Raw genomic sequence first — 139,437 nt, forward strand, 5'->3', positions numbered from 1 at the left:
CTATTTTAAATGTAATTCCAGTGCTTTTGGAATAGCACCCAGTGTACAAATTACTACTGGAATTACCACTGCTGGTTTGTGCCATAGTCGTTGAATTTCGATTTTTAAGTCCTGGTATTTTGCAATTTTTTCATATTCCTTCTCATCAACCCTGCTATCACCTGGTATTGCGATGTCTATGATTGTGACCTTATTTTTCTCAACCAGTGTGATGTCTGGTGTGTTATGCGCCAGTATTTTGTCCGTTTGTATACGGAAATCCCACAAGATCTTGACCATCTGATTTTCGGTGACTTTTTCAGGCTGATGTTCCCACCAGTTTGTTGCTGTTTAATATTATAATTTTTGCACAAATTCCAATGGATCATTTGTGCTACTGAATTGCGCTACAATTTATAATCAGTCTGCGCATTTACAGCCGCTGAGTATGTGATCAACAATTTCATCAGCTTCTTTGCAAAGTCTGCATTTAGCATCATCAGAGGATTTTCAATGTTGGCCTTAATGGCATTTGTGCGGATAGCTTGTTCTTGCGCAGCTAGGATTAGTGACTCTGTTTCTTTCTTTAATGTACCTGTTGTTAACCATAACCAAGTTTGTTTATTATTATTAATACTATTAATATATTATTAATATGGCAGCAACCCATATCAAGGATTAGCACCAGTCAATGGTATTTGTGATGCGTTTTTGAATGTTCCGTTGACTGAGTTTCATGTTTAATGAATAAAGTAAATCATGATGATGATGATGGATGGCACAATCAACCAGAGGTTTATACCAGATTTGGCTTTTTTGTCCACTTATTGAGTCCTTTCCCAAGGATCTTGGATAGGTGCATGCTTTTATTAAATAATATTAAAGATATTGTTGGAAGATGTCAGCTGTGCCAAGTCAAGCTGCTTTTGCCATTGACCGATGGGGATTTTGTCAATGCCAGATTAGTCCTCAACTTAAAAAGGTAAAGGTTCCCTTGCACATGTGCTAGTTGTTACCGACTCTAGGGGCGGTGCTCATCTCCGTTTCAAAGCCCAAGAGCCAGCGCTGTCCGAAGACGTCTCCGTGGTCCTGTGGCCGGCATGACTCAACGCCGAAGGCGCATGGAACGCTGTTCCCTTCCCACCACAGGTTGGTTTCTATTTTTCTACTTGCATTTTTTAGGTACTTTCAAACCGGCTCGGTTGGCAGAAAACTGGACAAGGAACGGGAGCTCACTCCGTTACGCGGCACTAGGGATTGGAACCACTGAACCGCCAATCTTTCCGATCGACAAGCTCAGCATCTTAGCCAGAGGCACAACAGTCATTTTGTGACCATTCCCAGTCACCACAGCACTGACGTCAGCACCATTTTTCACCCTTACGAACATCCATCGTAGCATCCCCATGACCCCAGGATCAAAATTCGGGGTCTTGGCAACTGGTTCATACTTCCGACCGTTGCTGTGTCCGAGGTCCCTTTCTCAACCTTCTGTCCAGCAAAGCCAATGGGGGAAGCCAAATTCACAACCGGTGTGACTTAACTGCAGTGATTCACTTAACTTCTGGCAAAAATTCTATGGTTCCCAAAACTAAGAAATTGGGTTTCTAAAATTGTGTTCAGCTCAAAATTGCTTCTATTAAGAGGAGAGTTCTTTAGGAAGAAAAACACAAGTATATTCCAATAATATACTTGTTTCTGCCCTGGAATCACTTGAATTCTTAATCCAGCAGGATAATTATTAACTAAAATGGCCAAATTTGGATGATCTGTGCACCAGATCCTGGAGGCTGGAAAAATAGATGATGATTTGAAAAATCAAGGTGGAAGACGGCTAGTTATCGTGGTCATCGAAAGTTGTGAAAGGACCTTACTGACTCAAATCCCACGTCCACTGAGTTATGAAGTCATAGTAATGTTTAGCAAGCACCAGTTAATTGCTCCATATTATATCTCGCGCCAGGCAATAACGTGGTTTGTTTCATGGTGGTTATGCAGAGCAGCCATCATAGTTTATAAATGTCTGTTTGCTTGCCGGGAGCAGCCAAACTTTTTATTCAGCGAATCCGGTTAAGAAAACTGTGGTTTTAGTGTTGCGAATGTTTCCTAGAGCAGTTCAACTTTTAAGATGGGTGGAGTTCAATTCCCAGAATTCCCCGGGCAGAATGATGGGGAATTATGGGGATTGGAATTCCACCCATGTTAAAGTTCCTGGGGTGAACAAACCCTAGATTGTAAGATATTGTTGCTGTCCAGCCCCCAAGTATTACTATATTCTAAGCTTTTCTTTACATAGGATAGAGGTGAAATTTTATATTTTTAATTGCCCATCTTCCACATAGAGGGACTCCAAATAAGCATTAAAAAAAACAGGAAGACACAGAATATTGGATTTGAAGAGTCATACGAAAAAGGACATTAAATGCATATATTTTCCTCAAACCCTTCCAAAATTTGGAGACTTCTATATAAGCCTTTCAATAAATGCTCCGTTAGTGAAAGCCATCAAGAACAGACACAAACTGTCGAGTCTTTTCTTCCATCCAAGCATGGATGGTTTTCTTGCAGATGTTTCATTACCAAGCTCTGGTAACACCATCAGGGCGATGAGTTAGAGGGCTGTTTATACCAGTGGTGAAATTCAATTTTTTTAAACTACCGGTTCTGTGGGCGTGCCAGGGGAAGGATACTGCAAAATCCCCATTCCCTACCACTCCTGGGGGAAGGATACTGCAAAATCCCCATTCCCACCCCACTCTGGGACCAGCCAGAGGCTGTATTGCTGGTTCTCTGAATTACTCAACATTTCCGCTACCGGTTCTCCAGAACCTGCTGAATTTCACCCCTGTTTATACTCTCTCCTATGCACCCGTGCTACCTGCTACAACATCAGCAAAGAAACAACCAACTCGAGAGCAAGGGCCCGATGAATAAGGCTTATAGTCCTTGCTTAGCGACCGTTCCGTTACAGCGTGGATGAAATAATGAACTTTGCAAGCCGTTCCATGCACTGACAACTCTACAGCAAAGGGAAAGATGAAATCCGACATTAAGAGCTGCTGGCAACCGCTTGCTTAAAGACCCAAGTTGCAGGTTCCGATGGTGGTCCACTACGTGAGAACTGCTTGTATTCACTTCCCCCTCCCCGTGGGAAGATGGGTTACGAAAAAGCACCGGATGCGAATCCCGCCCTCAAAGTAGGCGGTCCCCTCTGGTTATCAACGAAACAGGAGACTTCTTGAGAGTACCCACATTCAGATTTATTGAAAGAGGGAAGGTTTTTTCTGCTAAAATCAAAAAATTAACTTCCAGAACGGTTTTGGGTTTTGGAGACTGTGTTTCACTGGGGAGGAAGAGGAGGAGGAGGAGGAAGAGGGCCCAATGCTCCAAATGACGACACTGAAAAAGTTTAGCGGTGCAACAGAAAAAGCTAAGAGTCAAGCGAATGGCTAATTTATTCTAAAAATGGAAGGTTTTTTTTTTTTGTTTCCAACCTACAGATGCCAGAATTGTTAAGGAAAAAAGTTACAGATTGTAAACAACCACACAAAAGTTACATGTTCAATGGCAACCCCGCCCTCCCCGTGTTTTTAATTATTATTTTTATTATTTTTACTGGCCGCTTCAACGTTTCACCATTCGTAAAAAACATCTTTTTTTTCCTTTTTTTTTTTTTTTACTGCCTTCGGTTTCGCTTGAGCTTTGTGTCTACAGCAACTAAGACATACAATCATGAAAAAACACTAACAGATTTATTTATTTATTTTAAACAGGCTGAATTTTTTTTAAAGGTTTTTTTTTTTTTGGAACCGTTTTGTCTTTTTTTTTTCCTTTTTTTTAAAGTTTTTTTTTTATATAAAAATGTGCCAAATAAAGAAAGACATCTACTAAAGTTGCTAAGAACTCTTGCTTTTCTCTCTCTCTCTCTCTCGGTCTGTGGTCTAAGGGTGCAGCAGTTTTATTCATTCCCCAGTCCAGAAAGCCAGAAATCCCTTATATTAAAGGTCCCCCCTGAAAAAGACCCTTATTAAAAAAAAAACAAAAAAAACAACCCTTTCTATTTCCTAGAAAGTACAGAAGCTCACTGGGGCCTGGCGCCTGTTTCTCCCCCTTTCCCTTATCCTATGATCCAATAGGTGTAACCAAGGAACGCCTTACGGTGATCTCAGCAGCTGGCACTCTGCACATGGGCAAGGAATGCCCACAGCCAACATTTCAGAGCCCCTCCACCATTTCGAACTCACACAAGCGGTCAGCTACTGAAGTTACTCACAAGCCCGGATATTCTTCCCTGTCTCACCCACAGCATATGCTCTTCTCCGGAAGAGTAAATTTTTTCCCCCCTCGGTGGCCTTAAGTATTGAAAATACCAGTTAACTTTAGATATACAAACAGTTGTTCACACAACCACACACACATGCATGGAGATAGAGTTTTGCCTTTCCTTCCCCTCGTCCGTATCACCTTCCTTTTAAAAAAAATTTTTTTTTTAAAAATTTCCCAGGTGCCTCCCGAAGTTGCAGGATTCTGAATCTGGCTGAAATGCAGAAGAAGCATTTTTTATTTTTACATATTTTTTTTTAAATGGGGATGGAAATAAAAAGCTGCTTGCGAAGACTGGGAGAGATTTCGGGAGAATTATTCTTTAAAAAAAATTTAATAACACAAACAACCAACATTTTAAAAAAGGAAAAAGAGAACCTCACCACCCCCAACCCACCCACCTCCGAATTTAAAAAGTTTGAATTTCAAACAGTGAATCACAAGGAACTAATCTTTTAATCCTGTGGATGGGAATCAGACATAATTAGCCAAGCTGGAGACAAGCAGCACCAAGAAGCAAAAGGGGGGTATTTACACAATGGGAAAGGGGGCATCGGGAGGGCATCCAGTGACAGAAAGACCTCCAAAACCCTTTGCCAAGAGAGAAGCCAAGAAAGACAAAGTTAATTCATTAATTTGGGGGAGGGGGGGGGATAGGGAAAGAGGAGGCGACAGACAAGGAGAAGATGGAGGAAGGGAGGGAGGAAAGGAAGGAGGAAGGAAGGTGATAGGGAGGGAGGGGTAAAGGAGAGAGGGAGAGATTGAGGGAGGGTGGGAGAAGGAAGGTGAGAGGGAAACAGAAGGGAAGGGGGAAAAGGGGAGGGAGGCAAGGAAGGAAGGAGAGATGGAGGGAGGGTGGGAATGGAAGACAAAACAAGGGAACGAAAGGAGAAAAGGGGAGGGAGGGCGGGAAGGAAGGAAGGAAAATGAAGAAAAGGAAGGAAGGAAGGAAGGACTAAACGGACACCAACATTCATTTTCCAAGCCAGAAGCAGACACATCTGTCCAACCCCCTCAACGCAGACCTTCTGCCTCTCCCCACTTTATGTACACAGGCCAATCCGTTTATCAAACCCCAACCACCAGGGGATGATGGGCTTCCCCTCTCCCACCCACAGCCCTGCACTTGACAGTATTTTTTTTTTTTAAAAAAAACAAAAAAACAACACGACCCTTTCGATGCTCCCACATTTAAAGCTACACTCGGGAAGTTGAATTCAATCTGCTAGCACAGATTCCCCCACCCCCACCCCTATATACACGTCAGGTGCTAACACAACCAGGAGATCCGGCAGAAACCCTGAGAGATTTTTTTTAAGTTCCTTTCATTCCGTTATCAAAAACAAAAAAAAGCTAAAATTGGAGAAGAAAAGAGCAGGAGGAAAGGACGTAGATTCTGTACAGAGATGATCCAAAAGGGGCCTGCTAAGTCTCGTAGGAGGGGAGAGGAAAAAAAAGGGAGCTACGGGCTTCAAACGGGAGATAAACTGGCTGGTTTGCTGGGGACGGCGGGAAGGATCGGTCAGCCTGCTTGAAAATTTCGGGAGGAGGAAAACGGCGAGGGAAAAGCTTTTAAGCCTCCAGCCTGCGGTACTCAACATCTAACAGGCCACCCGGCGATTCACTGTCTGAAAACGCGGGCTGATCTTGGACAGAGCGAGGAGGAGACGGGCCAAGTTTTCACTTGGGGGTGTGCAGTACCAAACGCCGAAAGTTTTCTGATGCCCATCTTGGAAAAAATTGAATTACGTGTCGACACACCACCTCCTCCCCTCCCCAGGTTTTTAAGTCGAAAACCATCTACTTTCCCCACACACTCGTCTTCCCTGCATTGTCCCCCTGCCCCTCCTGTTTTGGTGTCCCCCCCACCCCACCCCGCCCCCAGGACAAGCTGCCCGCCTAGCCACTCTACCATGTCTTATTTTCCTATCTGATCGTAGACGGCTCTTTTTTTTTTAAGTGCTGTTCTTTTTTTTAATTCCCAGGCGAACAAACGGGGATTACAAATGTCTAACTAGGGTTCGAAATGTGGTGTTTTTTTTTTCTTGGTTTTTTTTTTCTCTTTTTTATAGAATAAGACAATATTTTTTTTTCCAACAAACTTTAAAAAAAAATTTACAATTTTCGTTTCGGTTTTCAAACTCTCCCCCTTTGCCCACCCTCTCTCTCTCTCTCTCAAACCCAGCCACCGCTTTCATCCTCCTACTCCCTCCCCCTTCCCTCCCCCCCTCCCGATTCCATGCTTGCTTCGGAGAAGTGGCAGACGTTGTTCCCCCTCTCCTTCTCTCCCTCTGTTGAGCCTGGCCTGCTTGCTTGAAGGGTGGAGGCGGCCGAGGGCTTTCACCGGTACCCTGGTAGCCGTAGTAATTCCTGTAGTATCGGTCTCTGTCTTGTAGTAGTTCTGCACTGAAAAAAAGACAAGAGTGTGAGTTAAGAGACCAACTCAAAAAGTAGCCAGGGAAAGCAAGTAGAGATAATCTCCAACATAACATTATTTGACCAAACAATGATCAAGGGAGTCCTAGACTTAGGTAAAGGTAAACATATGTGCTAGTTGTTCCCAACTCTAAGGGGCGGTGCTCATCTCCGTTTCAAAGCCGAAGAGCCAGCGCTATGCGAAGACGTCTCCGTGGTCATGTGGCTGGCATGATTCAACGCTGAAGGCGCACAGAACGCTGTTCCCTTCCACCAAAGGTGGCTCCTATTTTTCTACTTGCATTTTTTAACATGCTTTCGAACTGCTAGGTTGGCAGAAGCTGGGACAAGTTAACAGGAGCTCACTCCGTTACATGGAGCTCAGGATTCTAACCGCCAACCTTTCTGATTGACAAACTCAGCGACTGAGCCCTAGTCCTAGACCTATGGAGGCCCAAATTTCTGTTGCTAAGTGAAACATTTGTTAAATGAGTTTGCCCCATTTTTACGAACTTCTTGCCACGGTTGTTTAATAGAATCACCAAAGTTGTTCAAATTAGTCAAACTGCTCGTTCGGTGAAATCTGGCTGCCCTATGATTCTTGCTGGTCAGAAGGTCTCAAAATGGGATCACTTGATGCTGCGACCATCGTAGATGTGAGTCAATTGAGCTTGACTCGCATCTATGGGACCCCATGGTCCCGTGATCAATTGAGTTTTGATCGTGGGGCCCATGGGGTCGTAAAATGAGGCAAAGCTCACTTAACTGTCTCACTTAGCAGTGGGAATTTGGGCTCAACTGTGGTCATAATTCAGCACTGCCTGTAGTCAAATCCTTGTTGGAAGGGTTAGCGGCAACTTAAGGACTGACACACGCACAAAACATTATGGTCGTACGTCGAGGACTACTTGTAACTCTGCCCTGGAAGTATTTTTTTTTTCTTTTTTACAACCTCTTACCTCTCGGTTGTAGTCCCTGTAGTAGTCCCGGTATCTGTTGTAGTCGTAATCGCGCCGTAGAAGCGGTTGTAATCCCCTGCCTCTGTAGTTGTCGTAGAAGTTGCGATAACCCTGTGGGGTTAAAAGATGTCGGTTAGAAGCATCGATGCCCGAGCGCCACTGGGTCAGAAGCCTCAATCGTAGACCATGGCTTGCTCAAACGTCACTGCCCTGAGTTTCTAAGCACCTTCCTTAGACCATGAAAGGTACCAAGGCTTCTGTTTCCAAACTCCTTTGGCATTTGCATCCTCTAGAATAGGGGTCCCTAACCCCACCACCCACCTATGGGCATGCCAGAAACTGGAATGCCCAAAACAAGCGAAGCCCCATCTGTGGGATGCAGGCGGCACCGGAAAACACTGCCTCTCTGGCCCATGGAAAATCCTTCTCTATGGAACTGATCCCTGGAGTCCGAAAGGTTGGAGGGCTGCTGCCCTAGAACTAATTTTGGGGGGGGGGGGGGGGGGGGGGGGGGAGGGAGAGAGAATTAATGGTCTCATAATTCTTTTAAAGCTATGGTGGTGCAACGGTTAGAATGCAGAATGCAACTGCCGGGGAGTTCGATCCTGACCGGTAACTCAGCCTTCTGAGGTTGGTAAAATGAGGACCTGGATTATTGGGGGCAAGAGGCTGATTCTATAAACCGATCAAAGAGGGGATATAAATCACTGTGAAGCGGTATATAAGTCTAAGGGCTATTGCTGTCTTCTCCCTTCCTTCCTGTTGGAATACAGCATTTCAGACTAATGCTGCTCACTGCCAGCAGTTCGATCCTGACTAGCTCAAGGCCTATTGCTATTTATTGCGATTCGGCTGGCAAGGGCCGCTGTTGAACTCCCAAAGAAGACTTCTACATTCACATGTTTAAAAAACTTCCAAGAAGGTTAAAAGCAAGCAACACACACACACACCGCCGGACGATCTTCATAAGCAACAGAAAATATATATTTTTAATTTTTTTTTTAAAGAAACAGTGCTGTCTCTTTTGAAAAACACCTTTATCAATGTGGGAAAGAAAGACAGCCAGATTTGTCATTATCGGTGACATGGGAAGCATAAAAATAAATGAATTATAATAAGCAACCATAGCATTAAACACCATGGGTGCAACTGCAAAACCACCTGAACACTCAGCGGCATTGACAATTCAACACCCGTCAATTGCAAACAATTGACTGGAACAAACATATCCTGCGACGAGACCTTTAAAACCATCAAACGTCCACATCTGCCTGACCCCCGTCCTTGCGTAGGACTCGAGAGGTGGCTAGAAAGGCCAGATCCAGTCTGAACAAAGGGATGACTTGTGCGACGACCCACAAAAATAGAAGATGCACTTACGCCTCGGTTTCCAGGTTGCCCCCAGTACTGCTGCTGTCCATAGGCTCGATTGTTGTAACCCCGGCGCTGACCTCCTCCAACTGGGAAAAGCAGGAGAGAAAGTGAGAGTTAAGACTACAGTTTTGGCTGGGTGAATCCATCCAGATTTCTGATGAAGTCCGAGATCGTAGCTGAATACTGCAACGTGCTCTACATGGGGCTGCCCTTGAAGAGCATCCGGCGACTTCAGCTAGTCCAGAATGCGGCCGCGCGAGTGATTGTGGGTGCACCACGGTTCGCCCACATAACACCTATCCTCCGCGAGCTGCGCTGGCTACCTGTTGATCTCCGGGTGCGCTTCAAGGTGCTACTTACCACCCACAAAGCCCTTCATGGTAGTGGATCTGGGTACTTGAGAGACCGCCTCCTGCCAATTACCTCCTCGCGACCTATTAGATCACACAGACTAGGCCTCCTCCGAGTTCCATCCGCCAGTCAGTGTCGACTGGCAACTACGCGTAGGAGAGCCTTTTCAGTAGTAGCTCCGACCCTTTGGAACGATCTCCCCATGGAGATTCGTACCCTCACCACCGTCCAGACCTTCCGCACAGCCCTTAAGACCTGGCTATCCCGTCAGGCCTGGGGATAAAGATTGTAATCCGTCCCCACACGAATGATGAATGAATGTTGTGTTCTATTTTACTTACGTGTTGTTTTATGGTCTTACTGTCTTGTATCCCCTCCCCATAAATTGTAAGCTGCCCTGAGTCCCCTCAGGGAAAAGGGCGGCCTATAAATAATAAACCATAAACCATGAATGGGGTTTGCTGCAAATGTCCTCCCTTCTAGCGTTGATGATGTTACCCTACTTAGGTAATGAACTGTCTGTCAAGGACAAGCAAGCTCAGAGAGCATCAAGGACCCCATATGATCCTCCTCCTCCTCCTCTCCACAAACCCCTCTCCCTTTTAGCACTGATGAGGTTACTTGGTTGGGTAATGAAACGTCTGCAAGAAAGCCACCAAGATCTGAGGGCACTAAGCAACCCCACAACTGGATCCCATCATGTGAGCCCCTCCAAATTCCCCTTTGTTCTTCTCCCAAGCCAGCAGAAATGTCAGAGAAAGAAGAAAAAAAAATCAATTTATAAGTGCCAAGAAGCAAGCACGGAGCCAGGAGAACCATAATCCACGGCTCTGAAAAGCTGAATGGGTCAACTCGCCACGGGACAATACAACAAACACAAAACTAAATTAATTTCAAGAAATAATAACTGGACAAAACAATTAAAGCAGTGTTGAGTTGCCCTGCAGTAACTTGGCCTTCCCTAGACCAGTGTTTCTCAACCTTGGCAACCTGAAGATGTCTGGACTTCAACTCCCAGAATTCCCCAGCCAGTTGCCAAGGTTGAGAAACACTGCCCTAGACATTCTTGAAAGGTGCCCAGGATTCTTCCGAAGATCTGAACAAGCTCCGAGCCACTCAGCCAACCGAGGAGAAACCCTCCCCGCAGCCTGTCTTGCCCCGCCTCACCGTATCCCTGGCCGCGGTTGCGATTCTGGCGGTTGCGTTTGTTCCGGTTGTTCCGACGGTTCGTCCGTTTCTCGGAGGGTGGGAGGAGCTTCCGGCCTCTTCCTTGTACTTAGTGACCAGAGGCTGGGCTTCTTCTTTCGCCAACTCTTGAAAGAGGACTTCGTCGATGTAGTCACATTTGTCCGGAAGGGAGAAGTTGGCTGGGATGGAGGGATGCAGAAGACCAAAGAGATGAGAAGGTCCCCCAGCCTTAATCCCCCCCGCAAAAAAAATGAATGTCCCACCCCGCACCAAGTCTGGGCTTTTGAACGGGCCGTACCTTTCATTTCCAGCATCACCGATTCCGGCACGTTCTCCCCCTTCGGCTTTCTCCCTCTGCTGCAGCCTGTCCACCCAATCTTCCTCGTTGGGCACTAGCACCACCACTTTGCGAAGGAAGCCTTTGAAAGGCAGCAGTTTCCTCCGCTGGCCAGAATTGTAGACGTTGCACTAGGGAGGGAGGGGGGGGGAAAGGGGCTTCAGAAAGGCCGAGGTGGCCTCCCCAGGGAAAGCAGCCGTGTCACCTGGACCGCACACAACGAAGCACCTCCAGAGATGCTGAGGAACAGCTCCCATGGTGGGCGTGGGGGGTTAGAATGCAGCACTGTAGGCCCAGCCAGGAGTTTGATCAAGGTTGATTCAGCCTTCCCGTCCTTCTAATGTGAGTAAATGAGGACCCAGATTGTTGGGGGCAAGAGGCTGGACTCTGTAAACCGCTTAGGAGGCACAGCGTTTGCTTAAAACTGGCTCAAAGACGTAAAACCGGGTCAGTCACATCCTTGAGCCATTTTACGACCCTAATAGCAATAGCAATAGCAGTTAGACTTATATACCGCTTCGTAGGGCTTTCAGCCCTCTCTAAGCTGTTTACAGAGTCAGCATATTGCCCCCAACAACAATCTGGGTCCTCATTTTACCCACCTCAGAAGGATGGAAGGCTGAGTCAACCTTGAGCCGGTGAGATTTGAACCGCCGAACTGCAGCTAACAGTCAGCTGAAGTGGCCTGCAGTACTGCACCCTAACCACTGCGCCACCTTGGCTCTTGTAAGAGACAGGCTCCTATAAGGCCATAACTTGAGGACTACCTAGACAATAATCATTTGGCTTTTGAAGCTGCCTGCGTCTCTCTAGCAAAAGAACACCAACAATTAAAAAAAACAAGTAGTGTGAAGTCAAAATTTACCCACTTGTGAGTTCACACAGGAGGCTAGATCATAGGATGGCAGGCGTGGCTTAGCTTAGCATTTATTTGAGCCATGCCAAATGTGGGTCTGTTCAAGAAACCAGGATAAAAACAAAGAAGTGTTTGGTTATTTGTTATGTGTAACCGAGCTGCAGGGGTCAAAAAAATTGCACCGTCACTTTTGCTGGTTCAGAATCTCTTGTGGAGGTGAGAAACAAAAATAAGATTACCTGATCAAGAATAAAATTTCTCTTTGTCCGGGGTGCGATCTGGACAGTTTGCTCACGCAACGGGCAGCTTGCTGGAGCAGCGAATCGCAAGCTTCGATAGGCAGCGGCTCTTCAACCATGGGGCCTTTTGTCTGGCAAGGAAATTGGGGAGGGGGGGGTGGGAGAGCAGAAAGATTAAAGGAGGGAGAAACCCCCCACATTTGAGAAAAGGTCAGGGGAGGGGTCAAATCAGGAGCAGTTCCTGCTCAAAATTTTGGATGTTACGTATCACCAGATCGGATTGGGTTTATTTGATGAAGGTCAGAAGGATGAGAGGCCTATGGGACATCTCCTGTCAGTTAACCGTAATTTCCTTAATTGCTCTTCATCCTCGACTTACAACAGTTTATTTAGTGACCGATCAAAGTTACGGCACTGGAAAAAAGTGACTTTTTTTCCCGACCCCTGCACCATCCTCATGGTCACATAGATCAAAATCCAGATGCTCAGCAACTGGTTCATATTTATGACGGATGCAGTGTTAACGGGGGGGGGAGGGGGGTGTTGTCACGTGATCCCCTTTTGCGACCTTCGGACACATAAAAGTCAACAGGGAAGCCAGATTCGCTTAACAACCGCGTTGCTAACTCAACTGCAGGGATGCCCTTAACAACCGCAGCAAGAAAGGTTGTAAAACGGGGCAAAAGTGGCAGTTAACAACTGTCTCGCTTAACAGTGGAAATCTGGAGCTCAATTGTGGTCCGAACTCCTGGCAGCTGCTAGTTAGGGGCACCCGTCTTTTTTTTCTTTCTTTCTTTTATTTTAACCTTCATTTGGTACAGGATGTTGTCGGTTCCCAAGACGTTGAAACGCTTGTCCTGATTCTCCTGGGTGTGCTTCTGGGCCAAAACGTTTTCCCACATCCTGGTAGCCCAAACCATCAGTAGAACCTGGTTCAGGAAGACGAGAGAGAGAGAGAGAGAGAGAGTAAGCAACGCCGTCCATCCGAGGCCTCTGCAGGAGGAGGAGCTGCCAAAACGCTATTAAGATTACGGGGATACCTTCAATACCTCTCTCCGAAGGAAAAAAAAGATAAAAGGGAAACTAAGGTAACGGTAGCCAGAAATATTTGCTGCCTTTAACCAATCCATTAGCAGAGAGATGCACTCAAGGAGAGCTTTGCGCTGCCGAAAAAGCTGCTGGCCCCTGAATGCCCATTAAGAATAGCAGCGGTTTGCCTATTGTGAGGTATCCCGAGGACTGGTAGCATGCCTGGCTTTTAAAAGAGGTCTGCAGTGATTCCGCTCATGTGGCTGTCAGTGGCTGCTAGTCACTAATGACTTTTTTCCTCAAGGCCTTTAGAAGCAGAGGGCGGAAGCCTCAACTGTTTTGGGGTGCTTTTGTGGTCTTCTCGGGGGGCACTGATGAGTGGCCACTGTGGGAATCAAAGCTCTAACAAACCAGGGTAGCATTTCCGTTCTTTGCTTAGAGAATTAAGAGATCTTAGAATTGTGCAGTCCTTGGTGTTTCTGAAGTAACAGAGTTGGAAGGGAGCTTGGAGGTCATCCAGTCCAACCCCTTGCTCATGCAGGAGACCTGTACTTGGGATTTGAACTGCCATCCTTGTTGTTGCTTGCAAAAGTTTCATGAGCCAACTAGGTAACCCCATCATCCCGACAAAGCAAGCCATCTGTATATAAAGAGATACTAAACCCATTCCCTCCTAACACGGATGATGTTACTTAGCTGGGTCATGAAATGTCTGCAGAAAACCACCAGGCAACAGAGAGCACCAAGGATTCTACGGTTTCAAAATCTGAGCTACAAATATTCTCTTCTATTGGTACAGTTCTGAAATTTCCAAATGTATTTCTAATTTGTCTCCTTTGAATGGCACTGAGAACAAACCCCACTGCCTTCTAGCACTGATGATGTTACCTAGTTGGTCATGAAATGTCTGCAAGCAAACCACCAAGCTCAGAAAGCACTACAGACCCCACAATTCAACCCTGAGCTACAAATATCGGTACTCCGAAGGGAAAAAGAAAACAAAAAGTTTCTGGAGCTTGAGGTTCAAGACACAGCTTCTCCCTTTTGGAAACTCCCCATTCCTTGCCATTGATTAAACAGAGGACACAGAGCAATGCTCACACCAACGTGAAAGAGGGAGGATGCCCAGGGGCAGGGATCTTCACAATGTGGCAACTTTTTAAGACTTGAGGACTTCAAATCCCAGAATTCCTCAGCCGGGCTGGGTTTTTTTTTTTTTAATTCCGGGAGTTGAAGTCTGCCAGTTTTAAAGTTGCCAAGTTCGGAGGACCGCCCTGCCCAAGGAGAAAAAAATTATTTGTATCCGACTAAAAAATGGGAAATACACGTCCTGTATTGCCTTCCTGACCTATAACTTCATCAGGCAACTTCCCTAAAGCAGGTTCTTACCGACCAATAAGATACGCAAACCGATGTTAGGGATCGGATTTAAACGACAACCTTTTTGCAGCTGCAACTGCAGTGCGAACACAACTGCCAGCTGATCCCCCCCAAGACTGAAGCCATCTAACAGGCTGTTTATAGGAAGGGGTGGGAGGAAAGGGAGCGAAACAAAGAAACTTAGGCTACCTCACATTTGCAGGAGCTTTGGGGGTGCCGGGTGTGCGCACACGCTCCTCAACAGGGACAGCGTGAATGAACAGTAGCCTTCAGGAACCGGGAAAAAGGGGCTCGTCCTTCTGGCCGAAGTTGAGCCTCCACGGCGCAATTCTTGCACAGGATGCTGGGGCAGGAGGGCCTTGTCCCCCAGCAATTCTTGTTGATTGGAAGGCCACGCCCAGGTCCTCTCCATTCTTGGAGAAGGACCAGCTCCACCTCTTCACTTTCGAAGTTCTGCAAGGCAGGAGACAGAAGGTGTGAAGCGGGGGGGGGGGGGAGGTATCGGTCCTGCGGGGGTTTGGGACGGGGAATGGGGCGGCGGCAAATCGAGCAGAACCGGCAGTGCTTTGCTGAGCGGCCAGCAAACCAGGCGGACAGATGGGGCCGTTCTAAGGAGATTAGAGCAAAGGCTGAAGATGGCATTTAAAATCAGGCAGGTTTCTTGAATGAGGACCGGATCAAGGAACAGAGCAAAGTTTGCTTGTGCAGCCCTGGTTCGTGCCCCAAACGGGGGGTTTCTCCAGAGACACACCCCCCCCAAATCAAGTTTCTTGCACGGCACTTACAGCAAAGCAACTGATCACGTCCTGCTCCCCAAAGGTCTGGCCAAATTCTTCAAATGCCCATTTTCAGCCTTCAGCCCTCTTCCATCGTAGCCGTAAGAAAACTCATCCTCACCTAGGAGACAGCATATGCTTACTCAGGAGGGTGCTGTGGGTACCACCCCCCCAAAAAAATTCCTGGTTCCCCCTCACTACTAACCCAGGAAGGATCAGCTGAGCTGTCCTGGAAGGTTACTTTAGAAGGGCGACTTACCTAGCTGGGAACGAGAGAGATCGACAGACCATCCGACCCGAAGTAGGTGAGTCTCTGTGCAGCCTTCCTTGAGTGGCAGGTTTTGTATCACCTAAGACAGGTGAAGGGAAAAGGCCAAAACAACACCAGGTGGGAAATGGGCCTAGAGAAGATGTGAATCTCCCTTCCTGGCCAATTTCCCTACTTCTACAAGACTTGATTTTGATTTTTAAAAAGTGCCCTGTGAACAGAAGTTTAAGCAACTTGGCTTCCTGGTCAATTTATTTGTAACGCAGATAATCCTCGGCTTACCAACATTTTTACCAACCATTCAAAGTTACAGTGGCACCCGAGAAAAGTGACTTACCACCCGTCCTCGCACTTACGTGTGAAGATTGCCATTTGCAAATCTTCTCAGCTGGTGTCTTGACAAGCAAAGTCAATAGCTTAACGGCATGACTCACTTAACAATGCAGTGATTTGCTTAGTAACTGCCAAAAAGGTTGGAAAATCAACTCACTTAACAACCGCCAGCAATGAAAATTCTGATCCCGTTTGTGGTCGTAAGTGGAGGACTACCCATTCCAAATGCTGCTGCTTTATGCCCATTATCCAAATCTTTCAAGCAACTGTAAATCTGTTTTTTTCCTACCAATTTTCAGCCTTTTCCCTAAGGATGACGCATCATCATTATCACCATTTAACGACCCCATAATCCTTTGCTGGGTGGAGTCGGGAGCAACTGAATGGAGCAGAGTGTTTTAATGGCCGGATGCCTTTCCTGTCGCCAATGCAGAGTTTTATGCAGCAAATCTATTGTCATCGTGCCCAGAGAGAGAGAAATATCTGACTCTACTTAGGATCGAATTCATAGCCTCCGGATTGTGAGGCAAGAGCTCCACCTGTAAGCACCACTCCTAGTGAAGAAACATCCTGCCACGTAAATTAAATGGGAGTGTACCCCCAATTGGCCCAACCTGCGACCCAAAACTGTAAAGTGCAGACTGCCAGCCTCCTCACCTTCGCCTCGAAGCAGACTTTGCCCCCTTTCACCCGTGTGTGCTTCTCGCCCCAGACCAGAGATTGGGGAATTTCTCCGAAAACAGGGGCTGCCCTCCTATAGCGGTCCTTGGTGGCTTTGAAGTGGAGATCGCATGTATCTGGGTGAGAAACGGAAGCGGGATACGATGAAAACCAGAGTTTCGGCTAACTCCGCGCCAAGCAAAAATAAGAGTTGAGGCCTGCAATTGTTTTACTACATCGTTTTTTGTTTTTTTCTTGTGGAATCAGAAGCGGGAGATTAAATATTAAAAAAAAACCCATTTTGTTCAGCAAGAACAAATTCCGCTGATTTCACAGAATTATACGTCGATGAGGAATAAAGCTGCAGGCTCGCTTATGCATCGGATGATTGAAGCGAGGATTGGTTTTGACTTCTGCTCAAGGGGGCCACTAAAATAAAACCGCAGATCTTTCAGGTTTCAATTACCCGTTTCCCTGAAAATAAGACCTCCCAGGGATAATAAACCCAATCGGGGCTTTTGAGTGCATGCGGTTAAAATAAGCCCTCCCCTGAAATATTGCAGCACAGCAGCAAGCCATGAGGTGACCGTACTCCTTCACCTCAAAAATAAGAGGACCTCCCAGAAAATAGGCGAGGGCTTATTTCAGGGGTCAAAAGAAAATAAGGTCCTGTCTTATAATATAGCTAGAATAATACAGGTGCAAAACTGGAAGGACAATAACATGCCAACAGAGGAAAATTGTGATAAGGAAAGTTATAGTGTGCAGAAATGGACAGACTCACCAAAGAAATAAAAGGAAGAAACAGAATATTATATGGTATATATGGAGTGGTACAAATTAGAGGATAGGTGTAAAGCTTAAGGAAAGACTAATGAAGAAGATGAGGGAATTAGAAATTAGCAATGTATATGTAGAGATGAAACATTGTGGGAATGTTGTACAAAGAAAATTGTAAAAAAAATTCTTTTTAAAAAAACTGTTTAATAAAAATATTTTTTAAAAAAGAAAGAAGATACTGTCTTATTTTCGGGGAAACAAGGTATCTTCTTCAGGCCACCGGTGCACCCTTGATCAGCATGGAGAGTTCACCTGGTGGTCTGGAGTTATGCATATTTCCTCTTGCATGGTATCTTTGCCCCTAGAGACATGCGCGCAGAATCGATACGTACATGTGTCCAGAATCACGAGAGTCTCGTCATCCTCTGTCTTGGCCTCCTCTTCTGGAGGCGGTGGAGACTTAGATCTGTATTGAAAAGCACAACCGAGAAAACCATCTTTAAAATTCACCGTCACCCCCCCCCCCCAAAAAAACAAGGTGTGTAAAAAGAAAGCAACCTTCTGCTCTCCCCCCCCCCCCAGGTTCTGGCTTCTGTTCTTTGGAATACAGGTAGTCCTTGACTTATGACCCACAATGCATTCCAAAATTTCTGTTGCTAGGTGAGGCGCTTGTTAAAGTGAATGTTGCCCCGTTTTTAAGTCAAGGACCACCTGTACCCCACAGGCCAAAATAAGAAAACTGCTCACCAAAGAGCTTCCACAAACTAAAGCCAGCTTCAACCCGGGTCTGCTTGGTTCCACATTCCAAAATCCCAATCACTATGATATAGTGTATTCTGTCATCATCTTTTAACGACCCCCCAAATCCCTTGCAGGGTGGAGTCTGGGTAACTGAATGGAGCTGAGTGTTTACTGCTGGATGCCTTCCTGTCGCCAATGCAGAGTTTTATTCAGATGATCTATTCTCATTGTGCGAAATCGAGAGAAATGTCTTCCTCTACTTAGGATTGAACTCACAGCCTCCTGATTGTGAGGCGAGAGCTCCACCTCTAGGCCACTGCACCACTCCACAATACAATGTATTCTGTGTTCCACAGAAAGGTGAGAACCAGCCACTCACTCACTCACCCTCTGGTACAACAATCGCTATCAATGGTTGCAAACCTTTGATGATGCTTTTTGTTCTGCTTCTAAGTCACTAAAACCTGCCCGCCAAATTCTCTGTTGCGCTTCTGTTTCGCTCCTCTGGCATCGCGGATTAAATTCCCAGCCCAAACCATCCGTAGCTCACCGCTGTTATAAGCTTCTCTCGAAACTCAAAATAAGCACGACCGTGCTCTTCCTTCTCATCGCGCTGTCTTTGAGGCCGTGGCGTTCACCGTCCGGCCCAGCCTGTTTTGCCTTCTCATCCTCATTTCCTGGGAAGAGGCAGATTTTGTTGGAAGAAGGGGAAAAAAAACATAGAGAAAACACGTAAGTCCTTTTGACCATTTCAAATATAGAATATAACCCTCACCTGGTGATTAAGACTCTTGAGTAGCACAAATCCCTTGTGCCCAATAAATAAATAATTACGAACAAGCCTCGCATCACGTCTGTCTACTTTGGGTGCCTATCACTCAATGCAATTGCAGGAAATCAAATGGCATGTTTCATTTTCCACTTCGGAGTTCTGCCTTTCTATAATTCTCTCAGAGGAAGGCCTTTTAACATCTGCATGATTGATAATGTATGTACATTATCCCTTATTCATACTTTCTGGAAAAGCCTCCACATTTTAAAGACTAATGTGGATGCTTATATATTACAAAAGCTTTCTGAATGCAGAAAATCAATCTTGTGTAGATTAAAATCCCCCAAGACTTTATCCCATATGTACAATCTAAACTTCAACAGGCCTGTGCAGTTAGCTATGCAATTCATTATGTCATTAGTATGCTTCCTGCAGATAACTGTGAAATTTTATTTCAAGTTCTGTAATTAGCCAAGTCCTCACTGGGTCTGGAGACCAACGATTTTACGAACTAAAGGACGAGCAGCTTAAAAAAAATAAACAGCTAGAAAAAACTGATTAAATATTATATTTGGGACTTGCTATTTATTAAATCTCAACAGAGCACAAGAAGCACTTCAGTTGCTTGCAAAAGACCCTAGCCAATGCATCAGACGTGTAGTGAAAACTGATATATCGCCTCACACATTGTTAGAGCGTGATAATTAAAATATGCACTGCATTCCAAGACCAAATCTTACTGCCTTATTTAAACGTTTATACTGCTCATATGACCATCGCCCTCAAAGCAAAAAGGAGGAATAATACAGAGAGGGCTGTTGGGAATGTAAAGAAAATGTTCTAGCCTATAAGGTTAAAACCCCAAGACATATTTTAAGTATTTTCTTGCAACTAGCAAGGAAGGATAGAGCAACTGTTCAGGCAATTCGAGACTTCTTATCTACAAGCACATAAATTGAAATTGTAACAATTCTTCTTTAATTATAATGATTCATACAGTATCATCAGGATTATTCAAGGATACTCAACCTTATTCCAAACAAATTGTAGAGCACATTCTATCCTTAAATTTCTTTAGTTTTATTAATACCTATGATGTTTATGAATGATTTCTGTAGATATTTGTTTGTTTACATTGAGTTTTTGTTTTAACTTATTGTACTCCATCCAGCGTCTGCCAACAAGGAGGAATATTATAGATTTTACTCACACCTCAAATTCAGATAGTTTTAACCCACCCCATGACCTTCTTTAAGGTGTGATATTATACAATTATGCCCTTTTAACTTAATTGAGAAAGAAAGGTAAAATATGTTTCAAATCAAGACCATCCAAGGCAACTGATGCTACCCAGGGATTCTGGAATTTATCTAGAGATTCTGGGATTCCCTAATAATGGGAGAGGGGCACTAACCAGTTGATGGGGATCACACTTTGTGACAAACCAATATCGAAAACTGTGCTTCACAACATATTTCACACAAATCTATTCCATGCATATCCTATCAAAGCAATTTCCTGCAAAATAAAAAATAGGAGCAGTCCTAAGGAATCCTATCTTTAGCCCCCCCCTCAAAAAAATAAAGTTATGCTGTATAGATTATTCTGCTACAACTGCTTTTAAGGATGCAAAACAACAAACAAACTAACAAACACCGCAACAGCATTAGTACATTTGTAGAGGAAGACTTCCATAGACCAATGTCCCTGATTTCAAACATTGTTTCTATTTACAAAAAAACAATAGTTGGCAAAAATCAACTACTATTTTTCTAGTCACCAACTAGAGCCTTCAATTTCAGTTGAATCACATAACCCTGATGATCTTTCGGCAAGCTAGAGGACAGGGTCATTTGGGTCACGATTTTGCTGGTTATGCCCTTGAAAGCGTGTGGATGCTGCAACATGGGTCCCAAGTGCCAGGATCCATTTTTCGGGGCCGTCATAACTTCAAATGGTCACTAAACACAACCATTGTGCCTAGAGAACTATGTCTAGTCTTTTAAGTATGCCCAATACCCTTTGGCTGCTTCTAACCAATACGTCCCTCTCTCTCACCCCAACCCACCTCACTGAGCAATTGTGGTGGGAAAAAAACAGGGAAAGGAATTTGTCTTACCTATGTTTGCTGCCTCGAGTTATTTTATAAAGTGATTAAAGGCAGGATAAAAAATCAAGAAAGGAGGAAAGCAAATTGATGCCCAATTCTCTGCCTGCTCACTGTGGGAAGCCAAATAGCAAATAAATAATATACAAGCAGACAGGTAAATAAATAAAACTGTAGCCCAATTCTTGCTAACTCACTGCCAGAAGCCAAAAATCAAACGAACAAACTAACCAACCGACAGATAAATAAATAAAAATGAGAGCCAATTCTTAACCTGCTTAGTACCAAAAGCACCCTCTAGGGATTATTACCAAGGACCTCAAAAGCCCACCAGCTATGCCATTACCATATTTCCAACAAAACAAGCCTCTTCATTGAAGAAGAAGAGGGGGGGAGGGGGATTTGCGGGATTTCTCCAAATGCCACACAATACGGCCATTTGGATGTTTGCAAGGTGGCCAGGACACACAGATGCTGCCCACCTCCCACTGATCTCACAAGGAGCCCATCCATAACCAGGGACTCCTCCAAGCCTCTGCAGCAGCCAGAAGGGAGAAGAGAGAGAGAACGAGGCACCAACAGGTTGTTATTATTATTATACAATCCATAAAGACCAAAAAAAGCGAGGCCAGCTGACACCCAGCTTGCTGAGGATGGGTCCTTGGGAAGAAAAAAGAGAAGCCGAGTGGGCTGGGGAGGTGGGAGCTGCAGGGCTAGGGGAGAATGAATAAAGGGGCACCTGGTGGGGAGGATTATCGGTCTCTCTATCTCATTAAATATTAATTCTCGTAATTCTGGTGTCTAATGGTGTATACCAACCCAGAATGTGGCTGTGATATTACTATTTATGCCTTTTATTTTCTTTATTTCCCCCATTTTATTTGAGGTATTGTTATTATCGATAGCATTATCCTTGTTATTAGGGTTCATCGTACAGTCAAGCCAGATGTTCAGACTGATTGGCATATTTTTTCCCCGGCCTCTCCTTCCCAAGGACCCAAAAGGCAGATGTGGATTGTCTGAAGGGGTTACGAATATCCTCACAGGATGTCAGCTTTATTTATCTATTCTAATTATTTAATTACAATCCACACACCACACTCCGCCCACTGTTCAGCCTGGATTCATCATCATATTTTTATTTTATATTATTAATATTATATTATTATTTAATCTTCAATTTGATTCAAACCCGGGACTGTTAAAAAACTTCACAGTTCAAGTCCTAACCCAAAAGTTTTAAGATATCTGATTATTATTATCTTTTATTCATTATTTATTATCATCATCAATCATTATTGTTGTTGTTGTTGATTAATCTTTGATTCACAGTCTTAGGGTAACTTAGTATTATCTCTTTTATTTATTTACTTATTATTATATTATCATCATCATTGAATTTAATCTCATTTCGATTCAGTCCAGGAGAGGTAAAAACATAACTATTCCAGTGCTAACCAAGGACCTAAGAGCTGTTAAAAGTAACATGCCTAAATATATAGGCAGTTCCAATTAAGGTGGGTTATTATTATTATTTTTCGCAAAGTCAAAATATTCAGGTCTAAGAGGTTCAAAATTTCCATATATCCTCACCCTCACCCACCCACCCTTCTTTGATGCCTTGCAATTACCCTGGGAGCTTCTGCCCCTGGGGCCAATCCCTTGTGTGCCTCTTGGCCCCAATAAAGCATTCAATTCAATTCCTCCCCATCCCCCAATAAGGATGGGGGGAGGGGTTAAGAAAAGAAAAGAAAAAGAAAGAAGACAAACTAGAAGGGAATCAAGAAGAAAATGGAAAGAAAGAAGGTAAGAAAGAAAGAAAAAGGAGAGAATGAAAAAGGAAAATGGAAAAGGGAGGGAGAAGGAAGGAAGAAGGAAAGAAAAAGAAAAAAAGAAGGTAGGAAGGCAAAATGGAAGGGCAAACAGAAAGGAAAATGAAAAAGGGAGAAGGAAGGAAGGAAAGAAAGAAAAGAAAAAAGACGGAGGGAGACTCAGCCACCATCACCGCCACACCGCCATCCTTACTTCCTGGTCGCCGCCCTGCTCGGCTCTCCTCCCGCCGAACCACCCGCCGCCGCCGCCGCCGCCGCCGGCTCCCCCGAGGCCTCCTCGCTGGCTTCCGCGGCCGGCTGGGCGCCGTTGACCCCTCGGGCTGCGCGGGGCCTTCCGCGGGCTCGGTTTGGGGCCTGCTCGCCGCCGGACGCCGCGCCCGCCGCCGCCGCCTGGCCGCGGACGCCGCCTCAGGCTGCTGCGGGGGCTGCTCCTCCTCGTCGGCCAGCAGCGCCTCCTCGTCTTCCTCCTCCTCGTCTTCCTCCTCTTCTTCCTCTTCCTCCCTCCTCCTCTTCCTCCTCCTCGTCGTCGTCGTCCCCCTCAACCCCCAAGCGGGCCCTGGTCAGGCTCTGCCCGCCGCCTCCCGCCCGCCCCGGGCTCGGCGCCCGCTTCTTTCAGGCCCGGCGGCCAGCATCTCGGCGTCGAGAGCCTCCTGGAGCCGCTGGACCAGGTCGAGTTTGAGGCCTCGCGAATCCAGGCCCCGCCGCCCGAGCTCGGCCCGCAGCTCCGTCACCTTCAGCCGCTTCACGTCCATGGCGCGCGCGCTCCGCGGATGAGGGAAGGGGGGCGGGGCGCGCTCCCCGACGCCAACGCGCCTGCGCGGGCAGCACTGCCGCCGCGCGCCAGGCAGGAGGACCCGCGCCGCCCGGCGGCTACACCCTTTGCGCAGCGAGGAGAGAGAGAGGGCGGGGGGGAGAAAATACCACGTCTGCGCCTGCGCGAGCTCTTCCCCCCCCCGCCCTCCCGCCTCTTTTTTCTTTTCTTTTCTCTGGCGCGCGCGAAGCTGCGGGAGGCTAATGCGCAAGCGCGGACGGTGGGGGGGGAGGTTGAAGGGGGGGAAGCGAGCGAGCGAATGGAGTGAGAGGAAAGGCCGGCCGAGGAAAGAAAATGGGGCGCGCGCGAAGGGGAGGAGGAGGATGCGCAAGCGCGGATGGGCGGGGGGAGGTGGTTGAGGCGAGCGAGCGAATGGGAGTGAGAGGAAAGGCCCGGCCGAGGAAAGAAAAAAGGGTCGCCCGCGCAAGCCGCGCGCCTCTATGCCCGATACGCGCATGCGCGGGAAACCCCGCTTTTTCTTTTTTGAAAAAAAGAATTTCCCCCTTTTCTGTCACGTTTCGACTTTTAAACGGAGGGGGCCGATTTCTTTTTCTTTCCCTCTCTCCCCTCCCTGTTCGCTAATATAATAAATAAGAATATCGTCTCTTTGAAAAGGCAACCGTCGCGGGAAATGTCTTTCCGCTCGTGGTGTGTTTTTTGAAAGGCTTGGCTCGCTTCTTTTTTTTTTAAAAAGCTCTGGCGCATGCGCGCTGGGGACTCCGGGCGCGCGCGGGGCCCTGCGTCGTGTCTATTTGAGCGGGCGTCAGGCAACTGGAGGGAAAGAACCAGGCCGAGCTTTCTGATTGGCTGCGGCTCCGCCCAATCCGAGGAATAGAGAGGTGTTGGGTCTCCTGTTTGATTTTTTTTTTTAAAAAAGGTCCAACCAGACTCCTGCGTTGATTGGATGAAACGGTTTCTCTTCTTCTTTTTATTTAAATTAGAGGTGCCGCCATCTTCCAACACCGCCCCCCCCCCCCCGAAATAATATCTCATTAAAAGACAAATATAAAAATGAGTTATTTTATTTTTTTTTTCCTTGGACAGGTGCAGTTTTCAACTCATGCCTTCTACGCCATGGGGGGAAACAAACAAAGCAGCTTCCTTGTTACTTGCTTGGCCCTCTTTAGCAGAAATAAAAGCCTCATCTTGGAGAATCTTTTATTTAAATCCTCAATTAAAGAGAGTTGCACGTTTCATGCGCATCATTTATTTTAATACATTAAAAATTAATGTACATCATGCACATCTTTGCATATGCATGTTCCAAGAAGGCTAAAACAATAAAAAATGCCATTCAAGGAAACCAGTCAAGTCACTAAAACCTCCTTTTTATCCTATTTTGGCTCAAGAAACTCACTATAATGAAATTAAATCTTGGAACCTTGACTTTCCAAAGGATGGACAGACAGAAAATTAGATTTGATTTCCAATTTCACTGGCTATTTTTGAAGCTTTTTCTCTGCAGTTCAGATTTACGCCTGCAAATATAGCTGTGAGAGCTATTCTTGTTCCTATAATTATGCACCCATTTCTTTGACAAATGTATATAAACGCCTGTCCTGTACACGTTCTGATGTCACTGTAGTTTGCATCAGATATCTATAGAATAGAATAAGAAAATAAGAAATGAATTTAATTCTTTATTGGCCAAGTGTGATTGGACCCACAAGGAATTTGTCTTTGGTGCATATGCTCTCTGTACATAAAATACAAGTTATTATACACTTCATGATAGTCATAGGATCCAAATAAGCAATCAGGAAACAATCAATATCAGTATTAATGATAAGGATGCAAGCAGCAAAGTTTGGGAGGCGATGATAGAACGATGAGAAGACGAATAGTAATAGAAGTAGTGCATGCAGCCTTAATGAATAGTTTGATAGTGTTGAGAGAATTATTTGTTTAGCAGAATGACAGAGGGAAAAAAACTGTCACTATATCTAGTTGTCTTGGTGTGCAGTGCCCTATAGTGTCGTTTTGAGGGTAGGAGTTGAAACAATTTGTGTCCAGGATGCGAGGGGGTCTCTAAATATTTTCACAGCCCTCTTTTTGACTCGTGCAGTGTGCAGGTCCTCAATGGAAGGCAGGTGGTAGTAATTGGTTTTTTCCTGCAGTTCTAATCATCCTCTGAAGTCTCCGTCTGTCTTGTTGGGTTGCAGAACCAAACCGGGACAGTTATAGAGGTGCAGATGACAGACTCAATTGTTGCAGAAAATGACAGGCTTTAGACTTCTCAGGATACAGGAAAAGTTTATTTGGCAGCCAGGTTCAGAAAGCGAGCCCATGGCTTAGCATTGCAAGTTCTGAACAACCTTCATTATCCAAGCACGCATTCTTATACATTTCTCAAAAGCATTGCAACACGGAAACACTTAACACATTTCTTACTGCTTTACAATAATTCCTCTGTTTTAGGTAATTGTTTTTCTAACCTGCTTTACTATTGTAAGAGGTTAGAACTCACCCCTCTCCTCGGAAAATGAAATATTTTAGGAAATATTAAAAAAGGCAGAATATTATATTTCCCCGGATGAGAAAAGGAGAAACATGTTTTAAGGACAAGACAGCTCCCTGCAGCTTCCTTTCCTTTGTCAATGGACCATAAGGCCTGAGCCATCTATTCTACATAACAAAGGTCTACCTACTTTAGGGAGAGAAGTAATAGGAATCCCAAAGCCCTTTCGTTGCATTATCACCCAGCAACAGCTCAACCAAGCTTGGGACTCAAAAGACAGAGAGGGCATAAAACCAGGGACTTTCAGCATCTCTGCTCTTTTTCTTCTTCACCCAACATCTAGAAGCATCTGATCCCGAGGTGGCCGCAGTGGTTAGGGTGCAGTACTGCAGGCCACTTCAGCTGACTGTTATCTGCAGTTTAGCGGTTCAAATCTCACCGGCTCAAGGTTGACTCAGCCTTCCATCCTTCCGAGGTGGGTGAAATGAGGACCCAGACCGTGGGGGTGATATGCTGACTCTGTAAACCACTTAGAGAGGGCTGAAAGCCTATGAAGCAGTATATAAGTCATGTAAATTTAATAAATATATGATACCATTTTAACAGCTACTTTGATTAGTGCTGTGGCCCAGCAGGAGCCGTTGGAGCTGCCACCAGACTCCGACAGCGAGGGACCCTATGAGTTGGCTCTGGAGGTTGTGGAGGACCCTGGACAGGGTTCCGACTCCGAGTAGGGTGCAGAGAGGCTGGCCCTGAGCCTTGGATCAGTGGGGAGGAGACAAGGGAGTGTGATCCGGACGTCATTGATGATTTTGCTTCTAGATGCATCTATACTCCTTTTCCAGAAATGTTATTGAGTATCATGGACTTGAAAAAGGAACCAAAAAAATCCCTACTTCACCTATGCCCCATGATGGGTACCCCAAAATTGTCCAGTAGGTTTAAAAATTGGGAAAAAATTAAATATAGTCTAGGATAGGAAAGGAAAAAAGAATAGAATAGAATAATGGGATGGGATGGAATTAGAATAGAATAGAATTGAATAGAGTAGAATAGAATAGAACTATAAAATAGAATATAGAATACAATATAGTATAGAATGTAAAAAATAGAATAGTATATAGAATATAAAACAGAGTATAACAAAATATAAAATAGAATACAATTTAGTATAGAATTTAGAAAGTAGAAGATGGAATAGTATATAGAACAGAACAGGAATACAGAATAGAATAGAAATATAGAATACAATATAGAATACAATATAATATAGAATGTAAAAATAGAATAGTATATAGAAATATAAAACAGAGTATAACAAATATAAAATAGAATACAATTTAGTATAGAATTTAGAATGTAGAAAATGGAATAGTACATAGAACAGAACAGGAATACAGAATAGAAATATAGAATACAATATAGAATACAATATAGTATATAGAATGTAAAAATAGAATAGTATATAGAATATAAAACACAGTATAACAAAATATAAAATAGAATACAATTTAGTATAGAATTTAGAAAATAGAAGATGGAATAGTATATAGAACAGAACAGAATAGGAATACAGAATAGAATAGAATTATAGAATAGAATAGAATAGAGAATACAATATAGTATAGAATGTAGAAAACACAATAGTATATAGAATAGAACAGAATAGGAAAATAGAATAGATATAAAATAGAATACAATATAGTATAGAATGTAGAAGATTGAATAGTATATAGGATAGGATAGGATATAGAATACAATATAGTATAGAATGTAGAAAATAGAAGTGAATAGAATAGAATGCAGAATAGAATAGAACAGAATAGAGAATTAGAATAGGATAGAGGGAAAGGATAGGATAGGATATATAGATATAGAAAATACATAGTACAGAATGTAGAAAATAGAATAGTGAATAGAATAGAAAATAGAATAGAATACAGAATAGAACAGAATAGAGAATTAGAATAGAGGGAAAGGATGGATTGGATATATAGAATATAGAAAATACATAGTACAGAATGTAGAAAATAGAATAGAATGCAGAGTAGAATAGAATAAAGGAATAGAATAGAAAATAGAATAATAAATACTGTAGAATAGAATAGTATATATAGAACAGAATAGAATAGCTTTATTTGTCCCAGGTTGATTAGATAGGCGAGGAATTGGCCACCAGTGCAGCTTTCAATGTGCAATGCAAATGGAGAAAACAGCAGCAGAATAACAATACTCCAAGTATGCAACCAACAGAAGGGTTGAACTTATAAGAGAGATAAAAGGATAAGTAACCCTATTCCTATGGGTTAATAACGTCCTAGTTTACAAACCAGGGCTTTCAGCCAAAGCTGAAAAAAAAAAGCAGTGAGAAGTTTTGCCCCTAACAAGGAAACCGCCCCCCCCCCCAACTCTCAACTCCAACCCCTCAGCTGGGGTTCAGCGGGGTCACAACCCGCGCCGTCCATTTGGTAGTTTTTTTTTTTCCCGTCCCACCGCCGGCCACTCGGCTTCCGGTCCCGAAGGGGGCGTGGCAGACCCTGGAAAGCAAGGAGCAGCAGCAGCAGCGGCAGCACGCTTTGCATGGCCGGTTGGCGGGAGCCCGTTCTTATCCCGGGCCCCCGCATGGCGTCGGCGAAGGTACTCCGTGCAAGCAGCCCCGGGAAGTGGGGGGGGGGGAAGAGCGGGCTTCCCTTTCCTCCCTTTCCTTGCATTTCTCCCAGGGATTAAACATGGGGAGGGGGGGGAAAGGAGTGAGTGTGTGTCTCCTTGCAAATTTGCAAGTTTGCAATTTGCAAATTTGCAAGTTGCAATTTGCAAGTTTGCAATTTGCAACCCCCCCCCCCCAAAAAAATAATGCATCCCGAAGTTGCATTGGGAGGCTTGCCTTTGCGTGCTCTCGTTGCAATGGGAAGATCGAACCGTATCATCCAAAATAATCATTATTATTATTATTATTACGGCGGGTTGCACAGTCAGCCAGATGTTTGGCTGGAGTTTGCACGTCTGGCCACCTGTGGAGCCCTTCCCAAAGACTTGGGAGAGCCAGATGTTGCTTCATGTCTATTAAAGGTCTGGTTGGGCAGGAGGGCAGCTGTTCCAAGCCCAGCTGCCTTTTGCAATTGGCAGGGTGGCGATTTGGTCAATGCCCATGATATTAAATGCGTGTTCACAATTATTGTTCTGGTTGGTTGCACAGCCAGCCAGATGTTTAGAGCCTGGGAAGAGGCAGATGTGGATCTGTTAAATGCCTCCCTGCAGGATTGTCAGCTGTTCCAAGCCGCCCTTTTGAAATTGAGGGGTGGGGTTTCTGTCAATGCCCATCTTGTCCTATTATGCCTAGCCAGCCAGATGGTTACAACTGGATTTGGGGACTTATATCTCATTGACCCAGGCCTTCCCAAAGAACTGAGTCTGGCAGATGTTTCATAACAGACAGATGTTTGCTAAGTCTCCTCCCACGCTGTTCTAACCCCAGCTGCCTTTTGCAATGGACTTGGCTGATTGGAAAGCTCACCAAAAGGAGATTCCCCCCCCCCCCCCAGGACACTGTAGTTAAATAGGACTCAGTTTCCGCACGCCTAAACGTTGATTCCGTGAACCGTGGGGTGGGGAAATGGTCTTTGGCCGTGACGTTCTTTTGAACGGTCACTAATTGGACTGTCGTAAGTGGAGGACTCTATTTGATGGCAATTTTCTTCTCTCCTGCGACGGCCAGGTTCCTCCCCAAGCTATCCCCGAGCACCGGCTGCAACAGGCTCTCATTTTTAAGGAGGAAGGGAACCGTTGCTACAAAGAAGGCCGCTTTAGGGATGCCGTGAGCCGTTACCACTGGGCCTTACTGCAAATTAAGGGCCTGGACCCCAACATGCCTTCCCCCCTGCAGGAATTCATGGCTGACAAGCCAGCCGTGACAGCAGAACAAGAGAATCAACTCCACACCATCCAGTGCGACTGTCACAATAATCTTGCCGGTAATTCATTTTTTTCTGATCTTTTTATTTTTCCTCTTGTCACTAATGTACCTGCCTGCGATAGAGGTCAGTCCTCGAATGCCACGACCACAACGGACACTCTTGCTAAGTGAGACGTTGGGCGACGTGAGGTTTGCCTTGTTTGAACGAGCTTCCTTGACAACTCGTTGCAAAGTTCGAATCCCTGTAGGTGTTAAGTGAGTCACGCGGTCGTTAAGCGGATCGGGCTGCCCCGTTGTCAGAAGGTCGCCAAAGGGGACTGCTGACGACGGTCGTAAATGGGAGTTCGTTGCCTGGCGTCTGAATTTTGATCACGTGACGGGCACGGGGATGCTGAAGTGTGAAAAAATGCATTTTTTCCCCAATGCCGTCGTTACTTCAGTCAGTAAGCGAACAACGTCGTAAGTCGAGGACTACCTGTAACAGGAATCAAATGGCTAGGCTGATTTCCCACAATGCCCCAGGTCAATGCTGAACCAGGGGCATCCCTAGTAAACTACCTTATCGCTCTTTTGAGTGATAGATCTTTTAACAGATGAACAGAGTTGGAAGGGACCTTGGAGGTCTTCTAGTCCAGCCCCCTGCTCAAGCAGGAGACCCTGTATCGTTTCAATCAATCAATCAATCAGAATAGAGTTGGAAGGGACCTTGGAGGTCTTCTAGTCCAGCCCCCTGCTCAAGCAGGAGACCCTAGATCATTTCAATCAATCAATCAGAATAGAGCTGGAAGGGACCTTGGAGGTCTTCTAGTCCAGCCCCTGCTCAATCAGGAGATCATTTCAATCAGAATAGAGTTGGAAGGGACCTTGGAGGTCTTCTAGTCCAGCCCCCTGCTCAAGCAGGAAACCCTGTATCGTTTCAATCAATCAATCAATCAGAATAGAGTTGGAAGGGACCTTGGAGGTCTTCTAGTCCAGCCCCCTGCTCAAGCAGGAGACCCTGTATCATTTAAATCAATCAATCAATCAGAATAGAGTTGGAAGGGACCTTGGAGGTCTTCTAGTCCAGCCCCCTGCTCAACCCTGTATCGTTTCAATCAATCAATCAATCAATCAGAATAGAGTTGGAAGGGACCTTGCAGGTCATCTAGTCCAACCCCCTGCCCAAGCAGGAAACCCTACATCTGCCTCTACCGGTGTGTATGTATTTTTGTATGTAGGCCTCGATTGCGACCGGATTCGTCACTGCCAGTCAGAGGTGCAGGCTGTGATGGTCGTAAGGCAAGAGTCAGGTCCAATTTTATAACTTTTTGTGGCCGTTGTTAAGCAATTTCTTCCCCCCTCCCCTTTTGTTGTTGTTGTTGTGGTGTCCCTGGAAACCACACACGTGTGTCTTTATACCTGCCCCTCTCTCCAGCTTGCCTCCTTCAGATGCCTCCTGGAATTACGAGCGGGTGAAGGACTACAGTCTCAAAGTCCTAGAGAGGCAAGCCGACAACGTCAAGGGCCCTGTACCGAGCGGGTGTGGCATTCTACCACCTGGGGAACTATGACAAAGCACAGCACTATCTGTTGTTGGCCGGCAACCGGCAGCCCAAAGGTGAGTAACAGAGGCAGTCCTCGACTTACGACGGCAATGGAGCCCGAAATTCACGTTGCTAAGCGAGACGCTTTGCTCAGCAAGCTTTGGGCCCCCTTTTACCAACGTTCCGGCCGCCATCAAGTGATCACTGCAGCTGTTAATAGCAATAGCAATAGCAGTTAGACTTATATACCGCTTCATAGGGCTTTCAGCCCTCTCTAAGCGGTTTACAGAGTCAGCATATCGCCCCCAACAACAATCCGGGTCCTCATTTTACCCACCTCGGAAGGATGGAAGGCTGAGTCAACCTTGAGCCGGTGAGATTTGAACAGCCCGAACTGCAGAACTGCAGTCAGCTGAAGTAGCCTGCAGTGCTGCCTTTAACCACTGCGCCACCTCGGCTCTGGTTAAGGTCGTCGTCCCCCCCCACCAAAAGCCGATAGCAGTTTTATACTTGAGAGACCGCCTGCTGCCAATCACCTCCACTAGACCGATTAGATCCCACAGATTAGGCCTCCTCCGAATTCCATCCGCCGGCCAGTGCCGACTGGCGACTTACCCGGAGGAGAGCCTTCTCTGTGGCTGCTCCGACCCTCTGGAACGAACTCCCCGTGGAGATTCGAACCCTCACCACCCTCCAGGCCTTCCGCAAAGCCCTTAAAACCTGGCTGTTCCGACAGGCCTGGGCTAAAGAGCTGTTGCCCCTGTCTCGAATGGTATGACTGTTGTGTGTTTTTAAATTATGTATTGTTTATGTTTCGTCTTTCATTTTCTGTCTGTACCCCCCCTTCCCTGATTTGAATTGTGAGCCGCCCTGAGTCCCCTCCTGGGGAAAAGGGCGGCATATAATATAATCAAATCAAATCAAATCAAGCAAATCCTGGAAATTGTAACTTTTCTAAAACTTTTTCTTTCTTTTCTCTCTTCCCCAGATGCAAACGTCAACGTTATCTGCAGCTGACCGAGTCACAGCTCAATATTTATCTCCAGAAAGAAAACAGTTATACATGGGAATGTTTGGCTAGCAAAAAGAAGCCTGCAGTGGAAATCCTCCCCCCGAGCTTGCGTTTCTAGTTCATTCCCATGGCCAGCGGCGAAATCGGTCAATCAATTCTGGAGTTAGGTAGTGCCTTGAAAAAAAACACACGCTAATAGCCAACTCATCTAGGAAAAGCATCATCAGCCAAATGTCCCCTTTATCATTTCCAACGTGTTTCTTTCCTTCCTTCCTTCCTCCCTCCTCCCTCCTCACTATTTGTTCATAAAATCTTGTGAGAAGTTCACTCGGGCTGGATGTGATTTCTTTGAATTTGGGAGCTGGGAAGCTGAATGCTGAGATTTGAATTCCTTGCTAATCGCCTGTTTCACACAAACAGAGGGGAAGAAGAGAGACTGTGTTTTAAATCAGCGGTTCCCCCAACTGGGGGTCCTCGAGAAAATTTTTGGTGGTCTGCAGAAAAATGATTTGCATTTTTTTATAATGCACTCAATCAGGGGTCCTCAAACTACGGCCCCTGGGACGGATACGTGCAATGAACGCTTGGGTTTCTGCAGAGAATCTCCCCCTTCAGGGTCTTTTTGTGAGGGTCAGAGGGGGGCAGAAATCCCACATTGGGGTCTGCTTCAGCCTCCTGGTGGGGGGCTTTGGGCAAAGGCTGGAGGGAAGCACTGCTGGTGGGGAAGAGCCGGAGGGCCTCGTTCCAGTGGGACGGCATCACGGCCTGGAACTGGCTGACCATCTCAGCCCGCTGAGCCTCCAGGTGTTGGTACCTGGCCTTGCACTCCCGCAGGTCTTCCCTCTGCTTGATAAAGCCTATGCTCCTAGTCCTCAGTGAGGTGCTTCGGCTGAGCCTCCTCGGCCAGATCCGATTTGAACTGAGCTCTTTTGCCAACTCTTTCTCCTGGGGGCTGCTTCGCTCCAGGAATTGCCTCCTGTTGGGGCCCTAAGGAGCCTGGGTGGGCGGGCAGCTGAGGGGCTGGGAGAGGAGGGGAGAGTAGAGACTTGTGAGGTGCCCCTCCATGTGAGTGACATTGAGTTGGCCACGCCCACCCAGTCACATGACCACCTGGCCACGCCCACCCAGCCGCTCATTAGGCAGATCATATTAGTGGTCCGCGGGATTTAAAATTAGGAATTTAGTGGTCCTTGAGGTCCGAAGGTTAGGGACCTCTGGTTTCAATCACATGGGAATCACTCATTGCTTCAATGTATTTTATGGGAATTAATTTTTCCCCCCCACAAAATGGGCAAAGGCCAAAGCAAGGAAATCAGGCTTTGCGCAAATCTTCATTCTGGGGGCAGTTTGGGTCTATCCACCTTGCGATCAAAGTAAAAATAGAATAGAAGCTGGCTTGTCCTCTTAACTAGCTAGGAAAAGCATCATCAGCCAAATGTCCCCTTTAGTTTGTTTAAAAGGTTGATTCTAGGTTCATGCAATAGCCAGATCTGATATTAAGGAAGGGTAATATGTTGTAGCTCAGGATTGACACCGGTGTGTGTGTGTATGTGTGTGTCAGTGAAGAGGAACTAAAGAGCCTCTTGATGTGAGTGAAGAACAGTGCCAAAGTTGGCTTGAAACTCAATGTGAAGAAAACTTAAGACCATGGCATCATCCGACCCTCTCAATTCCTGGCAAATAGATTAGGAAGAAATGGAGTGGCCCGTTTTATTTTCCTGGGCTCCGAGATCACCGCAGATGGGGACGGCAGCCAAGGAATTAAAAGAGGCTTGCTCTTGGGGAGGAAAGCGATGGCAAAGCTAGACAGCATCCTAAAAGCAGAGACCTCACCCTGCCAATCAAAAGGGTGTCTAGTCAAGGCTGTGGTTTCCCCAGTTGCAATGGATGGCTGTGAAGGTTGGACCATAAGGAAGGCTGAGGGCCAAAGAATGGAGGCCTTTGAACTCTGGTGCTGGAGAAGACTCCTGCATTGAGTCCCTTGGACTGCAAGGCCATCCAACCGGTCAGTCCTAGAGGAGATCCCCCTGGCTGCTCTTTAGAAGGCCAGATCCTGAAGAGGAGACTCAAGATGGCCACCTGATGAGAAGGAAGAAGGACTCCCTGGAGAAGAGCCTCATGCTGGGAACGATGGAGGGCAAAAGAAGAAGAAGGGGACGGCAGAGAAGGAAGTGGCTGGATGGAGTCACCGAAGCAGCCGGCATGAGCTTCAATGGACTCCAGAGGATGGGTGAGGACAGGAAGGCCTGGAGGAAACGTGGTCCATGGGGTTGCGATGGGTTGGACACGACTTTGCAACTAACAACACCTCCCTCCCACAATGCCAAGGCAAAGCTCGCGTGAAATAGCAAAGAAATATATGGTAAATACATCGTTTCTACTCTAGTTGTAAAGCTTTGCAGACCCAGTTCTACATTTTCTTCCCAGCTTGGCTTGTGGTCGGACATGACCACAACTACCCCTCCCTCCGAATCCCAGCATTTTTCTTCTGCAAAGGAAGGATGGCCTTCAAACTTTTATTTTGACAATTCTGCAAATATAATCATCTTTTTTTTTAACGGTTATCTCTCTTGCAGGCTCACATCCTTCATTCCTGCTGTGCAATCTGGCCTCCTCCCTTATTTCTAAGCAAATATTTTCCCCCTTGTCAGCAGCTGGGAAATGGGGCTGTTTGGATTTCCCAGCTGCCAGGTCTGTCTTTATCCTTTGCAAATAAAAAGATATTTCTTTTTTTTTTTTGGCTGTTGGTTTAGTTTGCTTCTTCCTTTTCACCCAGGGTCAAGGTCTCCTTCGCTGTTGCTTTTGTAACCCTCTTTAAGAATATACTCCGGGAGCGGAAAGTCGAAAAATATAATTGGGATCTCTGTTTCTGTTTAAGAATGTCAAGTCACTAGTCCTCATGGCGAGAGGATTTGCCAACACGGACACTGGATGTTAAAACCACAGGAGGGATTTGTTTAAATAAAAGTCTGTAGAGGTTTTCAATCATTCAGGCAACTGGAATTTTTTGTTTCTTCTTTTGAAGGCTTTTCGCTTCTCATCCAAGAAGCTTCTTCAGCTCTGACTGGATGGTGGGGAAGGGAAGGATTTATACTCCTTGCAGATGTCGTTTTCAAAAGTAAAAACTCAGTGCCTTCATTGAGATGAATAAAAGCCCAATTTCTTTTAGGAAAAGCAAAATGAGAGAGAGAGAGAGAGAGAGGAGAAAGAGAGAAGACAGAGAGAGGAGAGAGACAGGAGAAAGGGAAAGGAGAGAGAGACAGAGACAGAGGAGAAAGGGACAGACAGAGGAGAAAGACAGAGAGACAGGAGGGAGACAGGAGGGAGAGGAGAGAGACAGAGAGACAGGAGAAAGAGACAGGAGAAAGGGAGAGGAGAGAGACGGACAGAGACAGAGGAGAAAGAGAGACAGAGGAGAGAGACAGGAGGGAGAGGAGACAGAGAGAGAGAGAGAGGAGAAAGAGACAGAGAGACAGAGGAGAGACAGGAGAAAGGGAGAGGAGAGAGACGGACAGAGACAGAGGAGAAAGAGAGACAGGAGAGAGACAGGAGGGAGAGGAGACAGAGAGAGATAGAGAGAGACAGGAGAAAGACAGAGAGACAAAGAGAGAGGAGAGAGACAGGAGAAAGGGAGAGGAGAGACAGACAGACAGAGACAGAGGAGAAAGAGAGACAGAGAGAGAGACAGGAGGAAGGGAGAGAGAGAGAGAGAGATTTTTTCACATTTATAACCATTGACTGCCTCCCCATGACCACGTGAGAAAAATTCAGGCTCTTGGCAACGGATTCATACTTACGACGGTTGCAGTGTCCCACGGTGAAGCGATCTCCCAATTTTGCAACCTGAGAAGCCAAGCTAATGGAGATTCACTTCATTACCGTGTTGCTAACTTTAACGTCAGTGATTCACTAAACAACCGCTGCAAGGAAGGTCGTAAAAACGGGGCAAAACTCCCCGAAGAAATGTCTCGCTTTGCAACCTCCATATTGGGCTCAATTGAGGTCCGAAGCCGAGGACTAACCCTCGTACATATGTGCTAGTCGTTCCCGACTCAAGGGGGCGGTGCTCATCTCTGTTTCAAAGCCGAAGAGCCAGCGCTGTCTCGCCCCCAAAGGAATTCGCATCGCGTTTCATCTAAGCGGTTCATCGAGGTCAAGTCAATTAAAAAATTATTATTTTCAAAAGAGGTTGGGTTTAAGGCTGCAAAGTTGTCGAAGCAGCATTTCTGGGCCGGGAAAGAAGAAGGAGGGGGGGGGAAAAAAAGCAGATTTAAGGAGAAACCCTGCACCATCGTCACCAAGCAGGTTTTGACACGCTGGCGCGCGCCTTTGTGTCTCCCAGCTCTGATAATTACAGTTATTAGCAACGCGGTGCCAAGGAATCAAACCAAGATGTAAACAGCAATTGGTAGAGGGCCCTTTTTTATACTCTCGGGGGAAAAAAAATGTGTGTGTTTGTGGGGGGAAGTAAAATCAAGAGGTATCAGTTATGCAAAATTGCATAGCTTGGAGGGGGGGAGGACAGGAGAAAAATTCACCTTCGTGGCACCCGATTTTAAGGCTGGGGCGTGGCGCATTGCTTTTAAGTACATAAATAAAGTTGTGATTCATGAAATCGGGCAAAGAGCGTTCTTTTCGGGCCCCGGGAAACTGAGCGGAGGGGCGGAAGCCGTTCTCCCATCGGCTACCACATCCTGGTTTTGCTGGACTACAATGCCCCATCATCCCCCGTCAGCCCTGTTGCTCCCCGTTGAGGATGATGGGAGACATAATCCAAGGATAAGATTCGCACCGAAGACGCAGAACCATCTCTCGGGTTGACGCCGGATCGAATAATTTCAGGCTGGGCTGTTTAACCCCCGTTAAGCCTGGGATTAGCCATAAACCAGCTTATTTTTTTTTAATGTTGCGACAAATTAACCACCATGGGTGAGAGATACGAACATGGATAAGTGGCTCCATTTTTGTGATCCGAAGCTGAATTGGGAAAACACAAATAGCCCTCGATTTATAAGCGTGTCCAACGTTTCTGTTGCTAAGCGAGGCGGTTGTTAAGGAAATCATGACAGGTAGTCCTCAACTTATAACAGTTCCGTTTAGTGACTGTTCCGAGTTAACTACGGCACTGGGGGGGGGGAAAAAGTGACTTACGGCCGTTTTTTTCACAACTATCCATTTTGATCCCCGGGAACAAATTTTAAACATTTGGCAAACGGATTCATATTTTCAACAGCTGCAATGTCCCGGAGTTACGTGATCCCCTTTTGCGACCTTCCGACCAGTGATGTCAACGGGGAAGCCAGATTCACTTAACAACCGTGTGACTTAGCAATTGCAGAAAGGTCGTAAAACGGGGCAAAAAATCACTTAACAGCTGCCTTGCTTAGCAACAGGAATGGGGAGGGTTCGATTGTCAGTGTAAGTCAAAAGCTGTGTGCAACGGAAGATTGTCCTCACTGAGAACTAGCTTCAAATCCACATGATTGGGAGGTGTTGTGGCCCGTCGGCAGAGCTGGCAGCAGAGTCGGACAGTTGAGGAGGTTGGGGAGGAACATGGGCCAGTCCTGGGGGCTGAGGGAAGCTCAGACGAGGGCTCTGCGTCGGAGGCAGAGAGGGAGCTAGACAGCAGCGAGGCAGAAGAGCAGCTGGAGCCTGTTGCCAGTGTACGCCTGCGCAGAGCTGCCGGAAGACGAGAAAAACTAAGAAACAGGGTCGACTTGGGAGTAAAGCCACACCCTGGAGGTGATTGGCCCCTCCCAGGGGAAGCAAAAGAGGAGCGAATGGGGAGGGGGCTTCTGCAGGAAACAATTCGTTCCTTCGGTCGGTTCAAGAGTGGAAAGTTCTGTTTGTGACTATAAGAGACTCTGTGCCAAGTTTTTCCCCTTGCCCTGCGTGTTTGGAAACTAGTTATCTGGCAGCGCTCCAAGCGAGATAAGGTTCGTGTGGATAAAGATTCCTCGGAAAGACTGTTTGCTAAAGCCTTGCGGACTGCGAATGAAAGGAATTCACAGTTGTGTAGATAAGAGAGGTTTTGCAGGGACCCAGACGCTGGTTCACGCTTTCTAAGGAAACCTGGGAGGAAAAGCGACAACAAAACCGACAGGCCCTCCAACCTTCCCATGGTTCTTGGAAAACCCAACATCTTTTTGGTTTTATTGTGTACGAAGAACCCAAAAACAACACTTGGCAATAAAACAAACATCCGTGGCAAACATTAGAGAACTACACATTGTCCAACCAAGAACTTCAACCAACGTGACTTTTTTTTTCTATCCCTTCTGTGCTCCTCGCTCCAACGTTAAGAAAGCCAGTTCAAAGTGAGCTGATAGGAAACATCTCTGGGGGGGAGAGGGGTGTGTGTGGTTTCACGGGAGGTCTCGAGTTCAAGTTCAGCTTTGGTTTGCGTGCGGGACCGTCAGCGTCCCACGTCTCAAGAGGTTAACGTTTGAATTCAGGACGTCCTCGGCAGAAATTCAGGACACTGCCATGGGGAAAGAACACCATCGTGCAGGAGGCCGTGCCGTCGTCAAACTAAGAGAGGAAAATTTTGCAACACGAACGCACCAAAAAACAAGCTGGCCCCCCCCCCCCCTGGCCCAACGCATTCAGACATGAATTTATCTTTCACGCACGTCCCAAACAAATGTCTCGTTTTTTCTCCCTCTCTCTCTCTCTTTTTCTAGTATTTGGCAGTTCGGGAACTCTTGAAGGAGCGAGACACCATCTTCTTCAGCTCTTTGAAGGAACGGCTGCGTCGAAGCTTAAAGTTGTGAGGAGGCAGATTGGATGAATCCAACGTGGCAGAACCGTGCAGCCATGGGTCTCCGAGCTGGTGGAACATCCAGTCCCCATTCAGGCTGACAGCGCTGGTCGCTTCCACCTTGCTCAACCTGGAGCCGTGGCCGGGATGTCCGGCCCGTTGCCCAGGTGGCAGGTCAAAATGACCGTCTTCCGGGAAGCCGAAGGTTGCCGGCGCGTCGGAGGAAAAGGCAAGGTTGCGGTTCAAAACGACCGGTGGTAGGAACGTCCCTGCTTTCGCCCGATGGCGTCCGGAGGACTTGCTGGAAATTTCCAGCACCGATGTCCATTTCGGCTTGACGGCCTTCCCTCGGTTGGGTTGAAGTTGGCTGGGACACACCAGCCCCGCGGCCGCATGGACGTTCATTTCTGAACTGGCTCGGGCCCTGCCCACCACGCGGGATGATGGTTTGCGCCGGAGACTCAATCTGCGGAGCAGTTCGCGGGGACTCAACCAGCTTCTCTCGGCTGCCTTCTCGCCTCGCTCGGAAGTTTTTACCAACTCCCGCGAAGCGTGTTTGCCTTTGTAGAGCTTGTCGACGCCAGTCACGTCCCGCGGCAATGATGTCTCCTTCCTCAAAGAGGACTCCGTCTTGATTATCAGTTGGTGGGGCACTGCTGCCCAAATTTTTCTATCCGGCGCGGCAGATGGCTTGTTCAGGACGAGTTTGACAGAAGGATCCTGCGGTGTCGGGAGGGACATAACAGATGACTCGCTAGGTTTAACCAGGTTGGTGGTACTCGATTGAAATGAGTTGATCTCTGGGAATGGCGGGAAGTCCCACAACCCATCCAGGACCCGGGAATCTCGTGCTCCCTCTGAACCTTCAGGAGAACGCAAGTGAGAACAAGTGGAGATCCGCCGTCGGATCTTCCATCCTGGAATCGGACCCAGGATTTGACCAGCCACAGGCCCCGAACTGCAGATGGACGTCATGGATAAACTTTTCTGATTCCCCGCGAGGTATCCCGATTCGGTCCGACTCGCCGCGGTGCGACACCTGTACCGTAGCACCAATTTCGCCATGTATTGATCCAAGCGGATCTTCGGGAGTTCCCCAGAGCAGAGAAGGTCTCTCTTGGGAGAGTCGGATCTGGGAACCTTGGGAGGCGTCTCGTCGAGATCTTCCTGGGACGAGCTTTGAGAGAGGCCGTTGGTGAAGAGAGGGCTCTGTAACGCTACTGCATGGAGAGGACTGGGGTAGTGGTACACTTCGTTGGTTTTTCGGGAAACCAGATCGGACTTGTACCGTAGAAGCTGGAAATTCGGGGGTCTCGGGAGGGGCAGGGAGCCAAGGCCCAACAGGAACTCGAGGTCACCTATCCCAAGAGACACAATGAAAAAGAACTCGTGAGGTACAGGAATCTACCATTCTGCCTGAGAATTTGGCCGAGTATCTAATACTTCGTCCAGGTGTCTATCCGATTATTTATCCCTTCAGATTTGTTTCCGAAGATGCTTTTAATGAAAGGACTCGTGCGGTGGCCTAGAGGTGGAGCTCTCGCCTCACAATCACGAGGCTGCCAGTTCGATCCTAGGTAGAGGCAGATATTTCTCTCTCTGGATACAATAAGAATATACTGTATCTGCTGGACAAAACTCCGCATTGGAGACACGAAAGGCATCCGGCCATTCAAACACTCTGCTAGCTCCATTCAAGTGCCCAGACTCCACCCTGCAAGGGATTATGGGGTTGTTAAAAGAAGATGATGATGGTTTTAATGAAACAGAAATGGGGAATCAGTAGCGCCAAAATACACTTAGGGATAGGACATCTACCTACCCACTTAGAACATTCTTTCTATAGAGTGTCCTTGACGCACAACAGCTTTGTTTAGTGATGGTTCGAAGTTACAACGGCACTGAAAAACGTGACTTATGACTATGTTTCACACTTGTGTCCACCGCAACATCGCCGGGATCAAAATTGAGACGCTTGGCAACTGCGAGTCACAGCGTCCTGGAGTGATTATTGCAAAAGCACAAATAGAATACAATAGCAGAGTTGGAAGGGACCTTGGAGGTCTTCTAGTCCAACCCCCTGCTTAGGCAGGAAACCCTATTCCATTTCAGACAAATAGCTGTCCAATCTCTTCTTTAAAACCTCCAGTGTTGGGGCATTCGCAACTTCTGGAGGCAACTTCTGTTCCACTGATTAATTGTTCTCACTATCAGGAAATTTCTCCTCAGTTCTAAGTTGCCTCTCTCCTTGATTAATTTCCACCCATTGCTTCTTGTTCTACACTCAGATGCTTTGGAGGATAGCTTGACTCCCTCTTCTTTGGGGCAACCCCTGAGATATCGGGACACTGCTATCATGTCTCCCCTGGTCCTACTTTTCATTCAACTAGACCTACCCAGTTCCTGCAACCGTTCTTCATATGTTTTAGCCTCCAGTCCCCTAATCCTCTTTGTTGCTCTTCTCTGCACTCTTTCTAGAGTCTCCACATCTTTTCTACATCGTGGCGACCAAAACTGGATGCCGTATTCCAAGCGTGGCCTTGGAGTTAGAGTGCAACACTGCAGGCTACTTCAGCAGACTGCTAGCTGGAGTTCGGCAGTTCAAATCCCACCAGCTCAAATTTGACCCCATCCTTCCAAGGGGTGTGTGTGTAAAATGAGGACCCAGATTGTTGGGGGGCAAGAGGCTGACTCTGTAAACTGCTTTATAGAGGGAGGGGGCTGTTAAAAGCCCTGTGAAGCGGGATATAAGTCTAAGGGCTATTGCTATAAAGTGGTATCAACGCTTCGCCTGATCTTGATTCTATCCCTCTGTTGACACAGCCTAGAACAGTGCCAAAAACTTAAAAGCTACCTTTCCCCAGCCTCTTAACACAGTTAACAAATTCAGACCGAATGACGTGCCGAGGATTTTGCTTTTAAGCCATAATTAGGTGGGGTACTTTGTACCTTCGCCTGGAGGGGACGATAAAACGGAGACATCTTCACGTAAACAAACAGGTTGGAACAAGGGAAAAGCTGACTGCGTGGCACGGAGAAGCAAAAACACAATTAAACTCTGGTGCCTGCCTAACTTGGATCGTTTCCCTGGATCGACAGCTGAGAGGTAGCCTGCCAGGGTGACTCATTCGGGGGGCGGGCGGGTGGGTGGTAAGAGTCCCATCGGACTTTCTAGAAGATTGAGAAGACACCCTAAAAATACCTCCAGGAGGATGTGCTTCCTATCCCATTGCGATGAAGTATTCCAAAGATTGAATACATAGATCGATCCAGCCCTGCATTTTATACCATTCCTCGCCTCGATGTGAACCGACAAAGTTTCTAGTCCTCATCCAGTATTCTATTCTATTCTATTCTACTCTGTTCTCCTATTTATTTCCGATATGCTATTCTATTATCTTATTTCCTATTTACATTCTATATTCTATTCTATTCTGCTCTCCTCTACTATTCTATTCTCCTATTTATTTCCTATATTCTAATCTATTTTCTTATTTCCTATTTACATTCTATATTCTATATTCTATTCTATTCTGCTCTCCTCTCCTATTCTATTCTCCTATTTATTTCCTATATTCTATTCTATTCTCTTATTTCCTATTTACATTCTATATTCTATATTCTATTCTCCTCTACTATTCTATTCTCCTATTTATTTCCTATATTCTAATCTATTTTCTTCTTTCCTATTTACATTCTATATTCTATTCTATTCTATTCTACTCTCCTCTACTATTCTATTCTCCTATTTATTTCCTATATTCTATTCTATTTTCTTATTTCCTATTTACATTCTATATTCTATATTCTATTCTGCTCTCCTCTCCTATTCTATTCTCCTATTTATTTCCTAGATTCTATTCTATTTTCCTATTTCCTATTTATATTCTATATTCTATATTATTCTATATTCTATATTATTCTATATTATTTTATATTCTATATTATTCTATATTCTATATTATTCTATATTCCATATTCCATATTCTATTCTACTCTCCTCTACTATTCTATTCTCCTATTTATTTCCTAGATTCTATTCTATTTTCATATTTCCTATTTACATTCTATATTCTATATTCTATTTGCTCTACTCTACTCTATTTTATTTCCTAGATTCTATTCTATTTTCATATTTATATTCTATATCTATATTCTGTATTCTATTCTTCAGTTCACATCAAGGAGAGGCCGAGAATGATAAACGCAGGGCAGGATCAATTTACTTATTCGATTGATAATAATGACCTTATTCCAAAGACTAAAGGCCGCCAAACATTAAAACATCCTTCTAGAATCTTTTTTTCCTTTTAACAACCCTTTAAGGTAGGCTGAATTAAAAGGGAGACTTTCAAAATCTGCTCCTGGGGGGGGGGAGCTTCCATGGCCATGGCGAGACTCGAACCCAGACCTCCCTGGCTCAGCGGCGCCCTCACCCTTCGACAATAGAGTCTCTCGCGTTTTATGTTCCTATTAAGGATATCCCCTCGTATCCATCCCAACCAGGAAAATGGGGCCTTACCAGTGGACACCGGACGTCGGTTCTCGGTCCCGGCTACGCTGGCGAAGGTCAGGCGCTGAAGCTGGAGGTCAAGGAACCGGACGGTAGCCTCGTCTGTGGATCGCGGCCGGATGAAGCCGTTCTCGCGCAGTCCGGGCAGGTGAGAAAGGGAACCGATGCTACACCGCGAGGCCCCCGCTCCGTCACTGTGCACCGAGGCGCAGGAATCCGAGAGGGACCCCATCTCGCTGGTTTCGTAAAACCCTGAAATGCGCAGAGACCCCTGGTTACGACAAGCCGGGCTGCAAGATCCGGGTAGTCCTCAACTTACGACCGCAAAGGGCGCACCCCCAAATTTCGCTAAGCAGAACATTCACTCGGAGAGTTTTGCCCCTCGTTTCTCCTCGTGGTTGTTAAGGGGATAGATGCAAGTTGTGTCAATCGGTCTCATGGTTGTTAAGTGAACTGGGCTTCCCCCACGGTCACAAAAGAGGATCGTGTGACCCCGGGGACACTGCACCCATCGTAACTATGAATCTGTTGCCAAGCGTCCGAATTTGGATCACGTGACCTGTAGGGGGGTGCTACAGCGGTCGTAAGTGTGAAAACCTGGCTGTAAAATCCCTTTTTTTCAGTGCTGTTGCACCTTGAAATGGTCACTAAGTGAACCGTTGTAAGTCGAGGACTACCTGTACTAACTAAAAATACTTTTAAAACACGAGTTGAACGGGAGATCAGATCGACCAATCATGGACAGGCTTGTTGGGACAGTCAAGGTCTTGTTCTGCCATTCGTTTTCTATGTTTCGATCAGGATGGAACCTCCATGGGTAGGAGCAGTCTACCCCAAATGCCAAATACCTTGCAGAAAACAGGAGAAGGTGATGACTTTCATGCCCAATTCTTCTCCGAGACTGAATTGGAATTGCCGGTTTACAACACCCATCAGCCTCAATTTGCCCATGCCGATTAAATATACCGGCTGGGGTAGGGCGAGCTAACACTAACCCTAATCTAACCCTAATCTAACCCTAACCTCGAACCAACTAACCAACATGCAGATTCAGCCCCAAACTAGGATTTTATCTCATGAAGGTATAGGTGGCTTTCACGACAAACCACTGTGATAAATTGGGGCTCTTAGCTTGCGTGAACCGTGGCTTGCTGGGCCAGAGACCAACAAACCGCCATGATTGTTCCGTTCGCCTGCCAGAGAGACTTTGGAGCGTTTCAACAAACTATGGTTTACACAAACCCTGGTTAGGAAAGGCAAACAAAGGCAGACATCCGAGAAGGAAGAGGAAAATATTAGGATCTGGATGGTTTGAAGGGGGACATACCTGAACTGGGTCTCGAATCGGCTTCTAGCACTTCCGCGGTGTCTCCTCCGTTGAGGCTGACTTTCTTGGACTCCTCACCCATCATCCTCAGCCCCAGACCTTCCTTGTCCGCACCATCTTCGGCGTGAACGCACAACTCCATGTTCTCCGACGAGGCGTACAAGCCACAATTTTCCTCCCCACATCCTGCTTTGTTCTGCTCCAGCTTTGGGCCGTTGAGATGGGTCAATTTTTCAACTCTGAAGCCATTGGTCTCCTCCTGTTTGGCCGGGGGGAAGAAGAGAGGAAGGTCAAGAGGTCTCTTTTGGAGGGGAGGGTTGCAAAGAGACCCCCGTCGGGCCTGCTGCCGTCTTTTCTTTTGGGTCTTTGGCCTGCCACACTTTCTATTGTTCTACTATGCTTTTTTCTATGGTGGGAAAATGGGATTGTAAGGAGTTAGATGCTATGTAGCCATAACAACATTCTTTCTAGAAAGCCAAGGTCATCCTTTGTCTCTGCACCTCTGCACCTGACCAAAACTGGATGGGAGGAAGCTGCCAGTGTGGCAGTGGGAGATTGGACTATGAGATGGACTTGTGTGTGTGTGTGGGGGGGGCAAGATCTTGAACTTTCAACTAGGTGGGGGAAAACCGGGAAGCTTTCAGATTTGGGTTTTCCCAGATGTGCCAATGTGTCTCTCTTCATAAATTGGAACTTTGAGCAATACTTTGCCTTGGAATCTGATTTACTTTAGGATGCTGTTTGGAACCCTGGCGGTGCTCAACCTCGGAGGGATCCCGTGCTTGCTGGAGTAGATCCCTCACACACCCTGTCCATCCTCCCCTTGTTTTTCCTTTCTTTCTCTTTCTTTTCCTTCCTTCCCTCTCCATATTTTCCTTCCCTTCCTTTCCTTCTTTCTTTCTTTTCCTTCCTTCTCCGTATTTTCCTTTCCTTCCTTTTCTCCTTTCTTTTCCTTCCTCCCTTCTCCATATTTTCCTTTCCTTCTTTTCCTTCTTTCTTTCTTTTCCTTCCCTCTCCATATTTTTCTTTCCTTCCTTTTCTCCTTTCTTTCTTTTCCTTCCTTCCCTCTCCATATTTTCCTTTCCTTCCTTTTCTCCTTTCTTTCTTTTCCTTCCTTCCCTCTCCATATTTTCCTTTCCTTCTTTTCCTTCTTTCTTTTCCTTCCTTCCCTCTCCATATTTTCCTTTCCTTCTTTTCGTTCCTTCCTTCTCCATATTTTCTGTTTCCTTTCCTTTTTCCTTTCCTTCCTTTCCTTTTCTTTCCCCCCTTTCTTCCTCGCTTCTTTCCTTCTCCATATTCCTCCAATTTATATTACCTGCCTGTCTAGCAAAACCAGTGACTGACCTCATACTTCTCGGTGGATTCCTAAGTCCAAACCAACAAATGAAGTAATCAAATCATAATCCACTCGATAGTACATTCCAAGCCCAGCCACTTCTCCCGATCTCTTGAGCAAAATACATTCCATCGTTTCACGTGGGTTGATCCAAACACTTCCTTGTGCAAAGCGACATTTTCAGTGTAGGACACTGAGCAAACCAGTTTGACTTGGTTCCCTCTTTGTGCGCCTTCCTGAATCTGATCAATAGAGCTGGCATTGTAGCCGACAAGAGAAGGAAGGTCCCGAGATAGGAGAAGTGACCCAAACGAGGGAAAACATTAAAAAAAAACCACAGATCCTTCAACGCTGAAAGGCGGATTTATGTCAAGGTGTTTTTTTTGGGCGGGGGGGAAATCCAAGCAAAAAAAGAGAAGCTGCGTTTTTATTTTGCACCTGACCAATTTTTAACAATGATTTAATAGCTGACCAGCTGCTGTGAGGCTGTAAACCGAGTTGATGAAAAGAGAAGGATTCAGCAGGGTTACTGCCACTTTAAGAAGCTGTATATATATAAGGGAGGCCATCTCTCTCTCCCCTTGTATCGCTCTCCATGGGTATTATCTTCATAGTACTTCTCCATGTGGAGTTGGAGATTGCTTGCTTGCCTAGTTGTGCCTAGAACATGTATGTATGTATGTGTGTGTGTATGTATGTATGTATCTATCTATATCTATCTATCTATCATCTATCTATCTATATCTATCTATCTATCATCTATCTATCTATCTATCTATCTATCTATCTATCTATCTATCTATCATCTATCTCTATATCTATCTATCTCTATATCTATCTATCTATCTATCTATCTATCTATCTATCTATCATCTATCTCTATATCTATCTATCTCTATATCTATCTATCATCTATCTATCTATCTTCTATCTATCTATATCTATATATCTATATCTATATCTATCTATATATCTATATCTATATCTATATCTATATCTATATCTATATCTATATCTATATCTATATATCTATATCTATATCTATATCTATATCTATATCTATCTATATCTATATCTATATCTATATCTATATATCTATATCTATCTATATCTATATCTATATCATCTATATCTATATCTATATCTATCTATCTACCTACCTACCTACCTACCTACCTACCTACCTACCTACCTACCTACCTACCTACCTACCTACCTATCTATCTATCTATCTCCTGTATGCCTTGTATTATAGGTGGCTCAGTGGCTAAGACGCCGAGTTTGTCGATCAGAAAGGTCGGCAGTTCAGCAGTTTGAATCCCCAGCGCTGCGTAACGGACTGAGCTCCCGTGACTTGTCCCAGCTTCTGCCAACCGAGCAGTTCGAAAGCACGTAAAAAGTGCAAGTAGAAAAATAGGAACCACCTTTGGTGGGAAGGGAATGGCGTTCCATGCGCCTTCGGCATTGAGTCATGCCGGCCACATGACCACAGGGACATCTTCAGACAGCGCTGGCTCTTCCGCTTTCAAACGGAGATGAGCACTGCCCCCTAGAGTCGGGAACGACTAGCAGATACGTGCAAGGGGAACCTTTAACTTTACTTATGCCTTGTATATAGATGTCTTGTATATAAACCACTGTTTGTAAGACAAACTTCTGTGTTCTTTATTTTATTCACTGTGCACACTCTGACAAATATATATATATATATATATATATATATATATATATATGTGTTTGTGTGTGTGTGTGTGTGTATGTATGTATGTATGTACGCACGCACGCACATACATACATACATACATACATACATATCCTGAAAGCATCTTTTTAAAAAATATTAATACCAGAGTGGGCAGGAATCCCGGCTGACATAAAATGAGGAACAGCCTTTGCAATGCAACAGGTGGGAAGTCGGAGCCAAGGAAAACAGCTTTCTGATAGCAGAAAAATTTATTGGCCATTTAGTGAGGTCTCCAGGCCAGAGGTAAGGTAACTACTTCGCCAATCATTAATTTACACCTTGAACCAACAAGAAACCGGGGCAGGACTCGACAGCCAAAGGTGTAAAAGATTACAGTTTTATAATAAACCTGTTTGATAAAGATATCATGAAGAGGCCTCCAATTTTCTTGAACAGCGGTTAGAAATATGTTTATATTATATCTTTTCTCTCTAAGGCAGTGTTTCTCAACCTTGGCAACTTGGAAGATGTCTGGACTTCAACTCCCAGAATTCCCCAGCCAGCTGGCTGACTTCAACTCCCAGAATCCTCCTGGCTAGGGAATTCTGGGAGTTGAAGTCCGGACATCTTCAAGTTGCCACGGTTGAGAAATACTGCTCTAAGGCAGTGTTTTTCAATCTTTTTTGTGCAAAGGCACACTTTTTTCATGAAAAAGATCACGAGGCACACCACCATTAGAAAATGTTAAAAAAATTTAACTCTGTGCCTATATTGACTATATATAAAGTAATTTTCCCACGGCACACCTTACACTATGTCACGGCACACTAGTGTGCCGCGGCACAGTGGTTGAAAAACACTGCTCTAAGGCATGACAGCCGGAAGAAGGGTGGACTTCAACTCCCAGAATCCTCCTGGCTAGGGAATTCTGGGAGTTGAAATCCACATACTTTAAAATTTGCCAAATTTGAGGAACACAGCCCTAAAATGACATCATGCCTCCCTTTCTTCCATATTCTATCCTTTCCGATCATCCGACCCATAAAATCACATTTTGCCCCCTCATTTTCAGCAAAACGAAAACCTCCATAAAGGACTTTGGGTCCCTGATAAATGTAGTTATTGCTTTTTCCGCTAATCGAGCAAGTTCCTTTTTTTTTTGTGCCAAGTTTGCAATTCTTCCGCAACCCAATGAATATTTCAGAATCTTGTTCTCCGTTTGTGCATCAAATCATCTTCATAATTCATATCTTTTTTCCCCCTAATCGTCTATCCATTAACGCCAGTGAGAAAAGTTCCACCTTCGACAGAATATTTAAAATTCTAGGCACTGAATTGGAACCTAACGCTTTTTAACTTGAGGGGTCCTTGCTGGTCTCTGAGCTGGGTTTTTGTTGTTGTTGTTGAAGACGCTTCATGACCCAACTAGGGAACATCATCAGTGCTCGGAGGAGCATTTGCAGCAAACCCCCCTTCCTTTCTAGCACTGATGATGTTCCCTAGTTGGGTCATGAAACGTCTGCAAGAAAACCACCAAGCTCAGAAAGCAGCAAGGACCCCGCAGTTCTCCTCCTCCTCTTCCTCCTCCTATCCACAATCCCCATTCCCTTCTAGCACTGATGATGTTCTCTAGTTGGGTCATGAGATGTCTGCAAGAAAACAAGCAAGCACCCATTTCAACCCTGAGGTACAAATATTCTCTTCTATCCAATTCACTTGTCTAGAAACAGAGATCAAATCCCACTCTCTTCTAGCACTGGTGATGTTACCAAGCTGGGTCATGAAATGTCTGTAAGAGAACAGCCAAGATCTTCCTCCTGCCAACAGTTCCCCCCCTCCTTCTCCTCTTCCTTCTCCTTCTCTTCCTCCTCCTCCTTCTCACCATTCCCTTCTAGCACTGATGGTGTTCTCTAGTTGGGTCATGAAACGTCTGGAAGAAAACTACCAAGCTTGGATAACCCAATGAACTCACAATCTTCCTCCTCCTTGCAAACACTACCTCCTTCTAGTACTGATGATATTACCTAGTTGGGCCACGAAATGTCTGTAAGAAAACCACCAAGCTCAGAGAGCACCAAGGACCCCACAATTCCCCCCCCCTCCTCCTCCTCCTCCTCCTCCCCATCCTCCTCTTCCTCCTCTAGTCTGCAAATCCTACTCCCTTCTAGCACTGATGATGTTACCTAATTGGGTCACAAAATGCCTGTAAGAAAACCACCAAATTCACAGAGTAACATGGACCCCACAGTCCTCCTCCTCTTCACAAGCCCCACTCCCTTCTAGCACTGATGATGTTACCTAATTGGGTCATGAGACATCTGCAAGAAAACCACCAAGCTCAGAGAGCCTCAAGGACCCCACAATTCTCTCCTCCTCCTCCTCCTCCTCCTCTAGTCTGCAAATCCTACTCCCTTCTAGCACTGATGATGTTACCTAGTTGGGTCACGAAATGTCTGCAAGAAAACCACCAAATTCACAGAGTAACATAGACCCCCCCCCCAGTCCTCCTCCACTTCACAAGCCCCACTCCCTTCTAGCACTGATGATGTTACCTAATTGGGTCATGAGACATCCGCAAGAAAGAAACCAAGATGAGGGAGCACCAAGGACCCCCCCCCCCAGTCCTCCTCCTCCTCCTTGCAAACCCCATTCCCTCCTAGCACTGATGATGTTACCTAGTTGGGTCACGAAACGTCTGGAACAAAATAACCAAGCTCAGAGAGCACCAACAATTCAGGCTTGAGCTACAGACATTCTCCTTTTTTATTATTATTATTATTATTATTATTATTATTATTATTATTATTACACATATGTCAAGCATCCCAATGACCCCCCATGGTTTAATCGGCACTTTCCTGAATCCTCCCACACATGAGGTTGAACCGAAACTGAGGGCGGAGAAAAAATATCTACCTTCGCGGAGGCAAACTGAAAAAACCACAGGAATGCCAAGATGTAAAGGTGAGCGAAAACAGTTTATTTATTTTTTTAACACAAAAAATGTAAGCATGCCAACCTTGTTAGCCTCCGTTCGAGAGGTAGCTGGTGCCAAAAGGAAGTCCCCACCACTGCAAACAGAAAGTTTATTGTTTTGGTGAGTGTGCCTCCCTCCCTGGGAGGTGCACTAAGGTCATGGCATCCGGACCTCTCAATCCCTGGCAAACAGATGGGGAAGACATGGAGGGAGGGACAGATTTTATTTTCCTGGGCTCTGAGATCACCGCAGATGGGGACGGCAGCCAAGGAATTAAAAGAGGCTTGTTCCTGGGGAGGAAAGTGATGGCAAACCTAGACAGCATCCTAAAAAGCAGAGACATCGCCCTGCCAATCAAAAGGGTGTCTAGTCAAGGCTCTGGTTTCCCCAGTTGCCATGGAGGGCTGTGAAGTTTGGACCACAAGGAAGGCCGAGCGCCAAAGAATGGAGGCCTTTGAACTCTGGTGCTGGAGAAGACTCCTGCATTGAGTCCCTTGGACTGCAAGGCCATCCAACCGGTCAGTCCTAGAGGAGATCAACCCTGGCTGCTCTTTAGAAGGCCAGATCCTGAAGAGGAAACTCAAAGACTTTGGCCACCTGATGAGAAGGAAGAAGGACTCCCTGGAGAAGAGCCTCGTGCTGGGAACGATGGAGGGCAAAAGAAGAAGGAGAAGAAGAAGGAGGAGGAGGAGGAGGAGGAGACTTCTATCTATCTGTCTGACTGACTGCCTACCTATCTATCAACTTACCTATCTACCTACCTATATAATTATCTCTATCTATCTATCTATCTATCTATCTATCTATCTATCTATCTATCTATCTATCTATCTATCTATCTAATCTCCCGCGAGTCCCTTGGACTGCAAGGCCATCCAACCGGTCAGTCCTAGAGGAGATCCACCCTGGCTGCTCTTTAGAAGGCCGGATCCTGAAGAGGAAACTCAAAGACTTTGGCCACCTGATGAGAAGGAAGAAGGACTCCCTGGAGAAGAGCCTCGTGCTGGGAACGATGGAGGGCAAAAGAAGAAGAAGGGGACTTCTATCTACCTATCTGTCTATCTTCCTGCCTGCCTGCCTGCCTGCCTGCCTGCCTACCTACCTACCTACCATCTATCTATCTATCTATCTATCTATCTATCTATCTATCTATCTATCTATCTATCTACTATATCTATCATCTATCTATCTATCTACATCTATCCTATCCTATCCTATCCTATCCTATCCATCCATCCATCCATCCATCCATCCATCCATCCATCCATCCATCCATCCATCTATCTATCTATCTATCTCCTGCATTGAGTCCCTTGGACTGCAAGGCCATCCAACGGGTCAGTCCTAGAGGAGATCAACCCTGGCTGCTCTTTAGAAGGCCGGATCCTGAAGAGGAAACTCAAAGACTTTGGACACCTAATGAGAAGGAAGAAGGACTCCCTGGAGAAGAGCCTCATGCTGGGAACGATGGAGGGAAGAAGAAGAAGAAGAAGAAGAAGAAGAAGAAGGAGGAGGAGGAGGAGGAGGAGGAGGGGACGGCAGAGAAGGAGGTGGCTGGATGGAGTCACTGAAGCAGCCGGCCTGAGCTTCAATGGACTCCAGAGGATGGGAGAGGACAGGAAGGCCTGGAGGAACGTTGTCCATGCGGTCACGATGAGTCGGACACGACTTTGCAACTAACAACACCTCCCTCCCACAATGCCAAAGCAAAACCCGCGTGAAATAGCCAAGAAATATATGGTAAATACATCATTTCTACTCCAGTTGTAAAGCTTTGCAGATCCACCAAAGTTCTAGATTTTCTTCCCAGCTTGGCTTGGAACGGCACGGAGACAGCACGATGGGGAAGGCAGGACCTAAGGGTAACCCTCAACTTAAAACACAACCGAGCCCCAAAATGTTTGTGGTTAAGGAGGACACATTTCTTAGGTGAGTTTGGCTCCATTTTTACAACCTTTCCGGCCACAGTTCTTGAGTGAAACCTTGGGATTGTTAAAAGTTGGGAACTGAAGCTGGATTCCCCCTTGACTCTGCTCCTCAGAAGTGGCAGAAAAAAAGGAATCACGTGACACTGGAACCGTCATAAATATGAGTCAGCTGCCGAGCGTCTGGATTTTGACCATGTGACCGTCACGAAGGTTTCAACGGTCGTAAGGGTGAAGAATGGTCATAAATCACTTCTTTTCCCAGTGCCGTTGCAATGACTGTGGCAAGAGACTCTCGGCCTTCCGAAAGTCTACTGGCGATTCCGGCCAGCCTGGGGCTGTTGACCCCATGAATGAGGTCCATCCCCACTAAGATTGAGTGCATGATGTGTCTTTTTAACCTGCTTTCCCTCTCCATTTTTTTTTTTAGTATCCTTTCCCTCCTTTTTTCTTTCTTTCTCTTTCTTTCTCCTTCCCTCCTTCCTTCCTTTTTCTTTCTTTTCCTTCCTTTTTTCTTTCTGTTCCTTCCTTTCTTTTTCTTTCTTTCTCTTTCTTTCTCCTTCCCTCCTTCCTTCCTTTTTCTTAATTTTCCTTTCTTTTTTCTTTCTGTTCCTTCCTTGTTTTTATGTAAGCCGCCCGGAGTCCTTCGGGATTGGCCGGCATATAAATTCATTAAACTTTGAAACTTTGAAGAGAGGTTGTAAAACAAGGCAAAACTTAACAAATGTCTCCCTTAGCCACAGAAATCTTGGCCTCAATTAATGTCCACCGCCAAAGACGTTGTTTTTTTTAATCAACATCGTATTTGGTTATTTTTAAAAATAATTTTTACAGGACGTATATTTTTGTGCACGGTTTTATTATGCTAGATTTCTTAGTGTTCGGTAAATAAACATGTTATTATTGTAATAAGGGTGTTCAGAGTATCGCATACCTCATCGATTTTATAGCTGTACAAAGTTGTGTTTTGTAGTGACACCGTTGTTCATATCATTGTACTTTATCAATCCTGATGTTTAATTTATTACAATTTGTCAAACAAAAATGAGATCACGAATAAAAGAATAAAAATACAGGGACAAGGACGAGAGGCGTATTAGAGGCACTTAAACACACACCCCTCTACTAAACACTTAAGTATGATGTAAGGTCCACGGAAGTCCATTATTGTATTTGTTATCTTTTATTCCCCTTTTTATTATTTTCTGTTGTTGGCCGTCGACCAAATAAATAAAATCCTTCCTCGTGTGACGTCCATGTTTTGCTTTTTTTTAAAGTGGGGAGATTTTTAAAACTCAAGCTATTTAAGGATTAAAATTAATCCTTGCAGACTCTTTTTGCAAACACGTTATTAGATCCCCTTAACTGCATCAACCGTCCTGGGCAATCCCGAACCCAAAAAGGTTTGGGCCACATCTGTGTACACACCTGGAAGAGTTTTGGCTGGCTGCAACATCAGACACACCTTGTTCCTTTCTTGCACCCCTTAAGTAGGCTAAATTTTTGCACAAAAGGGTCAGGAATTTAAACAAAAAAAAAAAACCATTGCTTCTCTCTCATTTTGGAGGGTGGAAGGCATTGATTCAAGAAAACTTCCCCTTGCCAAACCAAAGCCAAAACTTTTACGGTGGAAACCTCAATTTTAATCTGTGTTTGTGTTTGGAAGCTTAGAGGAGGAAACATGGGATGGCTCCAGATTGTCAAACGGTGGGAGTGTTCCCATATGTTAGATGTCACACACCCGATATGGAGAACACACCCAGCCCAATTCACACACCCATCCCCCCTTCGTCCAGCCCACCCCTCACCAAGCCTCACCCTGATCCTTCCCCGCCCCCTTTGCAAAGCTTCGATATTAATTGCCCATCTGCCACGTTGCCACAAGCTGTTTTTGCTCTCACGTATTTTATATATACCTGCTCCGTCTTCCTGGTTCCTAGCTGAGCCTTCAATCTAACCCTTCCGTATTTAGGAAGCAGGTGTGATCTCATTTCTCTGCCCCCTCCCAACCCAATCCAGGCTCAAGTCCTCTCCACCCAATCTGCCACTTCCCAACCACGCCTTTCTAATTTAATCCTAATTTCCCCTGCACCCCTGTCTTTTTTACAAACTCCCTTGCTTTGCAAATTTACGTTCTTGCTAGCTGGATACCCGTGCTTCGCGACGAAACTATGCGATCGGGCAATGCACCGAACACGTAACGCATAAGGGACTATCGCTCCCCGCACCCCGCCTTGAGCAATTCCGTAGGTGGTAAGGCGTAGACATTTTGGCGAGGTACCGACGTTTAGTACTGTGAGGAATCCCGGACCGCTCCTGAGTGAAGAGGAGTGGAACGTCTGCCAGTTTGAACTGAGGTAACAGAATGTGAGGCAACTGGCAGTTGGAACAGAGTTATTTTCAGGTGGGGAGGAGGAGTAGAATGTCTACCTCCTTAGCACCAGAGCATGTTAATAATATAAGGCAACTGGCAGTTGGAACAGAGTTCTTTTCAGGTGGGGAGGGGGAGTGGAATGTCTACCTCCTTAGCATCAGAGCATGTTAATAATATAAGGCAACTGGCAGTTGGAACAGAGTTCTTTTCAGGTGGGGAGGGGGAGTAGAAAGTCTAACTCCTTAGCACCAGAGCGTGTTAATTACTATATAAGAAATACTGATGATCTGATAGTCATTTCAAAAAATCCTTTCTTAGTGGGTACCTAGAAGCCAAGAGGAACATATAGGCCAAATTTCCGTGACGGAGCCCACAATGGAGCCCAACCTGCAGGCCCACACCTTACCTAAATGGGCAACTAAATTGGATGGTTCCTCTTTTCTTCTTTCCTTTTCTTTTTTCTCCTTCCCTACTTCCTTCCTTTTTCTTTTCTTTCCTTTCCTTCCTTTTTTTTTCTTTCTGTTCCTTCCTTTCCCTCCTTTTTTCTTTCTTTCTCTTTCTTTCTCCGTCCCTCCCTCCCTCCTTCCTTTTTCTTTCCTTCCTTTTTTCTTTTCTTCTTTCTCCTTCCTTCCTTCCTTCTTACCTTTCCCCTTTCCCTTGAAAACATTTCGCTTCTCATCCAAGTAGCTGGATGGTTGAGGATCTCCTTAGATATAAATTTTGTGGCAGACAATTTTCCGTCTCCTGCCTCTGGTTTGACAGCCAAGGAATCAAATAATACAAATATTAAAAAAAAAACATGGATAATTTTGCTTCAGTCTGGAAAAGTGTGCAGAAGACTGGCTGAGTTTAACTCCTAATTACTTCATGGAACAGCCATAAATAAATAAAATGATCTGTTTTCCGGGATACTTTTTTTCTGTTTTCTCAATTCTAGCCACACCCGTGTGATTTCCTGGTGGTCTTCCATCCGCGTATTAACCAGATTCCATTTCCCTTCCCAGACATGAAACAAAAACATGAATGATTTTGCTTGCATCTGGAAAGGTGTACAGAAGACTCAATCTGAGCTGAATTCCTAATTATTTTATGGAATATCCATAAATAAAAAGAATGTCTGTGTATATATGTATATATATGTATGTGTGTGTATATATGTGTGTGTGTGTGTGTGGTGTGCATATATCTCTATACCTATCTACACACACACACACACATACACACACACATATATATATTCTGTTTCCTCAATTCTAGCCACACCGATGTGATTTCCTGGTGGTCTTCCATCCGCGTATTAACCAGATTCCGTTTCCCTTCCCAGACACGAAACAAAAACATGAATGATTTTGCTTGCATCTGGAAAGGTGTACAGAAGACTCAATCTGAGTTGAATTCCTAATTATTTTATGGAATATCCATAAATAAAAAGAATGTCTGTGTATATATGTATATATATATATATATGTGTGTGTGTGTGTATATGTGTGTGTGTGTGTGGTGTGCATATATCTCTATACCTATCTACACACACACACACACATATATTCTGTTTCCTCAATTCTAGCCACACCGATGTGATTTCCTGGTGGTTTTCCATCCGCGTATTAACCAGATTCCGTTTCCCTTCCCAGACACGAAACAAAAACATGAATGATTTTGCTTGCATCTGGAAAGTTGTACAGCAGACTCAATCTGAGTTGAATTCCTAATTATTTTATGGAATATCCATAAATAAAAAGAATGTCTGTCTGTCTGCATGTATGTATATTTGTGTGTGTGTGTATCTCTATCTCTATCTATCTATCTATACACACATACACATTATCTATCTATCTATCATCTATCTATCTATCTATCTATCTATCTATCTATCTATCTATCTATCTATCTATAACTATCTATCTATCTATCATCTATCTATCTAATCTATCTAATCTATCTATCTATCTATCTATCTATCTAATCTATCTATCTATCTATCTATCCTTCCTTGTTTCTCAATTCTAGCCTCAGCCATGAGATATCCTAGTGATCTTCCGTCCAAGGGTTAACTAGACACGAAACGTTAATTTTTTCCTCCAATTAGAGTAAAACAACACACCCACATTTGCACACTAGCTCTATTTTTCTGCCTTTTCACAATTTGCCTGCACACACACACAAAATCCAAACAGGTGAGGACTATACCACTCAGCCTTCTCAACCATCTCAGCCCCCTGGAGGTGTGAGCAGGCTGGAAAAAAAAGCAGCTGAGTATTTCTAATTAAACTAAGACTTTAATTGCAATAAATCCTGATTCCCCCACCCCCTTTCCTTCTACTTTTCCAGTTTTAGCTTGTAAAGCAAGCAAATATCTTCTTCAGATTTCAACACCAGGTAAAATTAAATCGTAGTGAAGTGAAATATTGAAATCGTTTTTTTTTTTAATTTTCTTTTTCTCTCGACTTTGGCCAAGGATTTTAACTTGGAACCAAATCCAAACAAGCAGAGTTCATTCCTGGCAAAGTAACCAGTAATTCCCCCCCCCCTCCCGCAAGAAGTATAATATCCCCCTTCTACACAGGAATATAATTCATCTTCCCCCCACATATGCCAAAAAAAGGGATATGGTTTAGGGAAGAAGGGAAGGCCAAATCTTTCTCTCCTGAGCTTCCTTTAAGCTTCGGCGTTTTGAAATTTAAAAAACGAACAAGTCCAGGAAATATTTTAAATCGCATTCCGGATCAAAAGAGGAAAAGATACAGCACCCCCCCCCTCCTCTCTCCATTTTTTTTCCTTCCTCCATTCAAAACTACAAATCCCAAACATGGATACTGACCACATGGCAGAAGGGGAAACCCCCCTCCCCAAATTCCAGCCTGCTCTTTAAACAACAAAAGCGGCTAAGCCCAGCTGCGGGAATGATGGGAGTTGTAGTGGAAGGCTTTTACAGCACAACAGTCGCCCCCCCCTTAAAGGATACCCCCCCCCAGATTTCCACCAGACCCATTTGCTCTAAAGCCTCAACAACTTCTCCTGAGCCCTCCTCAAAAGAGATCCTTTAAGGGTGGATCCCCCCCCCCCAAACACGAGGCCAAAACATCCAGAAAAGCTTGGAAATTTTAAAATAAAAAAGGAAGGGGGGAAAAAACTAGAATCTCTTATTGCACAGGTGAAATCTTTGGCAGGATTCCTCAGGGCTCCAGGGATGGTGACGAGGAAATCCACCAGGTTTCCAGAGAGAACCAGAAGCAAACAGAGAAAGCCAGATCTCAAAGTGGCTGCAAAGCCACTGGATCCCACCAGTTGGCTCACCTGCTTACCTGTTGTTGTTTGTTAAAAATTATTATTATTATCTGGCTTGGCACCTGATGGAAGATTTATTTTTTTTTAAGCCAAGATTATTTTTGGGCTCGCCTAAGAAATGCAGAGATTCCCGGCAAGGATTTACACGCGTGTAATTTCCCCGGGAGGAGAAATTAGGGCTGGCCACGCAGCCCACCCACCCACCCACGCCCCCCAAACACATCCCCCATCTCACCGATCGGGGCTCCGACCCAGTCAAGGCACTCTCCACGTTGGCTTTCTGCATCTCGCGCAAGAGATCCAGTTCCCAGAGCCCGGCCAGGCTGGCTTGGAGACGCTCCCCGATGCGAAGCCGCTCGTGGCCCGACCACAGCGAAGGGGTGGGCACGGCCCGGCGGCTGGCCATGGAGACCCTCCCGGACGAGGCGCCCGAGCCCCCCGAACCGTGCGCCTTTGGAGAGAGGGAGAGGTGGCTGGCATGCACCTGCCCCCAGGTGATTTGGAGCTAAGGAGCAAGCAGGTGGGGGAGAGGCAGAAGAAGGGTGGGTGGGTTAAAACCCAAAGAGGGGGAGGGGTCGAGGAGAGGGGGTGCAGATCTGGGGGGGGGGAGAGAGCTCGTTTCCCACCCACCCAAGCCCCTTCCAAGCCTTGGGGGAACTTCAGCTGTTTCCAGGGCGCAGCGAAGCGCAGTTCAGACAAAGGAGAAAGGTTTTGAACGCGTCACGTGCAAACGGGGCTTTTTTTTCCCCCTCCCCCCCTTTTGGGAGGGGTGTGCCCACGCCCCTTCCCCTCCCACTCGCGTCGACGGCTCCTGATTGGCCCAACCCACTGGGAGATATTTCCCCACCCACCCACCCACCCCCAAGCCCGACGAGAGAGCAGAGAAAAAAAGAAAAAGAAAAACTTTGCGAAAGTTGCGCGCTTCTCAAGGAAGGCTAGGTAGCTTCAAACCAGGTAGCTTCAACCTGGTTTATGAATTCTTTACTGGCCAAGGGTGATGGGACACACAAGGAATTTGTCCTTGGTGCGTTATGCTCTCAGTGTACGTAAAAAGACAAGATACATTCGTCAAGAATCATAAGGTACAACACTTAAGGAAAGTCACAGGGTACAAATAGGCAATCAGGAAACAATCAATATCTAGAATAGAACAGAACAGAAGATAATAGATAATGGAATGGAATAGAGGAGAGATAGAAGGGAAAAAAGAGAAGGGAAGGGAAGAGAAGAGGAATGGAATTAAATAGGAATAGAATAGAATAGGAGAAAAGAAAAGAGAATAAAATAGAATAGGAATAGAATAGAATAAATAGAGAATAGAATAGAATTTAGAATAGAATAAAATTGATTAGAATAAATAGAGAACAGAATAGAATTTAGAATAAAATAGAATAGAATAGAGAATAGAATAGAGTTTAGAATAGAATAAAATAGAATAGAGAATAGAATAGAATTTAGAATAAATAGAATAGAATAAATAGAAAATAGAATAGAATTTAGAATAAATAGAATAGAATAGAGAATAGAATAGAATAGGATCCTTTATTGTGATTGGACACACAAGGAATTTGTCCTTGGTGCATTATGCTCTCAGTGTACGTAAAAAGACAAGATACATTCGTCAAGAATCATAAGGTACAACACTTAATGATAGTCACAGAGTACAAATAGGCAATCAGGAAACAATCAATATCAATATAAATGGAATACAATGTAGAATAGAATACAATACTAGAATAGAATAGAACAGAAGATAATAGATAATGGAATGGAATAGAGGAGAGATAGAAGGAAGAAAAGAGAAGGGAAGGGAAGAGAAGAGGAATGTAATTAAATAGGAATAGAATAGAAGGAGAATAGAAAAGAGAATAAAATAGAATAGAATAGGAATAGAATAGAATAAATAGAGAATAGAATAGAATTTAGAATAGAATAAAATAGAATAGAATGTATAGAATAGAATTTAGAATAAAATAGAATAGAATAAATAGAGAATAGAATAGAATTTAGAATAAAATAGAATAGAGAATAGAATAGGGTTTAGAATAGAATAAAATAGAATAGAATAAATAGAGAATAGAATAGAGTTTAGAATAGAATAAAATAGAATAGAATAAATAGAGAATAGAATAGAATTTAGAATAAATAGAATAGAATAAATAGAGAATTGAATAGAATAGGATCCTTTATTGTGATTGGACACACAAGGAATTTGTCTTTGAAGCATTATGCTCTCAGTGTACATAAAAAGACAAGATACATTCGTCAAGAATCATAAGGTACAACACTTAGTGATAGTCACAGGGTACAAATAAGCAATGAGGAAACAACAGCAATATAAATGGAATATAATGTAGGATAGAATACAATACTAGAATAGAATAGAACAGAAGATAATAGATAATGGAATGGAATAGAGGAGAGATAGAAGAAAAGAGAAGGGAAGAGAAGAGAAGAGGAATGGAATTAAATAGAAGAGAAAAGAAAAGAGAATAGGAATAGGAATAGAATAAATAGAGAATAGAATAGAATTGAGAATAGAATAGAATTTAGAATAGAATAAAAGAATAGAATAGAGAATAGAATATAATTTAGAATAGAATAAAATAGAATAAATAAAGAATAGAATAGAATTTAGAATAAATAGAATAGAATAGAATAAATAGAGAAATAGAATAGAATTTAGAATAGAATAAAATAGAACAAATAAAGAATAGAATTTAGAATAAATAGAATAGAATAGAATAAATAGAGAATAGGATAGGATAGGATCCTTTATTGTGATTGGACACACGAGGAATTTGTCCTTGGTGCATTATGCTCTCAGTGTACGTAAAAAGACAAGATACATTCGTCAAGAATCATAAGGTACCACACTTAGTGATAGTCACAGGGTACAAATAAGCAATGAGGAAACAACAGCAATATACATCGGAAGAATACAAGCAACAAAGTTACTTGTTTATTTATCACTATTGTTAAAAAAAACACACACACCCCACAGCAAGAGAGGTTTTAAAAGTTTTTTTTTAAACACCTGGCAATGAAAACAGGTTGCCCAGCCAATCAGATGGACCAACAGGTAGATTCGGGGGTTTTTGTTTAAGGATAACAAGGACAGGATTTAGAGAAATGTACACAAATACACACAACACACACCCACGTCAGCCTTAATTGAAGGCTTAGGTATAAGAGAGACTATCAGACGTTTGAGGCCCTGTTTATTATTGTTTTTAAACAAGCAAAAACGAGGGGGAAAAAACAGACGAGGAGGGAAGGGGGAAATGTAGGCGAAACCTGGCAAAAAGGCAATAAAAGAATGGTAAATGGTGTTTAAGTAGCCAAAGGATCAATAGATCGAAAGTTCCCCGCCCCGAGGAGCTTCCAAATTAAACTGGAGAAGCGAGAAAAGGTGAAGGATGGGGCGAGAACCGCGTGGCTGCCCGTTCCCACGACCCGTTTAAAATCCCTAGAACGCGTGCAAAATAAACCATCCAGGTTTGCCGTTGCAAAGTCGGTTTGCCCAACGCGGCTGGGGTGAAGATCTCTTGCAAAGCTCCCCCCCCCCACCGATGCCCCAAATCGCTAATCAACCTCGCCTTTTGACACCTAGTGGTGGGGAGTTCCCACGACCCGTGGGGGAAAAAAAAACTCCTCCCAGGCTTTCCCAGGATTGGGTTAAATTCCAGCGGCTTCCGAGGAGGGTGGGAAACACGCCTCTGGAGCTGTATCCTTGCGCTGCGGATCCACCCACTCCCCCATCCCCACCAGCGGAATTAGCCCCGATCCTGAAAGCAGGGAATTCGCGCATCTTGCGCTATTTAAGCCGCGGCAGGCTGGAGGGAGGAGGACGACGACTGCAGAGCCGTTCTCGGGATTTCGGCGCGCCTCCGCCTCTCTTTGTCAATTGAGCTCTCGCGGCTGGATCTCCCGATGGCCTCCTTTCCTCCCTTCAAACACCGAAAACCGTTTGGTAAGCGACCCGTTTCTCTCCTGCTCCGGGTAAAACGCTCCGGGTTGAGGTGTGTCTCCCCCTCCCCACCAATTGCTACCGCCCCCTATTGGACCAAGGGGCCAATTCACCTCTTTTTTTGGGGGGGGGGCTGTTTTCTTCATTTTTTGAGAACTGTAAGGGTTAATGAGCAAGCTGCGTTCCCACGATACGTCCCCCGCGCCATACGTTTCCCCAGGTTAAGTAAATCCGAGTGGACTCGGTTAATTCAGTTTTCTGGGCGTACATAAATTAGGTCTCCTGTTTTTTTGGGGGGGTGGACTAGATGACTTCCAAGGTCCCTTCCAACTCTGATAATCTGTCTCTGAACTGCTAATTGCTCGGGGTTTGTGGTCCTAGGACCCCCGGGGGGGGGGTCTTGAAACTCAAAATTATTTGCTTGCCTGCTTAGAAAAATAATTGTATATTAAAATACTATTGTGCAAATTCTGAGAAGCTGTGCAGCAAATCCATTGTAATAAATATTAATATTTAATATTAATTAATATTAATATAGCAGCAACAAGTGCGTCCGTTTTAATAAGTATTAATAAATACCCAGACCAACAAAAATACTTTTGTAATTTTTGGAAGCGGTGCCAAGAGAGCCTAGGTTTATCCCAGCATAAGAAGTGAGCTGTTAAGTTTTTGTCCTGCTATAAAAATGCAGGAGATTGCACTTAATAGGAATCTAACTACCTTTCCAAGCTCTCAAGAGGGGTGGTATTACAGATCCCATCGCTCCCAGCCAACATAACTTTGATGCTTTGGGATTAAGGTTGCTAAAAGGCCGGAAGCCATTCCTCTGCAGATGGACAAACTTTAAGGATTGCCCTAAGCTACAATTAAACCATCTTTGACAGACATGGTTTGGTTTTAGGAAAGGATGGTTTGACTAGTCACCCATTTTGTGTGTGTGTGAGAGAGTGAGTGAGACAGACAGACAGAGAAAAAGACAGACAGGTCAGAGAGAGGAGGAGGGAGAGTAGAGGAGAGGAGGAGAGACAGAGAAGAGAGAGACAGAGACAGAGGGGGAGGAGAGAGAGAGGAGAGATAGAGAGGAGAGAGAGGAGGAGAGGAGAAACAGAAGGAGAAAAACAGAGAGGAGAGGAGAGAGACAGACAGAGACAGACAGAGAAGGAGAGAGACACAGAGAGAGAGACAGAGAGAGAGAAGGAGAGACAGAGGAGAGACACAGAGAGAGGAAAGAGATAGAGAGGAGAGACAAAGAGAGAGAGACAGAGAGAGGAGAGGAGAGAGATAGAGAGAGAGGAAAGAGAGAGAGGAGAGCTAGAGAGGAGAGCAGAGACACAGAGAGAGGAAAGAGAGAGAGAGGAGAGCTAGAGAGGAGAGACAGGAGAGAGACAGAGAGAGAGAGAGAAAGAGAGGAGAGACAGAGAGACAAGAGAGAAAAGAGAGAGGAGAGAGAGAGAAGGAGAGAGGAGGAGAGACAGAGAAGAGAGAGACAGAGAGAGAGAGAGGAAAGAGAGAGAGGAGAGATAGAGAGAAGGAGAGAGGAGGAGAGAGGAGAGGAGAGAGAGAGACAGAGAAGGAGAGAGACAGAGAGAGGAGAGAGAGAGAGAGAGAGGAGAGAGAGAGAGGAGAGAGAGGAGAGAAACAGAGAGAGGAGAGACAGAGAGAGAGAGAGAGACAGAGAGAGACAGAGAGGAGAGATAGAGAGGAGAGATAGAGTGGAGAGACAGAGATGAGAGAGAGAGAGAGAGAGAGAGAGAGACAGAGGAAAGAGAGAGACAGAGGAAAGACAAAGAGAGGAGAGAGACAGACAGACAGAGACGAAATTCCTAAGTATTTTCTGAGTTGTAAACCCAGCTGTTGTGTACCGCAAAGTCACTTTTTATGACTTAGTGTGAAGTGGATTTTGCTGCTCATCCGAATTCCTTTCACAAACCACAGTTAAACTGAGGCTTAGTGTGATGTGTAGGAAACCAGGCTCTGGGAATGACGGAAGCTGGGACTGTCCATCCACAATCCATGGTGAATTCTTTCCCATTTTCCCAAAACTTTTTATTCTAGCTTCCAGGAAGAAGGAAGTGACTGCAATCCGGATCAGATTTCCTTATAAACTGCCGGTAGGTGTGTTTTGTGAATTTTCTTAAGAGCAAGTCTCTTGCACAACTGGAGTGGACTGGGGTCTCTTTTTCTTTCTTTCTTTCTCATTCCTTCCTTTTTTTCTTTCCTTTTCCATTCCTTCATTTTTCTTACCTTTCTCTCCTTCCTTCTTTTCTTTATTTTCTTTCTCCTTCCCTCCTTTCTCTTTTCCTTTCCTTCATCTTTTCTCCTCTTTCCTTTTTCTTCTTTCCACTTTCCTTTTCTTTTTTCCTTCCCTTTTTTCTTTCTCCTTCCCTCCTTCCTTCTTCTCTTTCCTCGCCTTCCTTTTTTTCTACTTTCTCCTTCTTACTTTTCCTTCCTTTTTTCTTTCTCTCCTTCCTTTTCTTTTTCTCTTTGGTTTCTCCTTCCCTTTCTTTTCCTTCCTTTTTCTTTCTCCATCCATCCATTCCTTCTACCTTCCTTCTTCTTTCCACTTTCCTTTTTTTCTCCTTTCCTCCTTCCTTTTTATTTCCTTTCCTTTTCCCCCTCTTCCTTCCTTTTTTTCTTTCTCTCTCTTGCTTCTGCTGTTTGTTGAGGGGAGAGGGATCTGTTTAACCTCCCTCGGAGTTTCGTATGCATATGTAAACACTCAAAGATCCGTTTAAACCCATACTTATCCTCTATACCTTCTCAAACTCCCCTCTGGGTTAATTGCAGGTGGTTCTGGAACGCTATTCAAAGGAGAAAATACTGCCGGCTTTAAACAAGGTGAAGTTTCTAGTCCCTGGAGAGTTCACTATGGGCCAGTTTGTCGCCATCATTCGGTGAGCATTTAAAATCTTGCGGCAAATTCATTAATAAAGGATGGGGGGGGGGGAGGAGAAGGGCCTTCTGCCAGATGGGGGAGAAAATTAGAAATGCACCTTTACAGGATGTTTTTGTTAAACAGAGGAGGATGGTTTTAATGAGTTCACAAATGAGGAAATTAGCACTTGAAAACCAAATCGTTAAATGGTGATTAGCAAGGAAGTGTTGGGTTTCCCCCAAAAGAGCCGAGTGGATTTCTGGATGTTTTTCCCAGCCATCAAGTGGATGATGGGATTGAAGTACAGGTGGGTCTACTGACCAGAATCAAGATTTTAATTGGGAAAGGGGGTTGGTCTAGGTGATCTCTAGGTCCCTTTCCAACCTGATGATTCTACTGTATAGTGCACCTAGTCAACTAGGTGACATTGGGTCAATCGCCAGGAGACAGGGAGTTCTAGTCCTGCCTTAGGCCTACAAGTCAACTAGGTGACATTGGGTCAATCACCAGGAGATGGGGAATTCTAGTCCTGCCTTAGGCCTACAAGTCAACTAGGTGACATTGGGTCAATCACCAGGAGACGGGGAGTTCTAGCCCTGCCTTAGGCCTACAAGTCAACTAGGTGACATTGGGTCAATCACCAGGAGACGGGGAGTTCTAGCCCTGCCTTAGGCCTACAAGTCAACTAGGTGACATTGGGTCAATCACCAGGAGACAGGGAGTTCTAGTCCTGCCTTAGGCCTACAAGTCAACTAGGTGACATTGGGTCAATCACCAGGAGACGGGGAGTTCTAGTCCTGCCTTAGGCCTACAACTCAACAAGGTGACATTGGGTCAATCACCAGGAGACAGGGAGTTCTAGTCCTGCCTTAGGCCTACAAGTCAACTAAGTGACATTGGGTCAATCACCAGGAGACAGGGAGTTCTAGTCCTGCCTTAGGCCTACAAGTCAACCAGGTGACATTGGTTCAATCACCAGGAGACAGGGAGTTCTAGTCCCATGTTAAGACACGAAAGCCAGCTAGGTGACTTAGGGCAATTACCAGGGGAAGGGGAATTGTAGCGCCGCCTTAATCCAGCTTGGACCATTCGTGCACCTGCACAATTGCAAGAAGCTTTGGAAATTGCAAACACACACACACAATCCATGTGTGCCAAGGACCGTGAGGATCTCAACATTCCCTGTGTCTTCCTTCCCCCAGGAGCCGGATGGGCCTGAGGTCCACGCAGGCATTCTACTTCCTGCTGGACGGTAACCACAGCCTGGTGAACATGTCCTCCACCATGGCTGACATCTACACCACCTACAAAGACGAGGACGGCTTCCTTTACATGACCTACGCCTCCCAGGAGATGTTCGGTTGAGGGCCTTCAAACCTTCTTGAGAAGTTGGCCCGGGAGATTGTCCTTTCGTTTTCCCACCCGTTTTATTCTGAATTTGGCAGTTCTTCGGAACGTGTTTCTCAAACTTGGGGAGGTTCTAATCCTCCCCCCCCCCCCGGCCCCGTTGCGCAGAACTGACTTTACGGAGGACGGTTTTGGGGTTCCTGAGCTGCAGGGACCTCTTTGGTGGCCAATTGTCTTCTGCTTGGTGGTCTTCAAAGGATCCCAAGCTTAAGAATCTGGCCACTTCCCTTCCTCTGCCAGTCTTCGGCTCCAGATTCCCCTGCACCCTTGTTCAATTTGGGGGTGAAGGCTGAGCCCTCTGCTATTCCCAATCCCCAGATTTTGGTTTTTCTCACCCCCAAAATAAGACAGGAATGAGATCCCTCCCGCTTTTCAGTGTTTCTCAACCTTAGGCACTTGAAGATGGGCGGACTTCGTCTCCCAGAATCCTCCCGCCAGGGGAATTCTGGGAATTAAAACTCCACTTCTTCAAGCTTGTCAAGGCTTGAGAAAGCAGTATGGGGTGCTAACTCCCATCGTTGTACCGGCCGAGGCTGCTGGGACCTGTAGAAAATTCAGCTCAACAGCGGCGGGAACGCAACACTAAGGTGGTGGGAATTGTGTGCCAAAGGAATCACACAACTACCTCGGAGTAGTCAAAAGTTTTCGTCGGGAGGAAAGCGTTTTGTCACGACTCGGGAATTGAAGTGGGAAGCGTTTAAAAATTTGCAGAGCAAAAATGTTGGGAATAATGGCTTAAGTATAAACCCGTAGTAAACTTGCACGTGGCTGGCAAGCCCCGATGTATTTGGAGTATTTATTTCACGGCTTAATTTTCGACGTGCGAATTTACGCCTGCTTTCCTTTTTTTTCCTTTTGCTCCTAATTCGGGAGTAAAAACGTTTTTCTTTAGTTTCCTCGATCTAAAGCTCCTACCACCAAGACTTTATTTTTTTCTCGCTGCTCCAAATCAAACTCTTTTGATAGTTTCAGCTTGAGGTAGAGGGGAGGCCTACCTGAACGGTGTAAGGGGCTCAGTCTTGAGTTTTGAACTCAAGTCTTGCCAAGCGGCTCAATGTTTTTCCAGCTGTTTTCAATGAAAATTCGGAATCAGAAATCTGACCTGCCGGCCAGCAGAGCTGGGAGCAGAGTCGGAGAGTGAGGAGGGTTGGGGAGGAACCTGGGCCAGTCCTGGAGTCTGGGGGAGGCTCTGATGAGGGCTCTGTGTCGGAGGCAGAGAGGGGGCCAGGGCCGTCTGACAGTTATCAGCTGCCTTCGGAGTAGGGCATCAGTGAGGCAGGGCAAACAGCTGGAGCCAGAGGTTTCACGACCCAAAGTAGATAACGTTATCTGTGCTAGAAAGGAGTGGAGTTTGCTCTGTATGAAACTGATGATGCTACCTAGTAGGGCAAGAAAACATTCAACTCAGAGAGCACCAAGGACTCCACAATTCTCCTCAGCTCCATAATCCCTTATAACGCTCCCTTCTAGCACTGACGATGTTACCTAGTTGGGTCATGAAACATCTGCAAGAAAATCATCAAGCTCAGAGAGCACCAAGGACCCCACAGTTCCCCCTTGTCCTCCTCCTCCTTCTCTTCCTCCTCCTCTTCCTTCTCCTCCTTCTCCCCACTCCCTTTTAGCACTGATGATGTTACCTAGTTGGGTCATGGAATGTCTGCAAGAAAACCACCAAGCTCAGAGAGCACCAAGGACCCCACAGTTATCTTCCTCCTTCCCCCTTCTAGCACTGATGAGGTTACCTAGTTGGGTCATGAAACGCCCGCAAGAAAACCACCAAGCTCAGAGAGCACCAAGGATCCCACAGTTATCTTCCCCCTTCCCCCTTCTAGCCCTGATGATGTTACCTAGTTGGGTCATGAAACGTCTTCAAGGAAACCCACCAAGCTCAGAGTCTGCGAAGACCCCCAATGTACTTAGAACAACGAATAGGAAACACATTCCAATGGGGTTAGGAGGTGTACCTTTAAAAGTGGAAAATAACAGCCACGCGTACCACAGAGATTCAGAAACATGGGGGCTTGTCCTTATTTTTTTGTTCTTTTTATACTGTGGAATAAGCGTCTTGGTCCATAAGGCTACACCTGAGCTACTTACAAACAGGTTAGAGAATTGCAACGGGGGGGCGGGTGGCAGTGGTTTGCTGTGAAAGGAGGCAGGGACGCGACACCCCTCGGAAGCGGGGAAGGAGAGTTCTAGGGTGCCTTCCCCCAACTTGAGTGGGTGGAGGCCTCAAGACCCGGTTCTCGTCCCCAGGTGTGTCTGAAGCCATGAACTCCCTTTAGGCTGCGTTATGGCATTTTAAAAAGACCATCCTGTGCCTTTCCGTCAATCACGTCTTCCCCGCTTGGTGCCGTTCACAACCGACAACAGATTCCGGAGCCCCTTGGCGAGTTTTCCCGTTTTTCCCGCAAAGAACATCCTGAACCGCCTCCGGCACGGAGAACACAGTCCCCACTTCCCCCACAAAACCAGCAAGGCTCTTGAGAGGGCTAAAACACCACGCGAGAGTCACCGTTTCGCCCACAAACGCACCAGCGATCCTCGTTCGGGGATGGTTGACGGTGCGAATCCTTTTCGAATCCGACACAGGGATTGGCCTACGTTGCCTCTGCCTTGTTGGAAAATTCCCCGGATAAAGGAGAAAACCGAACATTTTTGAAGCAGTACAGTCCGAGACAGTTTGGATAAGACAACGCCACCCGGCCGAGAAGGAATGGGAAAATTTAGACCCCAGTTGCGTGGCTTCTTCCACCGCGAATGGAGACGAGCAGAGAATTCCGACTCCCTTGTTTCGGGAAGCGTTCCGGGCCGTGGGGAAAACCCCTAGGAAGGATTTTCCACATCATGTTTGCAGCGTTTGACGGCCAGGTCTTCGTTGTGAGCTTTCCGAATGTGCCGATAAAGATCTCCGGACTGAGTGTAACTCCGCATGCAGTAACGGCATTCGTACGGCCGTTCCCGGGTGTGGACGGTCGCGTGGCGCCGCAGCGTGTAGGAGCAGGAAAAGGTTTTCCCGCACGTCTTGCAAGTGGGGACATCCTCGGTGAAAAGGTTGAAATTGGAGTGGGAATCGTAATCCTGCAAGTACATCTGTTCGTGCAACGGAGGAGTAGCCATGGTGGAAAACGTCTGTCCTCCCGGCATGGGGATCAAGTGATACGGGGCATTTTCTGGAGGTAGGAAGTTGCCCTCTGAAGAGACCTCTTCCATCCCGCTGGGCTCTTCGAAAGCATCCGGGTGTCGCCCGCAGCCCACCTCCCCGCCAGATTTCGGAAATATGCTTTCTAGCCTTAGCTCCGGGCCAGGAGGGACATCCAGCTGCTCTACCCCGTCTGGTTCCTCGTCGGAAATCACGATCGCTTCCACTTTGACCCGGACGGACGTATTCGCTGACTCCTTGTGTCCGACGCGCTGTTCTTCGTACCTCTCCGGAGGCGGATCCAAGCCGGAAGTCCCCTCAGCTCCGGAAGGATACGAGCTACACAACAAAGTTTCGGTGGAGCTGCTCGGGCTGGAGAGAGAAATGTCCATGATAGGGGGCGGACGAGGCCGTGTGGCAGATGGCGCGTCCATCCCGGGTTGCGTGGTGTCCGCCACGTCCAAAATGGACGCCGATAATTCTTCAGGAGGTGTTTTCTGTCCGAAGTTCCAATCCTTTTGGGGGGTTTTCTCGGGGTCGCAGGAGTGAGGCGGGGGCAAGGATGCAGGCTGGCTTTCTGCGGCCGGCAACAGACTTTCCTCCTCCTTCTTCGTGCTGTCGGCTTCGGCTAAGCCTCGGGCTTGCAGCTTCTTCTTACACACCTTGACGATGTCGTTCATGTGCAAATAACTGGCGGCGGCTAAGATGTCCTCCACCGGCATGTCGCCGAAGGAGAGGCTGCCTTTGTACATGAATTCCAGCAGGAGCCCGAAAGCTGGGGCGGTGACGATCTCGCTGTTGATGGAGACCAAGTCTCGCTTATCCAGCCGCTCCTTGTAGAACATCTGGAAAAAGGCACTGCAGGAGGCGAGGACGGCTCGGTGAGCCAGGAAGCGGGCGCTGCCCACCAAGACGGTGCAGTCGCAGAGGAATCCCTCGTGTTGCTGCTCCCACAGCTTTCGGAGTAAGTTCTTGCTGTGGTCGGGGAACTCCATCATGAGGCCGGGAGTCTAGTTCACGACAACGGGAAGGTTGGAGGCATAGTCGGGCCCAACTGGAAGCAGCTGGCAAGAGAAGAGTCATTGTTGGAAAAGGAAATAACAACAACAACAATAATAATAATGGCATGGCAAAATAACTGGACACTTGGACAGCTAGTGTTTTTCCCGCCCCCTGCCATCACTCTGCTGAACCTGTAATTCTCCCAGTGCTGTCTTATGCCTCTCTACCCATGTTGTATGGCTGTGGTATGATTAGCCTCCTTCTCATCTTCCCTACTACCCACTGTTATTGGTATCGTATTATTATCATTATTAGTCTGTTGCTTTGCCATAAACACTGAGAGCTTTTGCACCGGAGACAAATTCCTTGTGTGGCTAATCACATTTGGCCAAATAAAAGTTTTCAATTCCTATTCCTATTCTATTCCATCTAATTTCTCTATTCTATTCTATTATCTATTCTAATTTCTCTATTCTAATTTCTTTATTCTACTCTATTCTGTATTCTATTCTATTCCATTCTTATTTCTCTATTCCAATTTTCCTATTTTATTCTATTCTAACTTCTCTATTCTAATTTCTCTATTCTGTATTCTATTCTATTCCACTCTAATTTCTCTATTTTAATTTCCCTATTTTACTCTATTCTATTCTAATTTCTCTATTCTATTCTGTATTCTAATCTATTCCACTCTAATTTCTCTATTCTAATTTCCCTATTTTACTCTATTCTATTCTGTATTCTATTCTAACTTCTCTATTCTAATTTCTCTATTCTATTCTGTATTCTATTCTATTCCATTCCATTCTAATTTCGCTATTCTAATTTCCCTATTTTACTATATTCTATTCTAATTTCTCTATTCTATTCTGTATTCTATTCTATTCCATTCTAATTTCTCTATTCTAATTTCCCTATTTTACTCTGTTCTAATTTCTCTATTCTATTCTGTGTTCTATTCTATTCTATTCCATTCTAATTTCTCTATTCTAATTTCCCTATTTTACTATATTCTATTCTAATTTCTCTATTCTATTCTGTATTCTATTCTATTCCAATTTCTCTATTCTAATTTCCTTATTCTACTCTATTCTAATTTCTCTATTCTATTCTGTATTCTATTCTATTCCATTCTAATTTCTCTATTCTAATTTCCCTATTTTACTCTGTTCTATTCTAATTTCTCTATTCTATTCTCTATTCTACTTTTCTCTCTATCCTATTCCCCATTCCTATCCTATCCTTAGTTTTTCCCCCAAATGCCATCACTCTGCTAAACAAATAATTCCCTCACCACTGTCAAACTATTCACTAAGGCTGTATTATTATTACTATTAGTCTTCTCATCGTTCCTATCACCCACCTCCTCCCACTTATGACTGCAGGACTGTAACTTTTTTGCCTGTATCCTTATGATTTATATTGTTTCCCGATAAGATTTGATTGCTTACTTGTACCCTATGACTATCATTAAGTGTTGACCCTTATGATTCTTGAGGAATGTGTCTTGTCTTTTTATGTACATTGAGATCATCTGCACCAAAGACAAATTCCTTGTGTGTCCCATCATCCTTGGCCAATAAAGAATTCCATTCCTATTCCTATTCTTATTCCTAATGACGATGGACATCAACAAATCCACCATCCTTTCAATTGCAAAAGGCAGCTTGACTGGGAACCACTGACATCCAGATCCCCATCCTGCCCCCTCCCCAAGAATAAGTCCTTAAATGCCCCCCCAGGCTGCTTTGCTGCCCCCTCCCCATTACTGAGTCAATTCATCCCCCCCAGCCTCATCACTGCTTCCCCCTCCCCAATACTGAAGTCAATTGGACCCCCAGCTCCTCTTGCTGCCCCCCTCCCCAACAATGAGTCCTTAATTGCCCCCCCAGGCTCCTTTGCTGCCCCCTCCCCATTACTGAGTCAATTCATCCCCCCCAGCCTCACCATTGCTGCCCCCCTCCCCAATACTGAAGTCAATTGGACCCCCAGCTCCTCTTGCTGCCCCCTCCCCAACAATGAGTCCTTAATTGCCCCCCCAGGCTCCTTTGCTGCCCCCTCCCCATTACTGAGTCAATTCATCCCCCCCAGCCTCACCATTGCTGCCCCCCTCCCCAATACTCAAGTCAATTGGACCCCCAGCTCCTCTTGCTGCCCCCCTCCCCAACAATGAGTCCTTAATTGCCCCCCCCGGCTCCTTTGCTGCCCCCTCCCCATTACTGAGTCAATTCATCCCCCAGCCTCATCACTGCTGCCCCCTCCCCAATACTGAAGTCAATTGGACCCCCAGCTCCTCTTGCTGCCCCCTCCCCAACAATGAGTCCTTAATTCCCCCCCCCGGCTCCTTTGCTGCCCCCTCCCCATTACTGAGTCAATTCATCCCCCCCAGCCTCACCACTGCTGCCCCCCTCCCCAATACTGAAGTCAATTGGACCCCCAGCTCCTCTTGCTGCCCCCCTCCCCAACAATGAGTCCTTAATTGCCCCCCCAGGCTCCTTTGCTGCCCCCTCCCCATTACTGAGTCAATTCATCCCCCCCAGCCTCATCACTGCTTCCCCCTCCCCAATACTGAAGTCAATTGGACCCCCAGCTCCTCTTGCTGCCCCCTCCCCAACAATGAGTCCTTAATTGCCCCTCCCAGGCTCCTTTGCTGCCCCCTCCCCATTACTGAGTCAATTCATCCCCCCCAGCCTCACCATTGCTGCCCCCCCGCCCCAATACTCAAGTCAATTGGACCCCCAGCTCCTCTTGCTGCCCCCCTCCCCAACAATGAGTCCTTAATTGCCCCCCCCGGCTCCTTTGCTGCCCCCTCCCCATTATTGAGTCAATTCATCCCCCCCAGCCTCACCATTGCTGCCCCCCTCCCCAATACTCAAGTCAATTGGACCCCCAGCTCCTCTTGCTGCCCCCTCCCCAATACTGGGTCCTTAATTGCCCCCCCCAGTCCCCTTTGCTGCCCCTCCCCAATACTTAAGTCAATTGGACCCCCAGCTCCTCTTGCTGCCCCCTCCCCAATACTGGGTCCTTAATTGCCCCCCCCAGTCCCCTTTGCTGCCCCTCCCCAATACTCAAGTCAATTGGACCCCCAGCTCCTCTTGCTGCCCCCTCCCCAATACTGGGTCCTTAATTGACCCCCACACACTGCTGCCCACCCCATCCCCCCAGTTTAAGGGATGACTGGATCCCGGGGAACCCTTCTTTCCCCCCCCCCCAATAGGGGGTGCGTTGGGCGACGACGGGACCCCCTTCCTTCCCCCACTTACCTACCACAAAGCAGAGGCCTCCCTGGACACGCCCCCTTCTCCCTGATTCGCCCCGCGACACTGTCCCTCTCCGGGAAGGCGGAGTAACGCCCGCCACGCCCAGAGAGCCTCCCCTCGTGATTGGCTCCCTCGCTCGGCTCTTTCCCGCCCGTGGCCGCCCTCGCCCAACCTGGGCGCGGCCGGGAGATGAAAGGGGATCGAGGCTGGGCCCCGCCTGCTCTTTCTCTCGATTGGCCGGCTTGACGCGGCCCGGGCGTTCTGATTGGAGGAGGCGCGCGGAGACGCCGAGGTTTCTCAGCGTCGGCGGCCCAGCAGAGGGTCCTCCCATAAATGATGGTTGGCGGAAGGAGGCGGGATTTGGGTTTCCCTGGTTACCAGGTGGAGAGGAGGGGGCTTTTATGCAAATGTAAAAATTATGCAAATTGAGGATGAGGATGATTTAATGGTTTTTAAAAAAATCTTAAATTAAACTGCAAGAGCAAAAAGGCCTTTTCATTGTAATTAGGATGGTTTATAATTTATTAATTATTTTTTTTAACCCTGGTGACTTTGAATGAAAGGAAATAAAGTTGAATTAAAGGCATTTGAATTAAATTCAACCATTTATATTTTAATTGCAGCGGTTCATGCAATTAATTTAATTTACCATCTTAAACAAAAGTCCTTCTGGGGCTCCCATTTCAATATCTTTTTGTATTTGTATTGCAAAACAGATGCATATATATATATATATATATATATATATATATATATATATATATATATATATAAATATATATAAGATTTTTTTTTATTTTTTATATATATATATATATTTGCAATTGTCACTAATTACTGCAATTGGGGTTTAAAGTGAAGAGCCTCTTGATGTGGGTGAAGGAGGAGAGTGCAAAAGTCGGCTTGAAACTCAACATGAAGATCATGTTAAGATCATGGCATCTGGCCCTCTCAACTCCCGGCAAATAGATGGGGAAGAAATGGAGGTAGGGACCAATTTTATTTTCGTGGCCTCCAAGATCACCGCAGATGGGGACGGCAGCCAAGGAATTAAAAGAGGTTTGTTCCTGGGGAGGAAAGCTATGGCCAATCTAGACAGCATCCTAAAAAGCAGAGACATCGCCCTGCCAATCAAAAGGGCGTCTAGTCAAGGCTACGGTTTTCCCAGTTGCAACGGAGGGCTGTGAAGGTTGGACCATGAGGAAGGCTGAGAGACATCGTGGCTAAAGAATAAAATGCCAGTATGTAAACAAAGAGGTGACCATGATCACAATTTGAAATTCATTATTCCATTAATTAATTGTATGAATAGAACTATGTTCATTCTGTCTTCTTAAAAAACTTTGAAAAACTCTACAAAATTTTTTGACCAAGTCAGAATTCACTTTGTTACGTATTCATATACGTATAATTATATTGCCTCAGCTTGTAGGAGGTGTTTCTTCTTCTCCTTCTCCTTCTCCTTCTCCTTCTCCTTCTCCTTCTCCTTCTTCTTCTTCTTCTTCTTCTTCTTCTTCTTCTTCTTCTTCTTTCTTCTTCTTCTTCTTCTCCTCCCTCCTCCTCCTCTCCTCCTCTCCTCCTCCTCCTCTTCTTCTTCTTCTTCTTCTTCTTCTTCTTCCACCTGTTCCTCTTCCTCCTCCTCCTCTTCTTCTCCTCCTCCACCTCCTCTTTCTCCTCCTTTTCTTTTTCTCCCTTTTCTCCTCCCCCTCCTCTTCCTCCTCCTCCCTCTTTTTCTTCTCCTCCTCCCCCTCTTCTTCCTCCTCCTGCTCTTCCTCCTTTTTCTTTTCTTCTGTTTCTCCTCTTCTCCTCCTCTTCCTCCTCCTCCTCCTCTTTTTCTCCTCCTCTTCTTTCTCCTCCTTTTCTTTTTCTCCCCCTCCTCTCCTTCCCCCTCCTCTTCCTCCTCCTCCTCTTTTTCTTCTCCTCCCCCTCTTCTTCCTCCTCCTGCTCTTCCTCCTCTTCCTTTTCTCCTGTTTCTCTGTCTCCTCATCCTCCTCTTCCTCCTCCTCCTCCGCTTCTTCTCCTCCTCCACCTCCTCTTCCTCCTCCTTCTCTTTTTCTTCTCCTCTCCTCCTCCTCCTCTCCTCCTTCTCCTCTTCTCCTTCTTCCTTCTCCTCCTCCTCCTCCTCTTCCTCCTCTTCTTTTTCTCCTCCTCCTATTTTTTTTTTTTTTTTTTGCAAAAGGCCTGCTTGGAAGGACATTTGCACACTTGGCCGCTAGGAGTCAGTTGTGCAAAGCTCAGCATAAGTGCAACAATTCACCAACCAATTGCCGTGGTGCTTGTCATTTCAAATCCAACTGAAGTCGTTTCCCCCACCAAATTTAACGTCTCTGTAAGTTTGCTAGGTCATTTTTCTGGGGGGGCCGGGGTGTCTCTCGGTGCTGAGTATCCGCTTGGTAAAAGTGGGAGGTGTATATTTTAAAAAAAACAACACATTTTTTTTAGGGAGTGCTATTTCCTTTGAGGCAACATGAGGAAAAAAACGCCTGCTCCAAACGAAGTCAGTGTCACCCCAATTAGAAGATCGACACGCTTGCAACAGGAGAAAACTGCTGATAAGGTAGGGAAATCTTCACTCTTCCAACATGGAAGTATCACACACACACACACACACACACACAAACACAGACATACATACAGACAGACAGACACACACAGAAATATCCTTGTCTATCCTAAAAGTGGCATGTGTCTTCTACAATATACGTGTAACATTTTACTTCAGTTTACTTATTAAATTTCTGCACTACCCATCTCGCCTGGGTGTCTTAAAAATATGAAACAATAGGAACGACTGATTTACAAAACACAGTTGAAAACGTAGCTTATTTTATTCATTGATTTGTATTTCATCTTTCTAAACGGCCCGTCGCTCTCAGAGAGAGAGAGAGGCTCCGGGTGCCGGTGTGAAACATGATCAGTATGTAAACTTATACAATTAAGGTTAAAAATGTTAACATTACGGTAATTAAAATGATTGAACCGAAGGTAGAAATGGAGAGATTAGATAAATGCGAGAGGATAGATAGATAGATAGATAGATAGATAGATGATAGATAGATTGATAGATAGATAGATAGATAGATAGATAGATAGATAGATGATAGATTATAAATTTATAGTTATACACAGAGAGACAGAAATAGTCAGGAAGATGAAGGAGGAACAGATAAAGAGATTAGAAAGATAGATAGATAGATAGATAGATAGATAGATAGATAGATAGATAGATAGATTATTAGATAGATACAGAGAGAGAGAGGGGGGAGGAAAGAGAGGGAGGGAGGGAGGTAGATGAGAGAGAAAGAGAGACAGAAATAGAGAGATTAGATAGTTAGATGATAGGTAGGTAGATAGACAGAGATAGAGACAATTAGCATATAGTTTTATATGTCGGTGTGGGGGGGGGCTTATGCTAGCCTATGATCATAATAAAAATTGATTTGATTTATATGATCCTGTTTTTATTTACAAAAAAGAGATCAGATAAATGATAAAGAAAGAGAGATGATAGATTGATAAATATAGACAGAGAGAAAGAGAGAGAGAATGGTGATAGAAAGAGAGAGATAGACATATAGCATTTCTCTCTCTATCTATCTATCTATCTATCTATCTATCTATCTATCTATCTATCTATCTACACACATACACACACACAAACACTTATGCTAGCCTGAGATCATAATAAAAACTTGATTTGATCTGTCTTCATTTGCAAAAAAACCCCTTTTCATTCCATCTGTTGGACAGCTCCCTTTGGCCCACTCTACGCCAGGCTAAACAAATATTTCTCCGCACCTCTTTTAGCTGGCCAGAATAATATAACTTACAACTCAAACACCACTGAATTCTGATTTATCTTGATGCACAGGGTCAGTTTCTCCCACCGTGGTTTCTCCACCTTTAGGGCTGGAGTTCCTGAAAGGCAAAACTCTTTTGAACATGTTGGAAGGGTAAAAATGGAAAGATTTAGTCTGATTCCCTGTGGTGGGATGGTTGGTGAAGGCGAGGGAAATTGCTAAGTTGACTAAATTATTTTGATTAAAGAAAATATGTTTATTGCTGCCTGGAAATGCCTTTTAACGATACAGAGGTAGTCCTCGATTTACAACCACAATCGAGCCCAACATTTATGTTGGTGAGCGAGACAGTTGTTAAGTGAGTTTTCCCCCCCGTTTGATAACTTTTCTTGCCGCCGTTGTTAAGCGAGTCACACAGTTGTTAAGCGAATCTGGCTTCTCCATGGTCAGAAGGTTGCAAAAGAGGATGACAGGACATGTTACAGTGGTCGTGAGTTTGAAAGCCACTCTAACCGTCACTAAACGAACTGGTTGTTAAGTCTATCTGAGGGCTTATCTGTCTTTTAAGTATGCTGGCCACCTTGAACTATTTATAAAAATAATAAAGTTTGGATTAAGAAAAATTAAAAGCAAAAACACCGCCGGAAAGCTGCATTCTCCTCTTCCGGTTTGACAGCTAGTTTCATTCTGTTGGTCTCCATTTTAGGCCCTGTTTTTCTCTCGTTATTCCTCTTGGGGTTGTTGTGACATTATTTATAGCATTTCCCCGGGTTTTAATTTTTTTAAAAAAATGATGTTCTTCTTCTTTCTGGCGGCTTTGATGTTTTTCTTTTTTTTTTTAACCTGCTTTAAAAGCTGTCTACAAACGCTAGTAAAACAGCAACAAAAAAATTCGGGAAGGACAGGATAATCTTGTCTTCGCAGGCAATGTGTATTTTCTGCCATCTTTCGATATATATATATATATATTTTAAAAAAAGCAGAAGCCAGAGATGAAAATAGTGCTTTGGTTCAACCCGAAACTCGCCCGGAACTATTTTTGAGTGCAGCGTAGACGTTAGAAGCTGAAAGCTGACTTTTAAAAAAAATTCGTTTATTTTAGTTTGTCAAACATGGAAAAGAGAACAGGTATAAATATAAACTTGGGAAAGGGGTAGAAATAAATGGAGATAGTAGGACAGGGGGGGTAGGCACAATTTGTGCCCTTATGCACACCCCCTTACAGGGCTTTTAGGAATGGGGTGAGGTCCACATTAGACAGTCTTGGGTTAAAATTATGGGGGTTTGGAGGTGAAACAACAGAGTCAGGTAGAGCATTCTAGGCATTGACGTATTTTCTGCAATTGAGTTTGGAACAGTTCACGCTGAGTTTGTATCTATTACAATACAATACAATAGCAGAGTTGGAAGGGACCTTGGAGGTCTTCTAGTCCAACCCTCTGCCTAGGCAGGAAACCCTACACCGTTTCAGACAAATGGCTATCCAACATCTTCTTAAAGGCTTCCAGTGTTGGGGCATTCACAACTTCTGGAGGCAACTTCTAGTATATAATAGTTTTTTTTATTTTAAACACATAAGCACATCAACAGAAATAAACACATAACTTAAAAACTACGTAGGAACAACAAGTTCCATCGTATATCATACCGCAGTTCCGAATCGGTTTCTTTGCAGTTAGTGTTTTCCCTACTATACATTTCTATCCTGCGTTCATAATCTCCTTGTTCGTTATCCATTTTCATGTACAATTCTTTATTTATTTATACTTAGCTACTTATGACCAAATATGATTTACCTATATTATGCTTTATAGTTTTACTGTCATTTATTCTCTTACATACAGTTATAGGTAAACATTCACATAGTTATTCTTTTTCTTTGCCATTCTTATATTATTATTATTCCATTTAAAAGGTTATAATATACAGTTTAAGTTGCTTTGTTTACCATCCCTAGTGCCTGTTGTAACACCACCTTATTTTCCCTTTCTTTTCTCCTTCCCTTTATTCTCTACTTCCTTCCTCCCTCCTCTCTTTCCCCTTCCTTCTTCCCTTACCTCTCCCCTACTCCTACCCTCTCTCTTCCCCTTTCTACCCTCTCTCCTTCTCTTTCTCTCCCTTCCACCCTCTTCTCTTTCTCTTTCTCTCCCTTCCACCCACCTCTGGAATGCTTTGTTTACCATCCTTCGCACCTGCTGTGACACCACCTTGTTTTCTCTTTCTTTTCCTTTCTCCCTCCCTTCCTTCTCTACTTCCTTCCTTCCTCCTCTCCATCCCCTTCTTCCTTCCCTTACCTCTCCCCTACTCCTACCCTCTCTCTTCTCCTTCCTACCCTCTCTCTGGAGGCAACTTCTGTTCCACTGATTAATCGTTCTAACTGTCAGGAAATTCCTCCTCAGTTCTAAGTTGCTTCTCTCCTTGACAAGTTTCCACCCCTTTGCTTCTTGTTCTACCCTCTTGGAGAATAGCTTGACTCGTTCTTCTATTGTTTGCCTGTGTATTATTGCGGTTGAAGGCGAAGTAGTCGTTGACCGGTAGGACGTTGTAGCGGATAATTTTGTGTGCTGCGCTTAGCTCAGAGTGCAGGTGGCATAGTTCAACGTTTTCGAAAGCCCAAAATTTTAAGCCTGGTGGGCATAAGGGATTCTGTTGCGAGCAGAGGAATGGAGGACTCTTCTCGTGAAATACCTCTGGAGTCGCTCGATCGTATTAATGTCCGATATACAGTGCGGATTCCAGGCAGACGCGCTGTATTCGAGGATTGGTCTAGCAAAGGTTTTGTATGCCCTGATTTGCAGTACAATCTTACCGGAGAAGACACTTCACAAAATTAGGTTAAGAACTCTTAATAGCCTTTTTAGCAATGCTGTTACAGTGGGCTCTGGCGCTTAAATCGTTTTAAGCGCCAGAGGGAAGGAAGGAGAGAAGAAAGGAGGGAAGGAAGGAGGGAAGGAAGGAGAGAAGGAGAGAAGAAAGGAGGGAAGAAGGAGGGAATGTAGGAGAGAAGGAAGGGGGGAAGGAAAGAGGAAAGGAAGGGGGAAAGGAAGGAGAGAAGGAGAAAAGAAAGGGAAGGAAGGAAGGAGAGAAGGAAGGAGGGAAGGAGAGAAGGAGGGAAGGGGAAGGAGGGAAGGAAGGGAAGTAGGAGAGAAGAAACGAGGGAAGGAAAGAGGGAGGAGGGAAGAAGAAGTAGGACCGTTGTAAGATAAGATGGATCTATGGGATGTTAAAAAAGCAATCTTCAAGTATATTGTCAGCAGTAGGAAAAATTGTTATAAATACATATTATTAATAACAGTTATGCGATCATATAATTGTGAATGTATATATGAAATTGATAAAATAAATAAATAAATACAAAGTCAACAGAAAAAAAAATTAAATCGTTTGAGATGAGTCCTTGACAAGAGTTTTGCTTGCGGATAAATTCGATTTCGGTCTTTGGAATCGAAAACTCAGAAATGGCTCCCCTGAGGGAAGGCACGTTTGGATGTCCTTTTGGGGGGGTGTTAAACAACGTCGGGCAGGCTAGTTCAATGGCCCATCTCTCTTTTCATAGAGCTTTTATTCTCGAGATTTCAAAAGCTTGGCAGTTGTTGTGGTGTGCGCATTCAAAGGGGAGAGAGGAAGAGAGAGGTGTATGCCTCGGCTGCTGCTATCTCTGCAGCTGTAGAAACATCTGTGCCCGCGCTCTGCCCGGGAAAACTCCTCAGCGACTTAAATCAACACAAGTTGGTGTTAAGAAGCCAACCAGATGCCCGGCATGGCAGCAGGGTGATTTAAAAACAAACAAAGAAAGTTGGCTGAAAAATGTGTAACTTTGGAAGATATCCAGAAAGCTATTTTTTATGTATTTATATATTAATCAACGTTACAGCAGGAAGTGGCTGCTTGTCTGTGCGGTAGGAATAAAGAATAATGCTGAAGGACTATATCCTTCTTCATTAGAAGGGGTATATGAGGTTTCTACTTTCTTTGCTTTACAGATCTATCTCCATCTCTATCTTCATGTCCACCTCCATATCCATCTCCCCATCTCCCCATTTCTCCATCTCTATCTTTATCTGCTTGCCCATCTATTCATCTTCATCTCCCCGTTTCTCTTTCTCTCTATCTCCATCTCTCCATCTCCAGCTCTCCAGCTCTATCCCCATCTCTCCGTTTCTCATTCTTTCTCTTTTTCTCTGTCTCCATGTTCATATCTCCATCTGTTCATCTCCCCATTTCTCTATCTTTGCCGATGTCCATCTCCATGTCCATCTCTCCATCTCTGTGTCCATCTCCATCTCTCTTTCTCTTTCTATCTCCATCTCCATCTCTCCATCTCTATGTCCATCTCCATCTCTCTTTCTCTTTCTCTCTATCTCCATGTCCATCTCTCCATCTCTTCATCTTCATCTCCCCATTTCTCTTTCTTTATGTCTATGTCTATGTCCATGTCCATCTCTCTTTCTATCTATCTCCATCTCTCCATCTCCATGTCCATCTCTTCATCTCCCCATCTCTCCGTCTACATCTCCTCATCTCCCACCGCATCTCTCCATCTTCATGTCCATGTCCATCTCTCCATTTCTCATTCTTTCTCTTTTTCTCTATCTCCATGTTCATATCTCCATCTGTTCATCTTCATCTCCCCATTTCTCTATCTTGGTCGATGTCAATCTCCATGTCCATCTCTCCATCTCTATGTCCATGTCCATCTCTCCATCTCTATGTCCATCTCCATCTCTCCATCTCTCTTTCTCTTTCTCTCTATCTCCATGTCCATCTCTCCATCTTCATCTCCCCATTTCTCTCTCTTTATGTCTATGTCCATCTCCATGTCCATCTCTCCATCTCTCTTTCTCTCTTTCTCTATCTCCATCTCTCCATCTCCATGTCCACCTCTTCATCTCACCATCTCTCCTTTTCCATCTCCGTCTACATCTCCTCATCTCCCTCCCCATCTCTCCATCTTCATATCCATGTCCATCTCTCCATCTCTAAATCCATGTCCATCTCCATCTCTCCATCTCCATCTCCCCATCTCTCCATCTCTATCTCTGTGTCCACCTCTTCCTCTCCCCATTTCCCCATCTGCATCTCCATCTCTAGCTCTCCATCATCTCCGTATCCAAAGTAAGGCCCTGTGTAGACCATTTATTATAGTAATTGCATTCAATAGTCCATTTGCTTGGCCGATTCTTCCAAACACTTCCTTTCTCCCTTGTGGAATGAGCTTTGAACATTTTATTATCTGGAAGAAGAAGAAAAAATTGTGAACCTGTTGCAAACAGTCTCTGGTTATTCTTCCTTCTCAAGATCAGCTAGAGACTGTTATGGGGTCAGCTCTTCAAGGCAGCCCAAATCAAGCATGACTGATGTCTGTCTTTGTGTATATCTGTGAGTGTTGTGTATCTGTGTGTGTTTCTGTGTGTATTTCTACACAGGAAGTGTAGATGCACCGCCCACTGGAGAACACTTCCTCAATTTCATGGCACAGTTTTTTTAGCAATGAGCGTGTCAGTCCATTTCTGATTAAACACTTCTGTGATTTCTGAACCACAACTCAGAACGAACCTCAACCAGAACGAAGCAGAAGCCGGCCCGATGACATCCTGCAGCCGCGAGAAAGCATCAAAGCTTACAAGAAGCAAGTAGATCCCACTAAGGAACGACCAGATCCACCAGAAGCTCCTTCAGCACCAGGAGCTCAACTGGACATTGGACGACCAGCAGAGAAAGAGAAAGTCTCAGTAAGTCTTGAGTTCACCCTACTTCAGATGGTTGGCTTGTCTTTCGTTCCAAGGTAGGGGAGAATAGGTAGGAAGAGCTGGTGGATTCCTGCTCTGGATCCCTTTCTTTCCCTTCTCCAAATTAAGGACTAGGCTTTATTCGATGGAAGAGACACACAAAATTATTCCTGGGCTACGGGAAGGTTCTTGAGCAAGTTGGCAAAACGCTTGCTGGCATTGTGTTCCCCCTTTTCAAAGGGGGAAACTCGCAAAACGACAAGCAGGGATCAAAAATTCTCAGGCTAAGTTGAACCGTTATGTAAACATGGAATAGAGTGGAGTGGAGAGGAATGCTGGAATGGAATGTAATTGAATTGAATAGAATAGAATAGGAAATAGAATAACAAATGGAATAAGAAATAGAATAGAGCAGAATAGAGGCGAAAATATAGAATAGAATAGAGCAGAATAAAGAATAAAATATAGAATAGAATAAGAAATATAATAGAGCAGAATAGAGACTAAAATATAGAATAGAACAGAATAAAGAGTAAAATATAGACTAGAATAACAAATGGAATAAGAAATAGAATAGAGCAGAATAGAGACTAAAATATAGAATAGAATAGAGTAGAATAAAGTGTAAAATATAGAATAGAGATGAAAATATAGAATAGAATAGAGCAGAATAGAGACGAAAATATAGAATAGAATAGAGCAGAATAAAGAGTAAAATATAGAATAGAATAACAAATGGAATAAGAAATAGAATAGAGACGAAAATATAGAATAGAATAGAGCAGAATAAAGAGTAAAATATAGACTAGAGTAAGAAATAGAATAGAGCAGAATAGAGATTAAAATATAGAATAGGATAGGATAGGATAGAATAGGAATAGAGCAGAACAGAGACTAAAATATAGAATAGAATAAGAAAGAATAATAAATAGAATAGAGCAGAATAGAGACTAAAATATAGAATAGAATAAGAAAGAATAATAAATAGAATAGAGCAGAATAGGGACTAAAATATAGACTATAATAAGAAATAGAATAATAAATAGAATATAGCAGAATAAAGAGTAAAATATAGAATAGAATAGAATAGAGCAGAATAGAGACTAAAATATAGAATAGTAGAATAAGAAATAAATTAGAAATAGAATAAGAAATAGGATAGAGCCGAAAAGAGAGTAAAATATAGAATAGAATAGGATAATTGAACAGAATAGAACAGAACAGAATAGGAATTTAGAATAGAATAGAATTTAGGATAGGGTAGGATAACAGAGTTGGAAGGGACCTTGGAGATCTTCTAGTCCAAGCCCCTGCTTTGGCAGGAAACCCTAAACAATTTCAGTGAAATGAATAATTCTCCAAGCTTGAAAAAGTACAGGCCAAAATTCTTAATCGGGAGAAAAATGCCTAGGATTTAAAGATGGGGTGGGCCTATCTATGCTGGGCGCAATCTCTCTGGAAGAGAAAGAACACCTCCATATAAAGATGGTCTTTGAGTTACAACTGTAATGGAGCCTTCCCATCACGGTCGTAACTTGTGACAGCCTCGTTGCCCAGCACTTAATATGCAATTATGTGAGCGCATGGAAGGACGAAGGTCAGAACCTTCGAATAGTGATGGGACTAGTCATACACTGCCTGTGTATGATTCCTTTGAGATCTGAAATAGAGCAGATATTCTAACTATGTTAAAACGGTGAAAAACATACGATGAACAGTTGCAGGAACTGGGCCTGGCTAGTCTAGGGAAGAGAAGGACCAGGGGAGACAGGAATAGCATCTTCCAATATTTGAGGGCTGCCACAGAGAGGAGGGGGTCCAGCTATTCTCCAAAGCACCTTTTAAGGCCAGAGAAGGAAGAATGGATGGAAACTGACCAAGGAGAGATTCAACCTAAAAATAAGGAGGAATTTCCTGACAGGGAGAACAATCAACCCACGGAAGAGAAGTTGCCTTCAAAAGTTGTGGGAGCTTCATCCCTGGAGGCTTTCAAGAAGAGACTAGACCACCATTGGTCAGAAATGGTGAAGGGTCTCCTGCTTGGGAATGGGGTTGGGCTAGACGACCTCCAAGGCCCCTTCCAACTCTGTTAGATGTTTAATCCGTTAGATCATGGGTGCAGAGACCCAGTTTTGGGGGTTCCACCACAAAACCGCGGACAACAAAATCGCGGTCGATGAAAGCGCGTATGTGACGTCATCACAGCGCGACGAAAAAGATCGAAAAATGTAAAAATAAAGCTAAAAACTTACCCTAACCCCCCCAAACCTAACCCTAAACCTAAACCTAAACCTAACCCTTAACCTAACCCTAAACCTAACCCTAAACCTAACCCTTAACGTAACGAAAAACCTAACGCTAACCCTTAACCTAACGCTAAACGTAACGCTAACGCTCTAACCCTAACCCTAACCCTTAACCTAACCCTAACCCTAACCCTTAACCTAACCCTTACCTTTATGTGAATCGGCTTGCTGTAATTTAATTTTTATTTCAATTTTTCGATCTTTTTCATCGCGTTGTGATGACGTCACATACGCGATTTTGTCGACCGCGCTTTTGTGGAACGCGCTTTTGACGAGTCACGGTTTTGGGTAGTAGTTCTTGTGAGGTCCTACCAAAGACAATTCATCCCATTTTCCTTTACAGCCCCCCTTTGTGAGGCTGAGGAGATTGGCGTTGAAGGAAGACCCTTCCCCACATCCAGAGAGGGGAAAGGAGGTAACGGAGTGGGGGCAACAGGCCTGGCGAAGATCTAAATTTGTTTGTGTCACCTTCCTGAAGGCAGATTGTCCATCCTTTTGTGGTGACAGCAATATTTGTGTCACCTTGCGGTGGGCCCCCTTAGAAACTGGGACAAATTAAATCACCCCCTCCCCAGAAGGGATCAGACAGATCCACTATTGGTCCAATCTTTCTTTATAAGCATTTTTAAAAAAAAAAATTAAAATCTTTAAGATCGCATCGAAGCAAGAATTTCTGTCGCTAACCAACATGGTTATGCCCAATTTTACCTTCTTGCTATGGCTCTTAAGCAAATTGTTGCGGACGTGAAGTGAATCACGCAGTCATTAAGTGAATATCAGCTTCCTCCATTGACTTGCCGGAAGCCTCCTTCGAATTTTGGAGAGGGAGGTGAGGGAATTTGTCCGCATTTTCTTTTTTTAAAAAAGCGACTTTCAAGTTTGATTCGCAGCCGATAATTTAGATGCGGATATTTGGCAATTAAACAAGTTCCCTAAAATAGGAGACAGCTTAGTCTTTTCGACAAGCAAATGGGTTAGAACTGTATTTTCCTCCAACCAAGATTAACCGTTTCTGGACAAGCCAGGATATTAAGTGGTTTCCGAGCTATGTTTGTTATTTGACTGAAAAAATTAGACCAGTTTTGGACCCCTATCAAACCAGAAACCATGGTTTGCAAGCTACCTCGGTTGGTTTACCCAACCCAACCCCGATAATTTTGAGGACCATATCTCAGCCACCTTCTTGGTCATGGATGGTGCTGTGGTTGGTTGGTTTGCCCAAAGGAGGAAGCCTAATAAGTTCTACTTTATTTCATCAAACCAGAAACCATGTTATCTCTGTTGGTTTACCCAACCCAACCCCAATAATTTTGAGGACCATATCTCAGCCACCTTCTTGGTCATGGATGGTGTTGTGGTTGGTTGGTTTGCCCAAAGAAGGAAGCCCAATAAATTCGACTTTATTTAATCAAACCAGAAACCATGTTATCTCTGTTGGTTTACCCAACCCCGATAATTTTGAGGACCATATCTCAGCCACCTTCTTGGTCATGGATGGTGTTGTGGTTGGTTGGTTTGCCCAAAGGAGGAAGCCCAATAAGTTCTACTTGATTTAATCAAACCAGAAACCATGCTATCTCTGTTGGTTTACCCAACCCAACCCCGATAATTTTGAGGACCCTATCTCAGCCACCTTCTTGGTCATGGATGGTGTTGTGGTTGGTTGGTTTGCCCAAAGGAGGAAGTCCCATAAGTTCTACTTTCCCTCGATCCATAGTTAGACACTCCAAATATTCAGTGGGAAGTGGTGAAGGACCGACAGTCGCGACTGCATGTCTTGGACATCTCAAAACCACAAAGCGGTAAGAAGGTTGGACATCTTCAAGAGACAACCACACCGAGCCTGCGAAGACCAATTGAAACCCGGAGGGAGCCGAGACAGGAGACCTGGACGGAAGTCACCCCAAGGATCAAGTTGCCCCCAATAAAGAAGATGGAGACCACCACCAAGTTGCCACGTAGAGTTTCACCAGCAAAAGAAGACAACCAGAAATGGTTCAAGGTATATTTCTGGATCTTTGCTGTCCAGAATTGTATAATCTTCAATTCCTTTTCTCAATGGTAATATTTCTAAGTCCTGGGAGTTCTTCCAACTCTGAAAAAATTATGGGGACCCCAAAGATGGTGGCTAAGACACTGAGATTGTCAATCAGAAAGGTCAGCAGTTCGGCCGTTCGAATCCCTAGCGCTGCGTAATGGAGTGAGCTCCCGTCACTTGTCCCAGCTTCTGCCAACCTAGCAGTTCGAAAGCAGGTAAAAAATGCAAGTAGAAAAATAGGAACCACCTTTGGTGGGAAGGTAACAGCGTTCCGTGAGCCTTTGGCGTTGAGTCATGCCGGCCACATGACCCCAGAGACATCTTCGGACAGTCCTGGCTCTTCGGCTTTGAAATGGAGATGAGCAGCGCCCCCTAGAGTCAGGAACGACTAGCAGATATGTGACAGGGGAACCTTTACCTTTACCTTCACCAAAAATGGTTGTATGGGTAATATTTATCAGGATTTCCCATATTAAAAAAATTAAAATGGACAAATTTGTGGAATATTGATGGGTTAATTCACAAAGCAGTTGCAAACATGGCTAGCTGGGGGATTCTGGCAGTTGAAGTCCATCCATTTTAAAACATACCAGCTGGGGAATTCTGGGAGTTGAAGTCCATTCATCTTAAAGAATGCTGGCTGGGGGATTCTGGCAGTTGAAGTCCATCCATTTTAAAACATACCAGCTGGGGAATTCTGGGAGTTGAAGTCCACCCATCTTAAAGCATGCTGGCTGGGGGATTCTGGGAGTTGAAGTCCACCCATCTTAAAACATGCCAGCTGGGGGATTCTGGGAGTTGAAGTCCATTCATCTTAAAGCATGCCAGCTGGGGAATTCTGGGAGGTTGAAGTCCATTCATCTAAAAGAATGCTGGCTGAGGAATTCTGGGAGTTGAAATCCACCCATGTTAAAGCATGCTGGTTGGGGGATTCTGGGAGTTGAAATCCACCCATTTTAAAACATACCAGCTGGGTAATTTCTGGGAGTTGAAGTCCATTCATCTTAAAGAATGCTGGCTGGGGGATTCTGGGAGTTGAAGTCCACCCATCTTAAAGCATGCCAGCTGGGGAATTCTGGGAGTTGGAGTCCATTCATCTTAAAGTGATCAACTTCGAAAAAAACGCTGTCCAAAATCAACCTCTCTTGTCTTCCCTCATGTTTTCTCCTTAGTTCCCCAAGTTCTCTCGGTCTTCTCTCTGTTTCCCTCTCTTCTTCCCGCTCCTGATCCTTACCTGCTGGCTCGTATGGAATCACGGAGCGACCACCTCGCTCGTGCTTGGAAAGAGCTCTTTAATCTGGAAAAAGTTGACAAGGCTGTGGAACGAGGCGGAAGAATGCAGCGCGCAGTGCAGGCAAGTTTCTCCCCGTTTATTTTATATGCCCGGAAACCTCCTCCAGATGTTGGTTCCGAGGCCTGGGTCAACCTCATCGCTTAAAACCCCTTTTCTTTTTAATTCTCCTTTCTCTCCTTCTTAGCCTGGTGCTTCTGGAGAGCATCCCAGACACCTTACAGTATCCGCCTCCGAGTCCTCAGAATCCCACCACTTACGAAGGGTGGATGAACCTCCTCTCGGAAGCCAACAGCGTGGTAGAAATTGGAGCTTTCTACTTTACCCTCCGAGGGTCCGATTTACAGATGGAAGATGCTTCCGCCAAGCCGGTCAGTTTGTGGTTGGGGACGATACGGAGGTGAAAGGATCGGTTCCACCACAAATGCGCGTACGACAAAAGCGCGTGTGACTAAAGCGCGGTGACAAAACCGCGCCGTCAAAACCGCGGAGACGAATGAGCGCTGAAGCGCGCCGACAACAGCGTGCCAACAGAAGCGCGCTGTAACATAACCCTAAACCTAACCCTAAACCTAACCCTAAACCTAACCCTAAACCTTACCTTAACTTAAATCGCGCTTCTGTCGGCGCGCTGTTGTCGGCGCGCTTTTGACATCGCGGTTATGTCGTGCCACGAAAGGATCCACTCTGGATCTCTTCTATAACTCTAAGCCTTGTGTCAGAAGTGGGGGATAGAATAAGAATAAGAAGAGAAGAGAAGGAAAGAGAAGAAAAATGGAGAAGAATAGAAATAGAAATAGGAATGGAAGGAATAAGAGAATAGAATAGAATAAAATAGAAGAGAAGAGAAGAGAAGAGAAAAGAAGGAGAAGAGAAAAAGGAAGATAAGAGAAGGAGAAGAGAAATAGAATAGAAATAGAAATAGAATGGAATGGAATAGATGGAAGAATAGAAAAGCATAGAAGAGAAGAGAAGAGAAATAGAATTGAAATACAAATACAAATAGAATGGAATGGAATGGATGGAATAATAAAAGAAGAGAAGAGAAGAAAAATAGAAATAGAATAGAAATAGAATAGAAATAATAGAATAGAATAGAAATAGAAAGGAATGGATTGAAGAATAGAAGAGAAGAGGAGAAGAGAAGAAAAATGGAGAAGAATAGAAATAGGAATGGAAGGAATAAGAGAATAGAATAGAATAAAATAGAAAAGAAGAGAAAAGAAGGAGACGAGAAAAAGAAAGAGAAGGGAAAAAGACAGAGAAGAGAAATAGAGAAGAGAAGAGAAGGAGAAGAAAAATAGAATAGAAATAGAAATAGAATGTAATGGATGGAAGAAGAGAAGAGAAGAGAAGAATAGAAATACAAATACAAATAGAATGGAATGGATGGAATAATAGAAGAAAAGAGAAGAAAAATAGAAATAGAATAGAAATAGAATAGAAATAGAATAGAAATAATAGAATAGAAATAGAATAGAAATAATAGAATAGAAATAGAATAGAAATAATAGAATAGAAATAGAATAGAAATAGAAATAGAAAGGAATGATTGAAGAATAGAAGAGAAGAGAAATGGAGAAGAATAGAAATAGAAATAGGAATGGAATAAGAGAATAGAATAGAATAAAATAGAAGAGAAGAGAAAAGAAGGAGAAGAGAAAAAGAAAGAGAAATAGAGAAGAGAAATATAAGAGAAGAAAAGAGAAGAGAGGGAGAATAGAAATAGAATAGAAATAGAATAGAAATAGAATGGAATGGATCGAAGAATAGAATAGAATAGAATAGAATAACAGAACTTGGACCTTTGAGGTCTTCTAGTCCAACCTCCTGCTGCCTGAACAGGAAACCCTACACCAGCATGGTGATTCACTTAATGACCAGAGGCAAAAAAAGGGGATAAAATTGGGTGTTTGTTCCATGATGTCTCACTTAACAACTATGCTGCTTAATAATGAATTTTCCAAATCTCTTTTGTGGTCGTAAGCTGAAGACTTCCTTCAAGTTGAGTCCAACCAGACTCCAAGAGTTATTTGAGAAGGAGAATTGAGCTGTATGAATGAATGCCAGAATGGGCTCAGTCGGCGTCCTCTCATCTTGGACCAAGTCCCACAAAAGTTGCTGTTTTGTGTCACTAAGCAGGGCCAGGAGGTGTTCGATATGCTACGCAGCCTGCCTTCCCGGGGGGTGAAGTTGGAGATCGCGGTAAATAGCCCTCAAACCTCCGAAGATGACACTGATGAATTGACTCGTGACGGTAATGTATCTGTAGGGAGATTACAGAATAATAGAGTTGGAAGGGACCTTGGAGGTCTTCTAGTCCAACCCCCTGCTGAAGCAGGAAGCCCTATAGAATTCCAGACAAATGGCTGTGCAATCTCTTCTTAAAATACTCCATTTGTTGGAGAAGGAAGGAAGGAAGGAAGGAAGGAAGGAAGGAAGGAAGGAAGGAAGGAAGGAAGGAAGGAAGGAGGGATAACAGCATAGGAAGGGTCCTCGGAGGTCTTCTAGTCCAACCCCCTGCTCAAGCAAATGGTTTTCCAATCTCTTCTTAAAAAGATGTTGGAAAAGGAAGGAAGGCAGGAAGAAGGAAGGAAGGAAGAGAGGAAGGAAGGAAGGAAGGATAACGGCGTAGGAAGGGACCTTGGAGGTCTTCTAGTCCAACCCCCTGCTCAAGCAAATGGTTTTCCAATCTCTTCTTAAAAAGATGTTGGAAAAGGAATGAAGGCAGGAAGAAGGAAGGAAGGAAGAGATGAAGGAAGGAAGGAAGGAAAGAAAAATGAATGGCAGAATAATAGAGTTCAAAGGGACCTTGGAGGTCTTCTAGCCCAACCTCCTGCTCAGGCAGGAAACTCTATTGGCTGTCCAATATCGTTGAAAACCTCCAATGATGGACTACCTATGACAGCAATATAAATTCTGGGCTCGTTTTTGTGGTCGTAATTCGAGGATTTACCTTAGTATGATACGAAGAAAAACACCAAATAACCGAGCGGAGGAAAATAGAAGGAAATCAGCTTCCTCGTTCAATGGTTTTGCTATATAAAAAAATAATTATTTCTGGTTTCCACCCAAACTTTATCCACAGCTGAGCATCGCTGAACGATTATGGCATTTGGTTTAACGACCAGTGCAAGATGGCTTGCAAAATTAGGACAGTCGTAGGGGCGACCCGCTTTATGACTGGCAGACAACCTAATGCGCAGACTCCATTGTTAGATCCGCGGGAACATCCATTATGGTCATTAATTGGGGACTACTTTAGTACAGTATAAATAAAACATGCCAAGTAACGTTGTTGTTAGGTTTCAGATTTGGGTTAATGTTAGGGTTTCCAAATAGCATCCAAAATAAAATCAGAGTCCGAGGCACATCTAGGAAAACCCAGTCCCCCCCCAGTGGAAAGTTCAAGATCTTGCCCCCATACCCACAAGTCCATCCCATGGTCCAATCTCCCACTGCCACGCTGGCAGCTTCCTCCCATCCAGTTCCGGTCAGGTGCAGAGGTGCAGAGACAAAAGATGACCTTGGCTTTCTAGAAAGAATGTTGTTATGGCTACATGTCATCTAACTCCGTACAATCCCGCCTCCCGTTTTCCCACCATAGAAAACGCATAATAGAATAATAGAAAGTGTGGCAGGCCGTAAGATCCAAGATGGCTGCAGGCCTGACAGTTGTTAGGAATGGGAAGAAAACCAGCGGGTTTGATAGCGCCAGCTGTAAAGAGAGTTTTTGTTTACACCTCGCTCTCCAGGCGCCGATGTGCGATATGTGAAGATGAAGGAGCTGACGGGCGGGATTGTGCACACCAAATTGTGGGTCGTGGATCGGAAACACCTCTACATTGGCAGTGCCAACATGGACTGGCGCTCCCTTACTCAGGTATCTCCTTTGGGGCAGGCGTGAAAAGAGGCACAGGCGCTCCAGACTTACAACAGGACTCCTCGGACACGGCAATCTTTTAAATTGTGCGACGGTTGTCGAGTACTTGTGTGTTGTGGCCTGTCGGATGCCGGCCCCTTTCAGCAGCCGAATCAGATGAGGAGGAAGGCGTGGGAGTCAGGGTCAGCATCAAGGCAACCCAGGAGCTCCGAGGGGGAAGAGGAAATGGGGTTGGCAGAGAGAGAGAGACAGCAGCGGAATTTGGGCTGTCCGTAAGATGGGGAGTCAACAACCCCCAGGTCTGGAGGTGGCTGATGACACAGAGGAGGAAGAGCTGGACTCAGTGCCTGATGTGCGGATGTGCAGAAGGCAGAGGAGAGCAATAGAAATCTATGGGCCGGTCCTCGGGACAGAAGAGCCACCGCTGCTAGCGAATCCCCACCCTAGCTCTGGGGATAAAAGGCAGGGGGCGGAGATGAATAGATGTGGCAGAGGAGAGGAGAGCAGTGGAAATCTATGGACCGGTCCTCGGGACAGAAGAACTATCCCTGCTAGTGAAACCCCACCCTAGCTCTGGGGATAAAAGGCAGGGGGCAGAGATGAATAGATATGGCAGAGGAGAGGAGAGCAGTGGAAATCTATGGGCCGGTCCTCGGGACAGAAGAGCCACCGCTGCTAGCGAATCCCCACCCTAGCTCTGGGGATAAAAGGCAGAGGGCGGAGATGAATAGATGTGGCAGGCAATTATTCATCTTCCAGAGAGGACGGACAGGTTTGTTAGCCTGAGGTGAGAGAGAAACTTTTTTGGTGGGGCTGCTGGCGCTCCGAATAAAGGAATCATCGAGTTCACTTCAGGGGGGTTTGCCGTGTTTGGGGAGCTGGGTCAGAACACTGAGTCACGATCGAGTTGCCGCAGAGACGATCCAACTTCCGCTTTCCTTCGCTTGGCAGATTTTCCCAAAATCACGTGGGTAACCCTGGACTTACAGTGGTTCAGTTAGTGGCGGCTTGAAGAATGCTGCAATGGTCGCACTGCTCTGGCGGAAACACCCTTGGGATACAACCCCGGGAGGGATTCCCTTAACAACGGGGCCGGGAACGGTTGTAAAACGGGGCAAAGCTCGCTTAACAGCGGCCTCGCTTAGCCACGAAAATGCCGTGCTCCTTGATGGTTGTAAGTGAAAGGACGAACCCGTAAGGTGGGGAAATTGGGTTCTTCCCTGGCAACAGGATCCATTGCGTGGATCCGCCATTCCCCCGGTGAGGAATCCACTCTTCAGATCTTCTTTTGGAGATCACAGTAAATCTGGGGATCTTCCAGCCAGTTGCTCACAGCACGAATCGTTTTTTTCTCCCCTTCCTTAGGTGAAGGAGCTGGGAATCGCTCTCTACAATTGTAGCTGCCTGGCTCAGGATCTCCACCGGATCTTTGCCATGTACCGGATCTTAGGCAAAGAGGGAGCCTCCTTGCCCACCACCTGGCCCAGGGATCTGGCGGCTAAATCCAGCCTGGAGGAACCTCGGAAGATTCAACTAAACGGGGTAGAAGCCCAGGTCTACATTTCTGTAAGTTTGATTGTGTGAAAACACAAACGGTGTAAGTTCCTGTAGATGTGGGGGCTTCGTGGCTAGATCTCCCCGCCCGTTGTGTCCATTATGGCAGCTGGAAACTCCACATCTGGAGGACAGGGATTTTTTTGGGGGGGAGGAGAGGAGGGGAGCTCAGATGGGGAAGGAAGAAGTAGAGCGAGTTGACAATTCCATGCTTCTACCAGAATAGAGTTGGAAAGGATCTTGGAGGTCATTCGATCCAACCCTCTGCTCAGGCATTTCGGACAAATTTCTCTTTGAAAATCTTCCAATGATGGAGAAGGAAGGAAGGCGGGAAGAAAGGAGGGAGGGAGGGAGGGAGGGAGGGAGGGAGGGAGGGAGGGATGGACGGACGGACGGAAGGAAGGAAGGAAGGAAGGAAGGGAGGGAGGGATCCTGGCTCTGTTGTTTACACTTTATAATTCAGTTCTTTTGGACTGCAGAGCTCCCCGCCGGCTCTCTGCTCCACCGGCCGGACATCGGACCTCACCGCCATTCTGAGCACGATTGGAGACGCTCAAGAATTCATCTATATTTCTGTGATGGATTACGAGCCGCAGTGCATCTACTGTAACCCAAAAAGGTGATCTAATTTCCTTTGTTCCCTTCCTCCCAACCAACCAACCTCCCTTCCACCCGCTTAATTTTTCCTTTCTTCCTTCCTTCTTTCCTTCCCTTCCTTCCTTCTCTTCACTCCTTCCTTCTTTTCTTTCCTCCCTCCCTTCCTTTCCTTCCATCCATCCTTCCTTCCTTCCTTTCCTTTTTTATTTTCCTTCCTTCCTTCCATCCTTCTTTCTCTCCCTTCCTTCCTTCTTTCCTTCCTCCCTTCCTTTCCTTTCATCCTCCCTTCCTTCCCTTTTTCCCTTTCCTTCCTTCCTTTCCTTCCATCCTTCTTCTGTCCTTCCTTCCCTTCCTTCCTTTTCTTTCCTCCCTCCCTCCCTTTCTTTCCTTCCATCCTTCCTTCCTTTCCTTCTTCCCTTCCTTCCTTCCTTTCCTTTCATCCTTCCTTACTTTCCTTTTTTCCTTTCCTTCCTTCCATCCATCCTTCTTTCCTTCCCTTCCCTTCCTTCTTTTCTTTCCTCGCTCCCTTCCTTTCATTCCTTCATTTTTTCCTTTCCTTCCTTCCTTTCCTTCCTTCTTCCCTTCCTTCCTTCCCTCCCTTCCTTCCATCCATCCTTCCTTTCCTTCCTTCTTCCCTTCTTTCCCTTCCTTTCTTCCTTCCTTCCTTCCTTCCTTCCTCCCTCCCTCCCTCCCTCCCTTCCCTTCCTTTCCTTTCCCTTCCCTCTCTCCCTGCAATTCCTGGCAATTTCTCCATCCAGGCCGCCTCTCTAACCCTCTGCACCCATTTTGCTCTTCAAGATTGTGGCCCGCCATTGATGAGGCCTTGCGGAGCGCAGCCTGCGATAAAGGAGTGACGGTGCGTCTCCTCATCAGCTGTTGGCGACATTCAAGACAAACCATGTTTGTTTTCCTGGAGTCGCTCCGGGTCCTGAGAAGGAGACCTCTCCAGTGCCCCATCGAAGTGGTGAGTCTTCCCTCACCCTTTCCCTACGAATTCAACCCGTAGGGTTAGAAACTATAAAACGGTGGAATGAGGGAGGGAGGGAGAGAGGGAGGGAGGGAGAGAGGGAGGGAGGCAGGGACAAAGAGAGGGAGGGGGAGAGGGGGGAGAAATGGAGAGAGAGGGGGGAGGGAATGAGGAAGAGAGGAACAGAGGGAGACAGGAGGGAGAGAGGAAGAGGGGGAGAGAGAGGGAGGAAGAGGGAGAGAGAGGGAGGGAGATATAGAGAGAGGGGGAGGGAGGGGGAGAAAGCGGGAAAGAGGGAGAGAGAGGAGAGAGAGAGAGAGGAAGAGAGGTGCATTTAATTCTTCACTTTTCAGAAACTCTTTGTGGTCCACACAGAAGGGAGAGAAATCCCTTAAAAAGGGAGAGAGGGAGGGAGAGAGAGAAAGAGGAAGAGAGAGGGAGAGGGACAAACAAAGAGAGAGAAAGAGAGGGGGACAGAGAGGGAGAGAGAGAGGTGAAAGTCAGAAATGGAGAGGGAGAGAGGGGGAGAGGGAGGGAGAGAGAGAAAGAGGGAGGGAGAGAAAGAGGGAGAGAGAGGAAGAGAGAGGGAGAGAGGGGGAAGAGGGAGAGACAGAGGAAGAGATGGAGAGCAGGAGAGAGAGTGGGGGGAAGAGAAAGAGACAGAGGGAGAGATGGAGAGAGAGGGAGAAAGAGGGAGAGAGGAAGACAGAGAGGGAGAGATGGAGAGAGGGGGAGAGAGGGAGGAAGATAGAGAGGAAAAGAGGGAGAGAAAGAGGGAGAGAAAGAGGGAGAGAGAGAAAGAGGGAGAGAGAGGAAGACAGAGTGAGAGAAGGAGAGAGGGGGAAGAGGGACAGTGGAAGAGATGGAGAGGGGGAGAGAGAGGGGGAGAGAGGAAGACAGAGAGGGAGAGAGGGAGAGATGGAGAGAGGGGGAGAGAGGGAGGAAGAGGGAGAGAGGGAAAAAGGGAGGGAGAGAAAGAGGGAGAGAGGAAGACAGAGAGGGAGAGAGGGAGAGAGGGGGAAGAGGGAGAGACAGTGGGAGAGATGGAGAGAGGGGGAGAGAGCGGGAGAGAGGAAGAGAGTGAGGGGGGAAGAGAGATAGCTCTAATTCTTCGCTTATCCTTTTCAGAAACTCTTTGTGGTCCCCACAGAAGGGAGAGAAATCCCTTTCGCCCACGTCAACCACAACAAATACATGGTGACAGACCGAGTGGCTTATGTCGGTAAGTAGCTCACACGTTGGATTTGACTTAACGGAATAACAAGAGACGGAAGGGAGCTGGGAGGTCTTCTAGTCCAACCCCCCGCTCAAGCAGGCCAGTTTCTGCCCCATTTTACGACCTTCCTCGCCGCCCTCGTGCCTTGAAATGTAGGATTCCCCAGGTATCACACGCCACGAGATGCATAAAATAAAAAAATAAAACAACTTGGGGAAATAAATTAAAATAAGCGGGTTTTTCTTCTTTCGTGTCTCCGCCTGCAGGAACCTCCAACTGGTCGGAAGATTACTTTCTCCGCACCGCCGGAGTTGGGCTGGTCGTTAACCAGAGCGACGTTGCCGCCGAAGCCCAAAAGTACACGTTGCGACAACAGCTGGCGGATGTTTTCATACGGGATTGGGGATCGCCGTACGCCCTCCCGCTTGATAACCACTCGAAATGTATGGCGGAATGAAGGGAGTGAAGGGGTCTCGCTTGAAGAGCAGGCCCGAAGCCTGGGCTCACTCCATTTCTCGGTCCGCGAGGACCTTCCCGTAGTTTGGATGCTCTCGGAGTGCCCCAAAGGTGCTTTTTCCCCCCCCCCCAAGAGGCTCTTGGTCTGCTTTTAGGAAAACGTCCGGCTGCTTTTGCATTTCTTAAGATCTGGCCTCCCCCCCACCCCCCCCGGGTTCGTAATCTCTGATCGGAGCAGAGGAGGAAACGCTATTGCTGATGTTATCGTTCTAGGCTTTGAGAAGCTCCAACAGCTGGAGGACTAAGTGAGGGACAGATCATCATGGAGTAAAATCTAGCTATGTGGTCACTAAGTGGACAATTTGATGGACTTCCCCTCCCTCCTTCATCCATCCATCCACTCATCCATCCATCATCCTCCATTATCTATCTATCTATCTATCTATCTATCTATCTATCTATCATCTATCTATCTATCTATCTATCTATCTATCTATCTATCTATCTATCTATCTATCTATCTATCTATCATCTCTATCTACCCATCCACCCATTCTCCGTCATCCATCCATCCATCCTATCTATCTATCTATCTATCTATCTATCTATCTATCTATCTATCTATCATCTCCATCCATCAATAATCTATCCATCCATCCCATCCACCCATCCACCCATTCTACATCATACATACATCCTCCATTAACTATCCATCCATCCATCCATCCATCCATCCTATCCACCCACCCATCCATCATCCATCCATTCTGTCATCCATCCATCCATCCATCCATCCATCCATCCATCCATCCATCCATCCATCCATCCATCCATCCATCATCCTCCATTATCTATCTATCTATCTATCTATCTATCTATCTATCTATCTATCTATCTATCTATCTATCTATCTATCTATCTATCATCTATTTATCTATCTATCCATCCATCCATCCATCCTCCATCCATTCTGTCATCCATCCATCCATCCATCCTCCTCATCTATCTATCTATCTATCTATCTATCTATCTATCTATCTCCATCCATCCATCCATCCATCCATCCATCCATCCTATCCACCCATCCATTCATCATCCATCCATTCTGTCATCCATCCATCCATCCATCCTCCATTATCTATCTATCTATCTATCTATCTATCTATCTATCTATCTATCTATCTATCTACCTACCTACCTACCTACCTACCTACCTACCTACCTACCTACCTACCTACCTACCTATCATCCATCCATCCATCCATCCATCCATCCATCCATCCATCCATCCATCCATCTATTTCCATCCATCTGAGAATCATAGTGTCATAATCCAGTGGGAATCTCTGGTCCATCTCTGGTCCTTCAGGTGTGTCCATTGGCTAATGGTGAAGAACTCTGGAAGCCTATAAAGGGAGGAAAATACTGCCCACCTTGCTTTCCGAGGATTAAAATCCTGCTCTCTTGTGATCTTCTTCTTGCCCTGAAAATATATTCTTTAAATTAAGTATTTCTTTTTGAAACTTGAAAGAGCTGCAACTGATTTCCTGCTCTGAAAATGTGTCATGTCACCAAGGCTGGCCACCTGCATAGAACAACCGGCCTACATCTGGGCTGCAGTAATGTACATGACCACAAGAGGGCAGCAAAAGAATCCCAGTTGTTTTAAAATCTCTCTGCTGACCTCTGGTGGTTGTCTCTGATTCATGCACCCTGAAATTGATAATCCGTTTTATTTCTTACTGCCAACGTTTTTTTGAAATTTTTGTTATGGAAACTCAGGGATTGTGTTATAAATGGGAATGACATGCCTTAATCTGAATGTGCTATAAGCAGTTTGAAAAGACATCGCTTGGCAGAGTTTATTTTTAATAAATGAAATAATTTTTATAATAAACAAGTTTATTGTTTATCTGCCTTCTTTTGGTATCCCGTTTAAATCTAATTCAGAGCCGGTTTGGTGGTGAGTATTATCATTGCTTTTTACATGCAATCCACCAAGTCATTCTGTCTGGATTTGGTACTGAATTTTGATTGCTTCTGATAAATCCACAATTATGATAATATTATAGAGTAGTATCTAATATTCAAGGTTCTTTTTTAAATGATGATATTACAGCAGATCCCCAAACACGCCATCTCAACGAAACTTCAAATTCTTCATAGAATCACAGAATTAAAATTTTAAATTGAAAACATCAAGCATCATGTTTAAAAAAACAAAAAAGTATATAAGATAAAAGGTTTTCCCCTCGCACATATGTGCTAGTCGTTCCCGACTCTAGGGGGCGGTGCTCATCTCCGTTTCAAAGCCGAAGAGCCAGCGCTGTCCGAAGACGTCTCCGTGGTCATGTGGCCGGCATGACTCAACGCCACAGGCGCATGGAATGCTGTTCCCTTCCCACCAAAGGTGGTTCCTATTTTTCTACTTGCATTTTTTACGTGCTTTCGAACTGCTAGGTTGGCAGAAGCTGGGTCAAGGGAGCTGTGAGAATAACAGAACAAGAGAGTCATAAGAGTTAGGGTTAGCAAATTGGTGATTACATCTCCCTAAAAAAATCAAACCAATCAGAGTTGGAAAGGACCTTAGAGGTCTTCCAGTCCAACCCGCTGGAGACCCTATACCAGTGATGCTTAACCTTTTTGGCCCACATGGCAAAAGTGGAGTGCGCAAGAATCCCGGAAGAGAGCAGCTGGCCGCAGCTGCTTATGCATTTGTGCAGCTGTGTGGCACGCATGCACCCAAGGGAACTCAGAAGAGCAGCTGGCAATGGCGGATTTTGAGGGAGGAAGGAAGGGAGGAAGGAAAAAAATAGCAGAATAAGAATTGGAAGGGACCTTGGAGGTCTTCTAGTCCAGAAGAAAAGAGGAGGGAGGAGAAAAACGCAAAATAGAAAGACTTGCAAAAAAGAAGGACTAGAAGCAATAGGAAGCAAAGATAGTCCCAATAAAATCAATCAATCAGAATGGAAGGGACCTTGGAGGTCTTCTAGTCCAACCCCATGTTTAAGCAGGAGACCCCAACCGTTTGGGACAAATGGTTGTCCAATCTCTTGTTGAAAACTTTCCAGTGATGAGGAAGGAAGGAAGGAAGGAAGGGTTGAAAGAAATAAAGGGCCGACATTATCATGCCTTAATCCCATCCCCCTGGAGCTGAAGGGGAGAACTCTTTGTTATGTGAAGTGGAGTAGCTTGGCCTTCTTAATGGCCCATTGACAAAGTGGGGATGGGCAGGAAGCTACAGGGAGCTATTCTGTCTTTTAAAACATGTTTCTTCCTTTTCACAGCCAGAGAAATATTCTGCCTTTTCAATATTTCCTAGGATGTTTCATTTTTCTGGGAGAGGGCTGGGTGACAACTTCCTACAGAAGGAAGGAAGGAAGGAAGGAAGGAAGGAAGGAAGGAAGGAAGGAAGGAAAAAATAGCAGAATAAGAGTTGGAAGGGACCTTGGAGGTCTTCTAGTCCAACCCCATTTAAGCAGGAGACCCTATATCGTTTGGGACAAATGGTTGTCCAATCTCTTGTCGAAAACCTTCCAGTGATGAGGAAGGAAGGAAGGAAGGAAGGAAGGAAGGAAGGATAGAAAAATATTTTGAGGAAGGAAGGAAGGAAAAAATAGCAGAATAAGAGCTGGAAGGGACCTTGGAGGTCATCTAGTCCAACCAACTCCCTGCTCAGGCCTGAGAGAGACCCTATATCATTTCAGACAAATGGTTGTCCAATCACCCCTTTTTTTCCTTTTGGGGGGGTGTCCCTAAATTTCATGGCCCAAAGTGGGGGAGGGGATCCCTTGTTTTGATTGAAAATAAACCCAGAAATGGCTATATACATATATACATATATACATATATACATATATACATATATACATATATACATATATACATATATACATATATACATATATACACATATACACATATATACACATATATATACATATATACATCATATATACATCATATATACATATATACATATATACATATATACATATATACATATATACATATATATACATATATATACATATATACATCATATATACATCATATATACATATATACATATATACATATATACATATATACATATATACATATATACATATATACACATATACACATATACACATATACATATATATATATACATAGACACACAGAGGGTTACACGGCTGCCGCGCCTGCGCAGTGGAGCCAACGACTGCTCCGCCCCTGTTTCTCTTTTCGCGAATTGGGGCGCCTATTCCTTTAAGGCGCTTTAGAACGCCCGGCGCGTGTCAGCCAATCAGCGGAGAGGAACGCTGCAACATTTCCCCCCGCGGGGGAAGCCGCAACGTTCCATCCGGTGGCGAAGCGCTCCTGCTCGGGAGGATGTTTTATCACGTGAGTTCACGGGGGTCGTGGGGATGGGCGCCCCGCGGGTACGCGCCGGGACGCGTGCAGGCGGCTCCGACGGCCGGAGGCGGTCCGAAAAAAGCCTGTTTGCGAGCTCGCGTGTCTTTACCGCCGGCCCCAAAGCGCTTTTTTCCTACCCGGGTTCACCAACACGTTAATGTGAATTCAGCTTTTTCTATGCAAATACATTATATAGACTATATAAAGGTGGTTGTTTTTTTAAAAAATGCCACCAAATTCTGGGCTGTTTCTGGCCCGGAAATCGCCTTTTGGATTAAAAAACTAAGGATATGTGGTTTGTTTTCATCCTAGTTTATTGGATAAGCCACGATGCTGGAGTAGTAGCAGAAGGAAGATTCAGGGATTAAAGAAGTAGTAGTAGTAGTAGTAGTAGTAGTAGTAGTAGTAGTAGTAGTAGTACTGTAGTAGTAGTAGCAGAAGGTACAACCTCACACCTAAAACTTCCGCTACTACTACTATGGTACTACTACTACGGTACTACTACTACGGTGGTACCACTACTACCACTTTCTTCTTCTTCTTCTTCTTCTTCTTCTTCTTCTTCTTCTTCTTCTTCTTCTTCTTCTTCTTCTCCTTCTCCTTCTCCTTCTCCTTCTCCTTCTCCTTCTTCTCCTTCTCCTTCTCCTTCTCCTTCTTCTTCTTTAATCCCTGTAGGAAAAAAACAGGTTGGGGTTTGTTGTTAGGTTGGAATTGAACAATAATTTAAGATGATAAATAAGATGATAATAATTTAAAAAGTGTTACTCGTGGTAGCGCCTGCAGTGCAACAGAAGAAAAGAGGAGGAAGGAGAAAACGCAACATAGACTTGCAAATGGAAGGACTAGAAACAATAGAAAGCAAAGAGAGTCCCAATAAAATAAAATCAATCAATCAGAATGGAAGGGACCTTGGAGGTCTTCTAGTCCAATCCCGTTTAAGCAGGAGATCCTATACACTTTGGGACAAATGGTTATCCAATCTCTTGTTGAAAACCTCCAGTGATGGGAAGGGAAGGGAAGGAAGGAAGGAAGGATAGAAAAATATTTTGAGGATGGAAGGAAGGATAGAAAATATTTTGAGGGAAGGAAGGAAGGAAGGAAGGATAGAAAAATATTTTGAGGATGGAAGGAAGGATAGAAAATATTTTGAGGGAAGGGAAGGAAGGAAGGAAGGATAGAAAATATTTTGAGGGAAGGGAAGGAAGGAAGGAAGGATAGAAAATATTTTGAGGGAGGGAGGAAGGAAGGAAGGAAGGAAAAAATAGCAGAATAAGAGTTGGAAGGGACCTTAGAGGTCTTCTAGTCCAACCCCCTGTTTAAGCGGGAGAACCTATACCATTTCAGGCAAATGGTTGTCCAATCTCTTGAAAACCCCCAGCGATAAGGAAGGAAGGAAGCTGGCAGCAGATTCGGACAGTGAGACGATTGGGGAGGAACCTGGGCCAGTCCTAGAGTCTGGGGAAGGCTCTGAGGAGGGCTCCGCGTTGGAGGCAGAGAGGGGGCCGGGGCTGTCTGGCAATGTTCAGCTGCCTTCGGAGCTGAGCCTGTTCCCAGTGTACACATGCGCAGAGCTGCCAGAAGAAAAGAACAGCTCAGAAATCAGGGTCGACTTGGGAGTACAGCCACAGGTGGACGGTGAATGGCCCCTCCCATGGGACGTAAAAGAGGAGCGAAAGGGGAGGGGTCTTTTGCAAGAAACAACTCGTTCGCTTGTTTGAGGAGTGTGAAGATCTGTCCGTGAATCTCAAGAGACTCTGTGCCCAAGTCTTCCCTTGCATTTGGAAAATATTTCCATGGCAGCTTTCCAAACTAGATAAGGTCTGTGGTCTTAAATACGCCTTTGAAAGACTGTTTGCCAGGCCTTGGCTGAATGTGAAGGAGACGAATTTCATAAAAGGGCTATTGTCGGGACCAGGAATCTGCCTCCTGCTTTTTCGGGGGATCCTAGGTCAGAACACAACCAAACGACAATAAAATGAAGGAAGCGTAAAATACTCAGCTGCCTACCTCACCGGATTGTTGTAGGCAACATCAGAGGGTGCCGCGTCTCTCGAATTGGGAGGAGAAAATGGGGGTTTTAAAGGTGGAAGCTGAGCTGTCCGTCATGGCTGCAGTGACTTTCTCTCTGTGCATCTTTACGTTTAGATCTCCTTGGAGCATGAAATCCTGCTGCACCCCCGTTACTTCGGCCCCAATCTTCTCAACACCGTGAAGCAGAAGCTTTTCACCGAGGTGGAAGGGACTTGCACCGGCAAGTAAGAAAAAATGGAATGAGCGTCTCTTTATCGGGGAAGACGGGTGGTCTGTGCCAGTAGCGGAGAGCGTGAAAATAATGAAAAAGCAGTTTATCCGTCAAAACAATTTTCTTAATTGCTTTCCGAGAAGTTGGAATCTGTTTGATATTTATTGAGGGTTTTTAATCCTGCCTTTGTTACTTGATAAGTAACTCGAGGGGTCAAACGTAGTTAACACTCCTTTCTCCTCCTATATTCCCCACAATAACAACAATCTTGTAAGGTGGGTTGGGCTGAGAGAGAGAGATGGATGGGCAGAGTTAGCACTCATGGCCAAGGCAGGACTAGAACTCCCAGTCTCCTGGTGATTGGCCCAAAGTCACCCAGCTGGCTTTCATGTTTTAAGGTAGGAATAGAACTCCCAATCTCCTGGTGATTGCCTCAGTCCCCCAGCCAGCTTTCATGCCTAAAGAGGGACTAGAACTCCCAATCTCCTGGTGATTGGCTCAGTCCCCCAGCCAGCTTTCATGCCTAAGGAGGGACTAGAACTCCCAATCTTCTGGTGATTGGCTCAGTCCCCCAGCCAGCTTTCATGCCTAAAGCGGGACTAGAACTCCCAATCTCATGGTGATTGCCTCAGTCCCCCAGCCAGCTTTCATGCCTAAAGAGGGACTAGAACTCCCAATCTCCTGGTGATTGCCTCAGTCCCCCAGCCAGCTTTCATGCCTAAAGCGGGACTAGAACTCCCAATCTCATGGTGATTGCCTCAGTCCCCCAGCCAGCTTTCATGCCTAAAGAGGGACTAGAACTCCCAATCTCCTGGTGATTGGCTCAGTCCCCCAGCCAGCTTTCATGCCTAAAGCGGGACTAGAACTCCCAATCTCATGGTGATTGCCTCAGTCCCCCAGCCAGCTTTCATGCCTAAAGAGGGACTAGAACTCCCAATCTCCTGGTGATTGCCTCAGTCCCCCAGCCAGCTTTCATGCCTAAAGCGGGACTAGAACTCCCAATCTCATGGTGATTGCCTCAGTCCCCCAGCCAGCTTTCATGCCTAAAGAGGGACTAGAACTCCCAATCTCCTGGTGATTGGCTCAGTCCCCCAGCCAGCTTTCATGCCTAAGGAGGGACTAGAACTCCCAATCTCATGGTGATTGCCTCAGTCCCCCAGCCAGCTTTCATGCCTAAAGAGGGACTAGAACTCCCAATCTCCTGGTGATTGGCTCAGTCCCCCAGCCAGCTTTCATGCCTAAAGCGGGACTAGAACTCCCAATCTCATGGTGATTGCCTCAGTCCCCCAGCCAGCTTTCATGCCTAAAGAGGGACTAGAACTCCCAATCTCCTGGTGATTGCCTCAGTCCCCCAGCCAGCTTTCATGCCTAAAGCGGGACTAGAACTCCCAATCTCATGGTGATTGCCTCAGTCCCCCAGCCAGCTTTCATGCCTAAAGCGGGACTAGAACTCCCAATCTCATGGTGATTGCCTCAGTCCCCCAGCCAGCTTTCATGCCTAAAGAGGGACTAGAACTCCCAATCTCCTGGTGATTGCCTCAGTCCCCCAGCCAGCTTTCATGCCTAAAGCGGGACTAGAACTCCCAATCTCATGGTGATTGCCTCAGTCCCCCAGCCAGCTTTCATGCCTAAAGAGGGACTAGAACTCCCAATCTCCTGGTGATTGGCTCAGTCCCCCAGCCAGCTTTCATGCCTAAGGAGGGACTAGAACTCCCAATCTCATGGTGATTGCCTCAGTCCCCCAGCCAGCTTCATGCCTAAAGAGGGACTAGAACTCCCAATCTCCTGGTGATTGGCTCAGTCCCCCAGCCAGCTTTCATGCCTAAAGCGGGACTAGAACTCCCAATCTCATGGTGATTGCCTCAGTCCCCCAGCCAGCTTTCATGCCTAAAGAGGGACTAGAACTCCCAATCTCCTGGTGATTGCCTCAGTCCCCCAGCCAGCTTTCATGCCTAAAGCGGGACTAGAACTCCCAATCTCATGGTGATTGCCTCAGTCCCCCAGCCAGCTTTCATGCCTAAAGAGGGACTAGAACTCCCAATCTCCTGGTGATTGGCTCAGTCCCCCAGCCAGCTTTCATGCCTAAGGAGGGACTAGAACTCCCAATCTCATGGTGATTGCCTCAGTCCCCCAGCCAGCTTTCATGCCTAAGGAGGGACTAGAACTCCCAATCTCCTGGTGATTGCCTCAGTCCCCCAGCCAGCTTTCATGCCTAAGGAGGGACTAGAACTCCCAATCTCATGGTGATTGCCTCAGTCCCCCAGCCAGCTTTCATGCCTAAGGAGGGACTAGAACTCCCAATCTCCTGGTGATTGGCTCAAAATCACCCATCTGGCTTTCATGCCTAATACTGGACTAGAACTCCCAAGTCTCTCGGTGATTGGTCCAATCATATCCAGCTGGTTTTCATGCTTAAGGCAGGACTTGTGATTGGCTAAAAGTCATCCAGCCAGCTTTCATGCCTAAGGCGGGACTAGAACTCCCAATCTCCTGGTGATTGCCTCAGTCCCCCAGCCATCTTTCATGCCTAAGGCGGGAATAGAACTCCCAATCTCCTGGTGATTGGCTCAAAATCACCCATCTGGCTTTCATGCCTAATGCTGGACTAGAACTCCCAAGTCTCTCTGTGATTGGTCCAATCATATCCAGCTGGTTTTCATGCTTAAGGCAAGACTTGTGATTGGCTAAAAGTCACCCAGCCGGCTTTCATGCCTAAGAAGGGACTAGAACTCCCAGTCTCCTGGTGATTGGTTCAGTCACCCAGCCAGCTTTCATACTTAAGGCAGGACTTGTGATTGGCTCAAAGTCACCCAGCCGGCTTTCATGCCTAAGGAGGGACTAGAACTCCCAATCTCCTGGTGATTGCCTCAGTCCCCCAGCCAGCTTTCATGCCTAAGGCGGGACTAGAACTCCCAGTCTCTTGGTGATTGGTCCAATCATATCTAGCTGGTTTTCATACTTAAGGCAGGACTTGTGATTGGCTAAAAGTCACCCAGCTGGCTTTCATGCCTAAGAAGGGACTAGAACTCCCAATCTCCTGTTTTCTAGCCCGATGCTTTAACCACTGCACCCAACTGCTTTCCCTTATCTGAAAATCGCGGGGGGGGGGGGAGGAAAAGAGCCAATAATTCCTGGGTGGGAAATTTAAAAAAAAGGGGGAATTCGCTTTAATGCAAGTATTCCCCTCTTGACGTTCAGGTATGGCTTCGTCATCGCCGTAACCACCATCGACAACATCGGGGCCGGTGTGATTCAGCCGGGACGCGGCTTCGTCCTTTACCCCGTCAAATACAAAGCCATCGTCTTCCGTCCATTCAAAGGGGAGGTGGTTGACGCCATTGTGACTCAGGTGAATAAGGTAAGGCGCCTTGGCCAAGATAAGTGAAGAGGGGCTTCTGGGACCTCCGTGGGGGGAGTTTTCGCCTTTTGATTTCTGCTTTTTTTTGCAACCCAGGTTGGCCTCTTCACCGAGATCGGCCCGATGTCCTGCTTCATATCGCGACACGTGAGTGGACCCCCTGGGTTGGGGGTGGCGGGGTGGGGGGGTAGAAGGGTGGGCAATTCCACCTGAAACGGGCCAAAGATTCCCTGCTCGGCTGTTGATTCCAGATCCTTGTTCTCTCCGCAGTCGATCCCTTCAGAAATGGAGTACGATACGAACTCCAATCCGCCCTGCTACAAGACTGTGGATGAGGTGAGGTTTTTTTCTCCTTCCTGGGGGATTCTGGGAGTTGAAGTCTATCCCTCTTAAAGCAAGCTGGCTGGGGGATTCTGGGAGTTGAAGTCCACCCCTCTTAAAGCAAGCTGGCTGGGGGATTCTGGGAGTTGAAGTCCACCCCTCTTAAAGCAAGCTGGCTGGGGGATTCTGGGAGTTGAAGTCCACCCCTCTTAAAGCAAGCTGGCTGGGGGATTCTGGGAGTTGAAGTCCACCCCTCTTAAAGCAAGCTGGCTGGGGGATTCTGGGAGTTGAAGCCCACCCCTCTCAAAGCAGGCTGGCTGGGGGATTCTGGGAGTTGAAGTCCACCCCTCTTAAAGCAGGCTGGCTGGGGGATTCTGGGAGTTGAAGTCCACCCCTCTTAAAGCAGGCTGGCTGGGGAATTCTGGGAGTTGAAATCCATTCATCTTAAAGCAGACTGGCTGGGAGATTCTGGGAGTGGAAGCCCACTCCTCTTAAAGCATGCTGGCTGGGGGATTCTGGGAGTTGAAATCCACCCCTCCTAAAGCATGCTAGCTGGGGGATTCTGGGAGTTGAAGTCCACCCATCTTAAAGCATGCTAGCTGGGGGATTCTGGGAGTTGAAGCCCACCCCTATTAAAGCAAGCTGGCTGGGGGATTCTGGGAGTTGAAGTCCACCCCTCTTAAAGCAAGCTGGCTGGGGGATTCTGGGAGTTGAAATCCACCCCTCTTAAAGTGTGGTTGGGAAACACTGTCTTAACTACTGCACCACATTAATTCTTATTGTCTTGATATTATTGTCTGTGGGTTTTTTTGTCTCCCAAACCAGGACATTGTAATCCAGCCTGAGGATAATATCCGATTGAAGATTGTGGGTACCAGAGTGGACAAGAACGACATAGTGAGTTGCGTCATTTGAACGCTGACCCTTCCTCAATCTTATTCTGGCCATATGGGGGTCTCTCCCATTCTGGCAAACTCCTGTCAAAATTGTCTTTTGGGTCTTCCATGACGGAAGGGGACAGAATTCCTGTTCTGCAAATTTGGGATAATATAGGGCCACTTTATAGCAGTTTGAATTAAACCTACCTTCCTTCCCTATTTCTCTCCTTCTTCTGCCTGTCTGCCCCCCTCTCTCTCTCTTTCATTCCTTCCCTCTGTCCTTTCCTTTTTCTCACCTTCCTATCTTCTTCCTGCATTCTTGTTGCTCTTCCTTCTTTCCCTCTCTCCCCGTCCTTCCTTCCTTCCTTCCTTCCTTCCCCTGCCTGCCTGCCTGTCTCTCTCTTTCATTTCTTCTTTCTGTCCTTTCCTTTTTCTCATCTTCCTATCTTCTTCCTGCATTTTTGTTACTCTTCCTTCCCTCCCTCCCCTGTTCTTCCTTCCTTTCTTCCTTCTCCTGCCTGCCTCTCTCTCTCTTTCATTCCTTCCCTCTGTCCTTTCCTTTTTCTCACCTTCCTATCTTCTTCCTGCACTCTTGTTGCTCTTCCTTCCCTTCCTCCCTCCCTGTTCTTCCTTCCTTCCTTCCTTCCTTCCTTCCTTCCTTCCTTCCTTCCTTCTCTTTCCTGCCTGCCTGACTCTCTTTCATTCCTCCCTCTGTCCTTCCCTTTTTCTAACCTTCCTATCTTCTTCCTGCATTCTTGTTGCTCTTCCTTCCCTCCCTCCCTCCCTCCCCATTCTTCCTTCCTTCCTTCTTCCTTCCTTCCTTCCTTCTGTCTGCCTGTCTCTCTCTTTCATTCCTTCCCTCTGTCCTTCCCTTTTTCTCACCTTCCTATCTTCTTCCTGCACTCTTGTTGCTCTTCCTTCCCTCCCTCCCTCCCTCCCTCTTTCCTTCCCTCTTTGTTTTACTGTCTTTTTCTCTCTTTCACCCGCTCTCTTCTTATTTTTCTTTCCGCAGTTTGCCATTGGATCCCTGATGGATGACTACCTGGGTACGTATTCTGAATTCCTTGCCATCTCACTAAGCCTCCTCCCATTTGGTGAGCCGCCTTTTAAAAAGAGGGCTGGGGGTGGAATTTGGGAACAGGACCCAGATCACAAGCGAAGCAGATCAAAAATTTCCGTCACTAAAGCCAGGCAGTGAAATGAGTTTCGCCCCGTTTTATAACCTTCCTCGACATGCTCGTTAAGCGAATCGCCGCAGTTGTTAAAAGTCAGTCCCACGGTTGCTAAGTGAGTCTGGCTTCATTGTTGACTTTGCTTTCCAGAAGGTCCTGAAAGGGAGATCACATCACATCCATACCCCGGACACTGCAACTGTCATCAATTGATGCCTCCCGAATTTATTTATTTTTTAATTTTTATTTTAAACACATCAACAAAAACAAACACATGACTTAAAACAACATAGGAACAAGAGGTTCCATCATATATCTTACAGCATTTCTGTATCGGTTTCTTTACAGTTAGTGGTTTCCCTTCTATATATTTCTATCTTGCATTCATGGTCCCCTTATTCATTATCCATTTTTATATACAATTCTATATTTATTTATACTTAGCTATTTATAACAAAATATTGTTTACCTATATTGTGCTTTAGATTCTTAGTATCATTTATTCTCTTACAATTATAGGTATACATTCACATAGTTATTCTTTTTCTTTGCCATTCTTATACCTTTGTTATTCCATTTAAAAGGTTATAATATATAGTTTGGGTTGCTTTGTTTATCATCCCTAGCGCCTGTTGTAACACCACCTTATTTTCCCTTTCTTTTCTCCATCCCTTCCTTCTCTACTTCCTTCCTTCCTCCTCTATTTCCCCTTCCTTCTTCCCTTACCTCTCCCCTACTCCTACCCTCTCTCTTCCCCTTCCTACCCTCTCTCCTTCTCTTTCTCCCTTCCACCCTCCTCTCTTTCTCTTTCTCTCCCTTCCACCCACCTCTCCTTACCTCTTTCTTGTTCCCTTGCCTCTCCTCCACTCTTCCTCTTCCCTTCCTACTATCTCTCCTTCTCTTTCTCTCCCTTCCACCCTCCTCTCTTTCTCTCCCTTCCACCCACCTCTCCTTACCTCTTTCTTCTTCCCTTGCCACTCCTCCACTCTTCCTCTTCTCTTCCTATTATCTCTCCTTCTCTTTCTCTCCCTTCCACTCTCCTCTCCTTTCCCTTCCTTCTTCCCTCCCTTCTCTACTTCCTTCCTTCCTCCTCTCTTTCCCCTTCCTTCTTCCCTTATCTCTCCCATACTCCTACCCTCTCTCCTTCTCTTTCTCTCCCTTCCACCCTCCTCTCCTTTCCCTTCCTTCTTCCCTCCCTTCTCTACTTCCTTCCTCCTCTCCTTCTCCTTCTTTTGATGGGCTGATCACCAAACAACCATTTTGGGCTTACGAAGAAGGACCAGTTTCCCAGATGTAAATGTTTAACCCTTTGCCTTTCTCCCTCTTCTCCAGGTCTCCTAAACTGAAAGCCCATTTCTTTTGTTCTTCTGGAGTTCTCCTTCAACTCCATGGTCATTCCTCAGTAAAGAAAGGTTGGCTAGCTTGTTTTAGGGGAAAGATTGACCATTTACAGCATCTCTAATGAGTTGGGAGTGTTTTTGGAGGTCTGTTCCTCTTCCTGTTGTTTCTCGCCGGACTTGAGTGTGTTATGTATGCCCCGTTTTCGTACATTAAACATTTTCTCCTTTTGGGGATGGCCTCCTGTTTCACGTTCCTCCTCCTCCTCCTCCTCTTCTCTGCGTGTTGCACGAAATGACCAACATTGTTAATATTGCAATTTAAAAAAAAAAAATTCATTAAATTTATATGCCCCCAGTCTTATTGTGGAGCGACTCTTAGCGGCTTATGACAGCACCAAAAGAATTCAAAACCTTAAAACGAGGGGTCCTTGGCGCTCTTGGTGGTTTTCTTGCAGACATTTCGTGGCCCAACTAGGTTTAGATTAGATTAACGGAGTTTGGAAGGGACCTTGGAGGTCATCTAGTCCAACCCCCCACCCACCCAAGCAGGAGACCCTACGCCATTTCTGACAAACGGCAGTCCAGTCTCTTCTTGAAAGCCTCCAGGGATGAAGCTGAGGGGTCCTTGGTGCTCTCTGAGTTTGGTGGTTTTCTTGCAGACGTCTCATGACCCAACTAGGCAACATCATCAGTGCTAGAAGGGGGAAGGAGGAGGAGGAGAATAATTGTGGGGGTCCTTGGTACTCTGAGCTTGGTGGTTTTCTTGCAGACATTTCATGACCCAGCTAGGTAACTTCATCTGTGCTAAAAAGAGAAAAGGGTTTGCTGCAAATGCTCCTTCCAGCACTGATGATGTTACCTAGTTGGGTCGTGAAACGTCTGCAAGAAAACCACCAAGCTCAGAGAGCACCAAGGACCCCACAATTCTCCTCCTCTTCCTTCCCTGGTATGGAGGCTTTGCAAGGCCCCACATGCATAGTTTTTATGCACACACTAGCCCCAAACATTACTGTTAAGGGGTGTCTCCGTTGGGAGACAGAAAATAGTGCAGCGGAATGTGTAGCTAGAGAGAAAGAACGTTGCTAGTAGAAACCCACGAATAGAGTCTCAGACACCGCTAGTAAAAACAAGTAGCTTTACTACTGATAATTGCTTCACAAGCAGTGATAGTAGATATTAGTTCAAACTCAATTCAAAGAACAAACAATAGCTTACAGTCGCAGTTCACATTCCAGTCATCAAGCATAGGACAAGCAGAGAGAGAGAGTGAGCTCTCTTGATTTCTTCTTTTAGTAAAGTTAATTCCAGCTGTTAAGTACATCCACTCATTTAAAGCAACAACCACCATTTGTTGTATATAGATAAATATTGCCTACCCAATACTAGGAGTATACTCCCAACAATTACCTTATGAGCCAAGGTGGCGCAGTGGTTAGGGTGCAGTACGGCAAGCTACTTCAGCTGACTGTTATCTGCAGTTCAGCGGTTCTAATCTCACCGGCTCAGGGTTGACTCAGCCTTCCATCCTTCCGAGGTGGGTGAAATGAGGACCCAGACTGTGGGGGCGATAAGCTGACTCTGTAAACCGCTTAGAGAGGACTGAAAGCCCTATGAAGCGGTATATAAGTCTAACTGCTATTGCTATTGCTATTAAAGGGATCTGGTCAGTCCCATGCTCTCTGGCAGGGTTTCCCCCTCCTGTATATCATTCCATCTTTTTTTTTTTAAGCACTTGGGAGATCCCTTAAAAACTAAGTCCTCCTTCATGGAGTCCTTTCGTGATTTATTACACATTTAACGCCTGTTTAACCCACTCCTCCGCTGAGCACTGCTTCCTGGCCTAGGACTCGATCCTTTTACAGTTTTGTTAGATATTTAAAGGGTTTTTAACCGTCTTCCCCAATTCACCCCTTCCCTGAGCGAAGACTGGATCCTTTTATAGCATAAGTCTTTATTATCGTTGTACAAAAGAAATACAGCGAAATTGGTTTTAGCCTCCATGGTTCAAAATGATAGCGGAAAACGAAAATACGTTTCCGTGATTGTGGTTGTATTTAAAAAGTCATACTTTTATGATTTATTACATATTTAAAGCCTTTTTAACCCGCTCCACAATTTAGCACCCCTTCCTGGCCTAAGAGTGGATCCTTCTTTGCTCTGTTAAGGCACTGAATGCCTTTCTAACGCACCCTGCAATTTAGCCCCCCTTCCTACCCCGAAACCGGATCCTTTTATGATCTATTGGGCATTTAGAGCCTTTTTCGATCCCACTCCTCAGAAACTCAGGTTCCCTTTGTGGTCTGGATCCTTGTGTGATTTCTTACATATTGAAAACCTTTTTAAGCCGCTGCTCAATTGAGACCCCCCCCCCTTCCTGGGCTAAGACTGGATCCTCTTCATATTTGGCATTTTAACCCACCCCCCAATTTAGCCCCCTTTCCTACCCCTAAATTGGATCCTTTTAGGATTTATTGCAGTTAAAATCCTTTTTAAACCACCCCAGAATTTAGCCCACCCCTTCCTGGCTTAAGACTAGATCCTTTTATGAGCTCTTAAAGCATTGAAAGACTTTTTAACCCACTCCCCAACTAAGCTCTCCTTCCTACCCCTAAACTGGATCCTGGTATGATCTATAAGGCAGAGGTAACCTAACCCACTGATCATCCCAGCCAGTAGCTCACCATTCATCCACCTGCCCATCTAACATGGGTGCAGCTGGTGAGAGGCAGAGGCTGCAGCCAGATCCCTGAGCAAAGGCCCTCTCAGTGGATCTCCCCACAAGGTTCCCAACCAGATCTGTTTTTTGAACCAGTGAGATTCCTCCCAGGGGGAGGTGCACCGTTCCTGGAGGTACTGCAATACCAGGCCGATGCTTGGAGTGGACGGAGCAAGCCCCTATTCCATCTCCCAGTTCCAAAAATCCATTTAATATGTAGTCCTCAAATAGAGGACATATCAGATATTAAACTGATAAGAACAGATACTACACTTGATCTTAGCCAAAAGGCCGAGAAGCGATACTGGAGCCTGGCGGATGAGGCCCGAGACTCCCGTGCGGAGGATCCTCCAGGTTTCGGGGAGCACGACTGGGTTGCAAAGAGATCCCAAGGGATCAATTTGGCCCAGGGCTTGGCTTCGGCTGGACTGCAACAGAATCTCCTGTGTGGGGATTGGGGGGTGAAAAGAGGGGTTCTTTCACACCTCTATGCGTTTCCCAGCATGCTATCTGGCTGTCCGGGTGGCCATTGGTGGAGCATTTGCATAGTGAGTCAGCCTCTCCTTCACTCTCCTCTCCTGTCATTCCTCAGCTGGCCGAGGGGGGCTCTAGCACCCCCCCCTCTGCCTGCAAAAGGCGCTTGGCGGGCAGAGATGGGCTGGAGGCGGTGGGGGGACGGGGGGGGGGCTCTGCTGCGGCTTCTCCTAGAGGGGACCCACCAACCCAGCATGGTGGGCCCAGGTGTCCTCTCCCCCCTCCCCTCGCTCGGCAGCTGTGTTTGGGCATCACATGGGCACTTCAGTCCCCAACATCCATGCCACCTTCCTGGCTCAGTGGGGTCTTGAATTACGGAAGCGGGGGAATTGCGGCAGGATGTGTTTGGGGAGGAAGGAGTAAGAAGAAAAAGGGAGAATGCGAAAGAGGAAAGAGATTTAAAAACAGAAAGGAAGAAAAGAAAAAAGAAAGTAAAAATAGGGAGAGAGGAAGAGGAAGGAAAGATGATTAGGAAAGAGGGAGGAAGAGGAAGGAAAAAAGGAAAGAGGGAGGAAAGGAAGGAAAGGGAGGGAGGGAGGAAAGATCAGAAGGAAAGAGGGAGAGGAAGGAAAGATGAGAAGGAAAGAGAGAGGAAGGGAGGGGAGGAAGCAAAAAGGAGGGAGAGATGGAGGGGGAGGAAAGGTGAGAAGGAAAGATGAGCAGGAAGGGAAGAAAAAAGGGAGGGAAGGAAGGAGAAGGGAGGGAGAGGAAGAGAAAGGAGGAAAAGACAAGCAGGAAGATGGGTCCTAGGAAATACACATCCATTCCAAGGTTCCAACCATGGGCTCCATTGTCGTCGTAACTCGAGGACTCTCTGTGCTGGGTCTCAAGTCAGTTTAGTCATGTGATTCAGATTATCAAAACTAGAAAGCAGGAGGTAGTGAGTTCTAGTCCTGCCTTAGCCGTGAAGGCTGGCTGGGTGACTTGGGAGCCATTCCTCAGTTCAGTCCGCCTCACAAGGTTGTTGTGGGGATAAAAGGAAGGAAGGTGTGTTTGATGTGTTTACCACCTCAAGTTATTTGTAAAAATAAAGGCAGGAGACGAATAAATAAATTTTCTCTAATTATAGTATCCATTGAGTGGAGTTGTGGCCTAGAGGTGGATCTCTCACATAACAATCAGGAAGCTGTGGGTTCAATCCTGTGAAGATGCAGATATTTCTCTCGGCACAATGAGAATATATCTGCTGAACGAAACTCCTCATTGGCAACAGGTACGGCATCCGGCCAATAAATACATAGCTAGCTCCATTCAGTTGCCCACTCTGCAAGGGATTATGGGAGTCGATAAATGACGATATAGTATCCATTGAGTATTAAACAAAAGCTTCTTGCTTTATTCTCCAAGATGGTTGTTGTGTTCAAGAAACCATAAATCAGAATTAGTGGTTTGTCTTTGAATCAAGGTGCTCATTTACTTGTTACAGTCTTTAATGTTTTGTATCATGGAAACGCAGTCATTGAAACAGTACTTTGAATGTGTTTTAATGAATTCAGCAGAAACCTGAGCTTTTAAAATGTACTTTATTATACAGAAATGAAACAGAAAGCCATCTACATATAAGAAAACTCAAGACAATAAAAATGTGTCAATTTACAAATTTTAAATTAATTAGATTAAATTGGGCATAAACCAGGGTTATACACTGAAGAAACTTCGATTCTCAAACTATATTCAATTATTATTAGGTGAAGGTTCCCCTCGCACATGTGTTAGTCGTTCCCGACTCTAGGGGGCGGTGTTCATCTCCGTTTCAAAGCCGAAGAGCCAGCGCTGTCCGAAGATGTCTCCGTGATCATGTGGCCAGCATGACTTAACACTGAAGCCGCACGGAATGCTGTTCCCTTCCCACCAAAGGTGGTCCCTATTTTTCTACTTGCATTTTTTACCTGCTTTCGAACTGCTAGGTTGGCAGAAGCTGGGACAAGGAACCGGAGCTCACTCCATTATGTAGTGCTAGGGATTCGAACCGCTGACCTTTCTGATCGACAAGCACAGCGTCTTAAGTCACTGAGCCACAACGTCCCTTAATAATCAATCATTATTACTAGGTGCCAAATCTAAATGGTGTAGGATGCCAGCTTTGAGATTTACTGATTTTTTAAAAAAGGACATCATCACATTTGTTTTTAAAAAATGTAATTATCGGCAACAGCTTTGAATAACTCAAAAAGTACATCTAGGGACAGGGAAATAAACACATCAAATTAATACACTGCAGATTTATTTTTCCGACAGTCTTTGGAAGTCACTTGTGGGTTTCCTTCCCATTTTGTTTGCCGATCTTCATTGTTCTTGGTCACACCTCAATCTTGTCCAAACCTTTGCCAAAAGAAAAGAGAATTAAATTAGCAAAATAGCGTCATCCTAACAAAATGTGCTCAGACCAAGAAGCCACATTTTCTACCCCCCCCCCAAATATCTCACCCCTTTGTAACAGAGTCGCATACATGAAGTCATTTCCCCAAACATACGTCCATCGATTATCCAAATTAAAATTTTCACTTGCAGGGTTTCACTCGTTGTTTAACCTTTTCCTTAATCCAGTGGTGGGATTCAAATAATTCACCAACCAGTTCTCTGCCCTAATGACCAGTTGGGTAGGCGGGGCTCAGTGGTCATGTGGGCGTGGCCAAGTCAATGTCACTCAGGTTGATGGGCACTTCGCCTTAGATAATGGGAGCGACCTGGGGATCGAGGCAGAGGGAAATGGGGGTGCCCTTATAACAGCCCAATTTCCCATCGAACACATCTGCGAACTCATCTAGAACGCTGTCTACGGTGAGGGGAACTACCCTGTGCACCCCCTCTATGGTGAGGCCCAAGGCGGGAAACCAATCCAACCCAAGGAGAGCGGGCAGATCGTTCCTGACGATTAGAACTGGGAGCTTCCCCTTAAAGTCCCCGTATTCCACCCGGATGTGGAATATCCCTGCCGTGGGAATCCCATTTCCCTGGTAGTCTAGGAGGGAGACCCCGACGGGGCGCAATTGGCTCTGGGGAACCCCGGGACAAAGGCGGGAAAACAGGGCCCAAGATAGGAGAGAACGGGAAGACCCGGAGTCCACCTCCATTCGACAAAGCTGACCTTCGAGTCGGACGGCGGTGCTGATTTTGCGATCGCCGGCGGGAACGTGGGAAGCCTGGTAGACCACGCAGTCGGCGCTGGAGGGCTGGTAGGTCGAGTGGCAGTCCTCAGCTCGCCTCGCGGGACGTGGCTGTTGGCGGCGTTGCGGTGCCTGGCGCTGGTCGCTGGGCTGCATGAATGATGGGGCTGGCACGAGAGCCCGGCAGACCTTGGCGAGGTGTCCTTCTCCTCGGCAGCGGCGGCAGACGGCAGAACGGAACGGGCAGGATGCGCGGCTGTGGCGGCCGCCGCATCCGCGGCAAGGGGCGTTTGAGGCTGGCTGAGCTGGCGTCGGTGGTTGCTGGTGTGGCCTCCGCTTCGGCTGCGTCCTCATTTGCCCGACGGTTTCCTCCTCCTCGTCTTCGGTAGGAGAGAGGTCGTCGACGAGATTCGTCTGGGTGGAAGGCCCCGCGGCGGGTTGCGCGGGGGGTTTCAGCTGGAGGCGTTCGATGTCGGCCGTGGATTGTTCGGAGAGTTCTGCGGCTCGCGCGGTCTCCACGGCTTGCACCAAGGTGATTTTGTGGTTCCGGAGCATGCGGCTGCGCAATTGCACGTCGCGGACCCCGCATACAAACTGCTCCACGAGGTTCTCCTCCAGGTCTGCAAAATCGCACTGGGCGGCCACGGTGCGCAAAGCCTCTAGGAACTGGCTGATGGATTCGTCGGGCTTCTGCACTCGGCGGCGGAAGGTGAAGCGGCGTGCGATCAGAGAGGGTGAGGGAGCGTAGTGGTTCCTCAACCTGGACATCAGCTCGTCCCACCCAGTTTCTGTAAGCAGGGCAATAAAGATGAGGCTAGAAACAACACCAGAATGTTTCCTTCCTGCCTTCCTTACAGGATTAGCCCTGTAAAGTGGGAAAAAAACCAAAAGATTTCTTCCAAAAACTGGTTCTCCGAACTGCTTAGAAAGTTACCAACCGGTTCTCCCGAATAGGTGCGAACCGGCTGAATCCCACCACTGCCTTAATCCATCCTTCTGTTTGTCAGCCAGGAATGTTTTATTATGTTGCTCTCAATCAGAGTCCCTTAGGGGAAGACAGGTGGTGTAGAAATTTAATAAATAAACTTAGAAGGGATGGATAAAAATTGCCTTATAGTCTTTGGCTTACAACGGTTTCTTTTAGTGACCGAGGCTGCAACAGCATTAGGAAAAAAAGAGGGACTTTTGACCATTTTTTCACTTATGACTGTTGCAGCATCAAAATTCACTCCTTTTTTTTTTGAAAAGTTTTGTTTTAATTAAACAAAGACACAAAAAAGAATCATCCTTATAGAAAGTGTGTCGATTGGTTACAAATACATTTCGTGCAGTTTCTTCCACAATCATTACATGTACTTCATTCAAATTGAATTGCACATTTTAAATAAAAAATAAATAAATAAAAATTCAGACTCCTGCCCATTGACTCAATTTTATGACGGTGGCAGGGTTCCGTGAACAGTAGAGAAACAGGTTCACTGGCACAATCCCCATGAGGAAGGGATGAAAATTCAGACTCTTGGCGTCTGACTCATGTTTATGACGGCGGCAGTGTCCTGGGGTCACGGATCCCCCCTTTGTGACCGGCTGACAAGTCAACGAGGGAGCCAAATTCATTTTACAGATGTGTCACGAGCTTAACTGATTCCCTTAGCAACAGCAGGCCGTAAAATGAGACGAAGCGCACAACTGTCTTGTTTAGCAACAGAAATGTGGTCATATGCCGAGGACTACCTGTACGTTAAGGGGGAATCAGCCATGTCCCAGTGTTTGAGGATAGAACCAGCGGATGGGAAAACTGCTGGCACCGAAGACATGACATTGGGTAGGATTTCTTTACCTCCGCACATTACAGAAACGGGTACAGGAAAACCCGATACTGCCAAGAAAAGGAGGCTTTGATATTTTTAGGAAGAAGGAAAAAAAGAGAAAAGGGAAAAAGAGAGAAAAGGGAATATAACATCTTGCGAAGAAGAAAAGGAGGCTTTGATATTTTTAGGAAGAAGGAAAAAAAGAGAAAAGGGAAAAAGAGAGAAAAGGGAATATAACATCTTGCGAAGAAGAAAAGGAGGCTTTGATATTTTTAGGAAGAAGGAAAAAGAGAGAAAAGGGAAAAAGAGAGAAAAGGGAATATAACATCTTGCGAAGAAGAAAAGGAGGCTTTGATTTTTCAGAAAGATGGAAAAAGGAGAAAAGAAAGAAAGAGAATGTAACATCCTGCCAAGAAAAGGAGGCTTTGATTTTTTTAGGAAGAAAGAAAAAAAAGAGAAAAGGGAAAAAAGAGAAAGAAAGAAAAGGGAATATAACACCTTGCGAAGAAAGGGAAGCTTTGATTTTTCAGAAAGATGAAAAAAGGAGAAAAGGGAAAAAGAGAGAAAGAAAAGAGAATATAAGATCCTCCCAAGAAAGGGAGGGCTTGATTTATCAGGAAGAAGGGAAAGAGACAAAGGAAGGAAGAGGAAGAATGAAAGGGAGGGAAAGAATGAAGGGACAGGAAAAAAAAGGAAAGAGAATGAAAGGAAGGAAGGTGAAGAAAGAAAAAAAGAATGAAAGAAAAGGGAAAGAAAAGAAAGTGACAGAAAGCGAGGAAAAGAAGAGGAGAAAGGGAAAGAAAGGAAAAAAATGGAAGGAAGAGAAAGATAAAAGATAGAAGGAAAAGACAGGAAGGAAGAAAGGGAGAAAAAGAGAGAAAGACTATTAATTAATAAAACCGGGAAAAAGACCAGCTCTCTCCAGAGCAGGGTAAAATCGAGCTCTTGTCTTGAATCCAAAGAGAAGCACGGGCTAGGGATCCACTCGATCCCTTTGGAAAGAAAAGAGACCTACCTCGCTTTCCTTCCTCTCTGCAGGCAGCAACCATTTCCAAAAGAAAGGCAGGTCGCCACGTGGTCCATTCATAAATACTCCGAGACGGAGCCCTCCCCCATGCCCGTTCTGATTGGCCGCTTTGTTTGGACCAATCAGGATGTGGCGTGCGTCTGTGTCACGTAATCCGCGGCGTCTACCCGGAAATTAAAACCTAAGGGAAAGAAGTGGGCCACGTGGTTTTCAGCATGGTGGCTCCTTCCGGGAAGATTAACCGGCCGCGGACGGTAATTCTAACATATTTAATATTTTTAAAAATGATTATTTCTTATGGGCCTTGGGTTAGGGGTTATTATTTATTCATTTATTTAATTAAAGGGTATTTTTTAACTTCTTAAAAAAATTAAAGAGCTTATTATCTATTTTAATTTCTATCTGTTCTTTTCTTCTTTCCTTCCTTCGTTCTCTATCTGAATTCCTGTGTTCCTTCCTTTCTTTCTGTCTGTCTTCCTTTATCTCTCTCTCAATTGCTATCTCCTTCCATCCATCCATCATCTATCATCTATCATACCTTCCTCCCAACCCATCTATCTCTCTATCTCTCTATCTCTCTCTCTCTCTATCTATCTCTCTATCTCTCTATCTATCATCCATCTATCTATCTATCTATCTATCTATCTATCTATCTATCTATCTATCTATCTATCTAATCAATTTTTCCTGCTCTCTCTCCATCATACCTTCCTTCCTCCCCCCTATCTCTATATCTATCTATCTATCATCTATCTATCATCTATCTATCTATCTATCTATCTATCTATCTATCTATCTATCTATCTATCTATATCAATTTTTCCTGCTCTCTCTTTCTCCATCATACCTTCCTTCCTCCCCCATCTCTATATCTGTCTGTCTGTCTGTCTGTCTGTCTGTCTATATCTATCTATCTATCTATCTATCTATCTATCTATCTATCTATCTATCTATCTATCTATATCCATTTTTTTCTTCTCTCTCTTTCTCCATCATACCTGCCTTCCTCCCCATCTCTATATCTTTATCTATCTATCTATCTATCTATCTATCTATCTATCTATCTATCTATCTATCTATCTAATCAATTTTTCCTGCTCTCTCTCCATCATACCTTCCTTCCTCCCCCCATCTCTATATCTATCTATCTATCTATCTATCTATCTATCTATCTATCTATATCAATTTTTCCTGCTCTCTCTTTCTCCATCATACCTTCCTTCCTCCCCCCATCTCTATATCTGTCTGTCTGTCTGTCTGTCTGTCTATCTATCTATCTATCTATCTATCTATCTATCTATATCCATTTTTTTCTGCTCTCTCTTTCTCCATCATACCTGCCTTCCTCCCCATCTCTATATCTTTATCTATCTATCTATCTATCTATCTATCTATCTATCTATCTATCTATCATCTATCTATCTAATAAATTTTTCCTGCTCTCTCTCCATCATACCTTCCTTCCTCCCCCCATCTCTATATCTGTCTGTCTGTCTGTCTGTCTGTCTGTCTATCTATCTATCTATCTATCTATCTATCTATCTAATCAATTTTTCCTGCTCTCTCTCCATCATACCTTCCTTCCTCCCCCATCTCTATATCTGTCTGTCTGTCTATCTATCTATCTATCTATCTATCTATCTATCTATATCAATTTTTTTCTGCTCTCTCTTTTTCCATCATACCTGCCTTCCTCCCCGCTATCTCTATCTCTTTATCTCTCTCTCTCTCTCTCTCTCTCTCTCTCTCCCTCCCTCTCTCCCCGCTCTCCCTCCCTCCCTTACATCTATATATATATATCTTATGTGTCTCTGTCTATCATCTCTCTGTCCGTCCATCTATCTAATCTCTAGATGTTTATCCTAAGCGTGTTTAAACTCAGTTACTGATGCCTCTGACCCACTAACTTCTAGTGGAGGTTAAACACGCTTGGGATAAAGGCATGTTTGATGTGCCCAACTGCCATTTTTCTGCGGTTTATTTCATTTTTATGGCGGTGGCTCCTTGTAAAGGCTTCTTGTTCTCTTGTGTCAGGAGCTGCGGAAAAAACTCTTCAAGCGGCGCCGTGTCCTGAGCAAGGAGAAGAGAAAGAAACACCGGATTGTGGGAGCTGTGGTGGATGAAGATCTTATCACCGTGCATCACCTGAAAAAGCGATCGTGAGTCGTGTTCGCTTTGGTTGGTTGTTTATTTCTGGGGAAGAAAAATGTGCAAGCCAATGAAATGCTGTAATACAAAACTCTCAAGTTATCTTTCTGACCTGGGGAATCCTGGGAGTTGAAGTCCACCCATCTTAAAGGCTGCTGCCTGGGGATTCTGGGAGTTGAAGTCCATCCCTCAAAATATGCTGGTTGGGGAATTCTGGGAATCGAAGTCTACCCACATTAAAGTTGGTGAGGCTGAGAAGCAGTGATTTAGAAGAACATTTTTTTCCCCTAAATTCCCGAATTGACCTCAAAATATTTCTTCTCTATTTGTAATTACCTTCTTCTCTTCCAGATCTAGTTCGCGGGCAAATATTACTCTCTCGGGAAAGAAGAAGAGGAAACTGCTGAAACAAATTCGTCACGCCACTAAGGCAAAAGCAGAAATGCAGGGTAAATTTTCTTCTCTCTAGTTGGAGAAAAGAATGTGGCCTTGCATCGTTCATAGAAGATGGAAGATAGAAGTGTTCTGTTCTTCTCTCTTGTGATCAACGCTTAATGGTTGCCTTTAAAGCAATTCAGAAGATTCTTTAATTTTGTTATACTTCCTTTTTTCTTGTGATAGTAGAGTAGTGTGAGATGCAGGAATAAAAATAAATCTCTTTGATTCTGGAGTTTATAAAGGGCTACGTAGATTGAGGAGAATTGGATAATAAAACAACAGAGAAGTAAGGAAGAATAAACACACAAGGAAACATGGGATGGCTAAGAACAAATTCTAAACTGTCACGATGTTTTGCCACCTGTGCTTATATTCTAAGACATACAGTAGACTGATTCTTCTCTGTAAGCCCACTACGCATGTCCCTTTTGCCTTTCTCTTTCTGTTTGCCTGCCATGAGGTGGTAGGCTAGAAATTTTACCAGAATGTAGTTATTAGCCAGTAAGTTTGTTATTTATTTTACAATAAAAATGTGTTTTCTTAGAATCTACCTTGGTTTATTTTACTTAATCGTAAGGTATACTCCAAGGAAAACCACGATTCACCCCTCATCAAATACAGGGCTGGATTTACAACCCTCACATAAACGTATCCATCTTCTTAGCTGGTTTATTAAAAAGCAGGGTTTTATTGTAGAATACAATTTCCGCTTTGTCTCCCAGTTATTCCATCCTTCTTGGATCATTTAGAATTGTAAGATTAGAAAGATCTTCCAAAGTCATCCATCCTAACATTTCCAATCAATGAAAACTTCAGATCGTCCTCAATTTATGACTACTTGTTTAATTAGGGTTCAAAGTTATGACCGTGCTGAATAAAGTGACTTACGACTGGTCCTAAAAGTTAACAACTGTCACAACAGCTCCGTGTCCACCTGATTGTAGTTTGCGTGCTTGGTAGTCATCTCAAATTTACGATGCTTGCAGTCATTGTGATTCAACCTCTGGCACAGTCTACAGGGGAATTTGGATTTTTCTTTATGGCTGTATGACTCGCTTAAGGACCATGTCATTTGCTGACCAAAATTCACAATTTGGATTGTAAATCGAGGGTTGTTTGTACTTCAACCACTCGCTGGAAATTGGATCAGAGAAATGCAGAAGAGGGCAGCTTTGTGTCTTTGCAAACGTGCTGACTTTTCACTGTTTCCATCTTTCCTTTTTGTACAGTTGATGTTTCTCCAGCCCGGGGTGGAAAAAAGAAGAAGAAAAAGGAGGAGGTAACTCCAAAGACTGTCCAGATGTTGAGATGGTGGCAGCTGACGTGACACCAGGATTGGAAAGCTGAACCTCTGGCTTCTGAAATCTTGAAAACCAGTTTCTTTTCTCTTTCTCAGCCTACTAGGGACAGGATTCCAAGTCGGGGTAGGGCTGGGGAGAGGGAAGGGGGATAGGAGGAAAAAAGACAGGTAACCAAAAACTAGAAAAATCAGCTTTTGAACTAGTTTAGCTCCATAAAGTTTGTTTGCTTTTAACAAGGAATTTAAAACTCATCGGACCACGCTTTGAGACAGTGAGACTGGTCCCTTTTCCTTTTGGCGAGCAGCTCCGAATTCCTGAATTTGAGGAGTTACAAAATTGTTTAAAGTTTAAAGCTAGTCTGAAGTTAAAAGGGGTGCTTGATAAGACAGAAGCTTGGTGTGGGTGGTAGTTTTAAGAACCTCAGTGGCCGTGCCAGATTATGGCACAAATACCTGGAACTGTTCGTGTATATAGTTAATCTGCATATATGTGAAACACCAACTTTTTTTCAGCGTTGGCAACCAATTTCAGTTGAAAAGGGAGAGCACAGAGAGACATTTCTGCTTTCACGTGTTCAAATTGTGTTCTGATCCATATAATAAACTGTCAAAAAAAACCTGTTTCTTGCGTTACTATTTTACTTATAAAATTTATTTATAAAATTTATAAATAATTTATAAAATATATTTATTTATAATCAGAGCTGAGGTGGCGCAGTGGTTAAATGCAGCACTGCAGGCTACTTCAGCTGACTGCAGTTCGGCTGTTCAAATCTCACCGGCTCAGGGTTGACTCAGCCTTCCATCCTTCCGAGGTGGGTAAATGAGGACCTGGATTGTGTTGGGGATGATATGCTGACTCTGTAAACCGCTTAGAGAGGGCTGAAAGCCCTATGAAGTGGTATATAAGTCTAACTGCTATTGCTATTTTGTGTTGTGAGGAGGAAGGAAAAGAATGGCTAGTTGGTACATTATGTTAAGGCATAGTGCATTTGATAGTGGCTATTATCTAAACACAGTTAAAACTATGACATGGGAGCCAGTTATGTGCAGAAAACCATATTGACTGGTCTTGCCTGGAGTCAGAACAGCTTGAATGCACAAATTGACCACACTGAGCCATATGAAATTATGTGTGCTAGTCCTTCCTGACTCTAGTGGGTGGTGCTCATCTCCGTTTCAAAGCCAAAGAGCTAGCGCTGTCCAAAGATGTCTCTATGGTCATGTGGCTGGCACGACTGCAGGATTGTCTGGGACACTACACATCCTGTTCACAACCTGTTTTCCTTGTTACCTTCTGGAAGAGTGGGCGGGGGTTCTTGGTATCCGAAACAGGACATCTAGATTTAGTCATAGTTTTGTTCCATATACCACATTAGACAGAACAATTAATCAGTGGAGCAACATGCCTCCAGAAGCTGTAAATGTTCCAACACTGGAAGTTTTAAAGAAGAGATTGGATAACCATTTGTCTGAAATGGTATAGGGTTTTCTGCCTAAGCAGGGGGTTGGACTAGAAGATCTTCAAGGTTCCTTCCAACTCTCTCTGTTCTATTCTTATTTGTATTCCTATTCTTTTCATGTATCTATATAGCACTTGGTATGGATAGGTACACATGCTATTGAGATCAGGCAACAGAATTTCATTTTTAATGTGTGCCAGTGCTCAGACTAAAAAAAAAAGACAGGTTATCTTAATAATTGTTAAATTGAACTGAAGCTGCCTAACATCCAAGCAGAATAGTTGAATATGTTTTGAATATGCAGTTATGAATATGACGTTGGGCTGAGTCTGTATATAATAGTAATGGTTCCAACTGTTACGTTTCGCTGAAGCTGAAACCAAGACAAATTCCTTGTGTGTCCAATCACACTTGGCCAATAAAGAATTCCATTCTATTCTATTCTATTCTGCTCTTATTCTATTCTATTCTCTACTCTCATTCTATGCTCCTCTACTTCTATATGCTCTTATTCTATTCTCCTCTACTCCTATTCTGCTCTTATTCTATTCTATTTTCCTCTACTCCTATTCTATTCTCCTATTCTGCTCTTATTCTATTCTATTCGCTCTTATTCTATTCTCCTCTACTCCTATTCTGCTCTATTCTATTCTATTCTCCTCTACTCCTATTCTATTCTCCTATTCTGCTCTTATTCTATTCTATTCTGCTCTTATTCTATTCTCCTCTACTCCTATTCTGCTCTTATTCTATTCTATTCTATTCTAAACAATAAGCTCTAGGAAGCTGCTTCGACCTGTGCGGAACGTTCGTTTCGGAGTCGGAAGAGCCCATCGGGACTCTTCTCAAGCGTCGCCCTCGGTGCACCCTTTTAATTCTTCCCCCATGCTCGGGGCCCAGCGCGCGCAGGCGCGAAAGAGGAAAACAAGAGGAGAGGGGGGAAAAAAGGTTTTTTTTTTAGCCGTTTCTAGGCGTCTCGGCCGGTGTGTCTGCATGTCCGCTCTGTGCGATCCGGCGGGGGTGGTGGGGCCTCCGGGGTCGGCCCCCAGCCCCAAACCGGCCGCTGTGCCTCCGTCGCTCAGGTAGTTGGGAGGGGGGGGAGGAGGAGGGAGGCTTGGAGATCATTCTCTTCGGGGGGGGGGGCTTTCGAAGGGGGGGGGGGGGTGCATCGTTTCCCCCCCCCCCCAACTGTTCAGTGTTGCCATGGTGATCCCTGGCCTTTGCAAAGTTGCAAATGGGGGTGCAAAGGGGGGCAGAGAAAGGGGGGGAGAAAGGAGGGTCAATTAATGCTTGCAATTAATTAATTAACTTTTTAAAACGAGGATGGTGCTGTCCATGGGCAGTAAATACTGGTTTTTTTTTAAAAAAAAGATGCCTTATTATTTATTTTAAGGTTTTTTTTATTTATTTTCAATTTTTTTAAAATATAAACATTTCATCTCCCGTAAGCAGCTTGTCGTTTGGGTGCAAATATTTTCTGTGCAACATCCTTCCACAAATTATAATACTAGATACTTAGATAATTAGATAATGCTAATTAATATAATTATTAATTATAATAATTAGAAAGAGCCGAGGTGGCGCAGTGGTTAGGGTGCAGTACTGCAGGCCACTTCAGCTGACTGCTATCTGCAGTTCAGCGGTTCTAATCTCACCGGCTCAGGGTGGACTCAGCCTTCCATCCTTCCCAGGTGGGTAAAATGAGGACCCGGATTGTTGTTGGGGGCAATATGCTGACTCTGTAAACCGCTTAGAGGGGGCTGAAAGCCCTATGAAGCGGTATATAAGTCTAACTGCTATTGCTATTGCTATAATACACTGAAAAAAATGATACCGTGTGCAAATCTTCATTGCCTTTCATAACATTTCTTCTAATAAAAATACAACAATAACATTAAACATGCTTATTCTCATCATACTCCTGCTATCAGTTGCCATTTTATTCTTATCTCTCTCTTACTATATCTTCTGCTTGTTGTCTTTTTCCAATTATTTCCAATTTCCTTTTTGATTCTCTAACCGTGGTAAAAGCTTCCCATGTCATATAATGAGCAGTTTGTTCCTTCTCCTTTAAATTGCTAGGTTAGTCTATCCATTTCTGCACCATTCTAGTATTTTCCTAATCACCCACCTCTTCAGTAGGAATCTCTTTACTTTTCCAATATTGTGCAAATACAATTCTAGCTGCTAAAAAGACTCGCTTTTTAAAATGATCAATAAATGTTAGGCTTCTTTCAAATGAGAGTGAAGATGATGTTTAGCAAATGATTTTAAAAAATGATATAAATGTCTTTAAAAAAATGATATGATTAGTAACGTTATTTTTTAAAATGAGGATATAAAGATCAGTAATGTGATTTTTAAAAATGATATGGTCAGCAAATGTCATTTTTTTTAAAAAAAATGAGGATATGATCAGTAAATGTTATTTTTTAAAATGAGGATATAAAGATCAGTAAAAATGAGGATGTGGCCATCTGTAAATGTTACTTTTTTTTAAAATGAGGATATGATGATCAGCAAATGCTATTTTTTAAAATAAGAATACGATGATCCGCAAATGTTATCTTTTTTTAAGTGGATGAAGATGAAGGTTATTAATAAGAGGATGAAGATGAAGGCTATTAATAAAGGATATTTTTTAAAAAATGAGGTTATGATGATCCATAAATATTTTTTTTTTAAAAATCAGGATGGAGATGATCAATATTTAAAAAAAAAACATGAGGACAGGGTGATGATCCATGAACTTTTAAAAAAAAACGAGGATGGAGATGATGATCAATGAAACAATCAGTGGAACAGAAGTTGCCTCCAGAAGTTGTGAATGCCCCAACACTGGAAGTCTTTAAGATGTTGGATAGCCATTATCTGAAATGGAATAGGGTTCCTGCCTAGGCAGGGGGTGGACTAGAAGACCTCCAAGGTCCCTTCCAACTCTACTATTTTATTTATCAATTTCACATATACATTCACAATTATATGATCTCATAACTGTTATTAATAATATGTATTTATAACAAATTTTCCCCTACAGTTGACAATATATTTGAAGATTGCTTTCTTAAGATTCCATAGATCCATCTTATCTTACAATGGTCCTACTTCTTCTTCCCTCCCCTCCCTCTTTCCTTCCCTCGTTTCTTCTCTCCTACTCCCCTTCCTTCCCTCCTTTCCCTTCCCTCCTTCTCTCCTTCCCTCCTTCCTTCCTTCCCTCCTTTCTTTTCTCCTCTCCTTCCTTTCCCCCCTTCCTTTCCTCCTTCCTTCCCCCCTTCCTTCTCTCCTACATTCCCTCCTTCCTTCCCTCCTTCCTTCTCTCCTTCCTTCCCTCCCTCCTTCCCTCCCTCCTTCCTACCCCCTTTCTTCTCTTTCTTCTCTCCTTCCTTCCTCTGCTATTGTATTGCAAATGGTGTGGTTTTTAAAAAAAATGAGTATAAAGGGGATGATGCACAACAAATATCTAGCTTTACATTTTTAATAGGAAGGTGAGAGCCAGGTGGTGAAGACTAGCAACTGGGAGTGGGAGTGCTAGTTCTTCCCATAGGCATGAAGCCAGCTGGATGATCTTGGGCCTTTGAATCTTCCACATCACCTGTGCCCTAAACCTGGGTTGACTTTTCTTCTTTCTCCTGCAGTTCCCAAGAATTGGCCCAGGAGATCAAAGCTTTCCTCAGTGGCGTGGACCCCATTCATGGGAACAAGCTCACCATCAAGGAACACGCTCGTTGTGCCATTTTTACTGCTGCGCAACTTGCCTCACGCTCGCAGCGCCGTGCTGGAGCACCTCCGGATTGGTCTTTGATGAATACGTCTGCACCTACCTTCTTGGAACTGGGAGGGCCGGCGACGGCGGGATGGGGGGCCTCCGCTCCCAGGTCCTAACCTGGACGACGTGGTGTCGGAGATCCAAGCCGTCTTATCGGAGTTTGTCCGCCTGAACCCCAAAGCTTGGGCGCCCTCGTCCCTCCTGGTCCCTCGACCTGATGGGGCAGCTGAGTAGCAAATACGCCGGGCGGCACGACGTACCCCACGCCAGCAGCCTGAACGAACTGTTGCAGTTGTGGATGTCTTGTAAAGCCACCCGCTGTTCTGATGGAGATTTACACCCAGTGCCTCTCCTCCATGATTAACACCTGCCGGATGCTTGCGTCGACGCGCTGTTGGACACGTCAGTCCAGCATTCGCCTCACTTCGATGGGTGGTGGCCCACATCGGCTCCTCCTTCCCCAACACCATCATCAACCGGGTCCCTCTCCTGCGGCTTGAAGGACTTCTGCGTGCACGGGACGGCGTCGTCCGATCTCCTCCTGTTTCCCAGCTCTGCCGCAGCCGATAAGCGGGTGCCGAAGATCGCCTCGGTGGTCGGCATCCTCGGGCCACTTGGCGTCGCGCCCAATCGGAAAGCATCAAGCAGGAGTTGCTGAGGATGTTTCACAGGAGCCTGGGGCCCAGCGGGACCAGCAGCAGAAGGCCACCGTCCCTTTCTTGCTGCAGCTGGCGGTCATGTCCCCCACTTTGCTGAGCACCATCTCCGCAGAGCTGGTGGAGTCACTCAAGCCTGCCGTCCTCAACCAGCTGCACCAGCACTTTGCGGCTGCTGCCTCGGACGAGCTGGAGAAATGGTCAGCATCGTGGTGCACCTCATCTGCCAGACGTCGGGAGGAGCCTACCGTACTTTGCAGTTCCTCGTCAACACCGCCATGCCGGCCTCAGTCATCAACTACCCCGGGCCTGGCGGTCCACGACAGCGTGCGGGAAGCCTTGCGACCGGGTTGATCCAGCTGCTGCCTGCTCAACTTGCAGAAGCTGGTTTAAACGGGGCTCGGCCAGCTTGGCGGATGGTCCATCCTCGCCCGGTGCCGTTTTTGGATGACCTGAAGAACCACACGCAGGAGCTTTGCATGGAGACCCTGAAGCTGGAGAGGAAGCGGTTTCTCTGGCTGCATCAGCTGCTGGTCCTCCTCTCGGTTTACTCCACCCCCAGCTGTGCCAGCGAGGCCCTCTTCTACCTGCTGACCCTGGCCAAGAGCCAGGAGGAGCTGAGCCTCGCCACCCAACTCTACACCGTCCTCAGCTCCTGCATGACCGATCTGCTGGCCGCCCTGGTGAAGAAGTCCGTGCGCCAGCTGCACGCAGGCTTTCTCTCGGAGCAGCACATGGCGCAGCTCTTCCGCAACCTGGCCTTGATCCTGCAGTGGGAAGGAGAGAGCCCGGCCTCCATGGGCCGCCAGCTGGGCCAGGCCGTCTCCTCCCACGTCTACGACTTCGGGCAGCTGCTGCTACACAGCAACCCGGAGGTGGCCCAAGCCGCCGCCTGCTCCTCTCCGTCTGCCCCATGCCCAGGGCCATCCGGCCGGCCCACCTGCTGTTCCTCATCCGTTCGTCCGTGCATCACTTCTTCTCGGTTTTGCGGGAGAAATCTCCGGCGGGCATCAGCTATGCAAGCCGGCTCCTCTGCGGCCTGAGTGGCGCTTCCCCCACAGCCAGCAAGGCCATTTTGCAGTACCTGGTGGAAGGCGCCCTGCACCAGGGCAACGCGGAGCTTTTCGGGGGCACAGTGGAGCCCCTGCCGCCAGGAACGACGTCACACTGGAGGCCACCAAGCTGTCCCTCCTGGACATCAACCGGCGCTTCATGGCGGCCGTGAACTTCTCCGGCAGCGTCTGGTCTGTGTTCCACGCGGGAGTGATCGGCCGGGGCCTGAAAACCGCCCAGGCGTCACACGGCAAGAACCCGAACAGATCTCCCATAACGTCCAGGTTTTTTTGAGCCTCTTGCTGAGGTGCTGCGGGGCAGGGCGCTCGGGACCTCCGAGCTGCCCCGGGGCAACGCCATCAGCCCCGAGGCGGCCAAGACGGTCGCGGTGGTGCTGGTGGAGACGGTGTGCCCGGATGTGACCAACAGCGAGCTGGCGTGGCCCCCCGAGGAGCACACCGCAACACCGTGGAACGGGACATCCGGATCGGGCGCTCCTTCCGCGACAACCCTTTGCTTTTCCAGCTCTTGAAGCTGGTGGCCGTCGGGAGGCCGGCTTTGTGTTACTGCTCCGTCTTGCTCCGGGGCCTGATGGCCACGCTCATGGCTCATTGGGAGGCCTGCCGGGAGAACGACACCACCAGCTTCCCCTGGCCCCTGCAGGCCTCCTGCGCGCTGGTGGCCTGCATGGGGGAAGGCCACCTTCTGCCCCCCGTCTGAGCAACATGCACGAGATCTTCGACCAGCTGGCTCCTTTTGAGGTCCACCTGCTCCTTCTCAGTGTCTGGGACTACATGAGGGACAACAGCCCCCTGCCCCAAAAATTCAGCTTCGACGCCAGCACGGGCCTCTTCTTCCGGGACTTTTCCCGAGACACCGACGCGGGGAAATACCTCTACGTCTTGCACAGCGTCGTACATAAGAACATCGACCGGCTGGGGCTGCTCTCGGGGCGGTTCCATTAGGGGCACTCGGGGGTGGTTAAGGAGTGGAGAGGACCTTGGGTGCTGTGGGTTAGGGGGAGCTTGGGGTGGGGGAAGATGGGGGGGGGTCTTTCGTGGATTGGAATTTGGGGGGAAGCCCGTGCGAGGCTTTGGCGCAAGTTTGCTTCGATGGGCAAGCAGAGGGAGGGTCTTTGGGAAGGGAAGATTTAATTCAGGGGTCTCTCTCTATTCCCGTTTTTTTAATTGGTTTCAACTTGCATTTAAGGAAGGACTAAGGGAAGGTTGGAAATATGGGAATGGATATTCGCATCTTGTTTCCTTGTCTCTTCTTTCCTCTTTCTCCTCTTCCCTTTCCTCCTCCTCCTTTTTCTCCTCCTCCCTTTTTTTTTTCTCCTTCCTCTTCCCCCATTTTCTTCTCCTCTATTCCATTTGCTTCTCCTTTTCTTTTCCTCCCTCCCCCTCTTTTCCCCTTCCTTCCTTCTTCCCTTCTTCTTCCTCCTCTATTCCTTTTCCTCCTTCCTCTTTTTCCCTTCTTTCCTTCTCCCCCTTTCTCCTCTATTCCTTTTCCTCTTCCTCCTTCTTCTTCTTCTCTTCTTCCTCCTCCCCTCTTTCCCTTCCTTCCTTCTCCCCTTTTTCCTCCTCTCTATTCCTTTTCCTCCTTCTCTTTTCCTTCTCCTTCTCCCTTCTTTCTCCTTTATTCCTTTTCCTCTTCCTCCTTTCTTCTTCTCTTCCTTCTCCCTCTTTCCTCTTTTCCCTTCTTCTTCTCCTCCCCCTCTATTCTTTTTTCTCCTCCTTCTCCTTTCCTTCCTTTTCCTCTTTTTATTCCTTACCTTTTTGCTATCCTCCTCCTTTCCTCCTCTTCCTCGTCTCTTCCTCTTCCACTCATCCCCACACCACCACTTCCACCCCTGTCCGTCTTTCCTCTTTTTCTCCTCCTCTTCGCCTTCATTCTCTTCTCAATCTTGTTTAATGCACACAAGAACCTACCTCCCAAACAAAGACATTTTTAAACAAGGAAGTCCTTCGCAAGAGTGTTTATGACAGCGGTAAATATAGCCACCATCAGCACTGCGGGTATTGAGTGACAGGGCGAAAGCTGGAGGGACATTGATTTCCCATCTCTTCCTTCAGTTGATTCCGAGCACAATCAATCAATAAAAGCAGGAACTACAGCTCTTTGCATTTCTTCCTAATTGGAACAGTGGGAAAATTTTAATTTCCCCTTCTCTGCGAGGTGGGGGTGGACTTTGAGTATAAAAAAATTGAAATGATGATTATAGATTGGGGATTTTTTTAAAAAAAAAAGGTTTAAAAAAACGAAGGAAAAAGATAAGATGCCGGGGACCCAATAGAAGAGAGGAAGTCAGAATTTCGTGGTCTCCCCCCCTTATTTCCTAACTTTTTCATTTCTTTTTAGAAAAAAAAATACTTTTATTGTGCTGCAAAATTTTAATAATTATAAAAAAATATTATGAACAAAAACCAAGCCAAATGGGCATTGCAAAAAAAAAAACCCACCAACCTTTCTGTTTCCATGCACCTGGTCTGCCAACCACCACATCATCCTCAGCAGCAGGGGATAATGGGAGGGGTGGCCTTTCCCTCCCATGCAGGCCATGGGCCGCTCTGCTCTTGCCAAACTCCCTATTTCTTCTAAAGAATGTAGACGGCCAGCATCCCCCCCTCTAACGTCGAACATGGGAAGCGCCATCTGAACAGCGCGTGTCGTCGTCTCTGACGATTGGCGGATGGCGAGGGCGGGCCCGGCGGAGGAGGCCAATGGGAGGTCGGCGTGCGGGGAGGAGGGGCTTAGCCTCGGCGGAGGAAAGGGGGGCGGGTTCCGGCAGAATCCAAGATGGCGGCGGCGGAGGCGCCCAGGAGGTTAGAAGCGAGGCTCGATCGGGGTTTTTTTTCCTTTGGGGTGGGGGGCGACGTGTTTCTGGGTGGGGTCGCCCCCCCCGAGCGGGTTTCCTTTCTTAATAGCCTCTGTTGTATTCCTGCTTCGTTCTATTTTGAACTTGGGGATGCCCCCCCTAATTCCCCCCTACACCGTGCCTCAGTTTCCCTTTGTGTTCTGGGACCATGTGGCTGTTCCCCCCTCTGAGGAACCCCGTTCCAACCCCCCCTTTGCCTCCTCGCCTTCCACCCCACGGCTTCCCCTCCTGCAGGGCACCAGAACCGACCTTTGCCGAGCGGAGGACTACATCACCATCATCCTGAGCCGAGCGGCCTCCCTGGAAGAGGCGTGGGGAGGGGCTCCCTTCCCTTCTTGGTCAAAGTGCACCCCAAGTTTACCTTCCGCGGCGTTGGAATCGCCCCGCCCACCCTGCGACCGACCCCCCCTCCCCAGTTTGTAGGGGATGATGGGATTTGTAGTCCCCGCCATGCCAGCGAGGGAACGAGCCCTGCAGTGGGCCTCCCTTGGTCTTCAGCGCTTTTGGGAGAGCTCCGAGAAGGTTAGAAGAGCCCTGGGTGCTTTTCAAAGGTCCTTCACTCCAGCACCCATCAGCCCCAGCCGGGAAAGGATGATGGGGAGAGCTGCCGTCCCAACATTTAGGGTTTGCCTAAGTGATGCATGCTCTTTCCTCAGGAACCTATGAAGGCAGCCTCCCTCCTTCCTCCGACTGATATAGGTAGTCCTCGAGTTATAACAGCTCATTTAGCGACCGTTTGAAGCTGCAACGGCACTGAGAAATGTGACTTATGACCGTTCCCACACTTACGACTGTTGCACCATTCACATGATCAACAGTCAGACGCTTGGCAACTGACTCATATTTATGACGGTCGTAGTGTCCCAAGGTCACATGATCCCCTTTGTGACCAGCAAAGTGAATGTAAGAAGTATGGTCGTAACATTGGGGGAACCCAACTCCCTGGCAAAGTCTCACTGAGCCACAATAATTTTGGGCTCAATTGCGGTCATAAGTTGAGGACTACCTATAGACTGCTTCCTGCCATGGAGGTTCTCTTTCTGCCTCAAGGGGGATTTTTGACTCAGAACTGAAGAAGCTGCTAGAATGAGAAGCGAACACGTTTTCAAGGACAAGGGGAAAAAAAACCCCCAAGATAGTCCAGATTGCCTTTTGGAAAAATCACTTTTGGGAACTATTTGCAGCTTTTCTTGGAAAGTCTTCTAAAATCGGATTATTTTTTCAAGCTTGAAGGTAGCCAAGTCTCTCTCTCTCCTCTCTCTCTCTCTCCTCTCTCTCTCTCTCTCTCTCTTCTCTCTCTCTCTCCCCCCTCATCCCTCCCTCCCTCCTCCCTCCCTCCCTCTCTCTCTCTCTCTCTCCACTTTTCTCTTAAATCTTTTAGTTGCAAAATATGTGGAGATTGGAATGATCTTTGCCCCGGAATCAATCTGACCTTTGCCTCCTTGTTTTATGACGCTGGTTTTCCTCTGGTTTGGACAAGAAGAAGATGGTTTGTCCACCTTGACAACTTCAAGATACGTGAATGTCATCTCCAGAATTCCTGGCAGGGGAATTCTGGGAGATGAAGTTCACACAACTTAAAAGTGCTCAAGTTAGACAAACACTGGACTTAGAAAGCTGGTTTTAATCCTTAATGTTGCTAGGACGTTTATAGATAATCTTTGTTCTAACCGAGGGTTCCCAGAAAGAGCATGAAGCAAACTCCTGGTCCCTACAAAAAACTTTTATTAATTGACTGTGAATTCTGCTCATTCACCTCCAGCAAAGTTTTTCAAGGGAGGATTTACCCTCACAGACCTTATCTGGCTTGGAGAGCTGCCAGGCTGATATCTGCAAAACTTGGCAAGGAGTCTTGGAGGGTCACGAACCAATTAAATGAACTAATGGTCTCTGCAAACTCCACTCCCCTTTCGCTCCTCTTTATTTCCTCTGGGAGGGGGAAGAGAAGAAGAGAATTTTTTATTGGCCAAGTGTGATTGGACCCACAAGGTGCAGATGCTCTCAGTGTACATAAAGACAAATAAAATAGAATACGTTCATCAAGAATCATGAGATACAACACTTAGTGATAGTCATAGGTTACTCATAAGCAATCAAATTATACTAGAAAACGAAGCAATATAAATTTTAAAGATACAAGCAATGTGGTTATAGTCATAAGTGGTAAGAGATAGGTATTAGGAAGGAAGATGATAATAATAATAATAATAGTAATACAGTCTTAGTAGATAATTTGACTGTTGTGGGAATTATTTGTGTAGCAGAGTGATGGCATTCCAGAAAAAAATGTCCTTGTGATTAGTTGTTCTGGTGTGCAGTGCTCTATAGCATCGTTTTGAGGGTAGGAGTTGAAACAATTTATGTCCAGGATGTGGGGGTCTGTAGATATTTTCACAGCCCTCTTTTTGACTCGTGCAATATACTGGTCCTCAACGGAAGGCAGGTTGGCAGCCATTGTTTTTTCTGCAATTCTAATCCTCCGTTGAAGTCTGTGTCTGCCTTGTTGGTTGCAGAGCCAAACCAGACAGTTACAGAGGTGCAGATGAAAATGTCTCCTTCTCCGTGTTCCACCTAGAATGTCAACGGTCGTGTGGTTGGCTCTTCTCCTGGCGGCGGTCTCGGCGGTGGATAAAAGCAACTTCAAGACCTGCGACCAGAGTTCCTTTTGCAAGTAAGTTGTGCGGAAGAGAAGAGATGGGAGACACACGGAGCCTTATTCCCCGAGGGATGACAGCATTTGGCCTGCATTGGCCCTGGGACTGCTATCTTGGGGGAATGAGTGTTGGAGGCCAAGAAATCTCCAGTAACCGTGGTTTTCCCTCTCCAGGCGTCAGAGAAGCATCAAAGCTGGAAGTTCCCCTTATAGGCACTGCTGGATTCCTTGCAGCTGAGCCAAGAATCTATGAAAATCCAGCTTATCAATGAAGCAAACAAGGTAAATTAAATCCCTCGGACTTCCTACAAGGGCTGGGGAGAGTCAAACTTGCTCTCTTTCTGACCAGATGGAAGGACTGGGGGGTTAGAAAGTTGAGAACAGTCCCTGTGGGCTCCTTGGTGCTGTCTGAGTTGTTGACCCATCTAGGTAACATCATCAGTGTGAGAAGGGAAGGGGGTTGTAGAGGGAGGAGGAGGATGAGAGTGAGGGGGATGGAAAAGGAAGTGTTGAATGTTTATTTATTTATATGCTGCCCTTTTCCCCTGAAGGGGACTCAGGGCGGCTCACAACTCAACTAAGGGAGGGGGATACAGACAAAAATTAAAAACAACGCGCAACAATACATAATTTAAAACACGACAACAGTCATACCATTCAAGAAGGGAGTAGAAGCTTTTTAGCCCCAGGCCTGTCGGAATAGCCAGGTTTTGAGGGCTTGGGAAGGTCTGGAGGGTGGTGAGGGTTTCGAATCTCCACGGGGAGTTCGTTCCAGAGGGTCGGAGCAGCCACAGAGAAGGCTCTCCTCCGAGTAGTCGCCCAGTCGACACTGGCCAGCGGATGGAATTCGGAGGAGGCCTAATCTGTGGGATCTAATCGGTCTAGTGGAGGTGATTGGCAGCAGGCGGTCTCTCAAGTACTCAGGTCTCAAGTACCCAGGAGGAGGAGGAAGAGGAGAATTGTGGGGTCCTTGATGCTCTCTGAGCTTGGTGGTTTTCTTGCAGATGTTTCGTGACCCAACTAGGTAACATCATCAGTGCTAGAAGGCAATGGGGGTTGTGTTCTCACACCATTCAAATGAGATAATAGAAGTAGATTTGGAATTTAAAACTGTACCAATAGAGGATAATATTCGTAGTCCAGGGTTGAATTACAGGGTCTTGGGGCTCTCTGAACTGGATGGTTTCTTCATGACCTAGCTAGGGAACATGATCCGTTTTAGGAGGAGTGAGGTTTGCTCTCTGTTTGTATACAGTTGCAAGGATATAAAGAGAAGGGTTTGCAGAGGGAGGAGGAGGAGAGAGGGAGCGGGGGGGGTGGAAAAGGAGGAGGAGGAAGAGGGCAACTGTGGGGTCCTTGGTGCTTTCTGAGCTTGTTAGTTGCGTTTTCATGACCCAGCTAGATAACATCCCAGTGCTAGAAGGGAGTGGGGTTGTTCTATACCATTCAACATGAGATAATTAGAAGTAGATTTGGAAATTTAAGACTGTACCAATATTTGTAGTTCGAGGTTTTAACTGCAGGGTCCTTGGTGCTCTCTGAGCTTGATGGTTTTCTTGCAGACGTTCCGACCTAGCTAGGGAACATGATCCGTTTTAGGAGGAGTGAGGTTTGCTCTCTGTTTGTATACACTTGCAAGGATATAAATAAATAAACAAATAAAATCTGGGTGTGGATTGCCGGCGAGGGTTGGTTTTTTTTTTAGCCTTTCGGTTCTGCTTGTTAGCTTTTTGGCATTCCCCTCCCGGGCCGGCAGGAGGACACAAGCTGTGGGAAGGTGAGATTTTTCCGGTGGGGAAAAGCCAGTGGGAATCCCTTCTTCCCAATTGCAGGTTCCTCTCCTCCTGGAGTTTTATGGCTTGAAAGAAAACATGACCCGCCTCAGGATCAACGAGCTGACGCCCCTCAAACCCCGCTATGAGGTACACGACGTCTTAATCCAGGACCCTCCCACCTCCAGGTACGGGGATGGGCCGCCGCGTGGGGCCGGTGGTCTTTGGGTGGGGTTCTACGGGAGGCGACGGAGTGAGGGATGTTAGGAGGCCGAGGTCTTTGGGGCTTGTGAGGAGCTGGGGTGCTTAG

The 139,437-nt window shown here is 45.6% G+C and overlaps 10 protein-coding genes, 1 long non-coding RNA gene and 2 other non-coding genes across 15 annotated transcripts in view; 7 read left to right on the forward strand and 6 right to left on the reverse strand.

Moving 5' to 3' along the window:
* Positions 1-7,563: 7,563 nt before the first annotated feature.
* Positions 7,564-23,612, reverse strand: HNRNPUL2 (heterogeneous nuclear ribonucleoprotein U like 2). The gene is given in 29 exon segments (XM_032234291.1): positions 7,564-7,787; positions 9,057-9,136; positions 10,569-10,664; positions 10,667-10,768; positions 10,888-10,927; positions 10,929-11,057; positions 12,022-12,068; positions 12,071-12,152; positions 12,828-12,901; positions 12,904-12,950; positions 14,620-14,744; positions 14,746-14,816; positions 14,819-14,855; positions 14,857-14,883; positions 15,216-15,271; positions 15,274-15,327; positions 15,466-15,556; positions 16,465-16,496; positions 16,499-16,562; positions 16,564-16,604; positions 17,640-17,713; positions 18,412-18,422; positions 18,539-18,612; positions 18,615-18,665; positions 20,541-20,596; positions 22,893-22,975; positions 23,038-23,192; positions 23,243-23,312; positions 23,314-23,612. Coding segments are annotated over 29 exon segments (2,193 nt in total). The 5' UTR covers positions 23,452-23,612; the 3' UTR covers positions 7,564-7,601.
* Positions 23,613-28,476: 4,864 nt separating this feature from the next.
* TTC9C (tetratricopeptide repeat domain 9C) lies at positions 28,477-32,743 on the forward strand. The gene is given in 8 exon segments (XM_032234075.1): positions 28,477-28,605; positions 29,684-29,939; positions 31,296-31,316; positions 31,319-31,383; positions 31,385-31,478; positions 32,393-32,401; positions 32,404-32,451; positions 32,454-32,743. Coding segments are annotated over 8 exon segments (582 nt in total). The 5' UTR covers positions 28,477-28,548; the 3' UTR covers positions 32,486-32,743.
* A 5,809-nt stretch (positions 32,744-38,552) lies between these two features.
* Positions 38,553-59,314, reverse strand: LOC116520173. Its single transcript, XM_032234323.1, has 4 exons — positions 58,836-59,314; positions 45,017-45,275; positions 43,699-43,941; positions 38,553-40,534 (listed from the first exon to the last, which is right to left on the reverse strand). The coding sequence occupies exons 1-4, from the start codon at positions 59,004-59,006 to the stop codon at positions 39,096-39,098; spliced, it is 2,112 nt and encodes a 703-aa protein (XP_032090214.1). The 5' UTR covers positions 59,007-59,314; the 3' UTR covers positions 38,553-39,095.
* A 3,084-nt stretch (positions 59,315-62,398) lies between these two features.
* On the forward strand, positions 62,399-67,652 carry LOC116519998 (microtubule-associated proteins 1A/1B light chain 3C-like). The gene is made up of 4 exons (XM_032234124.1): positions 62,399-62,573; positions 64,626-64,681; positions 65,358-65,464; positions 66,648-67,652. Exons 1-4 carry the CDS (start codon positions 62,534-62,536, stop codon positions 66,808-66,810), a joined length of 366 nt encoding a protein of 121 aa, XP_032090015.1. The 5' UTR covers positions 62,399-62,533; the 3' UTR covers positions 66,811-67,652.
* Positions 67,653-68,718: 1,066 nt separating this feature from the next.
* ZBTB3 (zinc finger and BTB domain containing 3) lies at positions 68,719-74,300 on the reverse strand. Of its 2 annotated transcripts, none has more exons than XM_032234466.1 (2): positions 74,260-74,300; positions 68,719-71,048 (listed from the first exon to the last, which is right to left on the reverse strand). In XM_032234466.1, the coding sequence occupies exon 2, from the start codon at positions 70,990-70,992 to the stop codon at positions 69,679-69,681; it is 1,314 nt and encodes a 437-aa protein (XP_032090357.1). In that variant the 5' UTR covers positions 70,993-71,048; positions 74,260-74,300; the 3' UTR covers positions 68,719-69,678. The 2 variants fall into 2 exon arrangements, with proteins under 2 accessions (XP_032090357.1, XP_032090356.1); XM_032234465.1 differs by having other exon boundaries at positions 68,719-71,058.
* A 2,193-nt stretch (positions 74,301-76,493) lies between these two features.
* On the forward strand, positions 76,494-98,534 carry LOC116520299 (phospholipase D3-like). Of its 2 annotated transcripts, XM_032234469.1 has the most exons (14): positions 76,494-76,585; positions 76,699-76,813; positions 83,606-83,788; positions 86,435-86,506; positions 87,809-88,093; positions 89,302-89,483; positions 89,608-89,791; positions 91,563-91,677; positions 93,176-93,303; positions 94,669-94,869; positions 95,337-95,476; positions 96,253-96,418; positions 97,550-97,643; positions 97,904-98,534. In XM_032234469.1, the coding sequence occupies exons 2-14, from the start codon at positions 76,724-76,726 to the stop codon at positions 98,092-98,094; spliced, it is 2,031 nt and encodes a 676-aa protein (XP_032090360.1). In that variant the 5' UTR covers positions 76,494-76,585; positions 76,699-76,723; the 3' UTR covers positions 98,095-98,534. The 2 variants fall into 2 exon arrangements, with proteins under 2 accessions (XP_032090360.1, XP_032090361.1); XM_032234470.1 differs by lacking the exon at positions 86,435-86,506.
* Positions 98,535-102,374: 3,840 nt separating this feature from the next.
* Positions 102,375-112,037, forward strand: POLR2G (RNA polymerase II subunit G). Its single transcript, XM_032233774.1, has 8 exons — positions 102,375-102,482; positions 104,640-104,749; positions 107,935-108,094; positions 108,191-108,241; positions 108,365-108,430; positions 109,241-109,312; positions 110,306-110,339; positions 111,798-112,037. Exons 1-8 carry the CDS (start codon positions 102,471-102,473, stop codon positions 111,809-111,811), a joined length of 519 nt encoding a protein of 172 aa, XP_032089665.1. The 5' UTR covers positions 102,375-102,470; the 3' UTR covers positions 111,812-112,037.
* A 2,596-nt stretch (positions 112,038-114,633) lies between these two features.
* Positions 114,634-114,824, reverse strand: LOC116520313. The gene has a single exon (XR_004256758.1). It is a non-coding gene; the product is annotated as a U2 spliceosomal RNA (small nuclear RNA).
* Positions 114,825-117,161: 2,337 nt separating this feature from the next.
* Positions 117,162-118,186, reverse strand: LOC116520021. Its single transcript, XR_004256709.1, has 2 exons — positions 118,144-118,186; positions 117,162-117,377 (listed from the first exon to the last, which is right to left on the reverse strand). It is a non-coding gene; the product is annotated as an uncharacterized LOC116520021 (long non-coding RNA).
* Positions 118,187-119,918: 1,732 nt separating this feature from the next.
* On the reverse strand, positions 119,919-120,058 carry LOC116520310. Its single transcript, XR_004256755.1, has one exon. It is a non-coding gene; the product is annotated as a small nucleolar RNA SNORA57 (small nucleolar RNA).
* Positions 120,059-121,155: 1,097 nt separating this feature from the next.
* On the forward strand, positions 121,156-125,497 carry LOC116519968 (uncharacterized protein C11orf98-like). Its single transcript, XM_032234089.1, is given in 5 exon segments — positions 121,156-121,254; positions 123,035-123,159; positions 123,500-123,597; positions 124,816-124,871; positions 124,874-125,497. Coding segments are annotated over 5 exon segments (378 nt in total). The 5' UTR covers positions 121,156-121,215; the 3' UTR covers positions 124,934-125,497.
* Positions 125,498-127,243: 1,746 nt separating this feature from the next.
* INTS5 (integrator complex subunit 5) lies at positions 127,244-132,824 on the forward strand. The gene is given in 19 exon segments (XM_032234077.1): positions 127,244-127,431; positions 129,985-130,084; positions 130,086-130,309; positions 130,311-130,434; positions 130,436-130,484; positions 130,487-130,540; positions 130,543-130,598; positions 130,600-130,734; positions 130,737-130,812; positions 130,815-130,964; positions 130,967-131,067; positions 131,069-131,159; positions 131,162-131,662; positions 131,665-131,910; positions 131,913-132,080; positions 132,083-132,175; positions 132,178-132,279; positions 132,282-132,536; positions 132,539-132,824. Coding segments are annotated over 19 exon segments (2,865 nt in total). The 5' UTR covers positions 127,244-127,342; the 3' UTR covers positions 132,790-132,824.
* A 1,767-nt stretch (positions 132,825-134,591) lies between these two features.
* LOC116519966 (neutral alpha-glucosidase AB-like) overlaps positions 134,592-139,437 on the forward strand; it is a 35,611-nt gene continuing 30,765 nt past the window's right edge. Inside the window, 4 exon segments of the mRNA XM_032234085.1 lie at positions 134,592-134,649; positions 137,278-137,373; positions 137,530-137,637; positions 139,188-139,315. Coding sequence (XP_032089976.1) covers positions 137,605-137,637; positions 139,188-139,315 — 161 coding nt within the window. The 5' untranslated portion in view covers positions 134,592-134,649; positions 137,278-137,373; positions 137,530-137,604.

The sequence above is a fragment of the Thamnophis elegans genome, chromosome 17, assembly GCF_009769535.1.
Source record: "Thamnophis elegans isolate rThaEle1 chromosome 17, rThaEle1.pri, whole genome shotgun sequence".
NCBI lineage: Eukaryota > Metazoa > Chordata > Lepidosauria > Squamata > Colubridae > Thamnophis > Thamnophis elegans.

Excerpts from the sequence above, each read along its gene's own strand:
- LOC116520173 (XM_032234323.1), bottom strand. The coding sequence starts at position 59,006 with ATGGCCAGCCGCCGGGCCGTGCCCACCCCTTCGCTGTGGTCGGGCCAC. Across the intron at positions 45,276-58,835 it reads CTGGGTCGGAGCCCCGATCG|GAGGAGACCAATGGCTTCAG; the intron begins GTGAGATGGGGG and ends CCGGCCAAACAG. Across the intron at positions 40,535-43,698 it reads CCGACGTCCGGTGTCCACTG|GTGACCTCGAGTTCCTGTTG; the intron begins GTAAGGCCCCAT and ends CTCTTGGGATAG.
- LOC116519998 (XM_032234124.1), top strand. The coding sequence starts at position 62,534 with ATGGCCTCCTTTCCTCCCTTCAAACACCGAAAACCGTTTG. Across the intron at positions 62,574-64,625 it reads CAAACACCGAAAACCGTTTG|CTTCCAGGAAGAAGGAAGTG; the intron begins GTAAGCGACCCG and ends TTTTTATTCTAG. Across the intron at positions 65,465-66,647 it reads CAGTTTGTCGCCATCATTCG|GAGCCGGATGGGCCTGAGGT; the intron begins GTGAGCATTTAA and ends TCCTTCCCCCAG.
- ZBTB3 (XM_032234466.1), bottom strand. The coding sequence starts at position 70,992 with ATGATGGAGTTCCCCGACCACAGCAAGAACTTACTCCGAAAGCTGTGG.
- LOC116520299 (XM_032234469.1), top strand. The coding sequence starts at position 76,724 with ATGAGGAAAAAAACGCCTGCTCCAAACGAAGTCAGTGTCACCCCAATT. Across the intron at positions 96,419-97,549 it reads TCCAGTGCCCCATCGAAGTG|AAACTCTTTGTGGTCCCCAC; the intron begins GTGAGTCTTCCC and ends TATCCTTTTCAG. Across the intron at positions 97,644-97,903 it reads AGACCGAGTGGCTTATGTCG|GAACCTCCAACTGGTCGGAA; the intron begins GTAAGTAGCTCA and ends CTCCGCCTGCAG.
- POLR2G (XM_032233774.1), top strand. Across the intron at positions 108,242-108,364 it reads CCTGCTTCATATCGCGACAC|TCGATCCCTTCAGAAATGGA; the intron begins GTGAGTGGACCC and ends TTCTCTCCGCAG. Across the intron at positions 108,431-109,240 it reads GCTACAAGACTGTGGATGAG|GACATTGTAATCCAGCCTGA; the intron begins GTGAGGTTTTTT and ends CTCCCAAACCAG.